The sequence below is a fragment of the Maniola jurtina genome, chromosome 17, assembly GCF_905333055.1.
Source record: "Maniola jurtina chromosome 17, ilManJurt1.1, whole genome shotgun sequence".
NCBI lineage: Eukaryota > Metazoa > Arthropoda > Insecta > Lepidoptera > Nymphalidae > Maniola > Maniola jurtina.
Window position 1 is genome coordinate 9,487,796 of NC_060045.1, and position 144,179 is coordinate 9,631,974.

General features: G+C 36.6%; 5 protein-coding genes and 1 long non-coding RNA gene across 9 annotated transcripts; 1 reads left to right on the top strand and 5 right to left on the bottom strand.

Moving 5' to 3' along the window:
- Positions 1–2,305: 2,305 nt before the first annotated feature.
- Positions 2,306–82,974, bottom strand: LOC123873888 (neuropeptide CCHamide-2 receptor-like). Of its 2 annotated transcripts, none has more exons than XM_045918985.1 (8): positions 82,613–82,974; positions 16,087–16,291; positions 15,355–15,574; positions 12,121–12,284; positions 11,288–11,481; positions 6,710–6,830; positions 4,014–4,193; positions 2,306–3,209 (listed from the first exon to the last, which is right to left on the bottom strand). In XM_045918985.1, exons 2-8 carry the CDS (start codon positions 16,281–16,283, stop codon positions 3,047–3,049), a joined length of 1,239 nt encoding a protein of 412 aa, XP_045774941.1. In that variant the 5' UTR covers positions 16,284–16,291; positions 82,613–82,974; the 3' UTR covers positions 2,306–3,046. The 2 variants fall into 2 exon arrangements, with proteins under 2 accessions (XP_045774941.1, XP_045774940.1); XM_045918984.1 differs by lacking the exon at positions 4,014–4,193 and adding an exon at positions 4,226–4,408.
- Positions 22,598–24,720, bottom strand: LOC123873890. 2 transcript variants are annotated; one of them, XM_045918987.1, is made up of 2 exons: positions 24,576–24,720; positions 22,598–23,516 (listed from the first exon to the last, which is right to left on the bottom strand). In XM_045918987.1, exon 2 carries the CDS (start codon positions 23,498–23,500, stop codon positions 22,604–22,606), a length of 897 nt encoding a protein of 298 aa, XP_045774943.1. In that variant the 5' UTR covers positions 23,501–23,516; positions 24,576–24,720; the 3' UTR covers positions 22,598–22,603. The 2 variants fall into 2 exon arrangements, with proteins under 2 accessions (XP_045774943.1, XP_045774942.1); XM_045918986.1 differs by having other exon boundaries at positions 24,561–24,720.
- Positions 76,833–88,441, bottom strand: LOC123874047 (uncharacterized protein K02A2.6-like). The gene is made up of 3 exons (XM_045919206.1): positions 84,297–88,441; positions 79,980–79,989; positions 76,833–76,843 (listed from the first exon to the last, which is right to left on the bottom strand). The coding sequence occupies exon 1, from the start codon at positions 88,439–88,441 to the stop codon at positions 84,305–84,307; it is 4,137 nt and encodes a 1,378-aa protein (XP_045775162.1). The 3' UTR covers positions 76,833–76,843; positions 79,980–79,989; positions 84,297–84,304.
- A 3,778-nt stretch (positions 88,442–92,219) lies between these two features.
- Positions 92,220–92,909, bottom strand: LOC123873904. The gene is made up of 3 exons (XR_006797795.1): positions 92,834–92,909; positions 92,779–92,781; positions 92,220–92,236 (listed from the first exon to the last, which is right to left on the bottom strand). It is a non-coding gene; the product is annotated as an uncharacterized LOC123873904 (long non-coding RNA).
- A 15,861-nt stretch (positions 92,910–108,770) lies between these two features.
- On the top strand, positions 108,771–110,810 carry LOC123873895 (integumentary mucin C.1-like). Its single transcript, XM_045918995.1, has 3 exons — positions 108,771–108,930; positions 109,584–109,660; positions 110,563–110,810. The coding sequence occupies exons 1-3, from the start codon at positions 108,843–108,845 to the stop codon at positions 110,758–110,760; spliced, it is 363 nt and encodes a 120-aa protein (XP_045774951.1). The 5' UTR covers positions 108,771–108,842; the 3' UTR covers positions 110,761–110,810.
- A 15,390-nt stretch (positions 110,811–126,200) lies between these two features.
- LOC123873893 lies at positions 126,201–130,930 on the bottom strand. Of its 2 annotated transcripts, XM_045918993.1 has the most exons (4): positions 130,818–130,930; positions 128,095–128,166; positions 126,467–126,573; positions 126,201–126,421 (listed from the first exon to the last, which is right to left on the bottom strand). In XM_045918993.1, the coding sequence occupies exons 1-4, from the start codon at positions 130,879–130,881 to the stop codon at positions 126,203–126,205; spliced, it is 462 nt and encodes a 153-aa protein (XP_045774949.1). In that variant the 5' UTR covers positions 130,882–130,930; the 3' UTR covers positions 126,201–126,202. The 2 variants fall into 2 exon arrangements, with proteins under 2 accessions (XP_045774949.1, XP_045774948.1); XM_045918992.1 differs by having other exon boundaries at positions 126,201–126,573.
- Positions 130,931–144,179: the final 13,249 nt, after the last annotated feature.

The window sequence follows — 144,179 nt, forward strand, 5'->3', positions numbered from 1 at the left end:
ATAGATGAATCTATGTCAATAAAATACCCATAGACACCTATTACGTCTATACCACTTAAGGCCCCAGTACACAATGGCCCATGCGGGCCCACTACAGGCCATCGCCATTGTGTACAGGGGGTAATGGTATATAATGGCGGACAATTGTCAATCGTGGCGCGCAATCGGGGAGTTGTCGGTTTTTTGGGCACACTTCAAAGGAATCGTGGCGTAGCGTGGCCTGTGGTGTTTACACAATCGGCCATTGTTTAGTTCGTCACCGGCCGCTGACCGGGATAGTACGCAGCCGTAATTACTTCGACGTCCATCGCAAGTGGTTTGCCAGGCAGCAATGAGCCATGCGCCATTGTGTGAACACCAAGTGATCGTGGCCTACAATTGTGCATTGCAAAGCGTGGCCCATCACAGACCATTGTGTACTGGGCGCTTAAGAACTCTGTGACTTGGGTACAATTTTAGTAAAACCAAGTAGGTACAACTTCATGACTAATACTAGCGGCACCTATATTGGTGTTAAATTAAGTACATAATATACTGACTGAACCACCGCTACTCTGTCTGTAGTTGTGTTTTAGGTCTCCATGTACTGTTTCGAGCTCATTCTAAAACACTAAGAAAGTGTTCACACTGCCAAGCGTGAAAACCGCGCTCCTGCCCTCACTATTGTCTTCTGTGTGACGTGTTTAATACAACTCCTTGGATTACAGATTGTACATTCCAATGCTGCGGTTAATGCGTTTTTCAACGGCATTTCCCGATAACCGCAAGTGTAGCCACGATCAACGCGATAAAAGCAACGACATTCACATTGCCGTTTGGCGTTAAACGACTTTAACCCCAATTCAATGCTGTCTAATGTGTGGCCAATCAGTTTAACGCGTTGATTATTATCAGCGGAATATTATCATAGCGTTGTTGGGCATTGACGTTAACCTAAATGTGGCCCGAGCATAAACGTAACTAAATGTCGTATAACGTATTCTTCATTGCTGAGGTTTCTGACTCCTTTCGGTTTTTCATTGGATAGTAATCTCGGGTTTCTATATCCTTCGGCATACGAATCGGCTATGAGTAATAGTTCAATTTAAACTTTATTATTTGTTTCTTAACGATTAATTATTATCCGATGTTAGTGATAACAATCGGAACTGACGACTTAGGGCGGGCGCACATATGGCGGAACGCACCGCAGAGCATTTTTCACAATCAAAATATTATCGACATTGGCCTCATTGAAATAATATCTAAAATCAATTGTGCATCCATGCGGATACTCGCGCATCCGTGCGCAGTCCCGCGCGTGCTCGCGCATTCTCTCGTAGAAATTCGCGTAATGTGTCACGCGATTAGAAAACTTCGCGGACATGCTCTGCACTGCGCTCCGCCATATGTGCGCCGGCCCTTAATGTAGAGCACATTAGGCCGGCGCACATATGGCCGAAGGATAGAGGAATCGAAAAGACCAAAGTCGATCATCCATCCAGAACTGTCACAACTACGCCGCCCACCCCTCAAACAATTAACTTACCCATATAAAACTTACAAAAGATACAAAAGTTAAAACAATGAACATGCGACAGAAAATCTGTGCCATGTTGAAATTTTAATGCGGAATTGAATATAAATCATTGTTATTAATAACACAGGTGTACATTTTAATTAACAGACAATGACAATAATTTCTGTGAAGTTTCATAATGACAAATTGTCCAAATAATTAATATTAATTAACAACTGATATTTAATTTTTGAACGTTATTTTGTCATTGTTGTGTTTTATATTGGAAACTAGCTTACGTCCGTGACTTCGTCCGCGTGGATTACGGTTTCAAAACCATATTTTACCCCCTTGGGGGTTGACAAAGGTCCTTTCTTAGCGGATGTTTACGTCATAATAGCTATCGGCTTGCCAATTTCAACCCGATCCGTCCAGTAGATTGAGCTGTGTGTTGTTAGATCAGTCAGTCAGTCAACCTTTCCCTTGTATATATTTAGGAGATAATGCATTTGGGTTTATTTTAATTCTTTCTTAGTGGATGCCTACTTCATTATAGCTATTTGCATTCTGCATGCCAAACAGCCGATTCTTCCACTTTGAGCTGTGTGTTAAGAAATCAGTCAGTTTCCTTTTATATATTTACATAGTGCATATGGGTTTATTTCAAATTTTTCTTATCTTTTTATTTAAATCTATATAAATAAGTTTCAATTAATTTTGTCGTTCAGATTTTTTAAACTATGTCATATTTTTGTAATTATAATATGAATTACATAAAATTGACATAGTTTTATATCTATCTATCTATATATATTAGTATCTATTTTCAATTTTCTTATCTTACATTAATTACTAGCTGTCTATCTTTGACATAATTCATGAACTCATCTGCGCATGCAAAATCCGCTATGTATTTTTAAAGAATTTTCGTTTTTGATGTCATTTTGTTCAATCTTGAAAGGCATGAAATTACCCGTGCTAGCGTATGTGCTAGTCAAAGGGGTAATCTTTTTAGCTATGTGATTTTGATTAAATAGTACAGTTTTTTCAAAAAGTTTAAGTTTAATGGAGTCGCCTGAAAACTTGTGGTTTTTCACATAGCGGAATTTTCATGCGCAATGACGTTATTCACTTTTCTAACTTTACATAACTATCTTCCCATAAGTACATAATATTTATTAAAGTTATTCACGAAATTATTGGAATTATTCGCTTTTCCTTACTTCACATCACTGTCTATCTTTATTCTGTATGACGCCATTCATGAAGTTATTGGAATTATTCACTTTTCCTTACTTTACATCACTATCTATCTTTCTCTGACGTCATTCCTGAAGTTATTGGAATTATTTTCTTTTACTTTTACACCATGTTCTTTGACATCATTCATGAAGTTATTGAAATTGTTCACTTTTCATAACTGGTTACCTTCAACACATTTTCACTAACGTAATTCATGAAATTATTGGAATTATTCACTTTCCTTTCTTTCTCTGGAGACATTCATTTATTGGAATTATTCACCTTTTCCTAACTTTACATCAACGTCTATCTTTCGATACGCTTTTCGTTGACGTCATTCATGAAGTCATTGGAATCCCTAACTGTCATTATGGTGACACCGTCAGTACTGTTCCTCAATATGATGTTATTCTTCTTCTTTGTGCTGCCGTAGTCGTAGTTCGATATAACGATGCTCTCCGTTGGGTTCCTGTTGGGAATAAAACTCCGATTAAGCACTAGTAAAGATAACATGATATTCATAATTATTATGATAGTATTTTTAACTACACTTGAAAGAAATTTTCTAAATAATTTTTAAATACATTTCAAAATCGTTATCATACATACATATTACCGATATTAAATATCGGTTCGAATCCTGCCAGTTACGATATTTTTGATATAGGCGTCTTGTGGTTCTTTCTAATTAAAAATGACTATCATAGTATATTTAAATATTTTTGTAAGAAAAAAAATATACCACAAATTATATGAATATGCAGTAAAATACCTAGAGTCAGTTTGGTAGAGATGCTACTCGTAAATGGTTTCGGAAACTAGTCCGTAGTTGAGGAAATCAATTTGACTTACTCTCAAATCGACGCCCGAATTTCACCCATCAAATGTTTAACTTTGATCAAACTTCTATTATACCTATTCATTTACTTATCTAGACTTTGCAGTCTGCATGATTTTTTTATGATTTCAGTTCTTTTCCGTCTCTTCCCATTTTTGGTTTCAGACATTTTTGAAGAATTGCCCTAGGTACTGCGGAATCTGTGAAGATCCAATCCAATAGACTTATTCATTTTTAACCGACTTCCAAAAAAGGAGGAGGTTCTCAATTCGTCGGAATCTTTTTCATAACTTGACTCTATAAACCCAGCGCAGTGAAACTATGCATTTTCGCACATCTTGTGTCTTGTGCTGGAAAGGCAATCTTCCGCTGCACTACATAGATTAGAAAACTGAACAGAGTGTTTTTAAAATATTTAAAAGTTTCGTTTCCTACCTTTTGAACGTGTGCCTCTGAGAGCCCCCGACCCCCGTTTCACAATTCATCTTCATCAACCTCAAACTGTGTGTCGGTTGCAGAACATCCTTCTTACAGCAGACATATCTGATGAAGTACTTCTTGTACACGTCACTCATGCTGCATAGGGCGATCGGGTTGACGCAGGAGTTGAGAAATCTGGTAGAGATAAAGGTTTGATAAATGCGTACCTATTGCAGCGGTGTCGTTGGGTGCTTCTAAAGGAGGTCTCGCATATAGCAGTTCTGGACAGCCTAGAGCTGCATGTGGGGTGGAGCGCACTACGTCGACAGCAGAGGTAGCGATTGAAGTGTTGTCTGAAGACTCCACTCACGCAGTATAGAGCGACTGGATTAACGCAGGAGTTCAGGAAACTGGGGTTTTTAAAGAATAGGTTATGTTATTTAGTGCCTTTGCTTATATTTAACTAATGGTTAACTGTGAGCTAATTCGCACAGAGGTTTTTGAAGCCTTAATTACAGAATTCCCCTAAGTCATAGTTGGTTACTTAGATACGTCCAGAATTTATCATTCGAGCAAACATCCCGATTTGAACCAAAGGTTACTTGACATACATTAAAACATTCAGATAGCCAAATAATAATAAAATTAAAGAACTCGTGAATTTAGTGATCTCGTGAATAATTATGATAGAATATTAGTAGGTATAGATGGATTTGGATGGTTATACAAGTACCTAACAACTACTGTTAACTTTTCCAATTTATCATTTCTGCAACAATGTAGCTAGTAGGTAGTTACCTACGGCCCGTAGGTAGCTTGTATAATCCATATCCATCTACTTATACTTAATATTATAAATACCAAAGTGTGTATGTCTGTCTATCAGCTTTTCACGGCCCACCCATTAAACTGTTACTGACAAAATTTGGTGTATTGGTGTATAGCTTGCATCCCGAGGAAGGACATAGGTTACTTTTATCCTGGAAAACTAGGGACTTCCCACGGGATTTTAAAAACTTAAACCCACGCGGACGAAATCGCGCGCATCATATATATGAATAGAGTAATTGCAATTTTATGCATAATGGTGATAGAAAGTGTAATAAAAACGTCCATTTTGTATTCGACGACAGCCGATCTGATCTTAACGATGGATGCGAGTTTGTTAGCCGCGGTGAGATGCAAATTGCTCATAAATTTTACCCGTGAGCTACTTTCGAAGTACTTAGTCTAAGTTATTTGCGGACATTATCCTAAAGCTCGGAAGAGTATCTTAAAAACCAATCTTCGTAAAAATTTATATACTAAAGTTTACCACCAAACACTTTACTATCTACTTCATTATTGTTTGCCTAAATAATTTGCCTTTATAAGGTAATAAATCCAAAAAATAAACGTTATCTAAATTTTTCCTTCCAGGCGGTCATTATAGCAGCAATGTTACTTTTATTTTTTTATTTTAGCGTCCTTTTTATTACGGCAGTAGTTAAAGCTGTTAACAAAACTTTTAAATCGATTTCCAGCCACTCTGTTTTACCAAGCTTTTAAACTATGTAAACATATTTTGAACTAGCCCTATAGTTCTACGAACTACTCGTGCTATAACCATCTACATCTATCTGATCTATTACCATTTTACAATGTTAAAGCTGCTTCCGTTCTATATTTATTGCTCTAAAAATACACCATAAATCCAAACAATTTGTCAACTTAATCGTGTTATGCCCTAAACTTGTACTAAACTAAGTTTCAGATCTAAAACGGGGCTGACCTTTTGTGCCCTTCAAAAGTAATTTGCGGCAAAATTCGTAACGGACTTTATTCCTTGAAATGTTTTTGAATAGCTTCAATCTTTATTTATTTATTCTTTATTTATTTGCATTCATGTTTTACATCATAATAGAAAATAATTATAATATTACAACATGAAGCCCAGTCAGGGCGCTGCAAAGTGATTACATATAAATAAAATTTCACGTATATAAAAATTAAAAAATTAAAATTAAAAATTAAAAATTAAAAAAATTAAAAAATCTTTGTAGTATACTAGTGAATTTATATGTAAGTATTTATGCAAATATACAGGGTCAAATTAAAAATACCAGAAAGCTCTCGGTACGTAATTATTATCATTTAAACCAACAACTTTTGTTCTACGACTTTTTTTAACTCGGTATTTTGTGAAATATTAAATATTCAAAGGTACTTTGAAATAAACAATTATTTCAAAAAAAAGTTAAAAGAGTATCTAATTAATAAATACTATGCAATTAGTGAATACTTGGGTTAATAATAATGGAATCATTTAAAATAATTGTTGCAATATTTACATTTTTATTTACTATTATAATTGACATTCTATTTTTCTTATATTAATTTTAAGCAATTTTATTGAATTGAGTTTAGATATTTTATACCTCAATACATTTTCTTTGTTAATTATAATTTTCAATTTCAGTTCATCGGAATTATAGTTCATTGTCACTGATGTAATTAATATAATATTGTAAATGCTGCCTATTGCACACCATTATAATGGTAAATACACTGTGACCTAAAAAAACTTTTCAACCATCTATTGTAAAACGTGTATTTAAAATGAATAAATTATGGTCATGATTATGATTATTATGATTATAATTATGGATGAATCATAAATAATCAATCATCTGACGATTTTAAACTACAAAATAATAATAATAAAAACTAACCTGAGACAGAATGCGATTATTCTCAGTGCATGAATAAAATCATTGTAGTCTGTCTGAGCCGTCGGCGATAGGTAGAACCACACTTCTAGAGCGTGATATGGCAGGAAACAGATGAAAAACACTGAAACAAAAGCTGCATTAAAATTTCATATAATATGTTGGTTTGATTAGTAGAAAAAAATAGACATAGGTAATGAAGAAAAACAAAATTATTTCCCATAACTCAAAATTTAAAAATCCCCGACACAAAAACCTCTATAAGAACACTAGAAAAGAGCTGATAACTTTCAAACGGCTGAACCGATTTTCTTCGATTATAGCTACTATAAACTTCGATTATAACACTCTCGATCAAGACATCTTTCTAACAAAAAAAACTAAATTAAAATCGGTTCATTCGTTTAGGAGCTACGATGCCACAGACAGATACACAGATACACACGTCAAGTAGCTTGATCAAGCAAACAAAACTACGTGCTCGACGTCAAGCCACTTGACCGTCTACGAAGTCCTTTTCATCCTCGTGCCTCGGAGAGCTCGCAAAGTCATTTGACCTGCGGCTGATCTTTCTCTGGTCTTGTCAGATTGACGTCCCTTTGGACTATAGGAAATACCTTAAAGGGAAAGGGAGCAGTTAGCTACTATCTGCTCGAATCCTTACAGCCATCTACCTAGCTAATTGAATATTGAGTATCCAAAGTCAAACTCTGCTTTCGTTACGAGTTACGACGAACTCCAGCCATCGAAGTTGAAGCCACAGGCGGACATGCTAAATGGGAAACATCATTTTCTCTGCATATAATATGAAGCTACAACCTTTTACATCAGTGTAGATTTGGTGAGTTTTAAGTTAAAAACGTTGGCTGTGTATCGGTCCTGTCAATATCCTACGGTCATTCAGTTCATTGAGCCATAATCTTAGAAGACTCTAAAACAGTTCATGACAGGAGAACTTGTGACAAAACGCCGCGGCTTCGGCGTCACTGGCAGGCGTAAAATGTTCCTACATTTGACGCTAGGTAGCCTATGAATCGCTTTATATATATTTTTCTTTGATTTTACGTCACCCATCGCCTAATATTGGACATATCATTGATTCAGGGTCAAACCGAGAGTTCTCTCACTCTAGTTCCCTTTGTCTCTACTTTTTACAGGTAATAAATATTGCAATATCAAACTTTGCCTCCATTATAATAAAATTCAGCTACTGAAGTTTAGTAGCCGAGGGTGGATATGCTAAAGAGGACATTAACGTTCTTCAATAGATATAGGTAGGTACATAGAATCCTTTGCACCAGTATCGATTTTTAGGGTTCCGTATGTCCAGATAAAAAAGGAAACCTTATATACACTTCGTTGTCTACCTGTCTGTTGTGTCTGTCAAGACCCGTCTAGAGAATCAAAAACTATAGGGTACTTCCCGTTGACCTAGACTCATGAAATTTTGCAGGTAGCAATGTCAAGCACAAATAAAAGGAAAACTCCGAAAACCGTCAATTTGTAGTTACGCCACAAAATAAAAGAAAAATGTTTTTTCTTATACATGGTACGGAACCCTTTGTATGCGAGTCCAACTCGCACTTGACCGGGATTCAGTAGGCGATCTCAAATGAAAATAAAAAAGAAATGACCCGTGTATCGTAAATTGGGGTTGGATTTTATTGTCTCGAAGTTAACAAGCTGACATTATACGTTTGGTTGAAAGGTATATATAAGTTGAAGCTAAGAATCGTCGTGTTATTTGCCTTTTATGGACTAAAAGCAGCGAAGGCCACCCCTTCGTTATTTTTTAACAGCTGAAAACTCTGCATTTTGCAAATCAAAATAATTAAGAACACGTGCTGAAGCAACGATTTTTGACTTTTGAATATCTCAGCATTCAAAAGTCAAAAATATCTCAATATTAAGGGATCAAAGGAACTAGAAAAATGCACTGAAGCAGATGAGCTTGCGTGTAATTGGCATAAAACTGAGTAGAGTCAAAAAGCTACGTTAGAGCTTATTCCCATCAACTAATGATAACGACTTCGCTTGTTATTCCCAATTTAATTATATTACCCACTGTAGTAATATAATGTATCCGAAATACAATTTAGTAGGAAAACATTCGAAGTTCCATATAATTCGGTAATGCGAACAATAGGAAACATAACAATAGTAAGTATTTATTTGAAAAGCTCCAAAAAGAACTCTTCAAATAATAATGTTACGATATCGTACCAGTAATTGGCTATCGCAACAAAAGGATCGTAATCCTGAAAGTGGTTCATTGTATTCTAGCAAACCCAAGAAATTATACAATGTGTCCCAGGGCTAAGTGACCGCCCGGCGTTTATAGAATATTTGGACAAAATTATTAACAAATAACCTTAAAGTAGAGGTCTAATCCATGTAGTTTTTTTTTTTTACTGGGTTTTTGATTTTCAATGAGCGATATACCCAGCATGGCCCGCTCCATTGCTCGCTGTACCACTTGCAGTGATGATAGGTGATATAAACTAGATGACCTACAATTTCTCAGAACAATGTTTATAGCTATATCAAACATGTACCAAAATACAATTATCTATGTTTCACCGTGTATTTCATTAAGTTCTAGGCCTACACATTCGTTCTATTCGATATTTCCAAACATTTCCACAAAGGTTTTCCAGTTAAAGCTAAATGCTGTACTCTGTAATCAGTGAAATTTTCATTTAATTTGCATACAAGGTTTTGTGAATTCACAACTAACAAAGTACCTAACTGAATATTATGTTTCATAAAGAGAATTTCCGAACACGAAGCGAACTTTTTCCATCTCCCTCAAAGGCAGCCATACAATATTATATCGTTCACGATTTTACCTGCCGAATCCATATTGTTATCTATACTACCTACGCATATACTATATATACTCGTACTATTGCAATATTATATTACTAGCTGATGCCGCGTGGATTTAAGTTCCCGCTGGAACTCTTTGATTTTCCAGGATAAAAAAAGTAGTCTTTGTCACTCTCCAGGTCTTTAACTATAGGTACTCATCCAAATCACGTCAATGGTTGCTCTACAAGCTAATAAAATTAAGCTTTTGGTTCCTTGTATATCATGGACTTCCGCAAAATAATTCTATACTACATTTAAAATCTTGCTCTGTTGCGACTTGATAACCTAAGAACAAACCAATAAACCATTAAACCAACAAACCGACACACGTTCACATTTATGTTCTGGGTATTGATTGAATTGGTAGTGATAAAAAATTGGCAAAAGACAACTAACAATACAATGCCTAGGAATTATATGTACCTAATGGTAAATGACAGATCACATTATTTTATACTTCACGAAACTAACCTAGTATTAGAACAACTAGATATTCTATAGAATGACTGAATTGTATACATTGCCAGTGACATAGCCATTAATGGAAAATCTATATCCTACCATCGTCCCTACATGCATCTAAATTGACGAGTGCGAACGCTTCCACTATCTTATCAGTGTCAATTGCTTCAGTGGTTAAATAGACCATTCGAGTGGTTTGAATTCATTTTAAAAGCTTTTTGTTTGATTTTCAATTGAATTGAAAATAGGTTTTCAAACCTGACTAGAATTTTTATCGTATGAACCAGATAGTATCAATCCAAGATATTTTAAATTGAAACTACCAAAAAGCTCTTTTTTATAAAAGTTATATTAATAAAATGGTTACAGTAACTAGAAAAGAGCTGATAACTTTCAAACGGCTGAACCGATTTTCTTGGATTATAGCTAAGAACACTCTTTCAAACAAATTAAAATCGGTTCATTAGTTTAGGAGCTCTGATGCCACAGACAGATACACAGATACATAGGTCAAACTTATAACTCCCCTCTTTTTGGGTCGGGGGTTAAAAATAAGTCGCAGCAGTGGTGGGATTATCAATAGATCTGCAATTGCCAAATGACACAGGGTCTGAAAGACCCCTACATAACCGCAAATATCAAGAAGAAGAAAACAGTGGCGGAGATGTGGCTTGTGGAAAGCTTTCTTTCGTATTAGATAAATTGAAAGGTTGAATGAAGAACTAATCGCGTGTTTGCAAAGACCTTCGCATTCGCATCCAACTTTGAAAATTTGTAATACCGAATAGAATTATTAATCACCTTCTGCACAGGTTCAAGATCGAAGCACTTTTTTCATGATGCCAGCCATAGTAATTATGCTAGTAATGCAATCGAGATACGTTAGCAGATGTCTCTTTTGTTATTAATTTAATAAATAAAAAACCGGTCACGTACGAGTCGGGCGAAGGGTTCCGTAAGGTTCCGTATCATCGTAAAAGAACACTTTCATGTCTGCGTCATTTACATGTGATTTAGTATTTTTTCGTGGACAAATTTTAATTTTTTTTATGATGTAGCTACAATTTTTGTTTTCCTTTACATGTTCTATAAGACCTACCTACACGCCGACGATTCTAGGTCAACGGGAAGTACCCTATAGGTTTTTTGACATACACGTCGGACAGACAGACTGACATCAAAGTGATCCTTTAAGGATTCCTTTTCCTTTTGAGGTACTGGGACCCTGAAAACTATAGTAAAACTCACCAATAACAAATATCAAGACCATGCAAGCGACAGACTTCCGTGCCTTTGCCTGTGCTTCGCCTTGCCCGCCGTGTAGCGCGCCCGGCATCTCCCTGGTACTTGCCAGCAATCGTTGCGCCATCAGTGAGTAGAAGAATGCGATTACGAGGAGCGGGAGCGCGTAGTAAATGATCGCTTTCGATAATGTCATCCATCTAAAGGAACGGAATATGATCAGAATGGTATTTTTCAATAAATGAGCAGTTATTAAAAAGAGGTTTTTTTTCATAAATCTGAACAGCAAAATTTTGAAAGATACGGAAATACTATATAGTGCGACGTAGATGTAGGCCCTAACCATAAAATGTGATAGCAGAATGTTGCATTAAAATCATGTACTTGTAATACAAGGAACAATAACGCACGCCACATTAGTATCGTGGGTCCACCGATTGTTCGGTAGTTTGAACGCTTACAGTTTTTTGTAATATAACTTCTAAGAGTCCTGTCTACATGCTGCCATAGCGCTTTAGCTATGTCTATCCAGGTCTTTAGAACAAGTAAGCTGCTAACAAAATCTTTACTATTAGGAACAGTACCTAGGTTAGCCATTAAAATAAAGTAAATAACCCTTTGAACGTGATCAATGGCCACACGTCAAATACCATTTTCGCACTAAAGAGAAGCAATCTTAAATTGTTGTGACTTAACGATACTTTTACTACAACAAGGCATTTTAACCAATAGCGAGAGGATGTCGACCAAGGTAAAAATTGAGCCCCTATTATTATAATCATTGTGTTTAGTGAGTAATGTCAAAAAATCACACACAATTTTTATTTAATAATACTTACTTAGCATAATTATCCCAAGTCTCAGGATAGGGCGAGCAGTATATAATCGATACGTTGTTGTCGATATCATGAGTGATAGTGCTGGAAAATAGCGCTGCAGGCGCTGCGAAGATCAGAGCAGCCGCCCAGATGATTGTGGCGCAAACTAGCGGGAGCTTGCGAAGCTAGAACAAGGTAAACATATTATATTGACGCCATAAAGAATCAAAGTTTATTACTTTTTCCGTAAATAAGACGCCACAGCCATAAACACTGATTGTTATGGTTGTAAGTGTCACGTTTATAACCTATAGGTAAGCACTTTGATGATTAAAGTGACTAAACTTCAAAGATGGTCATCCATGTAGTTTAATCATCATTTCAGCCTGCGTCCACTGCTAAACATAGTCCTTTCCCAAAGAGCGGCACCACACCCAGTCCTCAGCCTTCCTCATCAAGGACAATCACACTACTCTTATTTATTCGCGGTCTCCACTCCAGATTGTTCCAGCTCCACCAGCCATCACTCCTACCGTGCGACAACAAGCCACGAGAAAGTCCTCGCGGCTTTTTAATCGTACTAATTGTGCTTGGCCTGACGGTTTATCTCTAGGTTGTGAAGATTAGATGTCAATCCACCTGAACGGTTGATTGTATTGATAGCCTGCGATGTGAGCAATTGATTAATTAAATTAACTCTGCTTAGATAACGGCATAATTTCCGTTGTTCGAGATAATTATAATGGAGCTTCAGGAAGCCATTCAACAGGCGATAGAGGGTAGGTATATTACGCTCGGAGTATCTTAACTTGATCAAACAGAATGAGAAAGGAATAAAGAAAGATAAAAAAAAGCATACAAATGTACATTTTCATTTGTGTTACCACCCCAAATGGGTGTACAGCTTAGCATAATGTCTTGCATCACATGTCATTGTGTCGAAAAGTATAAATAAAAATGCAGGCCGCTTATTTTCAACTGTGACCCGGACCCGTAGCAGTGATCAGCAGATCCGTATGATATGGAAGAAAGCAAATATAGCAATAGACCGAATAATTGATAAACGTTGTAGTCCCAAGGTGCTCAAATGCATCACGCCACACAAAATGCAGCGTTGGGGCAGCCAGATAAAGTTTACTTTTGTAGAAATCAAACTTTGAGAGGAAGACCTAAAATAACTTTCTCAATTAAATTATTAATTGTGGCTTTATTAATAACGGCTAGTTCCAGCTGTTCGAGATAAATATACTGCGAGTACTCAGTCTCAGCGGGCAATAGAGAGAGCATGTGTATTGAGAATGTACGGTAGGTACGTGATCAAATCAGAAATGAAGAGATACAACCAATCCCCAAAGCAACCTCAGCAACCCGCACATTGGTTGCTAGTTAGAACGGTTTCAGTTACCATTTTTTTTGTGCGTAAACCTCGTAGTACACACGGACATCTAGTACAGTTCATACGTGCTGATAAACTCATAATATAGGCACAAGCCTCGAAATGAATGACGCGCGAGTGAAGCAGGTATGTTAGCGCGTATCAGCCAAAATGAGCGTAAACCCGCAGAATAACAATAGCCTGAAACCACCCTGACCATTGGTTCGAGCGAACATGCTGGAACAAGCGTTTGATTTTTGAAGCGCGAAATATACCATGCATGTATACGCGTATAAGTCAAAACGAGTGTAAAATGCACTGAAAAAACGCTAGTCTAAAACCACTTATCTCTGTATTACCATTTCGACTCTGTAATACTGGTTCGAGCGAACACGCTGAAAATAGCTGAAATAAGCGCTTGCACGCGCATTCGATTTCTCGAAATGCTAGCACGCGCATTCGTTTTATCGAAGCGCGAAATATAACGCGCGTGTAAGGACGTATCAGTCAAAATGGGCGAAATGCGCTGGAAAAACAATAGTCTGAAATCTGCCCTCTTTCGAAGACAAGTGTAAATTAAAAATTTATAACAGTAACTAGAAAAGAGCTGATAACTTTCAAACAGCTGAACCGATTTTCTTAGATTATAGCTAAGAACACTCTCGATCAAGCCACCTTTCAAAGAAAAAAAACTAAATTAAAATTGGTTCATTAGTTTAGGAGCTACGATGCCACAGACAGATACACAGATACACACGTCAAACTTATAACCCCTCCCCCTTTTTTGGGTCGGGGGGGTTTTTTTTTTCTTTAAATCTGGCTTTACTCTGATTAGCCAATGTCAAGTTTGTGATATTTTCAAGTTATTGAATTTATACAAATATGGACTCCGTCTGCGCCGGCGCCCGCCGACATACGCGCGGCGGCGCCCCTTTAGAGCGCTTCCCAGTCAGTTCCACCACCAAAAAACACCAACTAACACAAAAACCAGCCACTCTTAACAAAAAAAAAACACTCCAAACAAGCACAGCACGCGCGCCAGCAAACGCCATCACAGACGAAGTCTGGGTCGGGGGTTAAAAATATAATCTGTATACCTACTGTAAATAGAATTCTACGTTTAGGGCTAACAATATACATGAGGTATTTCTTTGTTGCATTGTCATTGTTGGCACAGGATAGTTAATTTAGTTGCTAATTGCGACATGAGAGACATCCTAAACTACACAAACGCCTTTAATTAGGAAGTTGCCTCGAACTTGTTAGTGGAACTCCGTAGTGAATTGTTGGAGACGTGTTTGCTTGGTTATGCCATATAACTTAATATCAATGTCAGTGACACAAATGCAATTTAACCTCTTATGTAAATTTATTTAATAATTACTACATGGTAGGCGCATTTATAACTGTAAGTTTTACTCACCTATGTAACTTAAGTAATTAATTGACAGCGAATTTACTAAGATAAAAGTACGTATAAGAGTGTTTACGTTAGTTAAGTCGTAAGTTAATCATGTAAGCCACAAAAGTTAAAAAAAAATTGATTTACATCCATTATCATGAAGTTTTTATGAAAAAAATACCGTTTAAGAAAAAAATTCCACCCAAGTTTTTAGCAACTACCTAGCATTTACCCATGCTAGGTAGTTTCTAAAAACTTGGGTGGATTTTTGATGGACCTTTACCAATTAGTTGTCGAATTATAGACATCTATAATTGTAGGGCAAAGGTATTTAGCAAGATCTCCACAAAGCACATGCCGTTTGTATCTGGTGGCTCCCAGCTACTCACCACCTTGGGTCGAGCACACATCACACACAAGCACTTTAGCCGATTCTTCGAACTAAGGTAAAGAAATATAACTGACTGACTGACCATACCTGTAGCTTCCTAAAAGGGTTGACGATCGCGCAGTATCTTTCAGCCGATAGAGCTGTTAGAGTGAACACGGAGACTCCAATGCTTATGTCCTTCCCCGTCTCCGATATCCTGCATATAGCCTCGCCCCAGGGCCACGACTCCAGCGTGTAGATGACCGATACGAAAGGCACGCAGATAAGGATGACGAGGAGATCCGCCAGCGCCAGGGAGAATATGTATCTATGGAAAAAATAATTTGATAGCTTTAGTAACAAAGGATGAATCCAGCGGAAAAAGTGCACAATATTTCGCCCGTGTGGGTAGATTCTCTTTAACGTTTTGTCCCCGCTAGTAAAATAATTTCCATACGACACTTTCTAGCTAGGAAGGCGCTAGGAATTCGCGGTATTTTCTACTCGTGAAATTGCCTTTGGTTTTTTATGTTAACGCTTGACTTCAAATCAAATTCTAGAAGTTTTGGTTTGAAGTTAGCGCCAACGTAGTCTAAGGATAAAACTGGTGGAACTATGCGTTGTTTCACGGAATTTGATCGCAAAATTTCAAAGAAAATTTAGCGGAAAATTATGACGGAAATTCATAGATTTGGCAAAAAAAATGGACTGGATTATTTGTGTAGAAAATCCTCATAAAGATAATACTTTCATAAATTATTATCATTAACTTGATACTATAGATTAAGTTAGACCATAAATAGACGCTTTGGGTCTCTATTGCCTCATATAGGTACTCACGTATTAGGCGCATTTCGCATGCCCCTGTGCCTGATATAAACGATGACCAGCGTGCCATTCCCCAGGACGCCTACGATGAAGATGAGAGCAAATATCACCGGCACCAGGTAAGTCTCTATTCGGTCACTGTACGGCGTGTACCCACTGTCCGATGAATTGTCGTACACCAAGGCGCTCGAATTCACATTCGTATGCATTTTTCCATCTGTAACAAGAGAGAGTTAGCTACATTATGTACATTATGCAATGTAATGTAAGTATATATAAAAATTAAATTAAAAATTTAAAAAACCCCCGACACATAAACCTCTAAAAAGTAAAAAAATAATAGGTAAGTATGTATGGGCCCTTTAAGAATAGTATAAATAGTAAAGTTTTTATCTAAGCGCTCGTTGCGCCAGGGGACCGCTACCTATCATAAACTATGAAAGTCATCTGTTGTAGAAAGAATAGTCTTTGGCGGTCCCCCGACGCAACGAACGCTTGGATAAAAACTTTACTATTTATACTATTCTTAAAGGGCCCATACATACTTACCTATTATTTTTTTACTTTTTAGAGGTTTATGTGTCGGGGGTTTTTTAAATTTTTAATTTAATTTTTATTTCACGCTTTTTAAACTTTTATTCATAAATTACCGTTTATTTGTGCCATTCTAAAACCCAATTTCTATAATAATATAAATCCAATAAGGCAGCTAATATCTCTTCAAAAGTAACATCAATGTTATGTTAATTATACGTTCCATGAAATATTTTTGACCGAACATCACTAAATCAAGAATTATCTGAATGACTCACATAGTTTAACATGACCAAAACGAAATATCTGTTTCTAACATGTCGTTGCTTTAAAAATGTACCCATTTTACGTAGTCGTATAATAGTTCGCTTTTCAAGATATACCTACGATTAAATTGAAATCGACTTTCACCCGATGAAATAAGGAATAAAGTGGCTTGTATTTCATTTTGTTTGTTATTGCATGTAAAATTTTTATTTGACATAACTTTCAAAAACCGGTCAAGTGCGAGTCTGCCTCACACATGAAGAGTTCCGTACAAGTTTTTTTTTATGTAATGACAATTCAGTTGTCGGATTTTTCTGTTTACTTGGGCCACAGGAGTAGAGTGCTTGGGCTATAAGATATTGCTACCTGCCTTTCATGATTCTACGTAAACGGGAAGTACCCAATTTATAAGTTTTGATTCTCTTGAAAGATGACACACAGACAGACAAAAAAGTGGTGAAGGAAAACACCGTCAGGAAACCTGCATGCTTAAGAGTTGGCCATAATGCTCCCTCAAAGGTGCGTGAGGTGTGCCAATACGTGCTTGGCCAGTGTGGTAGCTTCTCATTCTGAGAGGAGACTTGTGCTCAGTAGTAAGCCGGCGATGGGTTGATCCTGATGATGATGAATTTTAACGTATTTTGTCAAAATAAATAAGCTGAGTTCAAGCAGATAAAATATAAAGAAGGTGCGCCTAATGCATCATCCAAACCTGCGCGACAAAGCAACTACGATGCGGGAACCTCAGCCGCGCGGAGGGTCATCACCTCCTACGATATTTAATGGTGCCATGCACACTTACGCGACTAAAACAGTCGAGGCTACATCTTTTTTTTCTACAGATACCTACTGAACCCTAAAAATAGTTTGACTATGGTTTGGGTTTGGGTTGATTGTTCGTGGCATCGATGGTTCGTGGCCTTTGGTTGATTGTTGGATATTATAATTGAATTGATGTTTTCCGTTTAACTGTGATTATAATATTTTATAAATTAGAAACTCCGCGCCTACGATCCAAAGTATCGGAGTTTTCCAAAACATTATTTTCAAATAAATAATTATGTATCTAAGCAACGTCCATCTTGACAGCTTGACATTTGCCAATTGACATAATATTATGAACCTCTGCTACAATAGTGAAAGATCCCAGGGCCACCAGCCGTCACGTATTTTCTGACGAACAAAATGTGGACGATTGAGTAGTGTTAGTATGTACTAAGAACGCAAGCCTACAGACCTCCTAGCTTGCTTAGACGGCCAATTTTCAGGTATCAGGTAATCAAGGTACATAAAAACATTACTTACCTCACGTGAATTCTCCAATTTTTTTAATTTTTAGCTGTTTTTTTTAAATATTAATAATTAATTGACATAAGTAAACTATAAGAGAGTGAGAGAGAAGTCAATATATCCTAATACATGTCTTACTCAGTCTCATGCGCGTAGATAATGATGCCCTCGCGCTCAAACCCACAGAGGCATTAAAATTGAATTTAGGGGATGATTGGCCCTCTGGATCGGTCTGTCTTCTTGTAAAAGGTTTTGAAATAGTTGTCTGGTGGACATATATAAAAATGGAGCATCAGAATTTACGTGCAGTTAAGTAATTACTTATTTTGGGAGCTTTAAAGCGTCTGCAAAGCAATACGGCCGACGCGGGAAGTGTCTGGGAGTATTGGCGACATATTTTTAAGGATATTGCCTAAAATATACGTAAAAATCAGTTTGGAGAATTTACGTGAGGTAAGTAATGGTTTTATGTACCTTGATTATCAGATACCTGAAAATTGGCCGTCTAAGCAAGCTAGCACGTAGGCTAGGCATGCTTTCTTAGTACTTACTAACACTACTCAATCGTACATATTTCCTGTGTCAGAAAATACGTAACCTCTGGTGGTCCTGGGATAAAAGTAATAAGAAAACCAGAAAAGAGCTGATAACTTCCAAACGGCTGAACCAATTTTTTTGGATTATAGCTAAGAACACTCTCGATCAAGCCACCTTTCAAACAAAAAAAACTAAATTAAAATCGGTCCATTCGTTTAGGCGCTACGAGGCCACAGACAGATACACAGATACACAGATACACAGATACACAGATACACAGATACACAGATACACAGATACACAGATACACACGTCAAACTTATAACACCCCTCTTTTTGGGTCGGGGGTTAAAAATAGTCGTAGTTAAAATAAAAACCGGCCAAGTACGAGTCGGACGCCTACACAAAGGGTTCAGTACCATAGTACAAGAAATAAAACTTTTTAATTTTTTTCATCCATACTATATACTATTATACTGTATACTATTAAACTATACTATACTATATACTAAAATATTATAAATGCGAAAGTGTGTCTGTCTGTCTGTCTGCTACCTTTTCACGGCCCAACAGTTTAACCGATTCTGACGAAATTTGGTACAAGGTCAGCTTATATCCCGTAGTAGGTACATAGGCTACTTTTATTCCGGATAATCAAAGAATTCCCACGGGATTCCTAAACACCCGTCCGCTTAACCGATTTGTATGAAATTTGGTACCAAGGTAGATTACGTCCCTGTTGACATAAGCAACTTTTTATCCCGGAAAATCCAACAGTTCCCACAGGATCTTTAAAAACCTAAATCCACGCGGACGAAGTCGCGGGCATCCTCTAGTTTTGAAATACTTTTTTGTAGTGGCAAGTTTGTTGTTAAAGCGGCGATAGAAGTAAACGCTCTGTGAAAGTTTCAACCCTCTATCTGTTACAGTTCACGAGATACAGCCCGCTGACAGACAGACGGATGAACGGATGAATGGATAGTATTATGATCACGTTGGCACCCTTCGGGTTCGGAACCCAACAACATGACTGCCCTGCCAATGAGCTAAAAATTAAAAAAAAAAACATTTACAGAAGGTGAAAGTATCTCTGACTGCCCGCCTTTTTTATGGATTCGTATGTAGTGCAATCTGAAGATTCATCAAAGCGTTTTGTGCAGGTTATAGAAAGGATTAATTAATTCAAGTCCAGCTAACATTTGTTTTTACGCCTCCTGTTAAGATTGGACTACCAGTTTTGCGAGGCACTCAAGCGCCCAGTAAATTTCATCGCTCAGCATTATTGAATCGACTAAAGCGACGGCCACACAGGCCGCGTATGCATCGCGTAAGCGTAGACGTAGCGCGTACCATTGCGCTGTAATGTATGGAACTCTATGAGACATGGCATACTGCTTGCGTGGCGTGAACGTTCGCGTAGACGTAATGCGTGCAGTTATGTCTAGGGATTTACACGCGTCACTACGCGCGTGTCACGTGTACGTGCTTGGTGTGAATCGGCTTTAATCCCAGGCAGCACAAAACTTTACATAGCAATTTTGCAGGCGTGCGAGTTTCAGCGCATACGAATTAATTTATTTATATGCATTCCAGGAATCCACTGCACACTGCATTTAAACCAGGATTATGTGCAGTTAATAACATGCGTTTCCGAAGGCGTTTACGTTTATGTTCCCTTTTGATTTTGCTTTTAGAGTTTACAGCCTTAATCGATGTTCGCAGCTAAATTTATCTAAGTACAAATCAATATGTTTACATTATCACCCGGATAAACTGGCAACATTTTCAAGGATAAACCTATTATTTCATAGTAAAAGGCGTAATAACCTCATATTACTTCATAAGATACACTACATATACTACATAAGACTTCGTCCGCGTGGATTTACGTTTTTCAAAATCCCGCTATAGAACTCTTTGATTTTCCGGGATAAAAAGTAGCCTGTGTGTTAATCCAGGGTATAATCTATCTCCATTCCAAATCTCATACAAATCCGTTCAGCTGTTTTTGCGTGATTGAGTAACAAACATCCAAACATCCACACTTTCACATTTATAATATTATTAGGATTAGGAATTATAAGATAATAATACTAGATGATGTCCACCACCTGAGTGGACAAATCTCGTATACTTCCAATAATATCAAGTTAAATAATTACTCGTCCCTTGAATTATAATATTTAATAGTAAATAAATTTAATATAATTTAATAAAGTGGATTGGCTGTGTGTATATTAATTAAACTATTAATAGCGGTCTCACCGTCACTCGCTCCACACAAACGTGGTTTGCTTCTCATTTAAATATTAAGTTATTAACAGGGCTCTCTCCGTCACTCGTTTCATACAATCGTAGTTCCAATTTCATTTGAATATTAAGCAACCTAAGTCCATGAAATTTTGCAGACATATTCTAGAATATAATATCCGTGTCTGTGGTGTTTTAGATTATTCTAAAAATATGTAGTTTTAAAATTACAGGGGCTCCAAGATTTGTATGAAAATTTTTAAGACCGCGTAACTTTGAAACCGAATATTTTAACAGAAATCTGGAAAACCACAGACATAGATATTAGTTTCTAGAATATGTCTGCAAAATTTCATGGACTTAGGTTGCTTAATATTCAAATGAAATTGGAACTGCGATTGTATGAAACGAGTGGAATCGAGTGACGTAGAGAGCCCTCTTAACCAATCAGCCCCCGATTTAGTGAGAAAAACGTATTCACGGTTATCGTTATCGTCAAAAAATTCGGCCCTTTAATTGGCTGTGAAAAAAGGCAAACAGCGAATGAACCAATCAAAGGGCAGAATTACTTGACGATAACGATACCTAACCGTGAATACGTTTATCTCATTAAATCGGGGGACAGATTTTTTAAAGAAGACGTGATAATTTTTTCACGTCATCTATAATTATGAATCTGATTGATCGACTGAACACATCTCCTCTTAAGGCTCTCCTCTACGCTTAGGTGGATACCGGGTCTTACGCTTAGTTGGAGGGGAAAGGGGAATATCAGTCAAGATTACATGATTATTTTTTATTTTTAAACTTCTTTTCCTTGAAGCAGTAAACCCCTCGTAAACATGTGAACAACAGTTTCCTTGTTTTCACTTTTACGGTGTAAAAGATAATTGAATTTTCATAAAAGCCCCGCTCCAGTTATTAGTTTTCATCGCCTCCGCGTTGGATGTAAACAGCGTTTTAATAAAGTTAATAGATCAGCAAAGCAGGTTATTATCCTTGCAAAAAATTGAGACTAGCTATGAATTTAATAACATGTTCAACTTAATCTACTTAAAAACTAACCTTTAAATATAAGAATAAAAATAAAAACGCTTAAAAATTTATATCAGACCATATAGGATTAGAGCTAAATCATATGGCTAGCATGTAGTATTGTATACCTGCCTAGGAACTATAGACGAAGACACATTTTCTAAAATAGTCCTATATTCAGATTACGTTATAGTACATAGATTTTTATCAACAATCTTTATAGTATTATAGAGGTTATAAATTGATAGCTAAAATAGAATTCGAGTGCAGTTTTAAACGTTACAAATAGCGAGCAAACGAGCAGGTTGGTCACTTGATATTAAGTGATTACCGCCGCCCATGAACATTAGCAGCACCAGAGGATCGTGTTTTATCTTATCTTTTGGAGAGCAACACATACGGCCCTTCACCTTAATTTATGTTTATTTACTTGCCGCCATTTTTATAAAATTCAGCAAGCCACAGGTCCATCCCACACTGCGCAAACCGGTACGAGGTCTCATCATAATTTCGTTAAAATCGGTTAAACAGATGGGCAGTGAAAAACTAGCAGACCAACAGACACAATTTCAGGTTTATAATATTACATTGATTGATTTATAATATATATAACTACCTATATTACATTTGAATTTGAATACGTCAGTCTAAAAGAAAGTGGAAATTTGTAATATCCACTATGACGTTCACAATGATCGGAAAGTTTTAAAATTTTCACCGTTGGTTGATCTAATTCATCAGACTCTTTGAAACCGGATGATTCATCCATCTCTATAGGACGTACAGTGGTTATAACATCATATATTCCCAAATCGGGCACTGATGCACATTTTGTTTTCAAATTCGCGAATGATTTTCTTTCATTTTTTTGATAAACAACATCATTACGTATTTCTAATTTTTTAAAGTTTTCCAAGTTGACTTTCCTGTCCTTGTTATTAATTATGGCATCACAGAGTGCCGCCATTTTGTCAGGGGGTATAATTGCTATTTGATCTGGAATTTCATTTTTAACTCTATCGCGGTCGGCGTAATCCATTTTTTGGTCAGATTCACTTTCAGTATTAGCTTGTGGTGTTTCCAAGTTTTCTAAGCTTACTTTTCGGTCCCTATTGTTAAGTATGGCATCACATATAGCCGCCATTTTGTCAGGGGGTATAATTGCTATTTGATCTGGGATTTTATTTTTAACTCTATCAGTGTAACTCTTGTTTCGGTCAGATTCATTTTCGGAATTAGCTTGGTGTGTGCATAGATTTCTTTCTGAATCACTTTCAACGCTGCATGCACGTAACTTTTCAAATTTATTTATAAACTGTCGTTTCGGTAAGTGAAATGAGCTTGTTTTAGGGTGATGTGCATCAGGAATAGAGACTTGTAAGCTATATGAATCCTTAGTTTTGTATCTCTTACATAGAAGAAGATACAGTAAAGATACCAAATTAAGAATCAATACTATGATTATTATTCCCATGATGTAGATGGTGTATACAGGCACGCAGTAGGAATTCATCTTTTTGTATTGACACCTGAAATAAATTTTTAACATAAGTTATATCTTATAATTATTGTGCGTGTAAATAGCTAACAAGTGTAAATTAAAAAAAAAAAAATTGTCTATTGACATAATATTATGAACCTAACGGTTATCTAACCTTCTTTTCTACAAGAAAACTAGAAAAGATCTGATAACTCTTAAACGGCTGAACCAATTTTTTTAGATTATAGCTAAGAACACTCTCGATCAAGCCACCTTTCAAACAAAAAAAAAACTAAATTAAAATCGGTTTTTTCGTTTAGGCGCTACGATGCCACAGACAGATACACAGATACACAGATACACAGACACACAGATACACACGTCAAACTTATAACACCCCTCTTTTTGGGTCGGGGGTTAAAAAGAAACGTCTTATAATATGTACCCTATCACTAATCATCTATCTAATCAATAATCAGAGCACGAGACCACATTAATTAAGATTATGTACAACACCAAGATTGTACAACATAATAATTAGTCACATTTTCCCATTCCATTCCATCAGCCGGTATGCGTCCACAGCTGGACATAGGCCTTTCCAAGAGCGAGACACCAAACACAGTCCTCCGCTTTCCTTACTACTCCACGCCACCTTCTTCAGGTCATCAGGCTGGAGGTCGTCCCACACTGCGCTTATTACTATTAGAAACATTATCTAACGCGTATTTGTGTTCCATTCTTATTTAGTCATGTGTATAAAGATCTTAAACAACACATTATAAATATTAAGTTATAAAGTAGTTTTTAACTAACAAGTGTAAATTAAAAATGTATAACATCCCCGACAAGTGAAGGTTACAGCAACTAGAAAAGAGTTGATAACTTTCAAACGGCTGAACCGATTCGAGATCGATCAAGCCACCTTTCAAACAAAAAAAAAATTAAATCGGTTCATTAGTTTAGGAGCTACGTTGCCACAGACAGATACACAGATACACATTTCAAACTTATAACACCCCTCTTTTTGGGTCGGGGGTTAAAAAGCTTACGAAAATGTAAACAAATAATTACATTTGAAATTAATACTTACAGAAGAAGTATCTACCCAAACAGCCAATGAATACCGTTTCGAAGAACCAAAATCAAACTTTTCACTTTTATTATTCATACATAATAAAAATATGTTAATTTATTTGCACAATGCACGAAAAATATCCAACTAAAATTCGATTATGTTCGTCTTCTGTACAATGCCAAATGACAATACATTCCATTGGATTATATTTTACGTCACTATGTTAATAACATGTGATAAAATGTTTATTATAATAACAGTTTTCCTTCCGTAATTGTTACACTGGATTGGAGGAACTGCAATTAATTATGACAATAGTTTAAGAGGGCTCTCTCCGTCGCTCGTTTCATACAAATTTAGTTCCAATTTCATTTGAATATTAAGCAACCAAAGTCCATGAAGTCTGTGGTTTTCCAGATTTCTGTTAAAATATTCGGTTTCAAAGTTACGCGGTCTTAAAAATTTACATACAAATCTTTGAGCCCCTGTAATTTTAAAACTACATATTTTTAGAAAAAATCTAAAGCACCACAGACACAGATATTAGTTTTAGAATATGTCTGCAAAATTTCATGGACTTTGGTTGCTTAATATTCAAATGAAATTGGAACTACGATTGTATGAAACGAGTGACGGAGAGAGCCCTGTTAATGCGGAAAAATAAAGTTAGAAATTACCTATCGTTAACGTAGAATAGGAACAGTTTCGACGAATTCACGATATACTATAATCCCTATCCATACAAGGAAACTGAAACTGAAAGGAAAACTGCTGAAGATATGATATTACCTAAGTGTAGTCAGTCCTTTTACAATGTTAATGCAGATTTTCACAAATATTTTAAATATAAAAATTATAAAACAAAAATATCATCCAAATCACTGTAACGAGGCAGGGTGCCCAGAATGCTGGCTGCGTTACCTCGTTGAATGGCCAGACTAATATGCTGACCAAGGTAACTGCCAGATTTCCGGTCACCCGTGGACTCCACAAGACGAGATGACAGGTCCTTAAAAAAGGATCTGGCATCCTCGCCCCACGAAGTTGGTCCTTTTTATTTCTAATAGGCAAATGAGTCCACATTCTACTGCCCTGCCACATGTTATTACTATTACAGAGTTCCAAACCATCCTCCATCTTCCATCATCAAAGACACTCAATAATACTACAAGTGTAAAAAAAATTTATAACACCTCCGACAAGTGCAGGTTACAGTAACTAGAAAAGAGCTGAGAACTTTCAAACGGCTGAACCGATTTTCTTGGATTATAGCTAAGAGCACTCTCGATCAAGCCACCTTCAAACAAAAAAAAAACTAAATTAAAATCGGTTCATTCGTTTTGGAGCTACGATGCCACAGACAGATACACACGTCAAACTTATAACACTCCTCTTTTTGGGTCGGGGGTTACTAAGTAATCGCCTGTTGTCATCCAAAACCACACATATCTTCTAAATTTCAACTCAAACACACATTTAAATAGATTAGAAAACATATAATAATTACAACAGCGCGTATGTGTGTGTGTATGTATGTGCGTTACCTTTTCCCTTTTTATATTTAGGTATAACATTATCAGTTTTAGGTGGCTAAATAAGAGCACCAACAGCTCTGAATGTTAATATCCCCAAATGAGTTGGACTTTGAAATGGTAATTTTGTCCTAATAACCTAATGTATAAATTAGTTTTCGCTTTAAAACAGTCATATATAAACTGTACCTCATCCGTACTAATCAAAATGAGGTAATTTACCAACTTGTGTCCAGCTACAAAGTGACATACAGTAGACATACTTGGTTATATCATAACAGGAATCATAATGTTATAATCATGATATTATTACATATTATAATGTTATTACGGACACGCACCTCTTATTACCCGATTACGGCAAAGGACTATGGTTATAGCTGTCCATGTATGTATGAATGTATGAATGTATGTATGTATGTATGTATGTATGTATGTATGTATGTATGTATGTATGTATGTATGTGGGTTTGTATTTATGTGTGTTCCAGCGTAGCGCCTGACCTACTGAGCCGATTTTGATGAATCAGGTGTCGATCGATTTGTTATTATGGTCCGGGTAACACAGGCTCAGTGAGAAAACCGACCTGACGGATCCAAAAAAGTGGAGGTCTTCAAAAATTTTTTTTTTTCTATTATCAATTCGAGTGGGATATCAAATGAAAGAGAAAAAAAATCTGAGTACAATGTTAAAATACACCGAGCGACAGAAAAACTATTTTTAAACCCCGACCCAAAAAGCGAAAAAGGTATAATCGGAGAAAATCGGTTCAGCCGTTTGAAAATTATCAGCTCTTTTCTAGTTTTCTTATAGAGATTTTTGTGTTGGGGGTTTTTAATTTTGAGTTATATACTATGTGTATCGTATCGCTATCTAGGCAGTTCGCGGGTAGTAGTCGGGTTTTAGTGCTGTTTAATTTTATCTTGTGTTGCAGAGTTATGGGCGTTGCCGCTCTCTTGTGCTCCGTCGTCAACGGTGGGATGGAACTTCGTTAGACGTTAGGAGTCCGACATAACCCATTGCGCTGACGGAGGGTTTTCCTTATTAAAAATAATAATTGCTATTTCAACTCATTGGCTATGTCTTAACTGACACTGTACTACTATACAGAACCCATTTCAAAGACATTAAGCAATTATAAACTTCACTGACTTGGTAACTCGATCGCTTACTGCTGGCAGTTTGAGAAATTATTATTAATTAACAAAAAACAGCCTTGTCCGAGTTTTGAACAGATTTAGCTGAAAATTTTAAAGTTGTCTGCTATGGCGTCCAACTTTTATGAAGAATATACCTTTTTTTTTAGTACGGAATGGTGTTGGAAATTGGGCTTTTAGGGTTGAAATAAATCATTTTTTTAAAAACGTCAAAGCTTCCCTGTCTGTAGTCCGGGAAAAAGGGGTTGGACTTTGACCTCGTTTGGACTAAGCCCTTTTGGACCTTGTTTGGATCAAACCCTTTTTCTGACTGACTAGCTGTCATAGCTACAACGTGACGAACGCAATCACCTCTGATTGGCCGCCAGTACTACAGGATTGGCTGAAATGTATCTTGTTCCAGCAAAATATCATCATCCATCATCATCATCATCATCCATCAGCCTGTAAGCGTCCACTGCTGGACATAGGCCTTTCCAAGAGCGCGCCACCAAACACGGTCCTCCGCCTTCCTCATCCACCCGCTATAATTCCATCCATCCAAAATATCATAAATTCAGCAAATCTCAACTATGTATTTAGATTGTAGCAATAACTGATGCAGTTTTTACGCGTGGGGCGTGAGATCGCAGTCAACGACTAAATTGTAATAATTAAAAAAAGTAGTCTGTGTGTGTGTTTACAATAACCTTTTTGTACAATTTTATCTTTTTTAATCCTTTTTAATGTTTTCTGACACAAAAATTGCTCCAAGTTTTAATAATCATCATAAACAATTTATAGCATTTGGCTCCTATTACGGTATGGTTACGGTATATTTTAACAGGGCTCTCTCCGTCACTTACTCCATACAATCGTAGTCCCAATTTCATTTGAATATTAAGCAACCAAAGTCCATGAAATTTTGCAGACATAATATTCTAGAAACTAATATTTGTGCCTGTGGTGTTTTAGATTTTTTCTAAAAATATGTAGTTTTAAAATTACAGGGGCTCAAAGATTTGTATGTGAATTTTTAAGATCGCGTAACTTTGAAACCGAATATTTTAACGGAAAACTGGAAAGCCACAGGCATAGATATTAGTTCCCGGAACGTTTCTACAAAATTCCATTGAGTATGATTGGTTAGTATTCCAATGAGAGACGAAATACGTTTGTAAGAGCGAGTGACGGAGAGACCCCTCTTAAAACAAATGTTAATTAAAAGTGCTTATCTTGCCTTTTAAGTTATAACAATGATTATTCTGGCCTCATAAAATCTTATTCGTCTTAATGATGAAACTTAAAGGCAATCGCACATCGTCACAAGATCCGCTTGAGGCGTAAAATCCGCAAGAACACATACTATTATCCGCCTTAAAAATGTGAGTGTTGTATCATCGAGCGCGGTATACAAATCTAGCCAGTAATGGCTATTCAAAGGTGTATTTGCTAGTTAATCGACTTCGGGACACCAAAGCTTAAATACTATTTTGCTGCTAGACTGGCTGACTGGCAGGTTGGCTGAATGTTTGACTAACTGACAGGTTGATTAACTGACTTTTTTTTAATGGGATACGCCAGAAGACTCACTCTAACGTTCCTTTAATCAGCTTCACCTATTTGACCTTCGCTCTATTCAGCCTTGTAAGCTCAATTTATTCCGGACCTCCATTGCGAGCTTATGACTTCTTTACTAAAATAGTCTATGGATAGAACTGGCAAGACTGAACCACAATAAATGTTAATGAACGCCATTACCATAAATAGCTGTATTCACAAGTGTAAATTAAAAATTTATAACACCCCTGACAGGTGAAGGTGACAGTAACTAGAAAAGAGCTGAAAACTTTCAAACGGCTGAACCGATTTTCTTGGATTATAGCTAAGAACACTCTCAATCAAACCACCTTTCAAACAAAAAAACGAAATTAAAATCGGTTCATTAGTTTAGGAGCTACGATACCACAGACAGATACACAGGTACAGAGATACACAGATACATACGTCAAACTTATAACATCCCTCTTTTTGGGTCGGGGGTTAACAAAAGTACCACTAGTATACTAGATACAAGTTATTTCTTTATTCAATGTACCTAATGTAAATCAACTCTCTGTAATTGAGTCACACGCATTTTAGTATTGAAAAACTTTATTCCCTTTGCGGCTTTATTGGCCTTTGCGCTACAAGAGGTCCTTCTGGTGATATCCGAACACCTTAAATTTCCGCTTCAAACTTTTAACATCAAGGGTAGAGACGGACATTAGTTTTTCAACGGTTGCATTCGGTAGATAAACTTTAACAACCGTACATAATGTTCTTAATTTTTTTTTGTTTAGTAAAGAATATTAGCCATGTTAAATGACTAATATTCCCCTTTCCTCTCCAACTAAGCGTCAGGCTTGTGCTAGGAGTAGGTACGACAATAGTGCAACGGGCGGGGTTTGACGCGTCGACCTTTCGGTTTTCAGTCCACTCCTTTACCGGTTGAGCTATTGAGGCTCTGAAAATTACTTACTACTTTCCTGCTTTACTAAATATGATGATATTTTTACAAATCAATTTTAGTTAGTCATATTCACTCATAGACCCATAATACTCATCCACCACATTGAATTTGGGTTAATCCAATAATAAATGTAGTTATTGTTTAATTATTTCGAATTATTGTTATTTTTTTTTGAAGTTATAATATAAATTGTATTTGAATGTTGTAACTGAATTGTAAATCGCACATATACTATGACTAAATTATAAATATTACGTAGGTATAGGTATCTACCTACTAAGTAAATATCTAAATACTTTTACTTGTAATAATAAATTACTGTCAAAAATTGGAATTGTACTAACTCTGTACCAAACTTATTAAAATTGGTTAAACTCTTGGGCCGTGAAAAGCTAGCAGACAGACAGACAACTTTCGCATTTATAATATTAATAAAGTATTTTAGTATGTATGAAATAGATGAATCTAAACACATAGGTACATCGATAAGTCAAAGACCTTTTAAGGTCCATCTAATTCAGTTATTTAACTGCGCACATGAAAAATTTATGATAATCCGTAGACACTGTAAACTGTAAAGTAATATAATTTTAATTTCAGCCATCAATACTGTATTGAGACTTTTTAAGCGCGAGCGCGTATTGGAGTAATGGAGGCATTTTCCAATTTTATTATACCTATAAAATATTAATATCAAATTCGAATAAGCCGATTCAAAAGTCAAATGGAAATAAATGTGTACTTGTTATATTTAAAACTAGCGACCCGCCCCGGCTTCGCATGGTTAGTTTATTACAATTTTCCCATCTCTAATTTATTTCAAAATAAATTATAGTCATTGAGGGATAAGTAGCTTTCTACTGGTGAAAGCATTTTCAAAATTGGGTTAGCAGTTCCAGAGATTACTTCCTACAAACAAACTTACAAACTTTACCTTTTTAGGGTTCCGTTCCTCAAAAGGAAAAACGGAACCCTTATAGAATCACTTTGTTGTGATTGATTGACAGAGAGCTGTCTGTCTGTCTGTCTGTCAAGAAACCTAAAGGGTACTTCCCGTTGACCTAGAATCATGAAATTTGGTAGGTAGGTAGGTCTTATAGCAGGAATAAATCTGAAAACTGAGAATTTGTGGTTACATCATTAAAAAAAAATGTTTTTCAATTTTCAAAATAAGATAACTATACCAAGTGGGGTATCATATGAAAGGGCTTTACCTGTACATCCTAAAACAGATTTTTATTTATTTTTATGTATAATAGTTTTAGATTTACCGTGCAAAATGTAGAGCTAGCACTATACACGGCCCATCCACCTAACCAATACGGATGGAAATAGAGATAGCTTGAATACTGGAAACTGACATAGGCTACTTTTTACACAACAAAACAAAAAAGAGTGCAATAATATATTTTTAGGGTTTATGTAAGTATGTGACTTTCTTTATTCCACCATAACCTCTAATTCGCCGAACAGATTTGGATGTACGGGGTATTGTTTGAATCCTTGCATTATCCCGAATAACACTGGCTAAATTAAAAAAAAAAAAACAACATGGCTGCTGTATGGCGCCAGGTGGTGAAGGTGAAATTGCTTGCGGTGGCGTACGGTGCGGTTGTAGAAACAGGAAGGTGGAATGAGGTCAAACAACTCTTCAGAGCTCTCTCCAAAGTTATACACTCCACTTTGGTACAAGTGGACGATGTCGCGGGTTAGTTCAAGTATAAATTCATTGTCAGTCTGAAATAACAGACATTATCAGATCATAAACAAAAATAAGAGCATCTATTTACGCTACTATTTGAAGAATTACGCAATTACGCATTCCGCCAACGGCATTCCACTGTTTTTATTTTCAATTAGGGCTGTCAGAGTAATATCAAGGAATAGACGATGCTTGTGAGTTCGCCCGTATGGAATTACGTTTTTTTAACTATCCCGCGGGAATTCTTTATTTTTTCCAAATTAAAAAGTAGTCTATATCACTTCCAGGTCCAACCATATCCTTGCAAAAATGACGTCGATTAGTTGCTCCGTCGCGGCGTAATGAAATAAATATCTATATCAAACAAGTGTAAATTAAAAATTTATGACCCCCGATAAGTGAAGGTTACAGTAATACTTAGAAAAGAGCTGATAATTTCCAAACGGCTGAACCGATTTTCTTGGATTATAGCTACGAACACTCTCGATCAAGCCACCTTTCAAACAAAAAAAAACTAAATTAAAATCGGTTCATTAGTTTAGGAACTACGATGCCACAGACAGATACACACGCCAAACTTATAACACCCCTCTTTTTGGGTCGAGGGTTAAAAATGAACTGAAATATTATTTTAGAAAGTGCCATCCCTATTAGTACGTAAAATTTCATTCACACATAAAAATGTTTAAGAAATGGATATATGGCGAAGACATCTTCGCCATATGCGATAATTTGCTTTAATACACTATTATAATATTTTACTTTTATGCGATAGATGTTGCTGGTTTGGTAAAATGACTAACTGTAAATTTTAATAATAAAATATGACTGCATAATTTTTTGATGAATCCATTAGTCGGATTTCAATTATTTCATGCAAATAAAATGTTTATTTCAATTAAGAGGTAGGTACTTTATTGTTGCAGCAAAATACTGTTGTAATGAATACAGCATGATTGTTTAATGCATTAAAGCTTTTATCTTTTTAGGGTTCCCTACCTCAAAAGGAAAATCACTTTATTGTCTGTCTGTCTGTCTGTCCGTCCGTCCGTCCGTTCAGTCCGTCCGTCTGTCCGTCCATTGTGTCTCTCAAGAAAACCTATAGGATACTTCCCGTTGACCTAGAATAATGAAATTTGGCAGGAATAAATCCGAAAGCCGTGAATTTTTGGTTACATAATTTAAAAAAATTGAACTGTGTATATAATAGTTTTTGATTTATCGTGCAAAAGGTCTAAAAAAACTTCGAGTACGGAACCCTCGGTGCGCGAGTCTGACTCTCACTTGGCCGGTTTTTTTCACTACAGTTTTACCAGGTTTTTACAATGTAAAAGGTGTGTTTACAGTTTAAAATTTATATTACGCAGCGGCCATGAAATATTATAGACATAAATTACAGCATTATACAACTATTGATTATATTATACAATACAAAATACAATGCATTCTTGGCGGTGAGGGGATAAGGCGAGGCAGTGATGATCCGTTTCCGGGTTGACACCTACTGGTATATGTGCGGCTATTTTTTTTTATTCACTATAAGCAAGCGCTTGACCACAATCACACCTGATGGAAAGTGGTGATGTGACGGTGCCTAGAACCTTTACCCATGTCAAATGTACAGATATTTATTTACCTTCGAAATAGCGATGTATTGTCCCCGTTTTGCACACACTCACTTGAATCATTGAATAGATGTGAATAAATATGATGCTATGATAAAATAAAATATTCAGCTAGTGTCAATAGAATATATTTTATTTTATTCATAACTTTTCAAATAAAATCATTCTGTATTTTTATTTACACGTTTTGTAAACAGATTTTCACTTTTCAACGACTAAAATTTGAAGTAGCAACAAGTGTAAATTAAAAATTTATAACACCTCCGACACGTGAAGGTTACAGTAACTAGAAAAGAGCTGATAACTTTCAAACGACTGAACCGATTTTCTTGGATTATAGCTAAGAACACTCTCGATCAAACCACCTTTCAAACAAAAAAACGAAATTAAAATCGGTTCATTAGTTTAGAAGCTACGATGCCACAGACAGATACAGATACACAGACACAGACGTCAAACTTATAACAAGCTTCTTTTTGGGTCGGGGGTTAAAAATCTTTGGTTATGATTTCTGACCGATTCAATGCAGGTTTAGAGATCCTTTTCTACATATACGCGGCCTATACGACCTTGTTACCGCGAACTGACCATGAAGTCAAGAGTGAAAAACCTCCAGAAGGTCTAAAGCGCCTGGAAAATCGCATCACTTACGCTTTCCCCGAGAAGTTTTCTGCAATTTCTAAATAATCTTTCCGCAATTTGTATATCTTTTGGTAAACTAAGGAACCAAAGACCAAGTATCTTGTTTTAAATTATTACTTATCTGATATCCACCTTTGGTTCTAGATAGGTAAACACTTTTTTTTAGGGTTCCGTACCTCAAAGGGAAAAATGGAACCTTTATGGGATTACTTAGTTGTCTGTCTGTCTGCCTGTCCGTCTGTCCATCTGTCGTGTCTGTCAAGAAAACTTTGACACGAACTTAAAATGAAAGGCAAAAAGTCTTATAGCACAAAAGGAAAAAATGGAAAATCGTTAATTTATGGTTAGGTACATCAAAAAAAAATTAAAATGTGTTCATGAACAAGTAATTAATATTTTCAATTTTCAAAGTAAGGTAACTATACCATGTGGGGTATCATATGAAAGAACTTTACTTGTACATTCTAAAAAAAAAAATTATTTATTTTTATGCATTTAGTTTTCGATTTATCGTGCAAAATGTCGGAAAACATACCCGAGTACGGAACCCTCGGTGCGCGAATCTGACTCGCACTTGGCCATTTTTTTTTCTTCTGTCTCTCCGAGGATGTAACACGACATAACACCGCCTTCTTCCCTACTGTAAATTTGTAGATACGTAGGTACCGGTTCTCAATGGTTGGTATCACAGAAATCCAAAATCTATGGTTGGTATAATTCCGACTCCGCATCGGTAAAGTCGTTGAACCATTTTCTATGGGCAAAGTCTATTTGAATTTAGCTATTTTAGCATTTTTGTTGAACTTTGAAACGCTAATTGCGAGCAATAAAAATTTCAAAGAATCCGCCGGATTTCCATATGTCAGATTATATTTAGCAAGGTGTATTTTAGGATTAGTCATACAACAAGCTGGAATGTATGTAAAGAAATAAAATACTCCCGCAATAAAACCGGCCTTTCGCGCCTAGTAAACATTGAACACGTTAGATTTTTCCTCGATTTATCTCCGTATTTTTTCAATGATATAACTACCGATGACCGATGCCACTATTGAACGAAACCGACCGCAACAACGAATTAAAATAAAACAAAATATATTTATTTATTAAATTAAAATAAAAAACTTCCAAAATACACGTTTTTTTCTTTCTTTCCTTAAATTCTACTTTCCATTCTAAATTGAACAAGTGATCAAATAATTTTTTGTGCGTAATATATCGTAGCAGTGATAGCCTAGTGGTTAAAACTGTTGCATCCTGTTTGAGGGGTCCGAGGTTCGATCCAGGATTTCAGGATTTTATGGAGTTACTCGTATGTGCAAGCAATTACTTGCCTTAGAAGTGATGGAAAACATCGTGGGAAAACCTGCATGCCTGAAAGTTTTTAACCCCCGACCCAAAAAGAGGGGTGTTATAAGTTTGACGTGTGTATGTGAACGTGTGTGTGTGAAAAGTGCTATATACACCTTCCAGGTTAGCCCGCTTTCATTTGAGACTGTATCATCACTTACCATCAGATGAAATTGCAGTCAAGGCCTAACTTGTATCTGAATTAAAAAAAATACTAACGTTGAAATTGTAATAAGAGGTAAAATAAATAAAAATCATCATTCTCAGAATCGAGTAAAAGGCTGATCTAACAAAATATCTTGTGCTTTTTTTTTGTTATAAATTAAAAGCTTTTACACGGAGCTTTTTTCTTCTAAGTAATTTTTCGTTACACTTATTCGCCTTTATTAGATGAACTACATTGTATTTCATTATGCAAATTACTGAGATTAAAAAGCTTAAAGAATTATATGCTTCATGATTAAATTATATGCAAACATTTCTCAGCAACTTTTTCGAGAATATTTTATTGGCTGAACAACCATTTATCTTGATAGTATCGGTAATTTTATCTAATGTGCTCATAAGTAACTGTTTTAGATGTTGTGGACTTAGATAAGTCTGTCCACCCGGTTTGTCTGTCTGTATGCGCTAATCTCATAACCTGCGAGCAAGTTTATTTATAAAGACTTGGTAATCTTTTCTCTACAACCGTTATAGTTATTTGAAAACAAAATATTGTGGAATGATTCCTTAAAATTCTTACGAAAATCTGTATACTAAGCTTAATTCACAATAACTAACAATCTATTTAGGTAATGAAAGTAACCGTAAATCTGTGGATATTTTGGCTAGCGTGGGGGCATAAGCTGACGATACACATGCTTGTTACTCGCACAAAAGCATGCCAGTTACAAGCAAAATCGAGCTTTTTAAAAAAAAAAATTATATAAACTAGCACTTGGCTGCAATCAGACTCGCTAGCAAGTGATGATGCAGCCTAAGATGGAGCGCGCTTGCCTAGAACTTAAAAGTTGCCTATTCACTCTTGACTTGAAGGTACCCATATTAAGGTGGAAGGGAAAACTGATGCCAGAAGGGCGTTCCACATCCTGGCGGTTCGGATTAGAAAAGAGGAAGCAAATCGCTTCGTACGTTTTCGAGGAATTTCGAACACGTATATATACACATTTTATGCGAGATTGGTAAATCTCAATAGATGGCGCCACATACTTCAAATTACTGTACTAATTAATGTATCATAACGGGTCTTCATAGATCATAGATCCTCGCACTCACTCTATCCTATATATCCTTTCCTTTCCCACTCATGGACTTAACGCAACGCTAATGTACGAACAAAAACCGACGCCTCAGTGCAATATAATCCATCGTGTCCGCTGCAAGTGTGCATTTAATAAACCACCGCAATACCACGTGCGCGCCGCCATTGTGAAGTTATACATACCGCTCATCGAACTGTCTACGCCCAATACGACACGGAGTGCAACAGCGATTTACAAATATACCCTGGCCAGGGATGGTGAAAGTGTGGTGACGAGAAAGCTGCAGTTCGGAACAGACTTTTGAACCATTCCAGCCACGTAAGTCCAAATTTACCTAATCCCTGGACACACCCATTTTTTCTCCTTCGTCGAATGCTACGTTTTTATGGGGCAATTAACCGCTAATACAGTCCATTAAAATCAAAATAATTTTGACCGCACGTTTTCAAATATGGTGGCATAAAGCCCCCTTTAATTTTTGTTTTGGAGCTACCATATTTTATGGTCCATTCTCGAACCGGATTTCAGAATCTTTCAATCGGATTTATGGGCTTATCCATCCGATTTCATAATAAAATTGACTCGACTCTTTAATTTAATCAAATTATAGTAATATAATTTTTAGTACCGCCTACCTACGTCGAGTCAATAAGTTTGAATTATTTCAAGTAGCATTCACGATTTATGGATACCTAATGTTGCATCGTGTCGTAATATTGCAGAATTATTAGATTATAAGTACGGCCTACGATATACCTACGTAATTCTATCGTTTGATATTCTAGGTTAGAAGTAATAAAGTATTTTTTATAAAATTTCATATTTACCCGCACACCTTTATTATTTCGGTATAAGATTTAACCATAATATAATTCCGCAAACCTGGGAAATAAAACGTATAGATCTACTTATAGGTACGTAGTAGTTAACATTTTAAGTTGTCGTTACTTATAAGACGCAAATAAGGTACCTACATAAGTTCCGCTGTCGATTTTATGAATAGACTAATGTAGGTACGAGCCATTGCGCGCGGAGTAGGTATTCAACCAGCATTGTGATTATTGTATGCACTCAAATACGCGTTCCGTAAATAATATTTTTACGTTTGCAACGCAATAATTTAACCGCTCGCCTAAATATAGGAGTTGTGTGTTTTCACAGTATAACCAACGCATTTTATAGTATATACTTACCGCTAAACTATATTGGTTACATAATATCGATATTTTTAATTGACATATTTAACCAACATAGTTAAATACCATATTACCTTGTGTTCGATTTATTTAGGTACTTTGAGTTTTAAAAATGACTACAAAGGGTGATTCAGATTTACCGCGTACACATGACGAATGTCAAATGTTAATTTTAGAATCGAAACGCGATGCGATGTTTGCGCGAATGCAACGAATCTACGATGCCGCCTTGCAAGTAGAAATTGATTCTAGTAAACTACCTAATCTTTTATGCCAGTCAGGTAACCTAGACACTTTACGAAAGGAATTCGAGCAAACACTAGATTCATATAACGCTATACAGTTGAAATTGAATCCTAAAAATCCTATTAATTATCAATCATGGATGTCATTCGAGGAATTATTTTGTTATGTCAAACAAGTCTTAGCGACTAACAGCAATAAAGAATCTGAATCTAACATGGCGTCTTTGTCAAAGTTCCCTAAATTAAAATCGCATCTTCCGCCTATTGATCTTATTTCATTTAATGGTGATTTAACTAAATGGCCGTTGTTTTATCAGCAGTTTAAAAGTATGATTCATGATAACCCGAATTTAAATAATAGTGAAAGGGTATTTTACCTAGTCGGAAAATTAACTGATAGGGCTGCCGCAGTTTGTTCAGGGTTGCCAGCAACAGCTGAAAATTATAATATCATCTGGGATGCCTTAATACAGAAGTACGACGACCCCCGCTCGCTCGCTTCCGCTTATTTAAATCAAGTGTTGCAATTTAAGCCACTTGCTAATAATAATGATACCGCACTAGATAATTTCATAAACACTTTTGATTCATCGGTAGAAGCACTTAAACAGTTAAAAATTGATTTGACTGATTTTATATTTCTTCATTTGGCTACGCTTAAATTAGATGAAGATACCGTTAAAATGTTTGAGCTTATTAATCGTAAAAAACAAATTCCAACATATAAAAGTCTTATAGATTTTGTGAAGGAACAGAGCAAGGTGCTGTCTAGAGGGAGCAATGTTAATGCACAGTTGCAAAATAAAGCTCGCTCTAAACACATACCTACACCTGTCACGAGGTCTACTAAGTCTACTAAGTCTTTTGTCAATACGGAAAGCGCTCGTAGCTCTCATGAAAATCATAAGTGTGTCGTCTGTAAAAATGAAAAGCATGACCACTTATACAAGTGCGCTGAGTTTATGAAATTAACTCCTAGGCAAAGGTACGAAATTGTTAAAAATAATTCATACTGTACAAACTGCTTAAGTACCTCGCATAAATATTCCGCTTGTAGCAGCACTAAAAACTGCTCAAATTGCTTTCCGCTTAAACGTCACCATTCAAGTTTGTGTTTCGCTAAATCTAGTAAATCAAATTGTAGTGTCGTTGTCAATGCGCCAACGTCACATATCTGTCCGCACCTTTATAATTGCTCACTGTCGCAAACCGCTAATTCGGATGATATGTCTCGCACTGTGCCGAGCAATCACTCTGAAAATAATGTAATTCAACCCGCTCATGCGTCAGCTCCGACGTCCGCTCCGACGTCCGCTTTGACATCCGCTCGGACGTCTGCTTATACGTCCGCTAATCAACCCGCTCATACGTCTTGTAATTTACCCGCTCATACGTTTGCGCATACGTCCGCTCCGACGTCCGCTTCGACGTCCGCTAGTTCTCCCGCAAAAATTAATGTATCAGAATCGTCCAATGATTCATCCGCTAACATTGCCTCTTCTATATGTACTATATCTCGTGAACATCACGACCGCACCGCTACAACCGCCTTATTGGGCACCGCTAAAATTAAAGTACTAGATAAGTACAATCGCTCTCACTTTGTGCGTTGTCTCATTGACCCCGGCTCACAAAGTGATTATATTTCTATGACTTGCTGCAAGAGATTATCATTACCTGTTCACCCGCAAAGCCGCTTCTCTGAAGTTCAGGGAATCGGTGGCACTTCTCAAAAGATACTTGGGATTTCCGACTTTAAATTCAAATCTCGTTTTGATGATACTAAAGAATATTCCATACGCCCGCTTGTGGTCGAGCAGATTACGTCACAGCTGCCCGATGCGCGTGTAGACGTAGCAGCTATGAAATCTTTAATACGAAATATACCTCTCGCAGACGATGAATTCTCGGAACCAGGAACTATTGATGTGTTATTGGGAGTAAATCGCTATTGTGAAATCTTACTTTTCAATAAACTGACAGGTGGTGATAATTCGCCTTCCGCCGTTGAAACCACGCTAGGTTATATAATTCTGGGTGACGCACCAGTCGTCCCTCAGCTCCCGCATACCGCTGCTTTTTGTGCATTTGCTCGCGAACCGCTTCGTAAAAATAATAATTTAGAAAACCTTCCGATATTGACAGAACCTGAAATAGGATTCTTGAACATTGCTCCGCCAGATTGTAAAAATATTAACACCGCAACAATTAATCTTAACTCTGACGATAGTTTCGCTGTTAACATTCTTTCTAAGGACACCACTGCAAAGATAATCAATACTTGTATCGCAGGTGAAGAGAATGATTTGATGCTTGATATTAAAATTTCCAAATCTGACTTACGCGTAAGAGACAGTGAAGCTATTCAGAAGGGTTCGGAGAAGGATTCTATTTCAGAGGTTCCCCCTGAGAAAGGTACCGCGTCTGGGTTTAAATTGTCACATAACTCTGTCATATCTAATGATGTTATGTCGACCACTCTCTTCAGAACTCTTCGTTCATATTGTAACCTGCACGCTGAGATTCTTAATACTTTGTTCAATGTTAGTTTTTGTAAAATCGCTTTCTTTGAAAACGTGAGGCAAATGTACATATATTTCGAAATAAATTCCCCGCACCGCAAACATCAAATAATCTTATATAGATTTGATAGTGATGACCCGCCTTGTAAACATACATTTAACCGCGTCACTTTCGAATTGCGCTCCTCTCCCTTTTTGGCTCTTTGTACTCTGCGCGAAGTTGCTAAGAAGGAGAGAGAGAGATGGCCTCTTGCCGCTGCAATTTTCGAAAGGGACATCTGTATTGGTCACCTTGCTTCCGCTGCTTCTTCCACTGAGGAAGCAGTTGCGATAGCAAACGAGCCAATCCAGATGTTCAAGTCTGGAGGATTTGATCTAGTCAATCGGACTAGCAACCCCTCTGAACTGATACAATATACACCGCAGTCTGAAAGTATATCTTTTGCAGATGAGCATGCTTTCAAGCTTCTAGATATACATTGGTTTTCCGCTTCTGATAATTTTGTTTTTAAAGTTTCGCAACCGCCTACATCTTGTATGAAAAGAGCTATCCTCTCAGCTACCGCACGTCTGTATGATGATTTAGGCCTTGTAGGTCCAGTCATTTTATTCGCTAAATTACTCATAAAAGAGTTATGGCTTCTGAATATGAGATGGGATGATTCTCCACCGCAACACATTGTTGACCAAAATGAAATTGTTTCGCTTACTCGTCTAGTAAATTCGGTTTACGCTACAATATCCTCTCGCGTAAAAATAAAGAAAGTCCTCGCATTCTCAGATTCAGAAGTCGCCCTCTGCTGGGCACTCTCGTCACCGCACAAATTTAATATTTATGTAACTAACCGCATTTTGGAAATTCATACGAATTTGTCGCCATTTAAGGTGAATTTTTATCATATCGCAGAGGTTCAAAATCCTGCTGACTGTGTATCTGGTGATCTTATGCCCACACAGTCCTCAGGATACGCTCTTCGGTTGGAGGGTCCTTCATTGATTTCTGTAACTTCAGAAGAATGGCTTCCAACCAGGCGCTCACCTTACGATAATTCATATTTACCTGACGATGAATTTCCTTTTCAAAAGTTTTCAACCGCTTTGATTAAAGGTTTATATAGCACCTCTCAAGATGTTGAACATATTTCAGTAATTGATTTGAATAAAAGAATTTCATTTCGAATTATTTATCTAAAAACCGCTACATTTGTGCTAGTTCTACTAACGGGCTTCCTAAATGCGAGATTATATTCGCTATTATTAAATAGGTTTTTATTATTGTTCGCTATAATTCAATCCTTCTGGAAACATTTAAAATTTAAGCATTTGTACTCATTGCGAGTTCACATAAAGTTCAAAGTCACTTCGCATCCAGTTAAGGAAAGAGTTGTAGTTTTCTTTATTGTTGAAACCGCACCACCCTTCCAATGGCCAATTGGAATTATTACCAAGGTGATGCCTGGCCGAGACGGAGTGGTTCGTGTCGCACAAGTTAGAACTAAGTCTGGAACTTACGACAGGCCTATAGTTAAGCTTTGTCCGTTGCCAACTCAGTAGTTTTAATTTATATTTAAGTTGTAGTTTTACTTAGTCTTAAGTTATCTGCAATATTACGCACCCTTGCAATATAGGTTTAATTTATAAGTTTAACGCTACTTTATATCCTTTTTACTTAATAATTTGATGAAGCAGAGCCTTCATGCTGAGGGGCGTGGTAAATCTCAATAGATGGCGCCACATACTTCAAATTACTGTACTAATTAATGTATCATAACGGGTCTTCATAGATCATAGATCCTCGCACTCACTCTATCCTATATATCCTTTCCTTTCCCACTCATGGACTTAACGCAACGCTAATGTACGAACAAAAACCGACGCCTCAGTGCAATATAATCCATCGTGTCCGCTGCAAGTGTGCATTTAATAAACCACCGCAATACCACGTGCGCGCCGCCATTGTGAAGTTATACATACCGCTCATCGAACTGTCTACGCCCAATACGACACGGAGTGCAACAGCGATTTACAAATATACCCTGGTCAGGGATGGTGAAAGTGTGGTGACGAGAAAGCTGCAGTTCGGAACAGACTTTTGAACCATTCCAGCCACGTAAGTCCAAATTTACCTAATCCCTGGACACACCCATTTTTTCTCCTTCGTCGAATGCTACGTTTTTATGGGGCAATTAACCGCTAATACAGTCCATTAAAATCAAAATAATTTTGACCGCACGTTTTCAAATATGGTGGCATAAAGCCCCCTTTAATTTTTGTTTTGGAGCTACCAGAGATACTCGCATAATATGTGTAGCGAGATTCTGCCAGTAGCTCACATGCACAGAACTCCAAATACTTTATTTTATTTTATTAATAGAAGGAAAATCTACAGCGAAGTAATACTAATAAGAGTCTTAATACTAATTACATCGATAAATATGGCTAATTACAGATTTTCTCGAAAATAATAATTATAATAAATTGTCTGAGTGATACATAGTTAGATACTAAAGAAAAAAAAACAAGAATTAATTAAGTAAATATGTATATCAAAAGTGGGTTAAGAAAATAAATAAATAATTTTATACGTATAAAAAAAAACAGTATCTCAGGTAGCCTAAATAAAAAATAACATAAGTAATAATCATATTGAATATAATTATGAAGCATTTAACGAATTAATGTTTAAGGTAAGGTTTAAATCTATGCTCACGTGCCAGTACAAGGCATACCAGTAGATCGCAAGGCGTTTGATTTTTCCCTCTCGAGGGGAAGTAGGCTCGCATGCCAACTACAAGCACGCGAAACACGTTGCAAGGTGTTTGCTAGTATGTAGATCGCCCTCTCAACCTCTGCCAAAATCTTTTGAATTGTTTGTGCTGGTTTTTATTTTTAACCCCCGACCCAAAAAGCCAAATTAAAAAAAAAATTAAAATTTATAACACCCCCAACAAGTGAAGGTTACAGTAACTAGAAAAGAGCTGATAACTTTCAAACGGCTGAACCGATTTTCTTGAATTATAGCTAAGAACACTCTCAATCAAACAAAAAAGCTAAATTAAAATCGGTTCATTAGTTTCGGAGCTACGATGCCACGATACACAGATACACACGTCAAATTTATAACATCCCTCTATTTGGGTCGGGGGTTAAAAATAAAGTTGATATTACGTGTAGAACGATCCTGTCGGTCTACGGTATGGGCAGACAAGTGATTAGTTTTGTACTTGACGAGAATGGATTAAGCTGACAACTGTGTTTACCGGCTTTTACGTTCAAGTGTCGGGTTAATTGATTGCTGACTCATGCTCATGGTCGATGTAATTATATCTCATGATAAAGCTATCGAACCTTATTTTTAGGGTTCCGTACCTCAAAAGGGAAAACGGAACCCTTATAGGATCACTTCGTTGTCTATCTGTCTGTCTGTCCGTCCGTCCGTCGTGTCTGTCAAGAAACCTATAGCGTACTTCCCGTTGACCTAGAATGATTAAATTTGTCAGGTAGGTGGGGTCTTATAGCACAAGTACAGAAATAAATCTGAAAACCGCAAAATCATTCAAAAAATGTTTCAATTTTCGAAGTAAGATAACTATACCAAGTGGGGTCTCACATGAAAGGGCTTAACCTGGACTTTCTAAAACAGATTTTTATTTATTTTTGTGTACAATAGTTTTTGATTTATCGTGCAAAATGTCGGAATATTACCTGAGTACGGAACCCTCAGTGCGCGAATATGACTCGCACTTGGCCGTTTTTTTCTCTCTATAAATAGCCTTACTTTTTAATAGATGATGCCTCCAACTTTGTCGGCGAGGTTTTTAAAAATCCCGTTAAAACTTTTTCATTTTCCGGGATAAAAGTAGTCTATGTCGTCTCCAATTATCCAAACTATCTTTGTACCCATTGATTTTGGAGCGCCATTTGTACCAAACAGACGATGCTCGCAACTTCATGCATGTGGATTTAGGTTTTTTAATCCCTAGAAAATTCTTTTATTTTTCGCTGAAAAATAGCCGAAATCTAGCAGACAGATAGAACATTAGTACCTATGGATTTGTTTTGTTCTTTGGGATATGTTTTGTATGGCAATAAAGAATTTATCTATCTAAGTCGACCTGGATTTCGTCTGTGGTAGCGTTTGCTGGCGCGCGTGTTGTGCCTTTTTGGAGTGTTTTTTTGTTAGAAGTGGCCAGTTTTTGTGTTCTGATGGTGTTTGTTGGTGGTGGAACTGACTGGGAAGCGCTCTATAGGGGCGCCGCATGTATGTCGGCGGGCGCTAGCACAGACGGAGCCCATACTTATACATATAGTTTCCCTAACTTGTAATTAACTACAAACTTGACATTGGCTAATCAGTGTAAAGCCAGACGAAAGAGAGAAGTCGACCTTCTTTTTAGTTAGACCAGAGTGAACGTTAAACCTTGCGGAACTGCAATTTAGATGTACAATATTTTATTCCGCTGTAAACCCGCGGAACCGGGAAATTGCTCAATTATTGGAGATCGCAATAGAGCGAGAGGATAAAAAAGGGATTAGGTATCCTTATTTACATACTTATTGCTTGTCGTTAAATTTGTAACATTTGAATTGGATTACTACAGTAAAATATACCTGTAGGTAGAAAGCCTTCCTACAATTTTTAATTGGTTTTAAGGGTTCCGTACCTCAAAAGGAAAAATGGAACCCAGCTTATAGGATCACTTTGTTGTCTGTCTGTCCGTCCGTCCGTCCGTCCGTCCGTCGTGTCTGTCTAGAAAACCTATAGGGTACTTGAATCATGAAATTTGGCAGGTAGGTAGGTCTTATATCACAAGAAAAGGAAAAAATATGAAAATCGTGAATTTTTGGTTACATCACAGAAAAAATAATTGTGTTTTAATTTTCAAAGTAATTATACCAAGTGGGATATCATATGAAAGGGCTTTACTTGTACATTCTAAAACAGACTTTTATTTATTTTTAAGCATAATAGTTTTTGATTTATCGTGCAAAATGTCGGAAAAATACCCGAGTACGGAACCCTTGGTGCGCGAGTTTGACTCACACTTGGCCGGTTTTTTTACATGATACAATATTGTTGTTTTAATAAAGGACCACAAGTGCACCCTTGGAGATCTGACTAATATACTCAGACGTACAGACCTACTTTCACATTTATTGCATGGGTATATGGGTTAAGATCAAGTTTATGTCTAGTTTTACGACATCATTAACACCAGTCCTTGGTCTCATGCGGTTTACGCTCTTTATACGTAAGTGGTAGTTGACACGAGCAGACTTCGCACGGGTGGCTTATCTTTGTACATGACTATTGACTACCCAAAAAAAGGAGTAGGTAGGCATAATGTTTTCAGGGCTCATGTATGTATGTATTAAGTGGGTTTATTTATTCCACCATAACTTCTAAATGCCCTAATAGATCTGGATGTATGGGGCCTAGTAGCTCTATGGTACCATTTTGAAATGTGAAGTTTTTTAATTCGTTGTACTTTTTTTAATTTTTGGGTTCCATATCTCCACAGAAATAAGGAAACCTTTATAATGGGGTCAGTTCATTGTCTGTCATTCTTTCAAGACCCGTCAAGGGAATCTAAACCTATAGCGGACTTTCCGTTGACCTAATATCGTGAAATTTGCAGATGGCAATTGTCATATTATAACACAAGTAAAGAGGAAAATCGTAAGACCGTGATTTCATGGTTATCTAGTACAAGATATCAAGCCATGAAAACGAGCTTTTCTTTTGCTTTTGGCCATACAATAGCTTAATTTTTGGAAAATAGGTAGGTACTCCTTATGCGACACAAAGTAAATATTAATCAATTCTTATTAAGGTTACATAGTGGTTATTCTTCTTGCTTCCCAGTCACGTATTTTAAGAGGGGTCTCTCCGTCACTCGTTTCATACAAACGTAGTGCCAATTTCATTTGAATATTAAGCAACCAATGCCCGTGAAATTTTGCAGACATATTCTAGAAACTAATATCTATGTCTGTGGTTTTCCAGATTTCTGTTAATATATTCGGTTTCAAAGTTACGCGGTCTTAAAAATTCACATATAAATCTTTGAGCCCCTGTAATTTTAAAACTACATATTTTTAGAAAAATCTAAAACACCACAGACACAGATATTAGTTTCTATAATATGTCTGCAAAATTTCATGGACTTTGGTTGCTTAATATTCAAATGAAATTGGAACTACGATTGTATGGAGCAAGTGACGGAGAGAGCCCTGTTAATGGTGATAAATTGATAACGGAGGTGCGTCGAAGCAAATACTGAGTACGAAAATATTAGCATACTAATGTACGTCTATTTATCCATCGGATAATAATAGTTAAGAATTCATTGTCATGCTTAGAATTTATTGGTCTAGGGCGTAGACTCGTACCTAAATCAGAATGAATAAAATAGCGAGCCTTGACAGTTACCTTGTCAAACCCCGAGGACTCCTAGGTATATATATGTCTATAACATAACTCTTTTTAACCCCCGACCCAAAAAGAGGGGTGTTATAAGTTTGACGTGTATCTGTGTATCTGTCTGTGGCATCGTAGCGCCTAAACGAATGAACTGATTTGAATTTAGTTTTTTTTGTTTGAAAGGTGGCTTGATCGAGAGTGTTCTTAGCTATAACCCAAGAAAATCGGTTCAGCCGTTTGAAAGTTATCAGCTCTTTTCAGTTGCTGTAACTTTCACTTGTCAGGGGTGTTATAAATTTTTAATTTACACTTGTTACCTAAATAGGTTCAAGGTTGTTTAAGGTTAAAAACTAAACTCCTTCAAGTTTTCTTAAAAACCCACAGAAAAACAATTTTTCTTCTTATCATCACCATGATCAACGGGTCTCTTTTCAGAATCAAAAGGGTTCATGACGCGGACGTACCAAATAAATATCATCATCATCGCGTGCCTTCTTCGAAACGAAGTTTGACGATCATCATCCGAAAAGCCTCTATTTAAAGCCGCCTCTTTCAACTTCGGGTAACTAAGCCCTGTCCACCCCCTTATATCGTCCAACCATTTGCGTCTTCAGCGACCTTGAGCTCATTTGCCTGCAATTCTCCCTTCCAACACTAATCTTGGGAATGTGAATTGTCCTCCTCTCTGTAAATGCCCAAAGAAAGCGAGCTTCCGTCGCATGATTCCTTCACATGAGTTCTCTCTCTTTAATAACTATACCAACCACCTTAGACTATGTGATGCGGTAAGTCGAATTCAACAATTCAATTAATCGTAGTAAAACACTATACGACATTATTTTGCTTCTCAATGGATTAAATAATCATATACGCAGTATCTCACACATCTACCTACTAACGGGAAATAAACATTATAAGAGCCAAAAATACTCGTTACAGACTTCTGTTTGAGATAATTTGACCAAATTACTTTCAGGTTTGCGTAAGTATTGTAAATATTAGCTTTACGTTAACCTAGAAGACGTGATGTTATTTGTGATTACAAGCTCATAGCACACTGCGGGAGAGGCGAAGCCACGCGTCACACGACGCTTCTTTCTAAAATGTTGTAAATTATATAGTATGAAGTTAATACAAGTGTAAATTAAAAATTTATAACAACCCTGACAAGTAGAGGTTACAGTAACTAGAAAAGAGCTGATAACTTTCAAACGGCTGAACCGATTTTCTTGAATCATAGCTAAGAACACTCTCGATCAAACCACCTTTCAAACAAAATAAAACAAAATTAAAATCGGTTCACTTTTTTTCATTAGTTTAGGAGCTACGATGCCACAGATACACACGTCAAACTTATAACAGCCCTTTTTTTTGGGTCGGAGCCCGGGGGTTAAAAAGAATATGACAGAAAAAGCAAAAAGAACTCTGAAGGAGTTTCTGGGTCGATATATGTATTATATGTACAGTAGGTACTACACATAATATTTGTTATATAGGTAATTTATCATTCTATATTAAACTAGCTGATACCCGCGACTTCGTTCGCGTGGATGTAGGTTTTTAAAATTCCCGTGGGAACTCTTTGATTTTCCGGGATAAAAAGTAACCTATGTGCTAATCCAGGGTATAATCTATCTCCATTTTAAATTTCAGCCTAGTAAATCCAGTTTCAATCCGTCCAGTAGTTTTTGCGTGAAGGAGTAACAAACACACACACACACACACACACACACACACGCACACACACACACACACACACGCACACACACACACACACACACAAACACATACAAACTTTCTCCTTTATAATATTAGTGTGAAGTGTGATAGTAATGAAAAATACAAAAACTTAAACTACAAGAAAAGGCAAATGGTTATTGGCGGTAGTAGAATAATACGCAACTTTTTGCGTATTATTCTGGTTACACGCTGTATATTATGGAATATCTTTGCATCACGAACCACATTTACGGAAATCCAAAATCCAACGGATCGGAATTCTAACAATGTGGTTATCCCACTATAGCCACATACAATCACACCCCTATTGTTACGTTCCAGTGTTGAACGTATCGTCTATTTGTAGTAGGCATTGAGAGCGCGAGGTCATTGTTCAGCTCATCAATCATACTCTCTATACACTCATATTTCCTTTATCCTGTTATCCTCTAACAGCTACGGGCATGTCTATTTGTTAGCCTTTATTATCTTGACTCACTTTGACGTCAAATAAAATGACGGCTCGTTTGTTAAATCCGCACTCATGTTTTAATAACCCCTATTATGCAACCATTTCATTAATTACTCTGAGCATACTTTAAAGCTTCTCTGGTTTGAGTCTCAATTATTTTAAAGAGAGCCTACTTTCAAAATCTCAAGTAGGTATCCATCTTGCGGAAGTCAAGTGTCCACGAAAATATCAGCTTAGCCACGATTGGCCTACCTACTTATATTATATGTATTTTGTCATTTAAATGATTTATACTTTACCATAATCTGAATAAGGTTAATTTAACAGTGCAAATATATGTTCAAACACTTGCATATTTATTTGGTCAAAAACTAAATAAAAGTGGTAGTAAACAAAATAAACTCAAAGCAACACTTTCTGTCTGACTTTGTAAGTAGGTATGTGGCTGTGAATTTCAAGTATTCACTGCACATAGTGAAATAATACAGAGCGCTTCCATTTAGAGTAGGTATTAAAATGTAATACCTAAGTAATCCATCAAATCCATCCCCGACATGCATTTCTCTTATTAGCAAATAATAATGCAAATATCTGCATAATCTTTCTTAAGCACCTAATCTGACTCTTATCCAAATTGATATAAAGACTAAAATAGAACAAAGGTATCATGTAGTAAACTGAAACCATTGGAACTGCATTAAATTATGAAGCTCATCCATTACAATGAGTGAGCGGCAGTGAATAGACGCATCATACACAATCGGAGACCGAACAAAACATTTGCATATTCTGTTGAACTAAGCTGTGAATAGCTTTGATTCGAGACCATGATTACGTATGTACGTACCTTTGCCTAATATCCTAGTTCTTTAAAATTCAAAATTCAAATAATTTATTCACAAGTGTAAATTAAAAATTTTCAACACCCCCGACAAATCATTTTCAAATAAATAATTTATGTATATCTAGGCAACGTCCATCTTGACAGCTTGACATTTGTCAATTGACACTTGAATATTATGAACCTAAGGGTTATCTAACCTTCTTTTCTACAAGAAAACTAGAAAATTGCTGATAACTTTTAAACGGCTGAACCAATTTTTTTGGATTATAGCTAAGAACACTCTCGATCAAGCCACCTTTCAAACAAAAAAAAAGTAAATTAAAATCGGTTCATTCGTTTAGGCGCTACGATGCCACAGACAGATACACAGATACACAGATACACAGATACACAGATACACAGATACACAGATACACAGACACACAGATACACAGATACACACGTCAAACTTATAACACCCCTCTTTTTGGGTCGGGGGTTAAAAATAGGTAATATTTACACTTTTTGATAGTCACAAACAAAAAAAAAGTAAATTAAAATCGGTTCAGTCGTTTAGGCGCTACGATGCCACAGACAGATACACAGATACACAGATACACAGATACACAGATACACAGATACACAGATACACAGACACACAGATACACAGATACACACGTCAAACTTATAACACCCCTCTTTTTGGGTCGGGGGTTAAAAATAGGTAATATTTACACTTTTTGATAGTCGGTTGTTGGATTTGTAAGATGATAGTGGTGATAATTAATTACGTAAACTTAAAACTAAAGCCACGGAGCTAAAGCTACAAGGGTTGCATACGCGCCCAGGTCTGGGCCCACAATAGCCCAGAAGGTCTATTCTGGGCTTTTGTGGGCTCTTCTCAGACCTGGGCGAAGTGCCGGGCAAATCGTGTCGCTTACGACTTTATTCGGGAAGATGTCGGCGAATTGTTTACTTGGGAAAAAGGAATTACCTATAAAACGAAAACGCGGAAGAAGTGAAACATGCGGCTTGACCAACGACTCAGTCTGCCAGATCTTAGATATTCAAATACAAGTGTAAATTAAAAATTTATAATACCCCTGACAAGTAAAGTCAAGATTCTTGGATTATAGCTAAGAACACACTTGATCAAGCCACCTTTCAAACAAAAAAAAAAAAATCGGTTCATTAGTTTAGGAGCTACGAAGCCACAGACAGATACACAGATCCACAGATACACACGTGAAACTTATAACACCCCTCTTTTTGGAACGGGAGTTAAAAAGCAATCTTCGGTTTTAAATCTAAAGACTATAATACTATATGAAGGTTTTAAACCTCATCATATAAACCCATTGCCAGCCTACTACTGAGCACGGATCCCCTCTCATAATGAGGAAGGTATACGCCTCCAGCTGGCCAAGTATGGATTTGCAGACTTCACACTCAAACAACTACTTGTGGCCATCTGTACACTTCCTTAATTAATTACTATGTTGGTCGAGGACGGGGGTAACAAAATGGCCTTTTGCCAATTAATAACAGAATCTGTTCGTTTACACAGGACACTGTGGACATTAGCTTTATAAATTGTTGTCATGACAAATGCATTCGGGCACTAAGGGATTAATGTTCACCATTAACCACTACCTAATGGTTGCTCGGTTTCCCACTTTGAATAATGCACATTTATTATTCTACACAACTATTGTAGAAACACGTGAACAAAGTGTTCAATTCAAGAAAGACTAAGATGCGTCAATAAACAATTTCTTAGTATATAAGATAATTTATAAGCTTAGATTTAAATTAAACTACTTATTAGTTATAATATTAGGCTAGATCGAAATACAATTGAGTAGCTTATAGGCACTCATAAGACGAAAAAAAATTATACAATTATAAATACTTACGGTGTCGCTGAAAAATGTTTGAAATACTTATCCTAATATATTATAAAACATTTAAAATGTTTCTGCCCATATCCGTTATAGAGTTTAAAACTAGCGAAACCGACCGAGGTGCCTCAAATCGGTTCTAATAGAAAGGCAATAATGCAAAGATGGTTTTAGACCACTAAATAGAGATAAACCCTAAGGGGGTAAAATAGGGGTTTGAAATCTGTGTAGGCCACGTGGACGAAATTGCGCGAATAAAGTAGTTAAAATATACATTTAATCCATCTGAAGTTAAGCTTTAGAATTCAAGAAATTTCAATCACGATCCAGTCAAAGAATTTAATAAAACCTCGGCAGGTGGCGACGGCGTCCGGTATCAAATGATATTAGCCATTAAGTCAGAAGTTACGGCAAATCAAAGGTCATAATATTTGCAGCTATGACGTCTATAATCCAGTTTATTAATGGAATCTAAGGATCAAATGCAGTGAATAAATTCAAAAGAGCTTCCATAGTTTTAACCACGGCTTAAAATACAAAGATTTCTATCCTTTAGCTTTAGGTAATACAAGAATGAAGGTAAACTTATAGTTTGAAACTTTTCAGCCGTTTTTGTATTATTAATCGTTACATTACTATTAGGGGAATGTGGGGGGACACCGGATGGTTAAGGTAAAGACTATAAGAAAGTAATGTTATTTATTGAGATAATTAATATCATAAATCTTTAAGTATACCTTAGGCATAACTTTTGCATGAAAATATCTAAGATCAATCTTCATAACGACAAACTATAACAATTTTAATCAAAAATGATAAATCCGAATTCACCCCATACCTATGGGTCAAACCGGATAGGTATTTTTAACCCCCGACCCAAAAAGAGGGGTGTTATAAGTTTGACGTGTGTATCTGTGTATCTGTGTATCTGTGTATCTGTGTATCTGTGTGTCTGTGTATCTGTGTATCTGTGTATCTGTGTATCTGTCTGTGGCCTCGTAGCGCCTAAACGAATGAACCGATTTTAATTTAGTTTTTTTTGTTTGAAAGGTGGCTTGATCGAGAGTGTTCTTAGCTATAATCCAAAAAAATTGGTTCAGCCGTTTGGAAGTTATCAGCTCTTTTCTGGTTTTCTTATTACTTTTATCCCAGGACCACCAGAGGTTACGTATTTTCTGACACAGGAAATACTCGTATGTACGATTGAGTAGTGTTAGTAAGTACTAAGAAAGCATGCCTAGCCTACGTGCTAGCTTGCATAGACGGCCAATTTTCAGGTATCTGATAATCAAAGTATATAAAAACATTACTTACCTCACGTAAATTCTCCAAACTGATTTTTACGTATATTTTAGGCAATATCCTTAAAAATATGTCGCCAATACTCCCAGACACTTCCCGCGTCGGCCGTATTGCTTTGCAGACGCTTTAAAGCTCCCAAAATAAGTAATTACTTAACTGCACGTAAATTCTGATGCTCCATTTTTATATATGTCCACCAGACAACTATTTTAAAACCTTTTACAAGAAGACAGACCGATCCAGAGGGCCAATCATCCCCTAAATTCAATTTTAATGCCTCTGTGGGTTTGAGCGCGAGGGCATCATTATCTACGCGCATGAGACTGAGTAAGACATGTATTAGGATATATTGACTTCTCTCTCACTCTCTTATAGTTTACTTATGTCAATTAATTATTATAATATTAAAAAAAATCTGCTAAAAATTAAAAAAATTGGAGAATTTACGTGAGGTAAGTAATGTTTTTATGTACCTTGATTACCTGATACCTGAAAATTGGCCGTCTAAGCAAGCTAGCAGGTCTGTAGGCATGCGTTCTTAGTACATAGTAACACTACTCAATCGTCCACATTTCGTTCGTCAGAAAATACGTGACGGCTGGTGGCCCTGGGATCTTTCACTATTGTAACAGAGGTTCATAATATTATGTCAATTGGCAAATGTCAAGTTGTCAAGATGGACGTTGCCTAGATACATAATTATTTATTTGAAAATAATGTTTTGGAAAACTCCGATACTTTGGATCGTAGGCGCGGAGTTTCTAATTTATAAAATATTATAATCACAGTTAAACGAGAAAACATCAATTCATTTATAATATCCAACAGTCAACCAAAGGCCACGAACAATCAACCCAAACCCAAACCATAGTCAAACTATTTTTAGGGTTCAGTAGGTATCTGTAGAAAAAAAAAGATGTAGCCTCGACTGTTGTAGTCGCGTAGGTGTGCATGGCACCATTAAATATCGTAGGAGGCGATGACCCTCCGCGCGGCTGAGGTTCCCGCATCGTAGTCGCTTTGTCGCGCAGGTTTGGATGATGCATTAGGCGCACCTTCTTTTTATTTTATCTGCTTGAACTCAGCTTATTTACTTTGACAAAATACGTTTAAAATTCATCATCATCAGGATCAACCCATCGCCGGCTCACTACTGAGCACGTCTCCTCTCAGAATGAGAAGCTACCACACTGGCCAAGCACGTATTGGCACACCTCACGCACCTTTGAGGGAGCATTATGGCCAATTCTCAAGCATGCAGGTTTCCTGACGGTGTTTTCCTTCACCACTTCGTTGTCTGTCTGTATGTCATCTTTCAAGAGAATCAAAACTTATAAATTGGGTACTTCCCGTTTACGTAGAATCATGAAAGGCAGGTAGCAATATCTTATAGCCCAAGCACTCTACTCCTGTGGCCCAAGTAAATAGAAAAATCCGACAACTGAATTGTCATTACATAAAAAAAAACTTGTACGGAACTCTTCATGTGTGAGGCAGACTCGCACTTGACCGGTTTTTGAAAGTTATGTCAAATAAAAATTTGACATGCAATAACAAACAAAATGAAATACAAGCCAATTTATTCCTTATTTCATCGGGTGAAAGTCGATTTCAATTTAATCGTAGGTATATCTTGAAAATATATTTAAATGTGTACTGATGGAGGAGGCCTATACCCACGAAAGGGTAACCCAATAAAGGAAAACTAAGGATGTTAAGTTAAGCATAGTATTGTATTATCATACTTATATAAAACATAGTTAAAATTATAAAATGTTACCTATAATAAAAGTTACAGCAAAATGTTATAGTAAAATAATAAAATATTGAATATTATATAGAATATATTATATACACCTAAAGCATTCTTAGTTACTATATTTTCTTTGTAAAGGCAAACATAGATTATGATTCTGAAAAAACAAAAAGGTACATTTAGGCCTACTAATCACAAAACTACTTATTACAAAAGTGGTATTAAAATATGATCGTAACTTGACAACAATGTACCTAATAAGTTAAGAATTATAATTAAAAACAGCATAGCTGAATAAAGAATAAATTAGCTTTTTCACTATTTTTGGTTTTAACTGTATAATTTATTGTAAGAAAGTAGTAATTTATTGTTTATTTTATGTATCAATAGTTTCATATACTATGCCAAACAGCTGATGATAAAATACTATCACGATTTGAACTTGACTAACAAAACACTTAACTATGTAGATTGTAGGTATTATTTTTTGCCAGTATGTATAGTAACAGAATTCAATGAACTGAACTAATAAAGCATATCTACCTATTGTAATAAAATAAAATAATCTTATTATATTATTAATCTTAAAATTGTATTATATTATTAATGTTATTGGGAAATAAAGGCTTATTATTATTATTATTATTATTATTATATCTTGAAAAGCGAACTATTATACGACTACGTAAAATGGGTACATTTTTAAAGCAACGACATGTTAGAAACAGATATTTCGTTTTGGTCGTGTTAAACTATGTGAGTCATTCAGATAATTCTTGATTTAGTGATGTTCGGTCAAAAATATTTCATGGAACGTATAATTAACATAACATTGATGTTACTTTTGAAGAGATATTAGCTGCCTTATTGGATTTATATTATTATAGAAATTGGGTTTTAGAATGGCACAAATAAACGGTAATTTATGAATAAAGTTTAAAAAGCGTGAAATAAAAATTAAATTAAAAATTTAAAAAACCCCCGACACATAAACCTCTAAAAAGTAAAAAAATAATAGGTAAATATGTATGGGCCCTTTAAGAATAGTATAAATAGTAAAGTTTTTATCCAAGCGTTCGTTGCGTCGGGGGACCGCTAAAGACTATTCTTTCTACAACAGATGACTTTCATAGTTTATCATAGGTAGCGGTCCCCTGGCGCAACGAGCGCTTGGATAAAACTTTACTATTTATACTATTCTTAAAGGGCCCATACATATTTACCTATTATTTTTTTACTTTTTAGAGGTTTATGTGTCGGGGGTTTTTTAAATTTTTAATTTAATTTTTATATACTAAAGGGGTGAATAAAGATACTAAAAATAAAACAAATTAATCAAATTATTGGCAGTTTTTGCCATTTTTGCATCATATCCATTTCCAGTTCCATTCATCTGTGGACGTAGTTTGATTTTACATCATCTTCTATGGGTATTTAAATGATAAGATATAACTAAACTCAATAATAACACTTTATAAAAATCAAAATATTAGATAACTTGCCTTTGTTTTCAATTTTCGTTTATAGACGCACTCGTTGAAATGTTACACTTGCCACCATTTGTAATCGTACTGAGTGCGTTCGTCCGTATTTCTTCACTAGCTAGAACGACCTGGCTATACGCGGAGTAATGAAATAGCAGCTATCCTGTTTCACCCCCTATCCGATTTCCCCCCACCTTCTACCTATCATCGTCAGAATCAAAAAAAAAAGTGTACTTGTGTATGTTCTTGAACGTTGTACAAAGACGTACACAAGCACACTTTCCCTTAAATAATTAACAATCATGGGAAATGTGAGTGACGCACAGCTTTGATTTGTAAAGTTTCCACCTGAGAAACACTTGAGGGCTTCTTATATCGTGATTATTTGATAGAAATGTGCCACTGTAAATATCATAGGGAAACTAACAACAGTAACATCCATACCCATAATCCATACTAATATTTTAAATGCGAAAGTGTGTCTATTAGTCTGTCTGTTTTCATTTCACGGCCTAACAGTGTAACCGATTTTGATGAAAGGTACAGAATTCCCAGGGGAGGATATAGGCTACTTTTTATCCCGGAAATTCAAAGAGTTACCACGGGGTTTTAAAAAAATCTAAATCGACGCAGACGAAGCCGCGGGTATCATCTAGTAATGTTAATGCGAAAATGTGTCTGTCTGTCTGCTGCTTTTCTTTCAACCCATAAGTATTTTGACTTTTCAAGCTACCTCTCTATGAAACGTCAAAATCGGTTTACCAGCGGTCGTGCCTATGAGAATCATATGGGGATTTTGTATTTTCTGAGATAAAAGTAGCCTCCTTCAGCATGCAAGCGATTCCTGTACCTCGTCAAAATCGGTTAAACAGCTAAACCGTGAAAATCTAGCAGACAGACATACAGACAAATTTTGACATTTATAAAATATTAGTAAGTATGGAACAGTATACATTAACAATCTAATAGGTTTTGCGAACACCAATCATATTAAAATCCGTGATGTAGGTAACTTCTCAATCTCGATGTTGGAAAAGTTATTTGTGTCACAAGGGGTCAAAGTGATATTTTGTTCCGCGAGGGCGTTATTTTGAATTCAGAGCAAAGCGAAGGATGCTATAGTAGATTCTAAATTAGAATCCCGAAGTGTACCGAGGAATTCAATATACGCTGCCCGAGAACAAAATATTTTGGCCCCGAGTGACAAACGCTATTTTTCATCGCTACCTATGAGAATAAAACAAAACACTTTCTAAAGCACCAATCCAATCAGAAGAGAGAAATTTCAAACTACATATAAGAACAAAATAGAATTTTGTCCCCGCTAGCCCCTAATGCCAATGTTCGTTTTTCAATAGGCAGGTATGATCAAAAATGATGTGCAATAATTTCACAATCCGTTTGCTAACAGATAAGTAGTACTTACTCAATATCAGTCACTTGTAATGAATGAGCTTCATTATTGAACGCAAAAGCTCTCTCATTCATTCAACGATTAACAAAAACAATGAATTTTAAACTTTGACTCAACCGTTGTAAGAGTTATTTCTCCTTGCGCAGATAAGAAAAGCGAGTGCATATATCGTTGTTTGTATATGAGAAGTGCATACGGGATTGAGGCTTTATGTTTGCGAGATTACCGTTTGATGCCTCATTCGCGCACGGTTTCACACGCATATTTGTTTATATACAGTATCCACGGAAATAAGTTAGTATATCGCTCTCTCTGTCACGTAGTCCCATACAAATGTTAGAGACAAAAATCTCCGCCACTATTTTGAGTCAACAACCAATCACAAACGAAACTATGTTTTCGAATTAAATTTCGAATGTATTGAAAACATGCTTGTGATTGGTTGGTTAAAGCCCACTGAGATTTTTGTCTCTATCATTTGTATGGAATTACGTAACTTCCTTCCGCGGATAGAGTATAGCAGTAGCGTGCATAGAGGCATAAAAGCACTGCTTAGCATAGTTGTATAAATCAATACTTATTTATCATTATAACCTGACACTTATTAGGTTCCTACTTAAAATCTTTAAAGTTTAAAGATTTTGTTAAAGTTGAGAGTAAAGTTGCTATAAGACCTACCTGCCAAACATTATTCTATTTCAACAAGAAGTACCCTATAGATTTCTGACAGACAGGACAGACGGACAAACAAAAGTGATCCTATAAGGGTTCCCTGTGAGGTACAGAACCCAAAAAATTGCAGTCCCGCGCGATAAAAGTACTGTATTGATGCTAAGTATATTATATCGATCTACCATAGGTGGTTTACTGTGTATATTACAAGATCGCCACGTCCCTTATATCAACAATCAAGTTATACAAACTCGTAGTGGTCGTCCAATGGCCAATTACATGTGATATGTCCACATATTATCCAAATTGCCTATAATAACCACTTAAATACAACCGCTGTTTGTATATCGAACTATTTACTATTTGTTACGTAAGTAGATAATATCATAAGAATGAAATTTTCGAACAAATAAAAAAATACGTAAAAATTATTTTTATGATGCATAATATAAAGTTATAGAAAGAACTTCATTTGCACCATGAAATATTTTCTATGTATTTTTTATTTATTTATACGTAGACGCTCTAATAATATTAATCCATACTAGGTAATTATGTTAGTTGGTAGTTGGCAGATAGTTGGTGCCACGTAAAATATCCTACTGTCTAGGCGTTAGCGGTTAGAGTCTAGAACCTTAGGGCCGGCGCACATAATATGGCGGAGCGCGGCGCAGAGCATTTTTCACAGTCAAAGTATTATCGACATTGTCCTCATTGAAATAATATCTAAAATCAATTGTGCATGTCACGCGATTAGAAAACTTCGCGGGCATTCTCTGCGCTGTTCTCCGAAGCGCTCCGCCATATGTGCGCCAGCCCTTAGAAAGCAGGCTATTTTACTATTTTTAACCCCCGACCCAAAAAGAGGGGTGTTATAAGTTTGACGTGTGTATCTGTGTGTCTGTGTATCTGTGTGTCTGTGTATCTGTGTATCTGTGTATCTGTGTATCTGTCTGTGGCATCGTAGCGCCTAAACGAATGAACCGATTTTAATTTAGTTTTTTTTGTTTGAAAGGTGGCTTGATCGAGAGTGTTCTTAGCTATAATCTAAAAAAATTGGTTCAGCCGTTTAAGAGTTATCAGCTCTTTTCTAGTTTTCTTGTAGAAAAGAAGGTTAGATAACCGTTAGGTTCATAATATTATGTCAATAGACAAATGTCAAGCTGTCAAGATGGACGTTGCCTAAATACATAATTATTTATTTGAAAATGATGTTTTGGAAAACTCAAATACTTTGGATCGTCGGGGGTGTTATAAATTTTTAATTTACACTTGTACGACATTAGTCTAAAGACTTAGACAATAGTGGTGGGGATGTGTTTTCGTATAGGCACTAATAACCTGTGAAGACCGTGAAACAACATAGATATGTAGTAGGTACTAACTATATACTATAACTTACTTTATAGCAATAACAATAATAATTCAAAATCGTGTAAAGTCAAATGTTCGTTCATTTATATAACCGAAAAGCGCGATTTCTGTTAACATCTTTTGAATGGACTCGCTACAAATAAATAGGAAGGCAAAGAAATTTCAATTTTCACTACTAGGTCAAGTTGCGTTCCAATTCTAGCGTTGCGTACTTGATTTCACGACTCTTACGTACGTAGTTTTCTTCGTTTACAACTGAGAATTCTCAAGAGAAACTCCCACCCCCACTTTATGAACCGTTTGACATTTCACTATGAAACTCTAGAAATAATTTCCCGCGTCATTTAGAAAAGCGGATAATGTGTTATAGGTTCTATGATATTTCACCATATTATCTGATGCCCATGACTTAGTCCGCGTGCATTTTATTTTTTTTAAATCCTGTGTTAACTCCTCCGTGCGATTTTCCGGGATAAAAATAATCTATATCCGTATTCGGGATGCATGGTATTTCTATATCAAACAGATGATGATCAGTGATACGAATAGCCCAGAACGAAATCTGATCACCCTGATTCGACGTAGTCTTATCTGTTCTAATTTTAGAATGTTTTCTCCAAGCATGGAGTCAGTACTTAGTTCGCGAAAGAAGTTCAAAAATATCAAGTAGGCTTACAAGATCAAGTCGAGCTAAGGGGCAGATGACGATTGACGAGTGAAGAAGTAAGGCACTTTGTGCTATCGCCAACGAAAAAGCGACTAGCTAGTTATAGCTGTCGACTTTTTTCTCGCTCGAAAAACCTATAATCGATGTGCAATTTCGTGAAAATAAAAGAAATAAATATATTACTTAATAGTTGATCGCTGACTGTGCACACTGTCGGCCAGATTCTCTTTACACTAGTTTGTCGCAGTTCCAAGAGATTTCAAAGAAAAAACTCGATCAGCTACGCTTTCTTAGCAGTCAAAACACTCGAGCAGTTTGGGCAGAACTCGTCGCACTCGCATGCCCGTTCATAACTTAGCGAGTAAACTATTCCAACTAAACACTCGTTTCTCGTTGCTTGCCGAATCGTCTCTAGTTTTTAGATCAACTAGTTTTTCGCTAATCGTTGTCGTGCCTAAGAAGAGTCACCTTCACTATTCTAGATAAAAACAACTTACCATTTCATTGAAGTACCTACGGTTCGCCCTGCCCAACGTATGCCAAAAATATGTAACCTTCAATCTTCATAGTAGGTAATAAACGTACGCCCATTTTACTGCGTATAAAAATGTTCAACGTTAATTCGTAGCTATCGTACGGGTTATTTTCGTTAATTAATCGACGGGAAGCGCTAATTAATTCTTTATCACCATTTAAATTGATGCTCAATCGAAAGAGACGTAATTTTAACCCATGCTGCTAGGTCATGGTTATGGTCATGGAGCTATCAATCCGCTCAACTTATTACATACTAGCCGATGCCCGCGACTTCGCCCGCGTGGATTTAGGTTTTTCGAAATCCAGTGGTTTTTGCGTGAAGGAGTAACAAACATACACACACACACACATATAAACTTTCGCCTTTATAATATTAATGTGATTAGGTTATGGCTGATTTTTAGGGTTTCGAACCAAAATGGTAAAATTGAACCCTTATGGTGCAACTTTCTCCGTCTGTCTGTCTATCTGTCACAGTCGATTATTTCAATAACTATTAAAGTTATAGACCTATAGACATAAAATTTGAACTGGTGACACAGTTTATACTTACCTACTACAGTACTTTCATCTTGTTAGTTCAATAAACTAATCATGAACTTAAATAATACAATCAAATCTGATTTCGACCGAAATCTTTGTGTTATCCGACAATTACATTAGTACGAGAGTTTATTGTGACGTTAAACTATTAGGTATATAAAATAACTGCCAAGAAAAGTTCCAAGTCAGTTAACTCCAGTTCAAAACAAAACCTCACATTCAGAAAGTTAAAATATGGGACGATAAAAATAATAAAATTATATGTCCCAGTGCCACGAGACTCGTAAATTTTGCTCCAACGAATCTGTCTCCCAGGATCATCCTATAAAAGGTTTTGTTTCAAGTGTAGGCACAGTTAATCTTTTTCATTCAGTGTTGGCAAGCTTTCAACTGAAATCTTTTACTCTGTAAACCATTTCAAAATAAAACCTTTTAAATGACGCTTTTAAAAATGTATTTAATCACAGAGGGTCAGAAATCTCAAATACCATGTTTTATTTTGTCGTTAGCATTGTAAATTTTAAGCAAGGGTGGTGGGCCCTGCTTTGAGTGGTGACCCTAAGGCCTCGCTCACTTTGTATGCGTTGTCATACTAAATTTGACTAAATTGCTACACACGGATCGTCGGACTCGTACAGGAAGGAACAAATAATACTTTGAACTCATTTTTTTTAGGTTTTAATGGCGGTTATCTTGAAATTTTTAGGCAATAGAAAACATTCTGTGAAAATTTCAAGACTATCAATTACGGTTAATGAGATACAGCCCGCTGACAGACAGACGGAAAGACGGACGTACAGCGGACGCTTGGTAATAGGGTCTCGCCGGATTTTCCTTATGATTTTTTTAACACGTGCACGTCTCGTATATTTCAAGCAAGTTAGTTCGACGTAAGCACCTTTTGAGGCCTACAACGCGCGACGGTAGCAAAAGATAATTTACTCGGCTGGTGTTCAAGCTCGATTCTACTTCATCCGTACTTGAGGCATACTTGAGGCTTCGGTACTCAAGTCAACTTGTCTCATCATTAATTTAAAATGCTATAAAGTACCATCTTAGGTAAATGTTTTTTTTTTTTTTCAAACTGTCTTTTTAGGGTTCCGTACCCAAAGGGTAAAAACGGGGCCCTAGTAATGTCACTCTGCTGTCTGTCTGTCTGTCCGCGTGTCACAGGTCTCTGGCTCGTAGACAAAATGAGTTATAGACTTGAAATTTTGGTATTTAGACAGAAAGAGTGCCTCTTACTTTCTTACACACTTTCTTTCTCACCCAAAACGAAATATTGAATTAGAAATTCAATAAAATTATTTTTCAAGGGGGCTTCCATACATGAAAAAGGAGCCATTAAAAAAAAATTCTTAGCCTAGCATGTGGGGTATCATTGTTTAGACTAGAGCTCATTGAGTAAAGTGCGAATATATTTTTTGTGTTTTTTTTTATCTTAAAAAATTAGGAAATGGGGAGCCATCAAAGTTTAGATCATTTTTAGATACCACATACTGAATCAAAATAACAACTACTGAAAGCAATGATTTATAAAATAATTTGTAAGCTGTGACCAAAATAATTGAACATTTTAAGGGGTTTTCTTTCACGGTTTATCTAGCACGTTCTAGCTCGGAAATAAATATTTCATACACAAAATAAATGATGTTCCTTATATACGGAACCCTAATGAGCGAAGTCCGACTCGCATTTGTCCGGTTTTTTGTTTTATTTTACCGAAAGAATATCACGCTAAAACTTTAAAGGCAGGAATTGAATAAATTCTGAATAAAAATTTCATTCGCTTTAAAAAACCAAAAGAGAATTTTCAAAATAACCTATTTTATATTCGACCTTTTAAACCCACGTGTCGGTAAAAGGATAGATATTGTTATCAATTTGGAATCGAAATCACTGACCTTTACTAATACAAGTACGTTGGACTTGCGATTGCCGACCTGCCGAGATTGCTCCAAGCAATAAGGCCGCCTTTGCACACAATTGTTTTTTCTGTTTTCATCTTTCTGTGTTGTGTTCCTTTACATGTGTTTTTGTGTGCAATAAAGTGTTCTATCTAATGTTAGTGATAAGACATCCGCCAACATAGTGTCAACACAAAGACCATTTGACACAAAGCGTCAATTTTAATTCCCGCTAGGCCTCGATGGAGCGCTTCGATTTGGATAAAAACATTTACTGTCATTTGTACAGCACACGTTTTCCAGCGAACTTGTACATGTCCATTTCATTGATTGGGATGGATGGATAAAAGTTTTAAACTTGACCTGCACTGAAATAATGCCAAACCGACATTCAGTTTTTACAGTTTATTTTACTTTATTTATATACCAGCGCAATGCAATCAGACCGACATAGCAAATGATGATGCAGTCTAAGATGGAGCGTGCTGGCCTAGAAGTTGCCCATTCATTCTTGATTTGAAGGTATTATTAAAAGTGGAAGGGAAAACTGAAGCCGAAAGGGCGTCCCATATCCTAGCGGTTCGGATTAGAAACGAGGAAGCAAATTGCTTCGTTCGTGTCCGAGGCATTTCAACTACGTACGGATGCAGACCTTGATAATTACTACGTACGGATGAGTTTAGTGACAAAAAACTACAGAAATTTTAATAAAACTAGTTGGTTAATGGGATTGCAATGTGTAACTAGGTATTTGCAAGTCCAGTGTTGGAGCTTCGACACTGGTCTCTTGTCTTGTACCACTTAATATGTCCAGTAGCTTCCAGTAACTCACTTGAGATCTAGAAGGCAGTCTCCCAACGTCGTGTTTTTGGTTCCGGGTTCATATTCCAGCTCCTTGGGACCTCAAAGTTTCTCAGTTCTTCGAACTTTACGTCCAAACAAATGCCTTTTTAGCTTCATAACTCTTTGAGCTATGTGAATTACTTTGGTCTACGCCTACAGTTTCCCTTATTTCTTCTCATTTGATCAGATATTCTCAGCCGGAAGAAATCGTTTTAGTGATACTGCCTTTGCACGCTGCAGCCACTAGATTAAGCTCCTTCTTCGTATGCTTTCTCGATGTTTTTACTTTGTGTGTGTGCAATAATTGATAAATATTCCAAGCACAACCTCTCCCTCTTTTCATCTCTCGCTGAGTGTTACTTGACGGTTACTTATAACTTAGAATAAATTGTATTACAAGAATCTTCAATATTCAGAACGGGTCTTGAAGTCGAAAATTTCGGATCCTGGAATACTATTTAAATTTTCGGTCAAAAAGTTCTATTTAAATTAGAATACGTGATTGAAATAAGAACCGCAGCTTCTAATTTCCTTCTGATTGTTCTCAGCCCACTGCGACAATTGTTGTCACGTAAAAACCTTACTCTGACCTTCAATTTAGATGGCGCTTAGCCAAAAATAAATATCTAAGTCTAATCACGTTGTAGACTGAGGAGTGGCACACAGGGACGCCATAGCGATGTCACTGGCTACGTAGCTATAGCTACATCTGGCTACCCTCCCGTAGACAAATGAGGCTGTTAAATAAGTAGCACAACTACACAACCTAATACCTACTGGCGTCACCAGGTTGCCAAAGTATCTAGTCTCCAGGAAGAGACCGGTCGGTCGTGGGCTGGCTACGCTTTTAAATTGGCGGCATCGCCAGACTGGTAGCCAAGTCTAACTATAATTATACATATCTTCAATACGAGTTGTTTTGATACGTAGACAGCGAAGTTCGCAACGTGGCGACTGGCGTCCCAGTGTGTTAGCGCTCTAAATCTTTTCCATTGTAATGAAAGCCAAAAACTGTGCAAAAGCCTATTTAAGTTTTCCAATTTTGGAAGTGAGTAAACATTGAAACGTTTATCGCTTGGAAAACTGTTGATAAAAGTTTAACTAGAACTTTTATAACAACATTAAGTAAACCTCGTTAAAAACAGTTTCACTTACTTAGCGGGTGCTTCAAACATCGTGCGATATATTTTATTTAGTAGATTACTAGCTGATGCCCGCAACTTTGTTCGCGTGGATTTAGGTTTTAAAAATCCCGTGGGAACTTTTTGATTTACCGAGAAAAAATTTGTATCTGTCACTTTCTGCATTTTATTACTATATCTATTCAAAAAATCACGTCGATCCGTTGCTTCGTTTCGACGTGATTGGATAACAAACCAGCTAACCAACAAAATACGTCTTCGCATTTGTGATAGGGATAGTATTCCCACGAGTTGGTCTGCGTGGATTTATGTTTTTAACGATTCCGTAAGAATTTCTCAAAATCAATTTCTCGGTGGAAAGGCAGCCTTATAGTTTCCCACTTTATCCCTAGCAGCGTTGTTCATTATTTATTTGTACAAATGGAAAGGGCCTAGGGATTAATTGTTTGCAAAACTCATAATAGCCGCTCCACAGAATTGTAAATAAACTAATAGAAATGGCTATCTGCTATCTGGGAAGCATATCACTGACTTTTAGCAATTCGTCGTTGTTTTTGTCGATTGACGGCCGATTGACATCCATTTGTAGGGACTTCAACACGCCAAAGTCTTGCGCCGCCTGGATCTAGCAGCTTCCTGCGACTCATCTTTCCCACTGAGATCTATAAAGCGCATATAGACTTTGCTCAGACTTAAGTCACCGTTAAAACGAGACAGCGTTATACCGCTGCCATAAATCTGTCTCTTTTTAACAGAAACTGAGGTCTAAGCAAAGTCAAAGTGCGGTCTATAGCTTTCAACCTTAGTGGCGCTGTGAGAAGTCACCATTAGAGCACCTTAGGACTCCGATCTATCAGTTCTTCGAACTACGTGCGCCACTTAAGCGAGCGATAGAAAGAGCTACTTTGGAGCTTCTCTTTGTATCAAAACAGGAGTAAACAGCAAAGCCCAGCTGAAGTTTGCAACACAGAGTGTGTTTTACAAAATTACACAAAATTACTTAGTTCGAAAGGACATAATATTTATCTCAAGCATCATAAAATTAAACTGTAACGCAATGCATTCATATTTACAACTGCGCGTACTCATGTATCTTTTAATATCTACGGAGAAGCTCACGCTGTTTTACTATTTCTAACTATTTTAAATTCTGTGAGCCACTTGAAATTTTTGGGCGGAGGCGTTTCACACAATGTAGCGGTAATGTGCTTATCTGGAACAAAGCCTTATCACCACTGAGAGAATTTTCGAGGGAAGGAAATAAAATTGACCTAAAAATAAATGAATTCTTTGCAAAAGATTAGGGGAAAGATTCGTTTGCAGAATACTTAAATTAGTGATTGGAGATCCAATAATAATCACAAGCTAGAGCGCGAACCTGACAGAGAAAGTTTCTTTTTTTATAAAGAATATTTAGTCATGCTGTTCATGACTATTATTCCCCTTTCCCCTCCAATTAAGCGTAAAGCTTGCCGAAGCCTCCAGACTGTGAGCCAATTTTGAAATTATTTTTAATATCGTTCCTGCCAGGATTGGAGTATCTAAAAGGCTTTCTTGTTTTATTACTTAACCCTAAAAGTGAAAGGCTTCTCAGCACAACTTGCTATTTATAAAAGAAAGAAAAAGGATCAAAGCTCTTTTCCAGTACACTTTTCCAATGTCACAAATAAACTGCAGCGTTCAATAAGATTTTCAAGTTATTGCGCACTTGTACGAGTATTGCTTCGGAGAACTTCCGTGTTATATATGAGAAATCTAACCACCTTTGCACTATTTTGTGCCTACAGACAAGCAGCACTTTCGAACTAGTGGTCCAAATTCCCAGGACCGCCAGATGTTACTTGTTTTCTGACAAACAAGATGTGTGGGATTTTTTTTTTATTCACTATAGGCAAGCGCTTGACCACAATCACACCTGATGAAAAGTGATGATGTGGGATAGAGTAACAGTAGTAACATGTGTATATTTTCTAGCTTGTGCTGGCGGCTAATTTAAATATATCAGGTACTACATGTACGTAAAAACATTACTCACTTTTCTTAGTCTGAGTCCTGATCTTTATGTGTTTTTCCTGAGTTTCATGCTATAAAAATTTTGACTCGCATATAAATAAGATTAAATGTGTTATTTTTTGCGGGCTTTAAAGCGCCTTGCGAAAATTGCCGCCGATAGGAAGTGTCTGGCATTGGATACTAATTTTTAACAATATACTGTAAAACATCCCTAAACATCAGCACTCAGACTTTAAGAAAAGTGAGTAATTTTTTACGTTGACACACACCTTTAGCAGCTTATAACTATAAATTGGCCGTCGCGTCGGCACTAGGTAGAAGATATGTGTACGTTGAAAGTACTTAACCACTAACACTACTCTACTTCTTTCCACGGATAGGGATTTAGTTTCAGGCTTTGACTCCCTGAAACTAAAAGGGCATTGACTATTGATTGACACGTAGGGTGTCGCAAGCTAAGATTGTAATATCCAGATACAGAGGTGATTTGTATGCAAACTTGCCTGAGGTTTTTAGTATGGATGCGGGATCGATCAAGAGATAGCGGTAATAAAGATAAAGAAATACAAGAGCACGGCTCGACTTGATTGCATAGGACTTTCATTAAAATCACACTAATATTATAAAGTCGAAAGTTTGTATGTGTGTGTGTGTATGTTTGTTACTCCTTCACGCAAAAACTACCAGACGGATTTGGCTGAAATTTGGAATGGAAATAGATAATATCCTGGATTAGCACATAGGCTACTTTTTACCCCGGAAAATCAAAGAGTTTCCACGGGATTTCGAAAAGCCTAAATTCACGCGGGCGAAGCCGCGGGCATCGGCTAGTTTAATAAATAAATGATGATCATAATATTATTGCTTATGTGTAAAAGACTCTGACAGATGGACATATAGTAAATAATTATTTTAAAGTGCTTAAATCGCTTTACAAATGTGACCTAAGTGTGCCAGTTTTACTTTAAATACGCATGTAATATTTAGCTACTTCTTTTTTAACCCCTGACCCAAAAAGAGGGGTTTTATAAGTTTGACGTGTGTACCTGTGTATCTGTCTGTGGCATCGTAGCTCCTAAACTAGTCAACCGATTTTAATTTAGTTTTTTTTGTTTGAAAGGTGGCTTGATGGGGAGTGTTCTTAGCTATAATCCAAGAACATCGGTTCAGCCGTTTGAAAGTTCTCAGCTCTTTTCTAGTTACTGTAACCTACACTTGTTGGGGGTGTTATAAAGTTTTAATTTACACTTGTTACATAAAATATCAATGATATACAGCTTAACAGGGCTCTCTCCGTCACTTACTCCATACAATCGTAGTTCCCATTTCATTTGAATATTAAGCAACCAAAGTCCATGAAATTTTGCAGACATAGTCTAGAAACTAATATCTGTGTCTGTGGTGTTTTAGATTTTTCTAAAAATATGTAGTTTTAAAATTACAGGGGTTCAAAGATTTGTATTTTTCTTTAAAAAAAGGCCCAACTTTGTGCTCGTTTTTCTAGACAACGAAGCAATTTAATGAAATTTGGAAAAACCACAGACCTAGAAAATTTAATGAATATCATGCAGTAAAAAAATTATCGTTATATATTTTATATTGTTATAATTATGTTGGAACTACGAAAACCAGAAATTACACCCAGAAATCTTGAAAATTTCGTGCTGTCTCGATTTCTGCAAGAGGGGTGGTGAGGTGCGGGGCCGACCAACCCCCGACGGTGACGGGGGGCGGAAACTGACAGTCTAAACTGGTCTAAACACACGGGCCACATTTAAACTACACCCGACTCTAAACTTGTCGATAGGTCTAACAAATACACTGGTACATTTCAACTTGCGTTAGACGTATGCGTTACCTACTCAGACGTTGCCTGTAGATAAAAATATGTCTCATGTTTGCTGGCAATAGCGCCATCAAACCCTGCAAGTTGCACCTATTCCTCACGCAATACGCAATTCCTCACGCAATACGCACAGCTTTAATATTATAATTTTTGACAATGTATACTATATGTAATGCCATAGCACAGGTCACTCTCTGATTTATTGCTAACAATTTACTTCCAAATCAATTCCAAATGCAAAGAAATCTAAGTGTGTTCAATTCACACTGCCCAATACCAGGACCTTAAATGACATAAATTCATTGATTAATAATCATATGTTGAAAATAAAGGAGAACCCCGTGTTTCTTGGTATAACGTTAGATGCAAAGCTTCTATGGAACACCCACATATCAACACTTGATGGTAAACTCAACTCTGCTGCTTACACTGTTAGAAAAATTCGACAGGTACTGACTTGGAAACTGCAAAAATTGTATATTTTGCCTATATTCACTGTATTATGTCTTACAGACTCTTGCTATGAGATAAAGCGATAGATATTGAGAAAAAAATGTATTACAGAAAAGGACAGGACGTGCAATTTATAATTTAAAACCGCGCGCTGCCATACAATAAAAATATAAGGAAATTAGTACCTTATTTATTATCTTATAGTAGCTTTTAAATATATTTACAACTAGCTAATGCCCACAGCTTTGCTCGCGTGGATTTAGGTTTTTGAAAATCCCGATCCTTTCATCTCCCAGAACAAAAGTTGCCTCTCCGTAATAGCCCGTCCCCGGGATGCAACTTGTTTCTGTATCACGTAAGAACATTTAAACGGATGATCCTTTTCAAATCCCGAGGGATCACCAGGATTTAGGAATGCAATTTCTTACAGCATCAGGGTTGAGGTCAACGACAAAGTATTTACTTGGTATAGATACCTTCAATATCAATTAATAATCGACACTTTTTAAATCCCATTAGCTTTAGTAGTCAGGTCCCCTGCAACATCAGGATTGAGGAGTTGGAATCCAAATTTTTTATTGAACAATGTCGCAAACTTTCTTTATCGATTAAAAAAACTAGCCAAAATTACGCAGTTAGGTTACCTGCCAAATTTCATGGTTTTGAGTCAACGGGAAGTACCCTAGAGGTTTTCTTGACACACTCGACAGACAGAGAGATAGACAACAAAGTGATCCTATAAGAGTTCTGTTTTTCGTTTTGAGGTACGAAACCCTAGAAAACGTAGGAACGACATTCCGAACCAGTGGTAAATTTTTCTGACCATTCAAAAACACTTTGAAGTTTACCTAAAAGTTTACAGGAATAAAAATTTATCATTGTATTCCATTCCATTTCATTCTATTCCATTCTGTTCAAAGATAAATAGATTATAAAAATATTTGTCACCGAAACAATAATTTACGATACATCAACCAATATCAATTTTACTGATGACAATCTGACTATTACCAAAGTGAACGACTACTATAATATCTATTATATACGACTAACATAATATGTATTATAAATTGTGTGCCGTTTGCATTCTCACTAAGTTCTCATTAAGTTTGTTTTATTTGGTTAAACTTTCTGGCATTTATATTGTTATGACGTTTAATTGGCAAACAGTCTGTTTATTGGCTGAAACTCAAAAATTCAGCCAATCACAACAAATAAAATATTTTAATAATGATTGATGCAGCTTTCTGTAATCGAAAACAAAATATTTGACATTAACTTGAATGTGACAGTGATTTCCGAGTAGGGTTGCCAGAGGCCCCGTATTTTACTGGTTACTGGTTGGTATTTCAGGATACAGAAACCCGTAATTATGAAAATAAAATATGGGGCAAATAAAACTAAATATTTTTAGGGTTCCGTACCTCAAAAGCAAAAAGGAAATAGGATCAATTCGCTGTCTGTCTGTCTGTCTGTCCGTCTGTCTGTCTGTCCGTCTGTCTGTCTTTCCGTCTGTCCGTCTGTCTGTCTGTCCATCTGTCCGTCTGTCCGTCTCTTCGTCTGTCATGTGTTCATGAACAAATATTAGTATTTTCAATTTTCAAAGTAACTAAATATTAAATCAAGTGGGTTATTATATGAAAAGACTTTACCAGTACATTCTAAGACAGATTTTTATTTATTTTTATGCATATTTTTTTGTAATGCATAACAGTTTTGATTTCTTGTGTAAAATGTCGAAAAAAAATACCCGAATACGGAACCCTCGGTGCGTGAGTCTGACTCGCACTTGGCCGGTTTTTTACAAATTCAGCCGGGCTGGCTTGCGAAACCAAACGCTGACGTTATGTCCAGTAGAAAGAATACATATTTTCCTTGTGCGACAATGCGTAGAATAATACCTGCGTAGCCGAAACCCACTCGATTTTGATCATGGCCGTAGCCAAAGAGGCGGTGGTTGGTTTTAGGATCTAAGCCTTTTTTTATACAAGTTAGCCCTTGACTTTAATCTCTCCTAGTGGTAATAGTGCAGTCTAATTTCTTGGCCGGTAGGGCCATACTAACCATATAACTAGCCATGACCCAAGCCTCCCACCAGACCAGAAATTTAGAAATAGCCACTGCGCCTGGGAGACCGTCAAAAACCTAAACCTAAAATAATACTTACACTATTTCTTGCATTTGCTTACCAATTTTTTTTTGGAAATATATCAAATATTTCGCGCTCGCTTCACTCGCGTTTTGAATTTGTATTACTTGGTGTATGCCCCGCAATTTCGTCTGCATAAATTTAGGTTTTTAAAAATTCCGTGGGGGATTTTCCGGGATAAAAAGCTTATGTTCGTTTCTGGGGTGCAAGTTACCTCTGAATAGTAAGTATCAAAATTTTGGTAAAGAAGTATCTTGCTATGGCTAAACTCGTTTCCCTTTCACTTAATTTTTTCTGTATTGAACCAAAAACACTTACGCTCACTGCTCTGCGCTTTTTCATTGTTGTATTTTATTCTACTATCAAATTGAAAGGCGAAATTCAACTAACCAGGTAATTAGCCCATAAAGTTGAGCGAACGTGTTTTTCCTCATGACAGGATTCAGTTCCGGCCCTGATAAAACCTCTCCCGAAATCAATTCCTGGCTACGGCCATGGTATTGATACTTTGAAGGTGGAATTACAAGTTGAATGTAATTTTAAGTTAACATGCAAAGATTGTATGCATGAAGTGTATAACATTTTGTTTTACAAAATGAAGAGTTTTTAAAAGCTATTGAAATAAATAAATAATCTTTTATTTAAAACCACATTGCAAACACAGTTCACCAATCAAGACCCGGCAACATACAGAGAAAAAATACAAAACATACAAATAAACTGAAATATCTAAATAAGCTTTCAGAGAGAACCACCGCCTATTTCTTCAAATACAATAATAAACAATACAATAATACAACAATAAATAAGAAACGATGTCTCCCGTAAACAAATCTAAACCCCGTATTTTTGATGGTGGTAGCCTGTAAATCAAAAAGAGGCAGGTGGCAACCCTACTTCCTAGACAGAATGTTAAAAATTTGTTTTCATTACTCGGCAGGCCTACTGCCAAAGTTTGACAGAAAGTGTGGCGGTAGTTGTGACCTCTGATTGGCCGACTCTCTTTCACTATTTGCTAAAATTGATGATTGCAACAACAATTTTTGCTTTTTTGTAATCGAAAACAGAACACGGACGTCAAACAGGTTGACTAATTGCAATCATTTCTGACCGGCTCACATTGTTCCGCTAGTGGCTCAAACTCACTGTCGCAGCAAGAACATGGTAAATTCAGCCAATCACAGCAATTTGAATTGGTTATCACAAAAGTACCGATCTAGGAACCGAGAATGCACGAACCAGGGCAAATAGAGATAAGAACAATAATATCATACGTAGGAAATCGACGGGGGCTCGTTGACAAGTATCCTCTTAAAAAGCACTAGTATGCAAACTTAATCAAACAGTTTGAACTACTAATCAAATCAGGTATTCGTTGGGTAAGTAATTTTCATTCCATCAGTGTTAGGTAAGTAATGGTTAGGTTGGTATTTTAATACAGTTTGGGAATAGTAATCATTGATTCTATCAAAATTAATGAAATGTACTTACGTAGTGAATGCGGGACTTCGTTGGTATGAGAAATTCACTTCGAACGCTCTCCAGTTCTGCATACAAACGTAATTTGATCTCATTTGAATATTAACGAATCAAACACGATGAAAGTAGGATCTCATTTGAATAAAACGAAACAATCAGTAAAATTTTGAGACACTTTCCGTAAAAGTACCTATTTATCCATGTCGTTTCAACGTTCCACGAGTTACAAGGTTTGTATGTAATTTTTTTTAACTCAATGGAAATCAAACTACGTTTGTATCGAGCGCGTTACGAGCACATTTCTCTTAACTTATTGCTTATTCACTCTGTATAATAGAGCGGCAGGTATTGATTGAGTGAGGTTGGGAGGTCGTAAACTTAGAATGTGTTTCAGTTAAAGATATTGGAATGTTATATTAGACATAGATAGGGCAAAGCTATGGCCAGGTTTTAAAAACTAGGCCATTTGGCTACTTATTAGGTAAAAACTATCAACGGCAACAAAACAGTATATTATAAGCTCTTGTTTCAATAATTGTTTTATCGTATTGCGCGGATAGGAAAATCAACAATCAGTGGCCGTTTTTTTTTTATGGTAGAGCGCGCGTGTGTCTTTAATTTTATACTGTGAATATCTCTATACATTTCACAGTAAATAGTATCTTCTAAGAAATTTTTAACATGACGTCAACGGTGCAGCAGTGGCAAGTATTTTGTAGGCGTGCCACATCACTCATCACTAGCTAATAGACGTTGAATTATTACCTATAGAGTGTGGTACGAAGGTGTAGAACTCCAAATACGCAAAGCTCATACAATTGTATTTGAAAAAGTAAAACTTGTTAACAAGATCGGTGTGATATTAATATTTTCAATACCTACCTACTCTGTCATTTCACTCAATATCTTTGGTTTACATAAGAGGTGATATGTATGCAAAGTGAACTTGGATTTCTTGTATCAAAAGGGTTAAACACCATCCCATAAAGGGAAAGGGAACAATGGGACTTTGGACTTGCGTGTTACATGTAACCTTTAAATGGTTTAGTTAGACACTGCTTTTATACTGGGCGCTGATTCTATTTCTTCCTGGAGTATTCTTGAAATACTCGTATGACTATGGTCTGTCAATCTGACTGTGTGTCAGTCAGGCAGCCATTTTAAAAATTAAACAAGTAGGTATAAGAGCTATAAAGTTGAAATTAAAATCACAGGTATAGAAACCTGTTACGGCCACGCTGCATTCAAGCATACTTATTAAAATTTTGAAACAAAGATTTTTCAGGGTAACTCCTGCACATGAAAAGCGAGAGTAAAAAAAATTGGTAATAACCACCAAAATCTTTGGCAACTAGTATATTCCTACTGAACCCTATATTATTCGTGTTCTGAGTTCTGACGCGCACTTGACCATTTTTTTTTGTATAATATGGTACTATCTACACAAATAATAAAATCTTTTCCCCTATAATAATGTTTATCCGGGGCCAAGCGCTCGTAAACTCCGGAACGGATAATCATAAATTGTGTTTTGACCTAAGACCCAGTTACATATTGGACAGTTAAAATTATGCTACGGTTACCATTAAACTTAGGCATCCAAAAATATATAAAACTGGTAAATTTTTTTTTTTTTTTTTGGATTTTGTAATTAATTATACATAGTATAAGTTAAGTTTATTCATCTGTTAACGCTCTAAGCACTATTAACATTAGTATTACGGCTACGCGACCATGAAGTTTAACCCATACCAAAATCGTCCAACGCGCCTAATAAGTTTTCACTAATTAGAATAGAATATAATAGAATAGAATAGATTTTTATTCAAATAAACTTTTACAAGTGCTTTTGAATCGTCAAATAATTTACCATATACTTATACTAAGAGGAGAACCGTTTCCGTGTCAAATCACAGGTTTCGGTACACGGTGGGCTAGGTGTGGGAACAAAAATGTTATTTTTTGTACTATGATACAGATCGTAAAACTGTGATGTTACAGAACCTTTCGTGTATAAGTGCGACTCGCACTTGACCAGTTTTTAGCAATTTGGTGCGAAACTCTAAAAAGAACGAAGGTATTTCCTGTGAAATACTCAATAAACAGTAACTCGTAGGAAGAGTTTGTATGTCGCCTACGTATCTGAAATAACAGTCCTTCTTAGCACCGTCGTAGCAAAATACCAGTCCTTCGTAGCGCCGTCGTAGCACAATGTCCCATTAGTAATAACTGACTACATTGGTGAATATAAACTTAGTTGGCAACTATTCACAAGTAGCTTAGAGAACTAAGTTGTCCAAGAAATAGCGATTTCAAACTAACTTTGTTATACATTATTGTTCTATAATACATTATTGTAGCATCCATTGCATTTTGGTATCAATGTATGTAATGTTACAAATTAAAGTTACCGTGCTGACTTTGTGTTTGTTCGAGTTAATCTCAGGAAATCTCCCATTCGATTTTCAAGTGAAATCCAAATCATGAGGGATTATATACTTACTATATTGCACCACAAAACACAAATGACAGGTTAGAAAAAAAACGTACTAAGTCTAAAAGCTCGTTCACATAAGCTGCGTAAGCGTAGACGTAGCGCGCATTGCGTTGTAATGTATGGTCTATGGAAATGTATGAGACATGGCACATCACTTGCGTACAGCGTAGACGTATGCGTAACCCGGTGTGTAGGGGTTTACGCGCGTCACTACGCCCGTGTCATGTGTACGCAGTTGGTGTGAATTGGCCTTTAAAGGTTTTTGGATATGCTCGGTGGGGTGCGCTGAATCTGCCCAAAAATCACAGTTATTTAATATGGCATGTCTTCTAGCGTACCTTCTAGTTTATGTCCATTGTGTTAACAGGGCTCTCTCCGTCACTCGTTTCATACAATCGTAGTTCCAATTTCATTTGAATATTAAGCAACCAAAATCCATGAAATTTTGCAGACATATTCTAGAAACTAATATCTGTGTCTGTGGTGTTTTAGATTTTTCTAAAAATATGTTTTAAAATTACAGGGGCTCAAAGATTTGTATGAAAATTTCTAAGACCGCGTAACATTGAAACCGAATATTTTAACAGAAATCTGGAAAACCACAGACATAGATATTAGTTTCTAGAATATGTCTGCAAAATTTCATGGACTTTGGTTGTTTAATATTCAAATGAAATTGGAACTACGATTGTATGAAACGAGTGACGGAGAGAGCCCTCTTAACTGTTCAAAACTTTGTATCTTGCTTTATCGCATTACTTACGCAAGACTTCCCATTGAATCGCTTTGAAACTATTTACAAAGAACGTATCATTAATGAGATTTGAAGCGTGGGATGGCTGTGTGCAGTGCTGCATAGAAATGGAATATTACATTCATTTTGTGATGAACGAAATATATTCCTTTATTTCAATAGAAGTTAATATGAAATAGATTTTTATTTTATTCTGTAATAGTGGTAAAAAATATCAGTTTGAACATTTAGCTAAGAGTATCGCCTACTTACGAATCTTCGCTGCTTGTAAAATAATATTATGTATTGGAATCACCACAATCTGCTACCCACAGCTCACAGCTTTGGTCTCTGCCATTTTTTTTCGTGTTTCTACGTCAAACTCTTTCTAAGCACAATAATTTTGATGCTTAGTTGAGAGTAAAAGGGAATGATATAATAAGTTATCTTTTTAGGGTTCTGTACCCGAAGGATGCCAACGGGACCCTAAGCCTCCGCTGTTCGTCCGTCCGTCCCTCTGTAAGTCAGCGGGCTGTATCTCGTGAACCGTAATAGAGAGTTAAAATTTTGACAGAATGTATATTTCTATTTGTAAAAAATAATAAAAATTAAAACAATCAAAAAGTGTTCTTTCTTGTATGATGGTACGGAACCCTTCATGTTACAGTCTGACTCGCACATAACGATTTTTATTTAATAAACCATACTTACCAGTTATTTGTTAAATTTTCAAAGTCAAAATCAAAATCATTTATTCAAGGTAGCTACAATTGTACTCCTTTTGATGGTCGAAATTGTTAAATTTGTACGATATAGTGGTGATAATTAATTACGTAACTTAAAACTAAGGCTACGAGGGTTCCAAACGCGCCCATGTCTAGTTTTGAAAATAGTTAAACCGCCCGGTTTGCCAGCTAAATGCGAAATAAAAATGATTTAACTATACAAAGTCCTGAAAATCGTGAACTAATCCAACGGCTTTACTTGTGGCGTTATTCCTATTTTTATCTCGCGCACCGGTAATACCTCGCCGCTCGTACGACAAACGTTTCTTTTATGAATATTAATCTAACGAATAAAACTCTAAAAGCATTTGAGCCACCAAATAAAAACCTTTTTGAGCGGACTCCTCCTGTGGTTTACTTTTTGGTTTTGCATACACAACCAATAAACGCACAATAAATGCAACCGTTATTTCGAATACTTAAAATAATTACATATAAGCCCTAATTCGCACGAGCGTTGAAAAAGCGTTGCGTTAAAACCCGGCGTTGCGCTGAAAATACAAAGTGCGCGTTAAAAAACCGTTGACGTGTGAACAGATACTTGGAAATGCATTTGTTTTATTTGAACGTGCGAATGAGGCCTAATACTGGAATTATACATTTCGTGCCCAACGGATGCCAACAGTATTCTATTACTAAGTTTTCGCTGTCCGTCCGTCCTTCCGTCTGTCTATCTGTTAGCAGTCTGTATCTCATGAACCATGATAGGTAGAGAGTTGCCGTTTTTGATTTTATTGCCGCTTTTCAACAAATACTTCATAAAAATTTCGAAAAAGCTGCCATGTAGGTAAATAAATAAATAAACATATCTTATACAACCTTACGGAATCCTTCGTATGGGAGTCCTACTCTTGGTTGGAGTTTTTTATTAATTCAAATCTGCCGTTATCAGTGATTTTCAAAATTGTTGTAAGTACACAGTCCAATCACGAGGTTTCTCTGACTTCTAATATGCAAATGGTATAAATTATTTCAGTAAACTGAGCACAGAATATTAAATTCGAACTTCCGATAGCTTGTCAAATCTGGGTCGGAATATTAAGCAGGCATGATTACATTTTAGAAATTGTAAGATTGAAAAATTTTATGGTGTAGCTTCTGAAATCTGGAAACCGGATGGATTCTAGATTTCTGTAGGATGGAAGGGTTAAATATTGGCTGTGTTTATTGTTTGTGTTTATGGGTCTATCCGAACAAAGACCACACGTCCATAATCATACCTATTTATCATCATCATTCATCAACCCATCCCCAGCCTTCTACAAGGCACGGGTATTTCCTCATTCTCAATTTTGATAGTACAATTAATTTCAAAACCCAGTTGATAGATCAGTAATTAATAAGAATCCACCTATCGGATGTTACATCCAAAAAAGTGGGGGTTCACCAAATTTTTTTTGGTAATTGTATCGAAAAGGATATCAAATGAAAGAAGAAAAAATTCAGATTTTTTCCGAATTTGTTCTGATTATTTTAACATAATTATAATTACTATAATTATACATACCTATAGTACAATGTTAAAATACACCGAGCGTAAGAAAAACAATCAATCATACTTCATACTAATCATACTAATATTATAAAGGCGAAAGTTTGTGTGTATGTGTATGTGTGTATGTTTGTTACTCCTTCACGCAAAAACCACTGGACGGATTTGGCTGAAATTCGGAATGAGATAGACAATATCCTGGATTAGCACCTAGGCTACTTTTTATCCCGGAAAATCAAAGAGTTCCCACGGGATTTCGAAAACCTAAATCCACGCGGACGAAGTCGCAGGCGTCAGCTAGTTTTAGTATATCTATTGCTATCTATCGGCAGCTTGCGGGTATTAGGCGGGGTTTAGTGCTGTTTAACTTTATCTTGTTTTGGGATGTAGAGATCCGTGTCTTTCCCGCCGACTATACCTAATCGGATCGACTATTATATGAATCGCCTCCGATACCCTTTTAACCCCGACCCAAAAAGAGGGGTGTTATAAGTTTGACGTGTGTATCTGTGTATCCGTCCGTGGCATCGTAGCTCCTAAACTAATGAACCGATTTTAATTTATTTTGTTTTGTTTGAAAGGTGGCTTGATCGAGAGTGTTCTTAGCTTTATAGCTGGCTTATGCCAAGAAAATCGGTTCAGCCGTTTGAAAGTTATCAGCTCTTTTCTAGTTACTGTAACTTTCCCTTGTCGGGGGTGTTATAAATTTTTTATTTACCTACACTTGTTAATTTATAACTAGTAAGTAATCGAACCGTAATCTGAGCAAAATTCTTAAAACTCAAGCCGTTAAAATAGTTTGAATAAAAATCATCTGATAATAGGTACCCTAAAAGAGCCATTAAAATACAAATTACCCGTTGAATGGGTGTTTTTCACAATTTGAAAACTGTATTGCTCGTAGAGGTTTCTAGAGTGCCATTATTACACCCTATTTAAGGAGGTCTCTCCGTCACTCGCTTTATACAAACGTAGTTCCAATTTCATTTGAATATTAAGCAACCAAAGTCCATGAAATTTTGCAGACATCGCCTTCGTTACGCGGTCTTAAAAATTTACATACAAATCTTTGAGCCCCTGTAATTTTGAAACTACATATTTTTAGAAAAATCTAAAACACCATAGACACAGATATTAGTTTCTAGAATATGTCTGCAAAATTTCATGGACTTTGGTTGCTTCATATTCAAATGAAATTCGAACTACGATTGTATGAAGCGAGTGACGGAGGGAGCCCTGTTAAAAGGAGAGGACAGTGAACTCAGTTAAATGGGTATAGGTAGGTATTTTATAAGTGACGTTAGCGCTTAGGTATGATTAATTTGTATGGGTATGATGACCTTATAGAAACACTAGCTAATGCACACAACTTCGTCGGTGTGAATTTAGATTTTTGAAAATCCCGTGGAGTTTTTGATTTTTCGGGATAAAAGTATTCTATGTTACTCTCCAGGTCTTCAACTACACCTAGTCGTGGATAATTACGCAAGTGTTCCCGCCTGGCGAAGTGCAGAAGCGCCGTTGGGTTTTAGTGGAGTATGCTAGGAGTCCTGCACATATACCCTTCTCGTTCACGAGAAGGATGCTTAAACGCATTTCCCAACGTTAAAAAAAAGGTGTTTAACTATACAGTATGCAAAAATCACTTTGATCCGTAGCTCCGTTGCGATGTGATTGAAGGACAAACGAATCACACTAGTATTATAAAGGCGAAAGTTTGTATGTGTGTGTGTGTGTGTGTGTGTGTGTGTATGTTTGTTACTCCTTCACGCAAAACTACTGGACGGATTGGGCTGAAATTTAGAATGGAGATAGATTATACTCTGGATTAGCACATAGGCTACTTTTTATCCCAGAAAATCAAAGAGTTCCCACGGAATTTTTAACACACGCGAACGAAGTCGCGGGCATCAGCTAGTAAACTAATAAACCAACAAATAAACACACTTTCGCATAATATGGATTATTCACTTAAACTCAAAAAAAATTATAAGACATATGTTACTTATGCAACGTTTTGACTCTGAAGATCGAAAAGAAGATTCTTAAAGAAAAACCGGCAAGTAACTTAGCAGTTACGCTTTTAAAAATAAAAAGTTACAATATACACGCAATATTATCAAAGTGTCAATCTACGAGTACGAGTTACACTTTCTTGTGGGCAACTAGCACAGCCGATTGCTTCCACGCAACTCTGTCATTAAGGAATTCATCGATTGTACATAATTACTTGTATTATTAGGTATAGCCTCGACTTAATAAGTGCGTTCACAGAATATATACCTAATACCTTATACTTAGGTACTATGTTTATTTATTATTCAAATGTTTGTAATGGCGAATTATTGAAAAAAATCTTTCGGAACCATAATATTATAGAAAGAATAGAACAGATTTTTATTCAACTTAACTTTTACAAGTGCTTTTGAATCGTCAAATAATTTACCACTGGTTCAGTATGCCGTTCCTCATTATTTTTCTGAAACTTATGTGCCTATATTATATCTGTTAATTTATTTGACGTTAGAAACTGTGTTAACACCTCTTAGCACCATAATATGATTAATGCTAGTTGAAAATTCTATTAATTATTATATATGTAGTTTATTTAATAAACATCTTCATTTATCTTCATTGGAATTCATATTTCGGGAGGCATTTTAATGTTACCGTAAACTGTGGGCAAATAAAATTGTATGGAGACTCAACACGGTGTTTTCCCGTAAGTTTCCCGATCATACCTTTTATGAAATCCATAGTCATATTCATTAACATAATATGAAGTTACATTAAAGCCATCCCTAGGCAATAGTATGGGATCAATTAACGCTTATACGACAGATTATAGTATCGTGGTACCGCAGGTGTATCCTGGATAATATAATTTAACTATAGAATCCCGGTTTACACATCCCTCCGTGTATAATTAGATTTTACGTTGATTACTCCTTTGTTTGACTTAATCGGGTAATCTCACGCTGTGGGATCAGTAAAATTGCGATCCTTAATTATCTGGTAGGGATCTACTTTCATCGAGTTTCAATAAAAGTATGCTTTTTACTTTTAATCCTATACTCTCTAGGTGATCAAATCAGAACTGAGTACCAGAGTAACCAACATAGCAACATTATATATCAAACTTTGAAAAGAGCAACCGCCGAGTTTCTTGCTGGTTCTTCGTTTGGTAGGAAAGGCATTCCGAACCAGTAAAAGTCTAATTGTATAAAAATATTTTGAATTTGAATAGCGTAGCGGGTTGTGATGCTGAAATTGCAATGAGCCGGTACAAAGTTCGAACCCTGATTTCAAACACACTCTACTCAGAGCTTTCATTTTTAAAAACACTTACTGGTACAGTGACGCATACTTTTAAACTATAAGTACGTAAAACGCCACTTTTGACTTATTTATAAGCTTATAAAACTTTTTATTAATTACTTAGACCATTGGAAAAGTGAAGCCACGCCTGCTGGGAAGTGATATTGCAAACTAAAGTTGAGCGTGCTAGCCTAGAAATATCTATTTACTCTTGATTTGTAGGATTCTTATAAGCCGGAAGCTGGAGACATTCCTTAATTAATAGAAAAACAATTATGTAGAAACAAGGAAGCAAATCGCTTTGTACGTGATTAGATAATATTAAAAAACCGGTCAAGTGCGAGTCGGATTCGCACATGAAGGGTTCCGTGCCGTCGTAAAAGAAATGACACATTTTAGTTTTTTTTTGATGTTGTACGTACAGATGTAACCACAAATTCAAGGTTTTCGGGTTTCTTCCTTTATCCATGCTATATGACATTATTGCTGCCTACCAAACATGATTCCATTTCCATGAAAACTGAAAAGCCATTAATTCTAATCAATCATCATAAGAATAAACAAAAAATCAATAGTAATTAACTGGCCACTCACCTAATGTCCACAATTAAAGAGCATTAAAACTTTCCACGTCGCAGCAGTATCGTAAATCATTTAAACTTTATCTTTCACACTTTCGCCCGAAATAAATCATTTGCAATACGTCTGTATATCGTAGGTATATAATTCGGTTCATACATAAAACTCACTTTTAAAACAAACTCCACAAAACTTTTTACACGATAAATTAAACAATTTCAAAAATATGTACAGTTGAGATTAATTCATAAATTAATGCATACGAGAGTAGAAATAAATGAGTGCGTTTATGAATGAATGTGTTTGGAAAATGGGATTGTTACGTTCAAAGTTGGGACAACTCTCGCGCGATCTCAGAGGCGACCTCGCAGTCGAGTCTCACAAAATAGACTGAAGTTTAATTCCTGTGTATGGGCCAGGAACTGTGCGGCTTTCACGAAGATGGGTCGAAAATCTACGCTGAAAAACGGGTGCATTTTCTATCAAAGGACGCGCTCAGTGCACGCAACGTTAGTCATAAAATTGTTAATGGAATTTTTATATTTCGTTATTGTGATGTGTTTATAGTCTCCATGGAGTATTCTTGGCACCATTCCACGCGGGCATGATTTGTATAGTAATTAGATAAGGCTAGCTTTAAGTTTTATTGTAATATTTTTCATACATTAAAAAAAACTATGGAGCTGATATTTTCTAAATCTTTTCAGGCATTTTGTTGTTATCGAATTATACAAACTTTCAAAGTCCTGCAATACTTATTATTTATTATTTACTTATTATTACCTTTATTACTTATTATTAAAAATTAGGTGGTTCTCAGTTCGGCCTGTTTTTTTTCTAAAATATTTTAAATGATATCGATATTTTGGACACTTGTTGTAAGCAATAAGTTATCTATAATAATCCCAAGAGACAGTAACTATTTACTGACCGACGATCGTCTAAAAAATAGTCAGATTCGAGTCGGACTCCCACACGACGGGTTCCGTGCAAGTACAATCTATGTAGGTACATTTAAATGTTTTAAATATATCTTCAGATTCGCCATCTTGGTTTTTTTTACTTGTTGTTATAGCGGCAAAAAAATACACACTCTATGACAATTTCAACTCTTTACGGTTCATGAAATACAGTCCGCTGTAGACAGGGCAGGATTAGTAATAGGGTTCTATAAAGGGTACTATTGCATACGTCAATCAAACACCGCGGTAGGTAGCTAACTGCTTTATTCATACACCCGCACTTATCCTACACTACACATCTCTTTCCTATAAAAAGTCTTATTTACTAGGTTTACATAGGGAACACTTAGGTAATTCATCTTAACACTTACCCATCTACTAATTAAGTATACCATAATTATCTGCTTTTCCTTCCCCCCTAACTAAACACTTAAATCGTTAAAAAATAAACCTATTCTATTTTATCTGCTAAGAACTAATTGATTAAGTCTTTTAAGTACATTTTGTAATATAACCAAATTTATCCAAAACAAACTTTTTAACTTATCTCTCGTAACTACGAAGTTATATTAGGTAATACTTATTTAAAAAAAATGCTAAAATGTACCACTTATCTAATTAATCAACCTGCCTCAATTGAAGCTTTCTATTCCTTAATTATTATTTTTCTTTTTTTTTTTTTTTAATGCATGTATAATATTTTTATGTATATCCTTAGTTAAGTGTTTTTCTTAATCCTTACTTCTCACTCTTTTTTACGTAGCCGGCACGCTCTCTTAGGTCTTTCCATAATTTCAACTGGGGATTCTAGACATGGCGACCGTCCCCCGTCGTCGTCTAGCTCGGACGTCGGGGATAGTACCCACCCAGGTCGCGGCGGCGGCGTCGAGGTCGACGTTTGCTCCCCGCACTCCTGCGACTCCAACTGAGTTGTGGACTCCTCTACATCCTTCCCGGGTGAATACGACTCCTTGGCATTTTGGTTTCGTCTCCGCGGTCTTGTGTTTACATATTGATCCGTAATACTTATCTCCGTACTTTCTGGTTCTGATCCGGGTCCGACGTTCCATGAGAAACGACTATTCCTCAGTGGTAATATTTGATCTGTGTGTCTGCGACAAATATTTCCTTTGTTTAGCAATATTTTGTACGATACTGGCCCCGTTTTTTCTATTATATCCCCTTCGATCCATTTATTGTCCTTTGTGGAGTAATTTCGTGTTAATATTTTATCTCCGATATCGAATTTTCGTACGACTCCGCCCGAGCTTTCTATTTGCTTGCTTTGTGCATCCGCAACTATCTTCGATGTACTCGGGCGCATCGCGTCTAGTCTATTCCGCAGGCGCCTCCCTAACAGAGCTACTGCCGGTTCTACTCCTGTGGTTGCATGTGGACAGTTTCTATATTGTAATAAAAATCGACATAAGCTAGCGTGTATGTCTTCCCCTTCTAACACCGCCTTTTTAATAGTTTTCTTCACGGTTTTAACCGCATTCTCGGCTGCTCCGTTTCCTTGCGGTCTATACGGTGAAGATGTAACATGCCTGATTATATTTTTACTGCAGAACTCCTTAAACTCTGCACTTTGGAACGGCGGGCCATTGTCGGTCACCAGTTGGTCAATTAGCCCAAATCTAGAAAATAAACTACGAAAAAATTTAATGGTATCGTACGCCGCGGTACTACGTATTTGTTCCACTTCTAACCACTTACTATAAGCATCGACTACGACGATATAATATTTACCATGGAATTGAGCAAAGTCCGCATGTAGTCGTTTCCAAGGTCCCGCCGGAAATTCCCATGGATGTAAAGTGGTTTTAGGAGGAGCGTCCCGTACATTTCGACATGCTTCACACTTCTGTCCCACCGACTCGATATCTTTATCTATAGAAGGCCAATATACATAATTTCTGGCAATAGACTTCATTTTTACAATTCCTAAATGTCCTGAATGTATTTCAAATAAGACCCGTTCCTGTAAACTTTGAGGAATTATTAATCGGTATTTGTATAAAATACACCCATGATCAATATACAGCTCTGCGCGCCTCACAAAAAATGCCTGCTCATCCTCTTTACACTTCTCTGGCCATCCGAACATAATATATCCATAAATTCGACTCAATAAATTATCTTTTTTTATTTCTACTGCAATCTCTTTATAACTTACCGGTAACGTTTCATTCATATATAGTAAATAATGATTTTCGGATTTGACTGGACTGTCGTGTTTTTTTCCCTCTAATGGTAGACGAGATAACGCGTCCGCATTGCCGTTACATTTTGATTTCACGTAATTGATGTCAAAATCATACGCTGCCAATTTAGCCGCCCAACGTTGTAGTCGACTTGCTGCCGTTTGTGGAATGCCCCCTTTTGGCCCAAAAATATACACCAGAGGTTTATGGTCCGTTTTTAAAATAAATTTTCTACCAAAGAGGTATTGGTGATGTTTTTGTACCCCGTACATTATCGCCAATGCTTCTTTATCTAGTTGACTGTAGTTCTTCTCTGTATCCCCGAGCGTTCTAGACGCGCAGCTGATCGGCCGTTCCGTTCCGTCGGCAAATACGTGCGCCAGAACTGCCCCTATACCATACGAGCTACTATCTACTGATAAAACTAACGGAAGCGCTGGATCGTAATGACATAACACTCTGTCGCTTGCTAAAATATTCTTTATGTTTATAAATGCGTCTTCGCAATTTATATCCCAGTTCCATGGCTGATTTTTCTTTAAAAGAGAATATAATGGATGTAGCAATGAACTTAAGTTAGGAACAAACTTGCCATAGTAATTTATTAGGCCTAGAAAAGCTTTCAATTGAGTCACGTTTCCCGGTGTTGGAGCTTTCACAATAGCCTCCACTTTTGTCATGTCCGGATGCAAACCATGTTTATCAATAATAAATCCTAGGTATGACACACTTTTTTGTAAGAATTTACATTTATTTATTTTTACAGTTAGGCCCATAGTCGCCAATCTTTCGATTACAGCTCTCAGATTATTTTTATGTGTTTCGCGATCTTTTCCCGTTATGCAAATATCATCTAAAAAGACAACCGTGTTTGGTAAACCTCTAAGAGTCTCTTCCATAATTTTTTGGAATTTTTGAGGGACACAGTTCAACCCATAAGGTGTACGTTTGAAAGCGTAGGTACCTATGTGCGTTGAAATCGCAGTACACGCTTGCGACTCGGGGTGGAGAGGTACTTGCATGTACGCGGTCGTCAGATCAATTTTAGAATATTCCTGACCACCGCTCAAGGCTGCAAATAATTCTTCGATGCGCGGCAACGGATAATGATCCATTTTTAATTTTGGGTTAATAGTCGATTTGTAGTCCCCGCATAACCTAATATCCCCCGATGGCTTAATAACTGGAACTATTGGTGTGCCATAGTCCGAATGTTCCACCGGATAGATCGATCCTTCCTTTTCTAAACGCTTAATTTCTCTCTCCACTGCGCTTCGCAATGCTAAAGGTACCGGCCGGGCGCGAACGAAAACCGGTTTGTTATCTGTGAGCTGTAAACGAATTTGTTTCTTACATTCGCCCAACTTGTCCGTAAATACCGAAGAATATTCTGTCTTTAACTCGTTTATGAACCGATCGCGATACTCATTATCACTATCTTCTTGTAAAATGTTATTAATGCATAATTCATTTATTTTAAATTTTTGAATCCAACTCCTACCTAACAAGGGACGACTCCCATTTTTTATTATGTACAATTGTAAGTTTTGTTGATGATTGTCCTCGATACATGCATCTACTAATATAAACCCGATCGGTTCAATTCGCGAGCCCGAGTATGAGCATAATTTAATTTCATCTTTCAAAATCGTATAATTCGAAAACATACTATTGTAACATCTTTCACTAATAGCCGAGATTTTGCTACCGGTATCTAACTCACACTTTAGTATTTTATTCCCTATTTTAACATTAATAAAAAACGGCTTGTCTCCGCTTGCAACCGCCTGTATATTGTACATTTCACTTTCCGAGTCATCACTCATAAAATTATGGCGTTTTTCGGCCGTTTTGTTGGCCGCTTTACACATCACCTTCAAATGCCCTCTACGTAAACACAAATCACAATTATACTGCTTATAACGACACTTATCTGCCCGATGAGGCTTTCCGCAGCGCCAGCAAAGCGCCGAAGAGGCCGCCGGCCTGGCCCGGCCTGCTGGTCCGCCACGCAGCGCGTGCAGCGCCTCGCCGCCCGCCTCGCCGCTGCCACCTGCCGCGCTCGAGCCGGCCGCGCCGCCTGGGCCGGCCGCGCTGCCTGCGCCTGCACCTATGTTGCTGCCGAAGTCCCCAGAATATGCACCGCCCAAACTATTGCGGCCGCTCACTCTGTCCACATGCTTCTCCGCAGCTTCTAATCCTAGAGCTAGCTCCACCGCCTTCTTGTATGTTAAATTAGTCTCGACCAGCAATCTAGCTTTAATATCCGTGCTTTGTAATCCAGTAAGGAACTGTTCACATAGATTTTCTTCTAGGTTTTGCCCAAACTTACATTCCGTTGCTAAATGCTTTAACTGCTGCAAAAATTCTAGTATGTATTCCCCAGCTTTTTGTTTTCGCTGTCGAAACACTTCCCGCTCCACGTATATTGAACGTTGAGGTTCTAAATGGTTTTTTACTATTGTTACTAATTCTTCAAATGTTTTCTCTTCAGGTTTGTTTGGTGCACATAAGTCACACATTAAATTATAGGTGCGTTCACCTACCAACGTCACCAACGTGGCCACTTTATGCGTACTTTTGATTTCATTTAAAAATATAAATTGTTCTACTCTTCGAACATATAATGACCACTTTCCCCCGAAAAGATCAAACGGTTCAATTTTACCGAACGGCATTTTACCACGTTACTATTTCACACGTTTTAACTCCCGACTCGTCGCCAATATTGCATACGTCAATCAAACACCGCGGTAGGTAGCTAACTGCTTTATTCATACACCCGCACTTATCCTACACTACAGGTACGTAGATATAATTTCCAAACGGAACATGAAGTGTACATTTTTTATTCACTTCTCAAGCCCGAAGCGAGCGGATCTCAATGAAAGATGAATTGGATTCTTTTATTTTTAGAATTGTATTGCATAACTTCTAAACGTAAGTACCTACTTCTGGCCTTCTACTGTATTCTAAATAATCTTTCTACTATATATGATCTTATATATGATCAACGCATCGCTTACTACTGAGCATGGGTTGCGTGCCCGGGATCGAACCCCCGACCTCTTGAATAGAAGGTTGACTTCTTAACCACTAGACTCACTATACTCACTCATATCACAGCTTCTTTGAGCTAATTGCGGAACAATACAGGTCGAATTTAAAAGCTCTTTTTTGGGTTCCGTACCTCAAAAAGAAAAACGGAACCCTTATAGGGTCACTTTGTTGTCTATCTATCTGTCTGTCTGTCCGTCTGTCGTGTCTGTCAAGAAAACTTATAGGGTACTTCCCGTTGACCTAGAATCATCTGTAGGTCTAATAACACAATCAAAGGAAAAAACCCGAAAATCGTGGTAAGGTGGTAGGTTACATCACAAAAAAATAATTAAAATGTGTTCATGAACAAATAATTACTATTTTCAATTTTCAAATTAAGATATATAGCAAGTGAGATCTCATATATGAAATGGTTTTACCACCTGTACATTCTAAACCAGATTTTTATTTTTTTTTATGCATAACAGTTTTTGATTTATTGTGCAAAATGTCGGAACAAATACCCGAGTACGGAACCCTCGGTGCGCGAATCTGACTCGCACTTAGCCGGTTTTTTGTTGCGAGCGAGACTAAATGTATTTCCACGCTTTTCCACGTGGACGCCAACGCCACATCAGATAAAGCAAAATTAAACTCCTAAGTAGATATATTAAATTTAAATCTATAGTACCTATTATCTTATTTAGAAGTAAACTTTGCCCTCGTAGCTAAGTGACAAGGCTATTCAATCGGGATGTCTGAAACTTTATCTTAGTATAGATACCACGTGGATTTGTCTAAATATTTCATTTTTTAGCATTTTAGGTTTCCGTGCCACAGGACCCCGCTGTCCGTCCGTCCGTTCGTTTGTCTGTCAGCGGGTTGTATTGCGTGAACTGTAATAAGTAAAGAGTTGAAATTTTCACAGAAAGTGTATTTCTATTGCCGCTATCACGACAATTTTAGAATGGCTGCCATGAAAATTAAAAAAAAAAGTGTTAATTACTTCTTGTTCTACGTACAAGATAGTACAGAACCCTTCGTGTGCCAGTCCGAATCGCACTTGATCAGTTTTTTATTTTTGATAGGCGTTTGACCAAGATTTCATTTGAGAAACGGATCTCCTCTCAGAATGAGCGATAAATCGACAAGTAATGGATTTTAACCTTGGGATTTATAGATCATTAACATGCGACAGTAACGATCAATAAAATCTAGCAAATCTGTAAAAAGCTGACAGCTAAAATTTATTCGTAACGACCCTTTTAGTGCGTGCAGGTACTGCATGTAAGAATGTCGTTGGTGGCATTTCCATCACCACGCACACGCATCTGATACAGAGATTTATAAATCATACTAATATTATAAAGGCGAAAGTTTGTGTGTATGTGTGCATGTGTGTGTGTGTGTGTGTGTGTGTGTGTGTGTGTGTGTGTGTGTGTGTGTGTGTGTGTGTGTATGTTTGTTACTCCTTCATGCAAAAACTACAAGACGGATTTGGCTGAAATTTGCAATGGAGATAGATAATATCCTGGATTAGCCCACGGGCTACTTTTTATCCCGGAAAATCAAAGAGTTCCCACGGGATTTCGAAAACCCGAAATCCACGCGGGCGAAGTCACGGGCATCGGCTAGTTTCTTCTTCTTCTTCTTCTCTCTGGGCTGGTTTCCGCACTTAAACGTTTCCGTCTGTTGTGCGTGCGTTGCCCCTCCCCGCCGAAGTCTTCACTCCAGCCATCCAAGCTCGCTCCAGAAGCCAAGTAGACCGCCCAGGTTGCCGAGGACTTCATGGAGTGAGGTTGGGGAACCCAAATGGCGTTCTCGTTGTTCTGCCACGACCATGCACTCCAGGAGCACGTGCGTCGCCGTTTCATCGACCTCCATGCAGGCCCTGCACAGAGGACTGTCGGTAACACCTATAACGAAAAGGTGTTTGTTTAGTGGGCTATGCCCTGTTATGAGTCCCACCACCTTCCTAAGTTTACGTTTGTCCAGGCGGAGTAGTTTGTTAGTTTGTCGTTGATCTATATTAGGGAAAGCCTCTTTGGCTTGCCTGATCGGCTAGTTTATAATACAACCAAAAAAGAAAATAATTATGTGGAAGAAAATTTGTACGAACATACACATTTTAGAACCTTTTTACAGTGTAATATGATAATAATTGGTACAATTCCTAACGAAGTGTCTCTTAGTACTAAAAGACAAAGTTTATTAGTTTGAAAGGTCGCAGCACCTCGAAAGTCTGGGGCTTCGGACATTGATCATTAAAGTACAAGATATGCTGTCGAGTGTAAAAACAAATGCATACTCATAAAAATTGTCCGCTTCGATTTTATAGAATCCTGCCAATGAAATTTAATCAAAATTATAACTAAGCTATATTACTATATTTTTTTAACTGCTTTAAGAATTTTACATACGTGTCTGTATTTTTACAGCTACTAAACCAATAATAATTAAGAATGTTCAAAAAAGAAGTAGATACATTACATACGTATTTAAAGTGAAGACTTAATTAAAACCATAACATTAAAATGCTATGGAGACTCTCCACTACATCATCGCTTCTACTCTCGGTCATTTTGTATTTCTAACCGACTTCAAAAAAGGAGGAATCTTTTTATTTTTCACTAGAAGATGCCCGCGGCTTCGCCCGCGTGGATTTCGGTTTTTTAAAATTCCGTAGGAACTCTTTGATTTTCCGGGATAAAAAGTAGCCTATGTGCTAATCCAGGATATTATCTATCTCCATTCCAAATTTCAGCCAAAACCATTCAGTAGTTATTGCGAGAAAGAGTAACAAACACACACACACACACACACACACACACACACACACACACACACACACACACACACACACACAAACTTTCGCCTTTATAATATTAGTGTGATAGTGTGATGTATTTGTCTCACTTATCAGCGAGAACGAATTTTATATGCCATGCAATATGAAGCAACATATTATTGATTAAAACAAACTGTGCTGTTTATATTCACATTGGCTGTCCCAATAGCAAAACTATCGAAAATATGTGCCACAAACACTGGTTTTTCATAGACACGATTTAACGCATATCTAGTACATTAATGATCGAAGGTCTGGGGAAACAAATGAATGCAAAATACTAGCCATTGCTAAAATTGATCATCAATCACTTTAGGTTAATTAGTCGTAAAATTAGTCTAGTTTTGAGAATGGTCCTGTTTTGTTGAAGGTTTCCAGCTCTTTTTGTTTTATTGCCTCTAGCTTTTTGCAACGGCATTTACTACGAACAATGGGTAGCTTTTTTATTTTATTTACACCAACAACTTCCATACAATTATGACTATAATATATACAAGTGTGGTTGTCCATTACAGGTGCACATATGAAAGAAAATAACCTATCTTGCAGTAACTTAAAGTCATACAATTTTTTTAGGGTTCCGTACCTCAAAAGGAAAAACGGAACCCTTATACGATCACTTTGCTGTCTGTCAGTCTGTCTGTCGGTCCGTTTTATTTATTTTTATGCATAATAGTTTTTGATTTATCGTGCAAAATGTAGAAAAAAATACCCGAGTACGGAACCCTCCGGATTTGGCCGGTTTTTGACAAAAACTAACATTTACACTATTTAACTAAAATCAAGTAAGTACCTACGTTATACAAGAAAAATTAAAAACATCAAGTAAAAAAATAAGTTTTTTCCACGATTTTACCTACGCAGATTCAGTTTTTTTAAAGATCTCGTCGATCTTTACATAGAATTTCTCGAAGTGTTTTTACTGGACTGTTTATAGAACGATTCTCTTTCTTTTCGATCTCTTTTTTACCATAACATAATATTCTTAACTGATTTCCAAGGAAGGAGATATTCTCAATCGGAGCGTATTTTTTTATTCTAATGACCGTTCCAAGTTTCAAGTGAAAATTTTTGAGTAAGTAAACAAAACTTCTTCCTACTCGTAATTTGTGTGGGATGAAAAAATACCCGCTTGAAAAGCTGATGGTACTGCTGATGAACTAGGTAATTAGGGTCCCGTAACAATGGTGCCAACGAGATCCGATTACTAAGCCTCCGTTGACCGCCCGTCTGTCTATCAGAATGTATCTCGTGAACCGTAATAGGTAGAGTCTAGTGAGTTGAAATTTTCACAGAATGGGTGTTTCTATTGTCGTTATAACAACAAACAATAAAAAAAAATTAAATGGCCGCCATAAAAATTAAAAAAGTATGTAGTGTTATTTTTTTCTACGGAACCCTACATGTGCGAGTCCGACTCCTACTTGGCCTGTTCTAGTCGCAACTTATACTGTTAGTTTCCTAGTTATTTAAGATGAATGTGACCTTTAAAAGTTTCAAACGTTTATATATCACCTACAACTGTTCGAGGCATAACTTCAATTTTATTATTTCTTTTCTAGTCTTCCATACATTCACTAAAATTACATTCAATCGTTCATATTATGAGAAAAATAAGCATAACATGAGAGAAAGGAAAAGATAAATTCACGCCACAAAAGAAACATTGCATATTATATGCACAAAGCTCTAGCTTCGCTCCAATGGAAATTGTACATGCAACTACAAGATAGGTAAGTACAGTACAAATACCGCCACAGCATAATTAGACCTTGATGAGTAATTAGCTAGACACTCCATGTAGATACGCTTCGTAGTGGTACTTTATAATTGCGACAGCGATACATTCGCGGAAAAAAACCTTTATTTAGTATTACGACTGTGCAAAAAACCAAGTGCGAGGCAGACTCGCGCACTGAGGGTTCCGTATTCGGGTATTTTTTTCGTTTTTCCTTTTGAGGTACGAAACCCTAAAAATGTGTATTTACGAACACAACCCGTTTTCGTATCTTCGTAGAGCATCCGTCCTGCCCTGTGAATGCCATTAACTCGGTCTCTACGACGAACGATATCGCTAAGCGGATCATTAAATTTCATTACTTTCAGGAACAATAACAATTTGTTGCCTGCATGGTGTCTGAGATAGTATTTCAATTGAACTTCAATTTACGTTACATTATTGTATACGTATGTGTATTGTGAGGCATATGATGTATGCCTCAAATTATTTAAAAGAAAAATTAAGCCTCGTTTGTTCTAAGCTTTCAAATTCAAATCTATACATATAATAAAATTGTGGAAAAGTAGTGCGACTTCTACAAGTACTTTTAAATCGTCAAGAGCATCTACCACTGATTCGGAATGCCTGTTTTATTTTGTTGAAGTTGTTTTTTGTTTCGCTCTGTCTACGTAGGCTTGTGTTTTTTAAAAATCATGTGGGAACACTTTGATATTCCGGGATAAAAAGTAGCTGATAGTGAAGTGGCACAGTGATGAGGGTTAAATTTCTTACTTGGCAATTTTTTTTTTAAAGAATATTAGCCATGCTAATCATGACTAATACTCCCCTTTCCCCTCCAATTAAGCGTAAAGCTTGTGCCAGGAGTGGGTGGAAAATTGTATAAAGTACTTTTGAAACAGATGTGTAGGTACGAGCACCACCCGTTTTCGTATCTTCGTAGCGCATCCGCGCTGTCCTGAGAATGGATCAGTTAACTCGGTCTATACGACTAAGCGGATCATTAAATTTCATTACTTTCAGGAACAGTAACTATTTTTGCCTGAGATAGTATTTCAATCTACTTACGTTACATATTGCATTCCGCTTGCTACCTCAAATTATTATAAGAACTGGTCAAGTGTGAGTCGGGCTCGCACACGAAGGGGTCCGTATCATACAGGAACCGTGGAAGAAATAACACTTTTTAATTTTTATGGTGGCTATTTTAAATTTTTAACCCCCGACCCAAAAAGAGGGGTGTTATAAGTTTGACGTGTGTATCTGTGTATCTGCGTATCTGTGTATCTGTGTATCTGTCTGTGGCATCGTAGCTCCTAAACTAATGAACCGATTTTAATTTAGTTTTTTTTGTTTGTGGTTATTATTTGTGGTTATAGTGGCAATAGAAATACACATTCTGTAAAAATTTCAACTCTCTATCTATTAAGTTAGATGCAGCCCGCTCAGAGACAGGCAGCAGAGGCTTAATAGGGAATAGGGTCCCGGTGGCACTCTTCGGGTAGGTACGGAACCCTAATTTGTGAATTAGTATGGCAGTCTCAGGCTAGGCCTCAGTAGGTACTTTCAGGAATGCTGATTTCTTCACCATGCTTTCCTTCACCGTCAAATCAAGCGAAAAGTTACAGGTGGGTGCCCGGGATCAAACTTCCGACCGATTCCGAACTTCTTAACCACTAGGCTATGACGGCTATTTGCTTTTTTTATGGTTTAACACAATTAGTACCAATAGTTAATCATAATTAGTTCGTAGCAGGCATTAAGCGCTGAGTTTATACAATATCTTTAAAGCTAAGATCTAAATTCTAAAGAATAAAAAAGGTGCAAACATGGTGTCAATGCCCTTAGCACCTCAGACTAGGTAAAGGTAGATACTTACTCTTTAGATAAAAACACGTCTACATAACCAGCTTTAAGAGGGCTCTCTCCGTCACTCGTTTCATACAAACGTAGTTCCGATTTCATTTGAATATTAATCAACCAAAGTCCATGAAATTTTGCAGACATATTCTAGAAACTAATATCTATGTCTGTGGTTTTCCAGATTTCTGTTAAAATATTCGGTTTCAAAGTTACGCGGTCTTAAAATTTTTTATACAAATCTTTGAGCCCCTGTAATTTTAAAACTACATATTTTTAGAAAAATCTAAAACACCACAGACACAGATATTAGTTTCTAGAATATGTCTGCAAAATATCATGGACTTTGGTTGCTTAATATTCAAATGAAATTGGAACTACGATTGTATGAAACGAGTGACGGAGAGAGCTCTGTTAAGAAAGCAACTCATACTCCATTCACGTTTTGACATGATAGCTACTCAGCATAACAACGGAGCGCTCTTTTATTATGTCTAAAGCCTTGGTCAAACACAACCTGATAGTAGCAAGGTTATACCGGCTTTCCACGGTGCGTGATATTGCGGACGGACGCGTATCAGCCCGAACCAGAGACGTGCTACCTAAACATGATTGTGCACTTCAGCTTTAATTCCCTGCAAAAATAAATTCTGTTGCATTAGCATAAAGTCCAATTTCTAATACAATTATGCTAAGCGGAAAAACGAGCCGAGCGAGAGGTCTATAAATTGGATTGTGTCACTGTCTAATGGATTGCAAGCATGAAAAAATATTTTCTATGGTACGAATTATGATGTAGCTCACTAAGTTCTTATTCATTGTTTATTTAATTTCAAACAACAAGATTACTTTCTTTTGTTTTCGCAGTAATTTTCATACTGTTATCTTTATTTTATAATGTCATTAAAATATCATTTAGTTTAAAAAGTATTATAATTTTTTTTTTAAATTAATAGGATGACAACACTGGGTGTCAAGCAAAACAATATGGCGAACATTTTGTACTATACTATACAGAAGTAGTAAGGTAACCATAATTTGATTGTTTAATGGAAGTGTTTTTTTCTGTTTATCGATAGATTTCTCAAAAATGAAGACTTAAGGCAAAAATGGATCGCTGTCGTTCCAGGAAATATCACCAAATATTCGGCAGTTTGCGGAATGCATTTTATAGCGGAAGATTTTGCTACGGCTTCGTGTGCACTGAATTTTTTTTAAAAAGAAACGCTGTACCACCAATTTTCCCAAAAGTATGCCTTGCTTACGAACTTCCTAAAACTGTTTAGGACCTAAACATATGCACCAGATTATACAAAATAATTTTACTTACCTATATTATAGGTACCCATACTTAACATGACTGGTACTTTTTCGCAGAACAAAAAAAAATTGAATTTCTCTACTTTTATAACTACAGCGCGGCAGACTATGGCCTAAACCTTTATCATTCTGAGAAGAGACCCGTGCTCAGTAGTGAGCGGCGATGGGTTATCATGATGATTCATCCTCTCCTATTCTCATATAATCCGTCAAATGTCTTACATTATCAAATCGTGTTGTCACCCTAATAGAAAGGGACACACTCCAATTTAGCGCTATCTCAATAGGCTCGTTTTTGGTGTCTCAGTGCACAATCTTGTTTAGGTAGCATGTCTCTGGCCCGAACCGACGCACTCGTCAACGTCACAAGAGTATCATCCGTCGTAGCACAGACGCGTCGCCGTCGTCTTCTGAGACTTGTGAGGGTACGTAGCTGTACATGCCGTGCGTGATAATCTGCAGAATCATGCACCGTGGGAAGCCAATATTAGAAGCCATACAACATCGCTGCGCATGATAATTTCGCTATGTACAAAATCAGAAGTTTTCAGGAGGCTCTATTACACATATTATTTTTTATTTGCTTTTTAGATCAAAATCACGTAACTGAAAAGGTTATCTCTTGAACTAGTAAACATGCTAAAGAACGAGTTTCTGCGTGTAAACGCGCCTTTATAATAACAATATGACATCAAAAACGAATATTAAAAAAAATTACATAGCGGATATTGCATGCGCAGAGATGAATGCTGTTTAATCCGAGCAGCTTATTTGTATGCTTTGCAGTTACGCGGTTTATGTGACCAAGGCTTAAGCCGTAATATTATAACTCGTTAAAAATAGCCCTACATTGTGGTTTTTGGTCCATTTATATTTGCCTCCTTTGTCCGTAAAAAGTTACTTTTCGGGGGTACGTTTCACAGAATGTTTTCGGTTTAGGCTGCACATGTTCCTATTGTTTGCGATTTCCAAAGGCTGTTTGAAATCTCACGAGTGCACATAGGCGTAGTCTAATAATAGTGGTTAGGTTTTAATAAATAAGCTTCTATTTCTAGCAACAATTACTCATTTTATTTTACGGTCCCTTGTGCTCCGTCATCAGCGGTGGGATGGAACTTCGTGAGGTTTTAGTCGGTAGGAGTCCGACATAACAGTTTGAGAATAGATATCTACTTATATCGTTATTTTGTGACGTTAACATATCGATTTTAATGAGATGCATTAATTAGTACTGCAACGAAAAAAAAATTGGTAAGTAAACCAGTCTCTGAATGTACCTAAGTTTTCAATAACTTGTAAAACTCAGCAACTTGTGCGCTTATTCATTCAACACGCGCTCTCTTGCAAAGAAAAACATCGTAAAATATTTTCAAACAAAATACACTGCAAAATTCTCATGTAAATTTCATTAAGTATCTCAAACTTATTTAACAGTTTGTTTTTGTTCAACTCACTGGCTGCTTTTTGCACAAACGAATGAAATGTAAGCTTTCGTTCTACTTGTATTATTTGTTCTCCTTTTTGGTTGGTGTTGGTTTCCACAACGATGTCAAAGTAATTATAATACTAATTATAATTAATGAGGATAAAGGTCATAGCTCATTAGAGCCACCCGCCTGACCAACACCACCTCGTCCTTCGTTGTCGACAGGTGGTCTAAGGGTGGACGCCGCGCTGCGTTGTACCAGTGAACCTCGCGTGGTCAACGAATGAACGTCGCGTGGTCAACGAATGAACATCGCGTGGTCCATTTTTCGATTAGTCTGTCAGTGATTGGCACTAGGTCTTGAATATCCACTCCACTCCACTCCACTCCACTCGGGACCCGTGCGTGGGTAATGAGCAGTCAACGCAAGGCAAGCGTGCGAACAGACTTGACATCCGCGCGTGGACAGCTTGCGAGCGAGGCTGACACTACGTAATATAATATGTAGAGGCAACTGTCATGTCAAAAGTAGGATTTGGTACGGTTAGGTCTAGCCCGCGCAGCGATTTTTACTCTCGCGAATTTTGTTGGCATTGGATTGTGTAATGGTAGTACAATAATATCGCTAAGTTTTGCTACCGTATGGGTTACAGCCTGTATAAACCTAAAAAGTGGTGGGGTAGGTCTAAATCCACAGGACAAAGTTCATTTGCCATCGATATACTACGTAAGTAACTTATCAAATAATACGTTAAATTACACTTGTCTGGAACCGCTTTACGTGTGAGTTATAACTTTGTACCTGAATTTTTAAATATGCCTTCAGATCTAACCCTTTTCAGGCAAGGTGACTTTACTGTCAACTTGTATCACATTTGCAAAGATTGAATGAATAAACTAGAAGGGTAAGAGTAAGTAAATTATAGAGACTATAGGCATAAGTGTAGATTTGCAGCTGCATGGCAATCGGGGCGTGCTAACCTCAATTGCCATGTTGACCTGTCGTGAACTATGGTTGGTATGGTTTGCGGACCGTATAGATAGATTAGTTTTCGGGAAAATATTATGATTTGACATATTCATACTAAAATATGACTAATTTAGACTTTGAACCTATTAGTTTAATAGTTTGCAGCAGACTTTGAGCTGCAAATTGGATGCAAACCCTTTATAATTTCATTTTCTCTAATATAAAAGGCAGTAGCTTCTCGCTGAAACGCGTATTCCTTTTTATATTTCATAAAGAACATGAGTAGGCATTTTCTATAATCTATACTCTAGGAGCCTAGAGTCTAGACGTTCGCGTTCGATCTTATATTAGTAAGCATAAAGAATATACGGCTAGACCAGCAAAGTAGATATCAGCAACATTTATTGCCTTGTTTTCATCTTCCATAACAGATTCCGACAAGTGTTGCTGAGTTGCCGAGTTGTTCTCAAAGCTGCTCTCAACTCCGCCAACTAAATAACTTTATAAAGAAATAGTTGCAAGTTGCAACACAGATCCCCAGGCTTGCTTATTGCATTTAACTTAAACAAGACAGGTAAAAGTGTAACAAACTAAGTAATGTCTACAAGCCTTAGGTGTGCATTATTTTATTTACCGTTCTCTCTGCATCTATATTCTTCTTTACCAGATGATGATCGCTACTTCGTTTGCGTAGATTTAGTTTTTAAAAATCTCGTGAAAATTCTTGAATTTTCCGGAATAAAAAGTAGCCTATGGGTTATTAGAGTAAAGAAGCAGAAGGAGTCGGCGGAGCGCATGAGAGAAGATGATGTGAGTTTTCATGGCATTCGTCGCAGTAGGGTCGGGCGTAGGCGGGTCGTCCACGACCGCCGCCTGTCCCCTTGAGAAGGGCTTCCGGGCGATAGACACGGGGAGTCTGTCATCCGAAAAGAAATCAGTCCTTGAGTCAGGAAGCGCACCTTTGCGTTCTTTGTGCGCTTCTCCCCGGACGCGGTGATCCATGTGGATTTCCCGACGAATCCGTCCAGTAGTTTTTGCGTGAAAGAGTAAAAAACATACACACACATGCAAATTTTCGCCTTTAGAATATTAGTGTGAAGTGTGATCTAAACCACACAGTCTTGTCTGCACAACTCAATCGGATAGTTATTGGAATTGACCCAAAAGTCAGCTACCGATTTCGACAGAATAATGTACCATTACGAACAAGTAAAACTAATATTTAAATCTTTTAATAAATACATTGAATAGATAATAATAAAAGAAAGATGAATGTTTTTGTTTCAATGTCACAATACAACATAATTTTAGCTACATTAATCAGCCGAATCTATGTGAAAATGAGCTGTTTAAAAAGTAATTTATACTTGAGATCACTTAATTTAATTCATTGTCCATTCAGTGTAGCGCTTTGCTTAATACTCTTGAGACAGAGTACTAAGCAAATAACTGAATGACTTGAATGTCGTGTGTATTTAGACGCAAATGCAAGTGTTAACAGGGCTCTCTCCGTCACTCGTTTCATACAATCGTAGTTCCAATATCATTTGAATATTAAGCAACCAAAGTTCATGAAATTTTGCAGACATATTCTAGAAACTAATATCTGTGTCTGTGGTGTTTTAGATTTTTCTAAAAATATGTAGTTTTAAAATTACAGGGGCTCAAAGATTTGTATGTAAATTTTTAAGACCGCGTAACTTTGAAACCGAATATTTTAACAGAAATCTGGAAAACCACAGACATAGATATTAGTTTCTAGAATATGTCTGCAAAATTTTATGGACTTTGGTTGCTTAGTATTCAAATGAAATTGGAACTACGTTTGTATGAAACGAGTGACGGAGAGAGCCCTCTTAAGTAAATTAAGTTTGCCGTCTGCAATCCCACAGGAAAATCACGGCGCTTTTGGTGCGAAACAGCGAGCCTCTCATCTGCAGCTCGATTCCGTATAACCTGCATCAATCATTATTACAATCGCAATTGTTGTTATTGGCTAAAATGCTATTCTTGTTGCAACAATACATTGTAGCCAATAGTGAGAGAGCGTCAACCAATCAGAGGTGATTGCGATCGTGACATTGTAGCTGTCATTCTACCGCAATCGAGCAGCTGGTCTCTCTTATCCTTGTCATTGTCATTGTCATTGTCATGGTCACAGTCACTGTCATTGTCTCGGTCATTATCATTGTCACTGTCTCTGTCAATGTCATTGTCCTTGTCATTGCCACTGTCATTGTTATTGTCATCGGCGTTGTCCTCGTCATTGTGTGACTCTTTTCATTCCGAGAGGAAACTATGCTCAGTAGTGGGCCGGCGATGGGTTGATCATGATGATGTTGATGACGCCAGGCAACTCCTCACGTGTAAACTTGTACACTATGTAAACACTTCTCGGTCATGCTTTTGAAATAGATAATTTTGGAATTAATGGTTACAAGTCGGTGACATCTCTAAAGCAGCGCTTGCGTGCCTGAAATAAAATTTTACTTCGATATCAGCTCATTATTTGGCCTTAGAAATAGAAACTAAGTACCTATTTAGTAGGTATGCAATATATTAAGGATACTATTTCGTAATGTCCTTTAGTCGTTTTAGTAGACAATCATGCTTAAAAAAAGTTATGATGAGTTCTAGGCAGGCGCGCGCTTGCGCTTGCGCATAGATGCTTGATCACTCTTGCTTAGTGAATGAATCATTATTTTACAAATCCCTTGTCTAGATTCTAGATACAATAATCTAATCCATGCTAATTAATAGTTAATAATATAGTTCCTGTGAAATTGTGTCAGTACCCTTTAAACGTCTTGGAAGGGAGTAGTTTTAATTTTTTAATACATAATTAACTAGCCGATGCCCGCGGCTTCGCCCGCGTGGATTTAGGTTTTTCGGAATCCCGTGGAAACTCCTTGATTTTCCGGGATAAAAAGTAGCCTATGTGCTAATCCAGGATATTATCTATCTCCATTCCAAATTTCAGCCAAATCCGTCTGGTAGTTTTTGCGTGAAGGAGTAACAAACATACACACACACGCACACACACACACACACATACAAACTTTCGGCTTTATAATATTAGTGTGATTTAAAAAAATTAATACATTAATTAAAACACTTAGCTTTGGTGGTAGATAGTTGCATCCCGGAGACTTCTTTTTATCTCAAAAAATTAAAAACCACGGGATTTTTAGAAAACCTAAATAGTGTTTAGTAATTATTTAAAACTTGTAATGGTGCGGAATCCCAGGGCGTGAATCCTACTCGCACTTGACCATTTCAATTAACATTACTGGAATGATTTTAGGTACATGCACGATTTTTGATAAAAAATAAGCTTGTGGCCCGAAAAATAAAATTAATGTCGGAAGATCATATATTAAGTAAAACTTAATACACTTACTCGAAGAATACGATTCGCTTTAGCAAATTTTACTCGATTAAATAGACGCTAGGGGTCTTTACGCACTGCATCTGATCCAAATCCGATCCGAATTCGAAAATTATCGATCCGAATGACCTTTTTCTATGAGCTCTTTGCCAATGTGTATTCTAAGTACCTAAGATTCATCGTCTAAGGATTCAATTCATCGGAATGAAACGTGTTTGTTGAGTGTGTATTGGATTTATGTGGAGGATTATGGAGTGTTGCGAAGGGGTGGTGGTGCGCATTGCTTGCTTGGTGACTTGCTGTTCCGGCATGTTTAGCATTATTAGGAAGGCAGGTGGTGCCTATCGCATACTGCACATTGCACTATACATATTCATCTGTTTTAGCGATTACAGCAAATTAAGCATATAGTTCCTTGTATATCATAGACTTCGCAAGGTAAATCCTCATAATTGTCGTGATCAATCCATTGCCGGCTCACTTCTGAAAACGGATCTCCTCTCAGAATGATAAGTACGTAATGACAGAGAGCTATTCTAACTTAACTATGCGGATAGCATGTAGCAGGCATCATCTCTATTGTAGGATTCGGATCAAATGCAGTGCGTAAAGAGCCAAGCAACGCTCGTGTAACAGAGGCCGGACAAATCGAGGTCCCTTTCCTTTTAATGGCCTTATTACAAGAATGAGATCTTGTTGCTCGATGTTCCAACAAGACATTACAATAGCAATCTTAGGTAATGGGAGGCATTAACATGTTGTCCCTTTAGGGAGAACAAATGCGTTTGATTCCCATTTTACTTTATTTAGGAAAATGATTTTGTTTATAAGTATGTGGTAGCTACTTCTGCAAAAAAGTTGCAAAAAAATAGTCTGACCTACACAAAAGTTATTTACTTAGTTCATAAACTATGTTAAATATCTAGTAGTCTAGTTAGGCTATGGGACTGCCCATACGGGAATATTATAAATACGAAAGTGGGTTTGTTTGTTGATGTATTTGTTTGTTGGTATGTCCTTCAATCATGTCACAACGGAGCAACGGATGGACGTAATTTTTACATGGGTATGTTAAAAACCTCAAGAGTTCAATAAGCTACTTTTCATCCCAGAAACCCAATGAGTTCCCACGGGATTTTTCAAAAAATCTACACGGACTAATTCGCGGTCATCAGTGAGTAAAATATAAACTGTTATCGTATAAAGTCAAATACACAGAAGATTGAAAAGTCGATTGAAACGTTAGAACATATTTTATTGTGTGTTTTGCAGTTGTTTTCTTTTGAGGTTAATTTAATTTTGACATCCGTTGTGGAAGCTCTTTTGTCGGACGCGGTTAGTAGTTAACTGTGTTAGGTACTTAGAAGTTGGGAAACAATCGATCACGTTTCTATAATCCGTTTTAAAAAGACAAAATCGGAAATGGCGCTCGGTCTATAGAATTTCAGGAAGCAGCCAATTTCTTAAATTCAATTTTAAAACCTATCACTTGCTCAGTACTGAGCACTAGTCTTTTCTCAGAATAAGAAGAATTTGGTCATAATCAATGACGCTTGTTAAATGCTGACTGACTTACCTTTGAAAACATAACGGAGATTAGACATGCAGTTTCCTCGAGATATTTTCCTTCACCGCTAAATCAAATGAGATTTTGGCTTAAAAGCTTAAAACACACACACACACACACACACACTCATTAGATATATACACATTTATGTACGTACTAAGTGCCTCAGTGCGTACCGGCACATATTTAAATTGAGGTTTTTATTTTTAATTGTTTAGTTATACTAACATAGTTTATTAAAGTAAACATTGTTCTAACACCATATAGGCCATATTTTGTTTTATTTTAATTTATAAATCCGAAAAATTTGAGTCGGCATCGAGTCTATTTAATGTGCGAAGACCTTAAACATGCACTATGAGAACTTCTTCTGTGGCTTTGTGGTCTTGTCTTCTCACGTATCTCGTCTGATCGATGCTTAGGAAAGATCTAAATACATACCTAGGTACGAGTACAAAACACTCGTAAGCATGTACTTACGAAAGTTTTATTATGTCAGGTAAATAGATGGTCGTGAGTAAAAAACCTTAACGAGTTCTCCGAAGGACACGAGGGATCCCTTTATGTCACCCGGCCGTGCGAAGTGTGTGATCACGTAATGACCATGTTGGCCTTTTTCTTTCCTTTTACTGTGAACATTTAATATTCTTTAATAATAGCATATTACTACCTTGCTTTTTAAAAGCACAATTTTTTTTAAATGAATATTAGCCATGCTAATCATGACTAATATTCCCCTTTCCCCTCCAATTAAACGTAAAGCTTGTGCCAGGAGTGGGTACGACAATAGTGCAACGGGTTTGAACCGCCGACCTTTCGGAATTCAGTCCGCTCCTCCACCGTTGAGCTATCGAGGCTCTGAATAATAATATAAATCTGAGTATATAAAGGTAAGGTGACTGACTGACTGATCTATCAACGAACAGTTCAAACTACTGGTCGGATCGGGCTAAAATTTGGCAAGCAGATAGATATTATGACGTAAACATTCGCTTAGATTTCAACCCCTAGGGAAAGATTCGTGCTCAGTATTGGACCGGCGATGGTTGATCATTATGATGGCGATGGTGGTGATGAGTCGATTTGGTATATCTACAGCTTGTATGAGTGCAAATAGCGACATTACATGCAAAATAAACGTGGGAAATTTTCTTTTTTCCAATTAGGGGTTAAGGACAATCTGAAGATATAAGGCTTCAATTCAATCATGTCTTCAAGTTACCAGTTAATTTGCTACAGTTGTAGCTATTTCTGTTTATTTTCAACTCAATAGTAGATTATTCAACATGGTGATAATGTAATGTCTTATGTCATGGGCGCCGCGATAAATCCCAAGCGTAACGAGGGATTTTATAGTAACTCCCGAGCGTAGCGAGGGTGTTGCATTTAGAATTCTGAGTGGCACGCGAGGTTTAGGGGCACCCAAGACAAAGACAGCATTTCCTCCAATGCCTATCAGAATGACCTTTTCTCTAAAAGACAATTTACGTTGATTGACATGAAAAAAAATTGCCTAGTAAGCCAAAAGACAATTCAGATAGACGACATAAAAGCAGATTACCCAGTCAGCAGAGAGTCAACTTAGCTGTACGACCTAAGTAAATAGGAAGATGAAGAAAGAGTCGCATTAAGTTCACAAAATAAAGTAATAAAATGTAGTTAATCATCAAGAAAAATATTGCGTGCAGAATATTATGCTTATTAGAAAAGCTTATTAGTTATTCCACGATTTCATTTCGAAGGCTAACATAATACTATTATATCATGAAAAAACATAGTACATAAATACTATGTATAATAAAATGCCGTAGCACACGCTAGATGATAAATGATTGAGATTAGTTTTAAGTAATACCTGCCTACTTAGTTATTATAGTAAAATATCAAACCTAAAGAAAAAATCGGCCAAGTGCGAGTCAGACTCGCGCACTGAGGGTTCCGTACTCGGGTATTTTTTCCAACATTTTACACGATAAATCAAAAACTATCTACTAACTAACTATACATAAAAATAAATAAAAATCTGTTTTAGAATGTATACGTAAAGCCCTTTGATATTATGATACCCCACTTGGTTTATGTATCTTACTTTGAAAATTGAAACACATTTTAATTTTTTTTTAATGATGTAACCACATAGTACATGTGCTATAAGAACTACCTACCTGCCTTTCATGATTGTAGGTCAACGGGAAGTACCCTATAGGTTTCTTGACAGACAGACAACAAAGTGATCCTATAAAGGTGCCCACGCACTCGAACTGAACTGCAGCTGAACTGCGCGTCGCGGCAGCGCGCTGCACGCGGCTGGAGAGAATATCGTGCAGCGCGCTGCCGCGACGCACAGTTCAGCTGCAGTTCAGTTCGAGTGCGTAGGCACCTTAAGGGTTCCGTTTTTCCTTTTGAGGTACGGAACCCTAAAAATTCAGACGGAGACTCAAATGATTTAAGTTTGATGTTATAATTAAGACCTAAATCAACAAAGAATTGGACTGTTGAATGGTCATTAAGAAGATGTACCTACTTAATTAGCAAAAGTAAGTTAAATAATCTGAATGTTTTTTTATTCAGTAAATACCTGTGATAACCTGGTGGTTGACGTTTGCCTCCTATTCGGAAGGCCCGGGGTTCGATCCCGGGCACGCACCTCTAACTTTCGGTTTTATGTGCGTTTTAGCGCCGATTTTACCAACGTCGAGTGAAGTGTAATCGATGAATAAATTGGGCGTAGTGACAGTATTTTTTGTCATAGTTGCAACAAAAATAACACAAGAATGCCCGCGCCTTCATTCGCGTGGATTTAGGTTTTCAAAAATCCCATATGAACTTTCTGATTTTCCGGAGTAAAATGTAACCAACGTATTCATTAAAGGTATCTCCATTGCAAAAATCCAAATCGGTTCTGTCAGGGTGGCCCGAAGGAGTTACAAACATCCAAACTTTCACATTAAAGTATGTATGTAAATACAAGTAAATTATGAAAACAAACAGAGCAACCGTTTTATTTTCTATACATTAAATTTATTACATTTCCGTTACAAAGGCGACCCAGTTTTAAAAAGGTAAGTTTCAACATAAAATGTTAACAGCACAGCGAATAACTTGACGTATAGTACGCGACACCTCAAAATTTATTCCTAGATTTTATATTCCTACTAAAGTTAACAAGAGAAAGGAGACGTCAAAAGTAGCACCTCTTCAAAAGAGTCCTTCAAAGTTTTAACTAGTTACTTTTGAGGTAAGAATTAAGATAAAACAAACTTAACTGAAGCTAACATAAAAGATTCTTCATTCGGCTAGGTCTAAACAACTTTTTTTAAATCTTCTATTCTGTCATTGAAACTGTGTCAAACCACGGTGCGTGATTTCGCACCGTAAGCGTCTTGTCTAATAATCTCTCTTATAACAAATTTCAAACCCCTATTTTACACCCTTAGGGGTTGAATTTTTGAAAATCGTAGTTTGAGCAGTGCGTTGATAGATCAGTCAGTCAGTCAGTCTGTCTTTTCCTTTTATATATTTAGATTCTGTGCTTCGGAAAAAATATTCTAGAGAGAAGCTGGCATAAATAAGAAAAGAATAGCTACTAAACCTATTATTATTATACTTTATTTACACTGTACCTTAAAATCTCACTCAGTCCAAACCAACAAAAAACTGCTTAAATGTTTTAACAATAAATACCGGTAGCTATTAGGGCACTAAGTCTGACAGCTTAAATATTTAATGTCAACAATGGCAGACAAATGGCACGTACAATCGCACAAGGGATTTTTCGTTCCAATTCAAGTAGCTTAAGCATGTTACATAGTTAGTTTTATTATTTGTTAACGTTAGTGTAGACAAGTCTTTAACTTTATTTAAAAAATATTCTTTTTATTCTGTGGCAATGTGCGTCATAACCATATCCCACGGTATATTAATTTTATAAATTGTTTCAAAAACCTTTAACTCCAAAATGTATTTAAAAACTCATAGACAGCACTATATTTTCGAGCTATAAACTTCGCGCTGTGAATTATTTTTAGCACTCAATTATGTTTCTGATAAAATGAATTTTCGAACGTCATGTCCATATGCAGCTCGTGCAGATGCTTATTCCTTTAAAATGAAACATTTTGTATCTAAGTAGGCGCTAGGAATATACCCAAGCGAACCTACTTAGAAAGTGATCGCATACAATGAGACGATGTGTAAAGCTACAGTGTCCTAGAAAGGTTGTGTCGCCACATAGCGGCGTAGTATAACAACGTGTAACCAGAACGCTAGCATAAACGAAGACAAGTGATTGTACTGATGATTATTGATAAAGTATTACAAAAAAAAACCGGCCAAGTGCGAGTCGGAGTTCCGTACTCGGGTATTTTTTTTGACATTTTGGACGTTAAATCAAAAACTATTATGCATAAAAATGAATAAAAATCAATCTTAGAACGTACTGGTACAGCCCTTTCATATGATATCCCACTTGGTGCAGTTATCTTACGTTGAAAATTGAAACATTTTAATTTTTTTCAATATAACCACTAATTCACGGTTTTCGGATTTATTTCGTTACTTTAGCTATAAGACCTATCTACCTGCCAAATTTTATGATTCTAGGTCAACGGGAAGTACATATAGGTTTTCTTGACAGACACGACGGACGGACGGATAGACAGACAGACCGACAGACAGACAACAAAGTGATCCTATAAGGGTTCCGTTTTGACAATTTTGTAGTCAAACTTCATGTTGTAACTTGCTGCTCTAGCAGTCCTTACACCTTCTACCAGTCTTGCGGTAGTGTGCGGCCGCCTTTACAGCACACGCATTTCATATTTAGGTTAACTAGGTACCTAATACGTGCATACTGAAGCGTATAAGTGTTAAAAGCTTCCGTTATTATTTTCACTGCCCAGTCCGCACGCATTCTCAGTCACTATGACATACTCGTATTTGTTTAGATTTTCATTCCTCTTTTGCTCAACAATTTGCTTGACGGTTTCTTCCTCGTCGCTGCTGAGACAAGGTTAGTTTTGCGAAATAAGTTATATTATTTTCATTTTTAACCCCCGACCCAAAAAGAGGGGTATTATAAGTTTGACGTGTGTATCTGTGTATCTGTCTGTGGCATCGTAGCGCCTAAACGACTGAACCGATTTTAATTTAGTTTTTTTGTTTGAAAGGTGGCTTGATCGAGAGTGTTCTTAGCTATAATCCAAGAAAATCGGTTCAGCCGTTTGAAAGTTATAAGCTCTTTTCTAGTTACTAACCTTCACTTGTCCGGGGGTGTTATAAATTTTTAATTTACACTTGTATATCTTAAATGACGGGTACATACCACGATTAATTTGTTATGTTTAAATGCCGATGAATATGCACCTGAGTCGAAATAGTCGAGAAGAACCAGCAAGAAACTAGGCGGTTGCTCTTTTCAAAAATTTAATGAGAAACCTTAGTATATCTAAGTTTCTACAACGCGTCTATAAATTACATCGAGTTTAATTTGTTAATATTTAAATGAAAACCAAAGTACTTTTGTATGGAGCCAGTTATGGAGAACCCGACGTTATTAGGATCTCAATTTAACGTTTCCACTTGTAGTATGTGCCACAAGGTCGTATATTTTGGTTCCTGCGTAAAACAGCCCTTATAACCCAATTGTAATTATTTTACTTTCAGATGTGAAAATCGGCAGTTTCGGCGGCATAGCCAGCTTATGCAAGGACGACAACCTCGTTTTCGCTAGAAGCAGAAAGGTAAATAGAAAGCAAGCATTTCCGCTTTATCATATCTATCTATTAACAAATAATAGAAGAAACGAGGAGGCAAATCGCTTCGTACGTATCCCTGGAATATAGGTACATCAATCTGTAAAAAGAGCTTTGTTACTATTACGGTTCATGAAATACAGCCCGCTGACAGACAGACGGGCGGAAAGCGAAGGCTTTGTATACGGAACCATTAAAACGGGTCTAACATAATAATTACGATTCAACCAATGGGTTTTTAAGTTACTGCTTACGCTATGTCACAGTTTCTCGAATTCGCACGCGATTTGTACATTCTTTAGAGCATTAAAGTAAACCCTCACAACGTCCTTACGCCCTTCAAACGGGTTCTTTAATGTTTTTACGCTTTATTTACTTAGGACATACTTACTTGTATAAAAACCCGAAGGCTGAAAGGTTTCTGAAGAAATGTTAATGTCTTGAAAGGTTTCGAACGATTTGAAGCTGTAAAACATCATTTAGATATTTCACGAAGACAGTTTACAACAGTCACTTTTTCATTTTATTAACCCCCAACCCAAAAATAGGGGTGTTATAAGTTTGACGTGTGTATCTGTGTATCTGTGGCGTTGTAGCTCCTAAACTAATGAACCGATTTTAATTTAGTTTTTTTTTGTTTGAAAGGTGGCTTGATCGAGAGTGTTCTTAGCTATAGGTAATCTAAGAAAATCGGTTCAGCCGTTTGAAATTTATCAGCTCTTTTCTAGTTACTGTAACCTTCACTTGTCGGGGGTGTTATAAACATGAGATGTCGTTACGCGCCCTTGAGTTTTTTAGCCATCCAAAACCGCCCACCGCGCCATTACAAGTTTTTACTTCAAAAAATCATTCCTTCAATAAATTTACTTGTGTATTTTTTTTGTTTACAGCTCTTTTGTATAATCTGCAAGGGTTTTGACGCATCATGCTTCAGTACTACATCGACTACTACAACAAGCACGCCATCTACTTCAACGACTACAAGTTCAACTACTCCCGCTTCAACTACGACTAGTAGTACCACGACTCCTGCTTCTACGACTAGTTCAACTACCACAACTACTACCGAAGCACCACCAACCGAATGATCTAGATTCTAGGAATTCAAAACATGAAGATCTATGCCTGACTACTATAATTTCTGGACTCTTATTTCAATTTCCTAGTAGATACTAATCCATATACTAATATACTAATACTAATATGTATTTTTAGTATTATAAATGCGGAAGTGTGTCTGTATGTCCGCTAGATTTTTAAGGTCCAACAGTTTAACCGATTTTGATGAAATTTAGTACAGAGTAAGCTTTATTACAGGAACGGACATGGACTACTTTTTATCCGGGAAAATTAAAACAATTTCAAGGGATTCTCCAAGACACATCCGTTTAACCGATCTATATGGAATAAAGGTAGTTTGCGTCTCTGAAAGCTTGACTTAGCTACTTCTTATCCCGGAAAATCAAAGAGTTCCCACGGTATTTTAACTTTTAAACATTATTAAGCTTAAAAATATCTTAGGGGATACAAATTTATTTGTCTTGGGATGCACCCAGATTATGTTGTTTAAGGATTTTTACATTTACAATTTTTTATCTCATTTGATTATTGATTGTTAAAATAAATGTAATAAATCTTTATTTGTTTGCTTCTTTTGCATTCCTATACCATTCATCCAGTAATGGGACTTTAGACAGTTGTTGTTGGCTTATACCCGCAACTTTGTCTACGTGGACCACATATTCAAACCCTTATTTTACTCCCTTAGCTTGATTTTTCAAAAATCCTTTCTTAGCGGATGTAAACGTCATAATAGCTATATCTGCATGCCTTTAAGCCCGATCCGTCCAGTAGTTTGAGCTGTGCGTTGATAGATCAGTCAGTCAGTCAGTCAATCAGTGAGTCAGTCGTCTCGTATATTTGACTAGCTGACGCCCGCGACTTCGTCCGCGTGGATTTAGGTTTTTCGAAATCCCGTGGAAACTTTTTGATTTTCCGGTATAAAAAGTAACCTATGTGCTAATCCAGGATATTATCTATCTCCATTCCAAATTTCAGCCAAATCCGGTTTGTAGTTTTTGCGTGAAGGAGTAACAAACATACATACACACACACACACACATACAAACTTTCGCCTTTATAATATTATATATAGTGTGATTTAGATTAATTGTTTTAAGTTACATCAGATTTGTATGTAAATCTTTAGGCCCATGTAACTTTAAAACTACTTAAGTATATAGTTTTACAGAAATCTAAAAAACCATAGACACAGATTTTTGTTTCAAGAACGAATTGACAAAATTTCATTGATTTTTTTATTAAAGTAGTTAGGGGCTTGATTAATTAATAGAGTAGTTGTACAACAATATGGTGGAGAATGCCTGTATCATGATTAGTGAAGTAGCAAATTATGCATGGGTACACTCTAGAGAAGTGATAGGCTATTCCCCGACACGATTGGATTGCCACCCACGACTAATCGCCGCCGATGCATGAAACACTCAGCCTATTGTTTTCAGTTATCTATACTTAGGTTAGACTTAGAATTTTATAGCATACTAGCCGATGCCCGCGACTTCGCCCGCGTGGATTTAGGTTTTTCGAAATCCCGTGGGAACTCTTTGATTTTCCGGGATAAAAAGTAGCCTATGTGCTAATCCAGGATATTATCTATCTTCATTCCAAATTTACACACACACACACACACACACACACACACACACACACACACACACACACACACACACACACACACACACACACACACACACACACACACACACACCACACACACACACATACTTGAAACTTTCGCCTTTATAATATTAGTGTGATCATACTTATAATATTATTAAGGCGAAAGTTTATTTATATGTGTGTGTATATGTTTGTTACTCCTTCACGCAAAAATTACTCGACAGATTTGGCTGAAATTTGAAATGGAGATAGACAATAACCCTAGACTAGCACAAGAGTTCCTACGGGATTTTGAAAAACCTAAATCCACGCGGACGAAGTCGCGGGCATCAGCTAGTAGCATATAAAGAGCCAAAACGATTGTCAGGTACAAATTTTTTTTTATAACTTTAGATAGTAAAATTAATTTCAAAAAAACTGGATGAATATGAAGCTTTATTGTCGATATGATATAGCGCCCAATACTATTCTTTGTCTATATGATCTCGCATCTTTCTGAGATGTGGAATTCTAACCAAAGGGATAGGCGTTTGGTAAAAACTGCCATACCCCTTCCTGGTTAACCCGCTTCCATCTTAGACTGCATTACCACTTACCACCAGGTGAGATTGCAGTCACATGCTAACATGCTAACTTGTATCTGAATTTAAAAAAAATTAAAAGGATAACTGAAGGGATTTTAACGTAGTTTGGTACATAGGACAATAGTAATTATGTTATAGTAAATACTTAGAATAACCACAATTATGATATCTTTTGTCCCCAAAAACGCAGGGTTCCTTCGGCATATAGGATGAAAATTTTTGTCGATGTTACTTCATAATTCGGCAGCTTAGTGGATCTAGCCATCTGATATTATGACACCAGATGATTTGAATACCTACTATGGAATAGCATAAGTACTTGTGTATTAATATGTCTGTTCAATTAGTCAAGCAAGGTATTGGGTGGAACGTCAACCCACATGAAACCCAATTCTAGCTAACACTACTGGATGGATGTAACATCTATCATGCACAAGAACTAATTAACTATCGTAATATCAGTTTCCAGATTTCCTTCAATTTTAATATACGTAAGAAAATGCCGCTGAAGCAGACGTGTTCTGGGGTGGAGACCGCGTATCAGCAAGCGCAGTGTGGGGACGACCTCCGACCCACTGGACTGACGACCTTAAGAAGATAGCGGGAAGTGGGTGGATGAGGAAGGCGGAGGATCGTATGTGGTGGCGCGCTCTTGGGAAGGCCTATGTCCAGCAGTGGACACAAACAGGCTGATTGATTGAGGAAAATGAAAGACCAAATCTGCTGAGGCACTGTTTACTCAAAGAAATTCTTACATTAGTAACGGGTAGTACGAATTAAAATTTATCCGTGCCTGCGTCCCTTGCCGTGACTTTTCTCGTTATTGTGGCTCTAAAACAACGATTTCAATATTAGTAACGTCAAACTAAGATAAAATTGTATAAGAATCAAGTAAACGCAAAAATAACGAACTGTTTCCAATATCCAGATAAACTTTATCTATAACGAATGACGTTTTGACAGTTTTGTATTAGAAACCTGTCAAAATGTCAAAATCCGTAAGGCAAATTGTGAAAAGGGCCCTTAACCTTTCACAGTTCAGAAGCAATGTTAAGTTTAAATACTGATCTAAAGTGGAAAGAATTTCAGATTGTAGTCTCTCTGTAAAAAAAATTTGAAATTCAACCTTTATATACAATGACTTTCTAAAAAGTCATTGTTTATGTTTATATAAAATAAAGGGGTATATAAATGAAAAATCTCCTAATTGTCTGTCTGTTATATTTTCATGTCTCTACTGCAGAACCGATTTCAATGACATTAACACACAAGTTAGCTGGTTAGTGGTGAAGCTGTAGATAAAAACGACTTTCTATAAAAATATTTTATACCGGATCATTTTCGTCATCTGCATCATGCGGGCCTCCGTGTGTGAATTCTTCTGGCACCTCAAAGTTGTGGACCTCTTCAGGACTTGGCCAATTGTCGACATTATCACCCTCCTCCTCCCTCACACTAGCCCTGTGTTTTCTGCTGCGGCCTGCGATAAGAGAAGAAGTGTTGTGAAATTATGTCATAGGTATATACACAGGTAAACACATAGGGACAAACACATAAGTGTGCACAGAAAATATTGAAACCAAAAGCCATTACCGAAGATGAAATATCTTTAAGTACAGATAATATTATGTTTTTTTTTGCGATGTATTTATTAGAATCTCTTCATTATACTAATGTGTTTATATAAGTAGATTACCTACTTCATAACTGGCTAGTCGATAACCGTGACCTCGTCCGCGTGAAAAAATCCCATGGAGACTTTTTGATTTTCCATCCATTTTGTTCCATTTTTTGTAGCGTAATTGAAGGACAACAGAAGTTGTAATTTCCACAGCAGCGGTGAGATTTATTCGCGAGAATAACTGGAGTGGTTTTCCTAGTGCTCATAGTAATATTATAACATAAATACGGAGGCATTTAGTTATTAGTGTCAAAGCGGTCTTGCTCTTTGATAAATTGCGGTGCCGCTCTCAATTCTAAATTATACACTTAGTTAAGACCAACGCTTAATATATTTCACGCTATAATAATGTAAATTAGGTTATTTATCCTCAAGGTCCTAGCAAAATACCTGCTTTTTCAAACTCCAGAGCTCATTCCGAAAGTACGGACCATACCATTCAAAAAGACTCCGTATGTAAACGTCATTCTATGCAAGGTAATTTGTCTATCAAATTAATTTCTAAGCATGAACCATATTATACTATGTTGGTAGGAATATATAGCGTATAAAATTTGTGCTTCCTGATGAATAAGACAGAACATACAAAACGCACGAGAGTAAAAGAGATAACTATCTACGATTGTGACCCAAAGGCGGTACCTAATATGAATCTTCACTTATTTTCAGGTAGGTCTAAAATACAGAAGGATACTATTCATTTTCAAAGTTTCAATATGTAGGTATTAAATCAAAGCTTGAGATGGTTTATAGTTAAATAAATTCAATGAGGATTAACTAATTGTAATTAACTTATTTCGTATTTACACAAGGACATCATTATAAACAGAAAAGTGAAAGATCCCTGCATCCAACAAGTATAAAGTTTGACGTCCGAAGTTCTTACCACGTCCGAACGAAAAGCCTGGATCGAGAGACCCAGATAAATTGAAAGCTCCTTTTGGTTTATCTGGAAGTTTTTGGATAACATTATAAGGAAAAAACCTGCCGTGTGGTCTAAATTGGCTAAATGCACTTCACGGCTGTGATAGCCAGGTGCAGGTCCATCCCTCCCGGTTTCGCAAAAAAAAACGGAATTTCCTTCAAGTGAAGTAAAACAGGTAAATAAAATTACATCAATCAGATCGCCAAGCTAACTTTGTAGAGCTAAACTCTACTTGATTTAACTTTAAGATTAAAAAGGACTAATTTGGAAGGATTTTGGCAGTTTCACACACGCACACGTTCACACACGCTGCGTAAGCGTTGCGTAAGCGTAGACGTAGCGCGTACCATTGCGTTGTAATGTATGGAACTGTATGAAACATGGCATACCGCTTGCGTGACGTGAACGTTCACGTAGACGTAATGCGTGCAGTTACGACAATCGGTTCACGCGCGTCACTACGCACGTGTCACGTGTACGTGCTGCATTCGTAATTGGTGTGAATCGGCCATAAACCCATAATCTGATTGGTTTCTATGCGGCATCGTTCCGGAACGTTAAATCGCTTGACAGCTTTGTGGATAGGATAATAACTAGCCACGGCCGTAGCCTGCTACCAGAATAGCTTATAGCAGCACAAATAAATCCGTTGACTGATGAACGCGACTGAAATGAGCGTATAATTTTATAAAATCCTTACCAGCATCCACAGCGACGGCCAGAGCTATAGCAAGCAAAAGTAAAGCTGTAAAGTTCTTCATCGTGAGGCAGGATCCTTCGTAACACTGACATTGTCGATAAAATCCAACCTTTTTATACTGTTTCCAAAGAGTGTGACGGCGAATGAAGATAACAGAACCTATAATTTAAAGATGATTGTTTGAAAGTAGTGCACATTATATGCGTAAATATACCTACTTCAATACATAATACTCTGTAAGCAATTATTTCCATAATTACCTGCTTTTATAGAATGGGTGCAGTGATAAGACTATACTTCAAAAGTGCCTAATAGCACTACGACTTTATGTGAACGTTGGAATGAGCGTTCACATTAAGTTCATTGTTAAGGTGCATGACACGTGTCCTGTGTGTCAATCCCGTGAAGATGATACTGCCATTGTCGGAATAAGAATGCCATAAGCCTACTTTGTCGTATTAATTTACAAATTGCGAAAAACGAAATTAAATTTGAATTTCATTTAACAAAAGGTAGTGTTTACAAGCTTAACTGTGAGGCCCTGCCTACTGATGAAGTCAAATCTGCGTTTCAGGAAGCAGTGTCTTCCCATAATATATTGTAACAACACACAACCACTGATTATAAATTAATTTGAACCAGGTACATAATACTGAGATCCGATTGCCATCTGAACCTGTCGCGGACTATACCTACTTATTTCGCAAATCATAGGTATATGCAACGTACTTGACGCATGCTCGGTGCAGCGCGTTCGAATCTGCGCAAAAAATAACTGTCATATTTTATTACTAGCTGACGCCCGCGACTTCGTCCGCGTGGATTTAGGTTTTTCGAAATCCCATGGGAACTCTTTGATTTTCCGGGATAAAAAGTAGTCTATGTGGTAATCAAAGATATTATCTATCTCCATTCTGAATTTCAGCCAAATCCGTCTAGTGACTTTTGCGTGAAGGAGTAACAACACACGCACACACACACACACACACACACACATACACACAAACTTTCACCTTTATAATATTAAAGTGTGATAGTGTGATGTGATTAGTGTGATGACACTTTTCTATGTACCTACCTACTTGTATATTATGTACATTTCAGTGATTTGGCAACCCTAACCTTAAAGCTTCAATTCAAAGCTTTCTAGAAAAATGAAAGTAAATAAAACTCAGCTTTTCATTTGTCAATATTTATTTTTAGAAATACGAGTGCCTACTTACATGCCTTAAGGAGTCAGGAGGGCTGTTCGGGCGTTAAGGTTCATTTACACTAACATTTTACCTTGTTTGGAGAGGATTCCACTCAACCTAGATTTTCGGAAAAGTACTTACCTTTTTAAACTAATTGGATGTATCTGACTGAAGAATAAATCGAATAAAGTATCAATAGACTTTATATTACAGGGAGGACTTCAAACGATTAATTCTATATAAGGATTTACCTCTTAAAGTACCAACCTGACGCTTTAGTACGATACTTAGAAATGTACCTAGAGGGTTTTTAGGATTCCGTACCTCAAAAGGAAAAACGGAAGCCTTATAGGATCACTTTGTTGTCTGTCTGTCTGCCTGTCCGTTCATCCGTCGTGTCTGTCAAGAAACTCTATAGGGTACTTCCCGTAGACCTAGAATCATGAAATTTGGCAAGTAGGTAAGTCTTATAGCACAAGTATTAAATCCGAAAACCGTGAATTTGTGGTTACATTTAAAAAAAAAAATTAAAATGTGTTTCATTTTTCAAAGTAAGATAACTAACTATACCTAGTGGGGTATCATATTATGAAAGGGCTTTACCTGTATAATCTAAAACAGTTTTTTATTTATTTCTATGCCTAATAGTTTTTGATTTATAGTGCAATATGTTGGAAAAAATACTCGAGTACGGAACCCTCGGTGCGCGAGTCTGACTCGCACTTGGCCGGTTTTCTTTACTTTCCGTATACTTAAGTTCTTTTTGATAAAATGAATCTTTTAATCCTACAAGAGCCTGAGATGAAGACCTAGACTTTCTGATCTGACTTTCTTTATGTTTATGAGTGTATATTAGTTACCTTTTAGTACATTGTTTATTACAAAATTACTATATAATTTGAGAACTGTAGTCTGTTATCATTATCATCTTAACCATTACCGGTCGCCCCACTACTGAGCAAGGTTCTTCTATGAGAATGAGAAGGGCTTAGGCCATAGTAGGTACCTTCACCTCGCCAATCAATGCATATTGGCAGACTTCACACATCTTTGAGAATATTATGGTAAACTCTCAGGCATGCAGGTTTCCTCACGATGTTTTCCTTAACCATTAAAGTAAAATAAAAGTAAATTACATAGAAATGTAATTACAACAAAATAGATTTTTCTATAATAGGCGGCCTTGTTGCTAAAATAGCGATCTCTTCCAGAAAACCTTATGGTAGAGGATATAATAAAGCAACTGATATATGTATTAGTTAATTGCTCCAAACGCACATAACTCCGATAAATTAGGGGTGCATGCCCAGGGTGGGGTCATCATATTATATCTAAATATCTTCAATCTTCATTATATATGCCCAGAGCTTCATCATATATCTTCAGTGCTATAAGATCAAAGGGAAATTCATTCTGACTCAATAATAAGATGCCCATTAGTCTCTAGCCTGCAAACTTGACAGAAGCACACCAAATAGACGTTCACAAACACGCCGCTGTTTGCTCGTAATCTTCAATGGCACTCAGCGTCACGCTGAACGCCTTTGGCTAACGATTTGCTTACACTTGGGTATCGGTACATCACACGTCATGCTTGTAGTAGTAATTGACAGATTGACGAGTATCAAGAGTCATACGAAGAAAGCCTCAATTTCAACGGTTTACGCGTATCACAGACGACCTTCAGTATTACAGAAGACAAATGAAAAGAGATTTTTTTTAATCTTTTAATTTTGACAAGACGTGTTGCACTGCTTTCCCTTGACATGATGTCAGAGACGTTTTTAAATCATTTTTAGCGTTCCGTACCTCAAAAGGAAAAACGGAACCCTTATAGGATCACTTTGTTGTCTGTCTGTCTGTCCGTCCGTCCGTCCGTCGTGTCTGTCATGAAAACCTATAGGGTAAGTACTTCCCGTTGAATAACAATCATGGTCAGGTAGGTAGGTATTATATTGGTAGGTAGTGAAGTAGTTAAAATTGTATTGTCAAATTTTGCAAGTTGAAAGGAACTTTTCTTTTAATGAAATGGGTTGGGTTACGAACCTCAACAATGGGGTAAATCAAGAGCAACTGCTGAGTTTCTTGCCGGCTAATCTAACTAAGTTGGGCTAAATGTAATATTTTCATTCATTCTTTGTGTTCCTAACTTCAGTACTACCACCACCAATAACATAATTGTTGGACTACTTTCTGCAAAATGTTTCAACCCAAAATTATTGAGATGCTATGGAAAACACTGATTACAGCTGGGCGCTTTCGGCAAAATGATATGTCGCAAGGGAAAATATTCTTTTCTTTTCATCGAAAAGAAATATGCTGATGGATATTTCTTTGCGATGCGACATAATATCGTTTTACCGTAATCATAGGTACCAGCTGTATTCGGTTTTTAGGGTTCCGTACCTCAAAAGGTCAAAAGAAGAAAAGGAACTCTTATAGGATCACTTCGTTGTATGTTTGTCTGTCTGTATGCCTATCTGTCTGTCTATCTGTCGTGTCTATCAAGGCCCATCAAGGGAATCAAAACCTATAGGGTACTTCCCGTTGACCTAGAATCATGAAATTTGGCAGATAGCAACGTCTTATAGCTTATAGCACATGTAAAAGAAAAATTCGAAAACGGTGAATTTGTGGTTACATCACAAAAAAAAGTGTTAAGAATTTTTGTACGCGATGGATGGTACGGAATCCTTCGTGTGAGTTGGAATGTTTTTTTTTAGAAAATACGTCAAATTACAGCTATAACTATTACCATTACAGTTTATGAGAAAGTTAAACCTTAGGCTTGGGAATTCAGAGAACGATTATATCAGGATCCGAATTTTACTACCAGTAACCATGACAAGGTCGGATAGTTAAAGACACAGAGTCACAAGCACTAAGATTCGTGGAATAAAATACTTCCTACTTTAATTTTAACACTTTAAGGTTCAAAATTGAATTTTATGGATATCTAAATGTAATATTACAATTGTTTTTCCAAAAAGAATCAACTGAAAGCGATAAAAATAAATGTAATTTCACCCTGACAAAACGAAGTTACGGTGCTGAAAATTACTTGCGAAAACATGGAGGTAAGCGCTAAGCAACCGTGTAAAGAACAAAAGAGCGCATTGCTAGGGTGAGTTACAAATCCACGCTTTTTAGGGTTCCGTAGCCAATGGCAAAAAACGGAACTAAAACGCAAAATATTTTTTTTCATCAAACCCATACGTGTGGGGTATCTATGGATAGGTCTTCAAAAATGATATTGATGTTTCTAACATTATTTTTTTCTAAACTAAATAGTTTGCGCGAGAGACCAAAGTGGTAAAATGTGTGCCCCCCCCCCCCCCTTGTAACTTTTAAAATAAGAGAATGATAAAACTAAAAAAAATATATGATGTACATAACTATTCGAACTACCAACGAAAATTGGTTTGAACGAGATCTAGTAAGTAGTTTTTTTTTTAATATGTCATAAAAAATTAAAATGTGTTTAAATTTTCAAAGTAAGATAACTATACCAAGTGGGGTATCATATGAAAGGGCTTTGACTGTATATTCTAAAACAGATTTTTATTTATTTTTATGCATGACAGTTTTTGATTTATCGTGCAAAATGTCGGAAAATTACCTGAGTACGGAACCCTCAGTGCACTAGTCTGACTCGCACTTGGCCGGTTTTTTATTATTTACATAATCTTTGGTTGATGTAATATGCTTTTTTAGGGGCATACTTTTAAAAGTTTTAATAGAAACGTAGCAGAAAATGGCTCTTTGGGTCCTCGTTTACTATCGAAACCAAAATGTGTGTATTTCATCATACCTATTTGAAAAACGAACATCGGTATCAAGGGGTAGCGGGAACATCTACCTATTTTGTTCTTATAATATGGGAGTTTGAACTTTCGCTCTTCTGATTGGACCGCGTCCGTGTTTTAGTGCTACGTTTTGTTTTTTCTCGAGTTTTTCTCATAGGTAGTTATGAAAAAGTGTGTGTCACTCGGGGCCACATTATTTTGTCAGGTAATTTTGTTCTTGGGTGGTGTATATTGAATTCCTCGCTACGCTCAGGGTTTTACTTCCTCCTAGAATCCTTCGCTTCGCTCTGAATTCAAAATAGCGCCCCTAGGGAATAAAATATCACTTTGATCCCTCGTGACACAAAAACTATTGCGTACATATTATCTTGCAGCTCTGGCGGGTCGTGTCGGTAGGTATGTGATTACCATAAGATCCTAAATTACTTTCGATAAAATGGAGATAAACGTTAAGCGATCGTCTGTGTAAAGAACAATTGTTATTGTTATATGTATCATTAAAATGTAGTTATTTTCTATAATTACAGCTTTATCGCTACTAGTCATATCAATCACTAGCTTTTTCCCGATATTTCTGTTGCAAGATATATTTTATAGCATATTAAATCACCCAGGGATAATATCTTATCTCAGTGAAGGATTTTTTAGAATTAGATCATTAGAGATTACCACTACATTAAAACTTACAAACCTCTTTGTAATATTAGTGTAGACTCTATCTTCTATTCTAACGCATTGGAGTGGCCCGTGGCCGTTTGGCTTTCCAAACAAACCTTTTTTCATGCGAGTTGCAGCCTTTGCTTATAACTTGATAACCATTGGAGAAATGCACCTTTAAAGGATCATTGAAAACCAGTCAAGTGCGAGTCGGATTCGCGCACGAAAGTCCCGTACCATATAAAAATTTCAACTCTCTACCTAGCACGGTTCATGAGATACAGCCCGCGACAGACAGACGGAAGGATGGACAGACGAACAGCAGAAGCTTAGTACATAATAGCGTCCCGTCGCGCCCTTCGGGTACGGAACCCTAAACACTAAGTTAGTCATTCAAATTGATAGTAAAAGCAACTATAGAAAAGTAGTTTTGTTTATTTAAAAAGCTCCGTTAAGTAGACTTAAAGTGCTACCTAAATCTAACTCACATCGAGTTAAGTCCCCTGCAAAATATAAGAGAGCGTGTTAGCGAAAATTAACTTTGCTGAGGAAATAATAAAGTACTGTAAATACTAAATACACGATAGCTCTCTAATGTAGACAAACTGCGATTAAAGCTGCTTAAAAGGTTAAGTATTAAAGTTCGTATTTATAGTGCATTAGTAATGTTCTCCCAACGCTGCAGGCTGCGTTCTCCACAGAGATATTAGCCAGATGGCGCGGAAGATATTACAATGCGGAAACAGGAGCATTCTCTATTTCTTCAGTTATAGCCCAATGGAACAGAATTCCGACACGACAGGAGAGAAATTAGGCGAAGGCTTTACGTGCTCTTCAAGGCATGTGGATGAAACGCTGCCAATTTCCTAACGCCGGCCGGGTTACAGAAAATCTCTATACTTACCTACCTATTTTTGGTCCAATCGGATCCCGTTTAATTATAAATGATATACTTATCTAGAGGAGAACTAGGTATATATAGATTTCATATGCCTACCGCTGGAATTCGTAACTACTTTCGCTTGCATGTATTTATTGTTACTTAAATAACAATGGAAACGTAAAAGTTTACGGAACAAAGCGTACATAAATTCGTCACACGTGTAATAAAAAAGGAAAGTGGGAAAACAAATAGATGGTTTCCATTGTCAAAGCGTCATAAATCACGCGGTATTTTCCCGCGAAATTCACTTTGGCTTCACCGCTTCCTTCGTGCTAATTCAAGTTGTGTAGAAGCAATAAAAGTGTATAAAAACTACTTTGATTTTAATTTAGATTGTAACGATGGGACTAGCAAATTGGTCACCTTTAAAAGCCCCTTAAAAATTTCAGGATTAAAAAAAATTAACCATAAGTCTGGAAAGTGAGCCCTTATACAATTTTTTTTTATAATTATATAGGCATGCACTTGACTTCATTCTGCAGTAACTCATGATGCAGCCTAAGGTGGAACGCGTCTGCATAGAGGGTGCCTATTCACTTTTCACACTTCTTTTAAAAGTGCCAATATTGTTGCTGGAGGTAAAACCAGAAACCGGAATCCTAGCAGTGCATATTAGAAACATGGAAGTGAATCGATTCGTACGAGTCTGTGGAATTTCGACTATGTAGGGGTGCAGACTTTGCGATGTCGCGCAGTGCGATAGTAGGCGACTAGTTCAAATGGTTCTTTCTCAGAATATCCTATAGAATCCGATAGACAGGCAAGGCAACCTTGGCTTGGGTTTATTTTCTTGTATAAGATAAAATGAACCACCTCGTTTCAATCTATGGATCCACTGCTGGGCATAAGTCTCTCGTAGGAATTTCCAAACTCCACGGCTTAGTGCCGTTTTTAGGGTTCCGGTACCTTAAAAGGAAAAACGGAACCCTTACAGAATCACTTTGTTGTCTGTCTGTCTGTCTGTCTGTCGTGTTTGTTAAGAAAACATATACCTTACATAAGTATATAAGTATGCATTTTCTATTATGACTTATTTACTGTTTTAGTTGAGTCATTTTAAAGGGATGTAAAGTAATGCTATTTTGTTAGTGTGATACAACATAGTAGAGACAAGAGTAAGATATTATGTGCTTATCTGTTTTCCGTACAGTCTGTGTAGACTTTCATAATATCGAAAGAATTAGATATATTATGTGTATGGTAGGTAATTCAAGATTGCAAATAGACTACGCGGGATAGAAAAAAGGTTGCCAAGGTAAACTGAGCCTTCACCTTACGCAGGATCTTTTCAAATGTCGCAACTCTCACTTTCTAAAAACTTACTGGTGTTACTAGTTCAATTACCGTATTAAAAGCCAGTTCCTTGTTTACATTAAGTAGGTACATCCCGTATGTAAATGTATGTTATGCAATGTTTGTTTATTAAAAGTCCTGCAACACTTTAGTGCAGGACTTGAGTAATGAATATAAATGATCCCGGCTATACCTACTCACATGCTTAGTCGACGTAAGCCTGACTAGTTTAGTCTCTACCGCCTTACGTCGCGAGCTGAGTCCCTGTGAAAAAAACCGGCCAAGTGCGAGTTGGACTCGCGCACCGAGGGTTCTGTAGGATTATTTTCGACATTTTGCAGGACCCCAGATGGTATCGAAACTAGTCGGACTTATATCGACTAACCACGTGAGGAGATCATCTATGTTCATAATAGAGGTCACTCACTATATTTTAAACGCTAAATAAAATAGAACTTAAATTATTCAAATAGGCTAAGTAGAAGTGAAAATTAAATATTTATAACACCCTCGACAAGTGAAGGTTACAGTAACTAGAAAAGAGCTGATAACTTTCAAACGTCTGAACCGATTTTCTTGGATTATAGCTAAGAACACTCTCGATCAAGCCACTTTTCAAACAAAAAAAACTACATTAACATCGGTTCATTAGTTTAGGAGCTACGATGCCACAGACAGATACACAGATACACACGTCAAACTTATAACACCCCTCTTTTTGGGTCGGGGGTTAAAAATGTACAGGAAACAGAAAATCTTAAACCAGGTAAGTTCAGTTGCATTGACAGTTTGATTTATTGAGTGTAACTTTATCGGTCGGGCCTCAACTGAAAATCAGCTCTCTGTAATAGGTATTTTGCGAGTATGATACAGGGTGTGATGAGTATCTATTAAGATAGACCTGACCATGTAACCCAATCTGGTGTTACGTACCTATACATGTATGCTTACAGACAAACAGTAGGTTTTGAGTTAATTATTTATTAGTATTGTGATTTAATCACACTAATATTATTAAGGCGAACGTTTGTATGTGTGATTGTATGTTTGTTACTCCTTCACGCAATAATCACTGAACGGATTTGGCTGAAATTCAGAATGGAGATAGATAATATCCTGGATTAGCACATAGGCTACTTTTTATCCCGGAAAATCAAAGAGTTCCTACGGGATTTCGAAAAACCTAAATCCACGCGGATGAAGTCGCGGGTGTCAGCTAGTGTTTAATAACTCTTTGAAACATTTTAATAAGCGTTTGTTTTGAGACTACTAAGAAAATAAAATGGTTTTCTCTTTTGCTATCTTTTTTACGTAACTAGGTAGACATAGTTGCAAGAAACACCTAGCGTTTAAACAACTTAATAATGTCCCACTTCCCGGCCATTTATGAGATGGATCGGTGCTTATGCCCACCCTATTTCATTGCGAGCTTAGATTAATATTATCTCAGAATTTTCGCTATGAAAGTCCGCAATTTTCACGAAGTTTTCCTTCCTAAATAGGTATGTGAAAATGAATATATTTTATAGCTAAAAGTTCAGAACATGTGAATGTACTTGTCCATTCAAAACCGCATTCCGTTTTCTGCTTTTATGATAAAAGGGCTTTTTGATAAAAGCGCCGACTCATATTTTACGCGAAAGGCTAAGAATTTTACATAAAGACGGCTCCGAGAACTTCTTGACCTGATTGCAAAATACCTAAGGCTTCTTAAATCCATACTGATAATATTATAAAGGCGAAAGGGTAGACCTATATACAGACTTTCCTGTTTATTTCACAGACAGACAGTCTGTATGTTACGTTTTCACGGATCTCGATTTAGCAAAATTTGGCACAGAAAAAAAAGGAAAACTTTGTAAATTCAAGGAATTCCCGCAGGATTGTCAAAAACTTACATCCACGCGGATGAAGTCACGAGCATTAACTAGTTTAATATATAAATAAAGCTACTAATAAGCTTTATGGTAATTTGTAAGATTATATTTCAAAAACTTAAAAAAAATATTTTAATTAAAAATAGTTTTAACTAGTGATCTAAACCCAGTTTAGCTTTTCTTCGCTTTTGGATACTTAGTGCATTTCCTCATGCATATCATGCATATTCCTGTGGGCCCTTCAGTAGTAGTGGTTTTCATTGTTGTTGGGGCTGGTGTGGTAGTGGTAAATTTATGAGGCTTGCAGAAGTAGTACGGGTCAAAGTGGTATGGTACGACTTCGTAGTCGGCAAGGTACTCGTGGCCTTCGTGGTATTCATGGCCGTCGTGGTATTCGTGTCCATCGTAGTGTACGTGGTCTTCATAGCCTTCGCGATATTCGTGTCCTTCGTGGTGTCCGTGGTCTTCATAGCCCTCGTTGTACGGAATGTACGGTGAATGCTCTATAAATCGTCGTCGTCGGTGAATGAGGGATGATGAGTCTGAAACAAAAAACGTATAAGTAGATAATATTATTATAGTTCTAAAGGATATCACCTTGAATATCATGATCGACCCATCGCCAGCTCACTACTGAGAACGAGTTTCATTTCAGAAAGAGAAAAGTTTGGCCATAGTATACTACGCTGGCCAATTGCAGATTGGCAGACTTCACTTACTTTTGAAAACATTGCTTGCAGGTTTGCTCGCAATGTTTTACTTGTAAGTGAAGTTTTTGTTGTTATAAAGGAAGTTTGTTTTTGGAACAGTATTTAATACTATGCCTCCTATATACTATGCCTTTGAATTGCAAAATGTAACAATAATAATAATTGGTCTAGATAATAACTGATCTAAAGCGGCTACAAAATAATCATCCACAGCATCCACAAAACAACTCTATAGTGATGATAACGTCTGATAGCTAATGTCTTAGTCCGCGTGGATTTATGTTTTGAACTGTTTCATTTTCCGGGATAGAAAATAGCCTATATCCAGACCCAAGCAAAAGAATCACGTCATTTCTCTGTCACGACGTGATTGAAAGAAAAACCAATAAACCAACAAACTAACATAGTTTCGCATTTTAATATGGGTAGTGAAGATCACACTAATATTATAAAGGCGAAAGTTTGTATGTGTGTGTGTGTGTGTGTGTATGTTTGTTACTCCTTCACGCAAAAACTACTGGACGGATTTGGCTGAAATTTGGAATGAAGATAGATAATATCCTGGATTAGCACATAGGCTACTTTTTATCCCGGAAAATCAAAGAGTTCCCACGGGATTTCGAAAAACCTAAATCCACGCGGGCGAAGTCGCGGGTGTCAGCTAGTGTTTAATAACTCTTTGAAACATTTTAGCATCAGCTAGTAAGTAATAATTTTCAGTATTTGACCACCAAAATCTGAACAACTGGAGAACTCAATAAAACTTTTATAATAGGAGGACAGTGAGCGTGAAAAATTACACACATTAGATACCTACCCTTTATATTGTACGAAACGGATATGAGTTTCTTTGTTTATGAACCGCAGAATATCATGGTGCTTTATTTTTACGGCATTTTTATTGTAGGCACTTATATGGGTATTCACTAGAGATGCTCTATTTATGAAGAATCACTATACCTACAATGTCTATAACCTACTAGGTACCGACTTACCTACTAAAAAGATTTTTTCTTGTATAGATATTATGGTATCCTATATGGTAGTTTTAAAAAAAATATGCGATATGTTCGTTTAAGTATCGAAAAACGCGAAAGATACATTACAATTGGATAACAGCTGGGTGAAGGTCAACCTATCTTATATCTTGAACTATAAAGCATCGAGCAAAGAAGCGGGAACGTCAGCCACGCAGCAGTTCATCATCATCATCATCATCAGCCTGTGGACATCCACTGTTGGACATAGGCCTTCCCTAAAGAGCGCAAACCTACACACATACATACATACATAGACTGCTAAAATCATAACCCTTCCTTTTGGCTTTGCCGCAGTCGGGTAAAAATGACTTACCAACATCACGTCGTCTCCTCGGCGAACAATACAAAGGGCAGATTTTTATGCAGAATAATAATGGCTCGTCGTCTGAAAAGAGAAAATATAATAAAAACATTGTACAAGTCCCCAATAATTTAGAAAGAAAAGAAGGAAAGAAAAAAGTTTAATTTAAATTTATACAAGTGTAAATTAAAAATTTATAACACCCCCGACAAATGAAGGTTACAGTAACTAGAAAAGAGCTGATAACTTTCAAACGGCCGAACCGATTTTTTTGGATTATAGCTAAGAACACTCTCAATCAAGCCACCTTTCAAACAAAAAAAACTAAATTAAAATCGGTTCATTAGTTTAGGCGCTACGGTGCCACAGACAGATACACAGATACACAGACACACAGATACACAGATACACACGTCAAACTTATAACACCCCTCTTTTTGGGTCGGGGGTTAAAAATAAATATACCTAAGAGTTGGCTATCCCGGCGCTTCCTCCGCCTGTGCCTCAAGAGGCGCCGAAATGAACTACTTCCTAGTTCCTACTACCAAATATGAAATTTCTACTATAGCCTAGTGGTTAGAACGTCCGCCTCCTAATCGGAGGTCGGGGGTTCGATCCCGAGCACGCACCACTAACTTTTCAGTTACGTGCGTTTTAAGCAATTATATCACTTGCTTTAACGGTGAAGGAAAACATCGTGAGGAAACCTGCATGCCTGAGAGTTCTCCATGTTCTCAAAGGTGTGTGAAGTCTGCCAATCCGCATTGGGCCAGCGTGGCAGACTATGGCCTAAACCCTTCTCATTCTAAGAGGAGACCCGTACTCAGTAGTGGGGCGAAAATGGGTTGATCAGGTAAGCTTTAGATTAGACTAGACTATTGTTCGGCAAAGTGTGCAAATAACTATAATTTCGTTTACTTCAGAGCACCATGAATCATCATGGGCTTACTTAGTTAAACATAGCAATGAATAGTATATAATAATAAATAATTAGTAATCTGATCTAGTTTATGAGGCTCCAGAGAGTTTCAGGATGTCAAGTGGAATCATGTAACACTCGTCTTTGGTTCAAATAAAGAATTAAAAAAAAAGCATTTTTAATCTGTATACTCACTTTTCACCCACGTGCGAACCGACGCGAAAGAAACAGTCCATGACTGGCCCGAAACGAAACAAAATATGTAAGTAGATGGTTGTTACGCGCCATTCGACATAAGTTGTTCACGAGCTTTCGCGCCGCGATTCGCACGCGAATAGAAATCAGGCAACAGATTTAGTAAGTGTTTAAACTTTAGATACGATAGCGAAGATCTTTTAAGTGCCAATAAAGAGAAAGAAATATGTTAATGAAAGTCTGCAAAGACCATCTGGGGTCCTGCATTTTAACGACGGCGGATGAAAACTGAAATAAAACTCTAAGTATTTGAGCAAATAATAACCTTGAGAAGTTAATAAAGACGACTAGTAAAGATAAGCATAAGAAATCTTTTGGATCGTCAATTCTATAATCGCATTGATTTACTACCAGTTTGGAATGCTAATTCTATACTGGAAACCATGAAAGTGCAAAAACATGTTAAACGTTGTAAAAGTGGCAAATGCACGTCTCGGTTAGGCCTCGATCCTACTGCCAGAGGTCAAAAATTTAAAGAGTTCTTTTGTTGGTTAGAGGCTGGTATCAGGTACAGTATGCGACAAGTCGAGATGGCAAACGGGATGGGGACCCCCATACCCCGATTGCTATCTCAATCTGTCCATGTTCCATAAGGTTAATTCGCTATAATCCGTTAAAACAGACAAATATGTATGCAACTTGCAATATGCGATATGCACGATTCACCCCCTACTACTAAACATGCCGGAAAAGCTAGCCACTAAGAAAACAATAGGAGCATCTCCTGAGGATGCTCTTTCTGCAAAAATTATGACTTTTTCAACCTTTTCCTGTCCGTATGACGGATCTACGCGCAGCTAAGGTTACTTTACGGAACTCAGAACTTCATCAGTGGAACGGACACTTTATCCTTTTGAAATTTTTTGTACTCAGGTCACGTTAAAGAAATTCAGATGGGGATGTGACTGTTATATTGCTCTAGAAGATGAACTAGGATATGTCTTATACCCACACGTCGCGTCGTCAGCTTGAGAAATGATGTCAATTGAAATGATCTTGTTATGCCAATAAAACGGCCTGAAAAACGTGTTTATTCTTTCTTAACACTTCAGTGACACATTATTTTTTAAGTCTCGTTTTTTAGGTTTCTGTACCCTAGCACCTTTTTAGGGGTTTTAGGGTACCAACGGGATCTTATAATTAACCCTCCGCTGTCTGTCCTTCGTAATATAAGTAGGTACCTTAAGCATGTTTACCGTTTTAAAACAAAGTCAAAGTAAATATTAATTTATTCGATATGGACCATGACCGTTTTTGAACGAAAACAGTATTGTTCTAGAATTTAGAGATTGTTCTTTGAATAATTGAATATATTGAATAATTTAATCATTATTGTTATTCCTATAAAATTGTAACATTAAAATTTATTTTAGTGAAATTTTTATCATGAAGTTTACAACGATAGGATTAATACTTTGAATAAAAGATTTGACTTTGACTAACTATATTCTTCAACTCACAACTAAAGCTACGTGGGTGCCAAACGCACCCTGGTCTAAGAAGAAGCTCACAAGAAACTGAACATGACTCTTGAGAGTTAAGAGAAAAATATAAAGTTTACCTCCAAATAAGAAAAAAGCTTGAGTAAGCACAACACAGCTTAAAAATAAACTAGCACTTAACATTTTTTTTAAATAAATAAGTGAAGTTCTTTGCCTCACACTCCTTTCACTGGAAAATTGCAACAAGTTTTCTTGAATACTTCACTCGCACTTTATACACAGATACCTACTTCTCGACTTTTGGCTCTATCACGTATTTTGATTGCAATTGATATTATTACTCAATGATTTTCATTACAAACAATTTATTAGCTAGCATGAACGCTTTTGTGCAGTCGAATACTGAAAATCAGACAAAAAATCTTCAAAAAATAAAATAAATTAGTTATATTCATATTTTATTTTATCCTCGTTGAAGTTATAGACTCGCAAAAATATTACTGTAGAAAAAAGAAGAGTTCCTGTAACTTTATGGTTGTTATTAAATATCTATAGGCATTCTTCTGGCCTATATCATAATAACCAGATGATGCTCGCGACTTCGTCCATGTGGATTTAGGTTTTTCAAAAATCCCATCGAAACTCTTTGTTTTTCCGGGATAAAAAGTAGCCTATGTCAGTCTCCAGAAAGCATGCCAATTCTGTATTGCTTGTTTATCTGTCAAAATCGGTTAAACGGATGGTAAAATGCTAGCAGACAGACAGGCATGCCTTCGCATTTTTAATATTAAGTATACCTAATAATTGTATTATGTTACTTAAGAAACTATATAACAAAAGAGTGTGATTTAATATTTGTAAGAAATAGAAATGTTAAAAATACGGGTTGGATTGAGAAACTCCTCCTTTTTGGAGTTGGTTAAAAGTCTCAACAAAGTATTATATTATACCATTGCGACCGCATACGCAATAGCACCTGATGTTATTAAAATGCATAATTTATTCACTGACCACGAGTTTTACTGTTTAGTACAAAATTAAAGCAAAATATCTAGTCTTTACATAATCTTACTTAAACAAGATAAACCGCAATATTGCGTAAACTACTTGAGAAAAAATACGAAAACTAAACTTAATACAATATGGTAATTTATGAACAATTTACACAGGTTTGAGGTCGACCCTAATACAATTTTTGGGATGTGAAACCAGCTGCTGCCATCTGCGTTTTACCCTCAAAACAAAATTAGTGATATTTCGAGGAGCTTACTATATTACTTACTATGGACTAAGAGCCAGCGCGTGCCAGACCTTCGTTATTTTACAAAAGCTGTAAGTTTCTCTGCGTAAGTATTGCCCCCAACATAGGGAGGAACGATCAGTGACTATGAAGTTTGGATCAGGGTGGCTGGAGATAACAGGTAATAAAGGTGTAAGAAAATCTTACGTCAAAGTATAAAATCTAATTTTTTTATACTCTCTTCGGAATAGTATCAGAAAGTACGTCATGCATTGCCAGACTAGGCTCGCATATCCTACGCTCCGCCTCAGGAAAGTGGGAAGTCATTTGTGGGAATGAGTGTAATATTTTATAACAAAATTCCACTGTCAATTTTAGACTTGCCTTTACACAAGTTTAAAAAATCTATTAAAAGTATGCTCCTGAAAAAAGCTTATTATACTATCGAAGATTATGTAAAGGACAAAAAAGCTTGGATTTGACTCGCTCCAGCAATACACGGCGCTGCAATTGCTTGTGTAAAGTATGGCATATTATTGTAAATTGAATACTTGAAAAGAGCAACCGCCGAATTTCTTGCTGGTTCTTCTCGGTAGGAACGGTATTCCGAACCAGAGGTAGATTATTTTAATGATTCAAAAGCACTTGTAAAAGTTTAATTGAATAAAAATATTTTGAATTTTTGAATTTTTTCAATTTTAAACTCGTAGTGTACTGCCAACCAGCCAGACGGTTTTGTAATATATATTAAGTCTAGAGGTGTCTCCAGGCAAGACCTTACATATTTTATCCTACACAATATATGATCGTAGTAGGATGAAAACGTGTAGACGTACTCGTAGTATGTATGTAGGTATTATTCGAAGGCAATTTTCTACATTTTTCGAGGAATTCCCATCTCGATCGTATGCTACTCGTCCCGTCCGTCCTCGCGAGAAAAGCTCCATCTCCCAGACATTAAGCATTATTTTGATAAGGTCTTACAAGCACTTCAATCCTGGAACTATCTTCAACAGACTTAATTCAAGTTGAGCTCTTTCAGCGAATTAATGATTTCGTTTGAATGGTCGTTAAATATTGACTACTTCAGCTGGCTTCGATACGATTCAATTAGATAACTAGCTCATGCCCACGACTTCGTTCGCGTGGACTATACAAATTTTCAACCCCTATTTTAGGTAAAATAGGGGTTGGAAATTTGTATAGTCCATATAGGTCCTAAGGGGTTGAATCCAAAAAATCCTTCTTAGCGGATGGGTTGTATGACATAATAACAACTGCATGCCAAACAGTCAGAGTCCTCCAGTAGTTTGAGCTGTGCATTTATAGATCAGTCAGTCAGTTAGCCAGTCAATCAGTCAGTTAGTTACCTTATACGTTTAGATATTTAGATTGAAATATACCTAACTAGCCAGTACTAACTAGATTTAAAAAAAATTGGGAGAACATACTTAAATAACGCGTTTTTTTTTTTGTATTTTATGATAAGAGCTGCGAGCAATAACACTGAATTTAAATACTCATAAATCCCTTCAGTCTCGTGATTTTAACTCATTTAAAGTTTCTCGCTCAGGACAACAATTATACTAATTTTGTGACTTGAAATACATATCTATGCTTGAAAGCTACCATGAAAATAATTTTATTCCTAACTTGCTTTTGTTGTGATTATAAAGGACTTATTATACTAAAAGATCAAATAGAAACAAGGCATTTACCTGTTATGCATATAAATGAAAGATGCCCTAATTTTATTAAACCTTATTCAAAAAAAATTTATAACTTGCCCGCGACTTCGTCCGCGTTGGATGTCAGGCTCGGTTTCCACCTAAGCGGAGCGGAGAGGAGATTAAAATAATGGAGATGTTCAGTCGACCAATATGATTTTTAGGGTTCCGTACCTCAAAAGGAAAAACGGAACCCTTATAGGATCACTTTTTTGTCTGTCTGTCTGTCCGTCCGTCCGTCCGTCCATCCGTCCGTCCAAAAATGTTGAAAAAAATACCCGAGTACGGAACCCTCAGTGCGCGAGTCTGACTCGCTCTTGGCTGGTTTTTAAAAAAAGACGTAATAATTTTTTCGACTTCTGAACTTCCAAAGAATGTTTCTAAAACTAACCGCACTGCATCGCACCGCACCGGATCGCATCGCATCGCAGATCTGATCTGATCCGATCCGATCCGATCCCATCCCATTCCATTCTATTCACGCTTAGATTCCTAGTTTTGAGCGAATTTAAATAATTTCAAATACATATTTATTTTCTTTCCAATCTTCGGAACACGTGTAACAACGTTAAAGGAACAAAGAATACCAATTTATGAATTTCCTGTAAGACCAAAAAGAAAACATTAATTTACTTGCAAAATGTCAGACATGGTACAGGATTTATTTCGTTATTGAATTTTATCGTTATGATAATAGGTATATACTTAATTTATTACGAGTGAGTAAAGACATCTAAAATTTACATAGGCGCCTATTGGGTACACAAACTTTGGCTAATTGTTCCCAACTTTCATCCCTCGCTTTTAAGGAAAATTATTCTCAAACAAACAAGCGCGGTCCCATAAAGCAAAAAACGTGCCACGAGTTCACGGAGCGAATTTAGGTATTACACTTGGATTTCCTTTCTTTCCAATCTTCCAAACACGTGTTACAACGTTAAAGGAACGAAGAATACCTATTTATGAATTTCCTTTGAGACCATATTCCATTAATACAAAAAGATAACATTAATTTACTAGCAAAGTGTCAGATGTGGTACAGGATTTATTTCTAAGAAGAGTCTACGGAACGAGAATAAAACTTTTTTTTATTTGGTATGATAGTACGAGTATATACTTACCTAATTATTACGAGCAAAGACATCTATTTACACAGGCGCCTATTGGCTACACAAACTTTGGCTAATTGTTCCCAACTTTTATCCCTTGCTTTTAAGGAAAATTATTCTCAAACAAAAATGCGGTTCCATAAAGCAAAAAACGTGCCACGAGTTCAGCGAATTTAGATATTTCACTTGGATTTCCTTTCATTCCAATCTTCTGAACACGTGTAACAATGTTAAAGGAACCAGAAATACATACGTATTTATGAATTTCCTTTGAGACCATATTCCATTAATACAAATAGATACTTTACATTAATTTTACTAGCAAAGTCGTAAAACCACATGTCAGATGTGGTACAAAAATTTATTTCTAAGATTTATTTCTAAGAGTCTATGCTTCGAGAATGTGGCGTGTATGTATTCTGATGTTACATTTGTATGAAAAAGATGCGAATTCTTTTAAATTTAGTTTCTAACAGATTCAATCTTAGATTAAGATTGATATCCGCTACACCGCCGCCGCGTCGCCCATGAACATTTTTTTGTTGGTCCGCTCCTTGAATAACGCCATATTGTATTTTACAGCTTTTTTTTTAATTTTAATCAGAAACCTCCCTGATACTTGTATTTCAGAGTCCTTGAGTATAAGTTGTAATCTAGTGGAAAGTTGGTCCCACAGTTTGCAAAAATAATCTGGCATAAAGTGCGAACGCTCCGGCAGAGATCAATAAAATTGTTAATCTTAGAAGATCAATATGTACTTTACAAAATCATTCAAGAATCATTCACTATGCGTTATTAGTGATGACTGTGCGCGCGCAGACCCAAAGCAGATATTATAATTTTCAAAATTTAAAATTTTGCTTCGTTAATGTATAAAAGCTACCTACTTTAAGTAAGATAGGAAGTTTTAACAGGGCTCTCTCCGTCACTCGTTTCTGCTCGTTTCATACAATCGTAGTTCCAATTTCATTTGAATATTAAGCAACCAAAGTCCATGAAATTTTGCAGACATATTCTAGAAACTAATATCTGTGTCTGTGGTGTTTTAGATTTTTCTAAAAATATGTAGATTTAAAATTACAGGGGCTTAAAGATTTGTATGAAAATTTTTAAGACCGCGTAACTTTGAAACCGAACATTCTAACAGAAATCTGGAAAACCACAGACATAGATATTAGTTTCTAGAATATGTCTGCAAAATTTCATGGACTTTGGTTGCTTAATATTCAAATGAAATTGGAACTACGATTGTATGAAACGACTGACGGAGAGAGCCCTCTTAAAAGGCTTTTCATGTGATTTTTCACGTGCTGTGTGTGCAAATTGTTCCATTTCTAGTGTTTATGCAATGTCATATCTGAGAACGAAGCATAATACACTCCACTTACTCCACCCCACAAATTATGATTATTCCACTTCCTATATAGATGGGAAAGCGCGCTACCACCATTAGCTTCAATAAAATAAATATTATTATGATGTGAGCGCTAATAAATATTCATTTTCGTTTGAGTGTTTCTATACCCATATAACTCACTAGCGACTCGCCACGGTTTCGCACGGGATACTTACTGCAATTTTCCCAGTGATCTCCAATTTTTAAAAAAAATTGGTTGTCTGTAAAGTCGGTTTACTGACGATAGTTGAACGTGGCAACAAAGGCCGATTGTGCTTCTTTGTCGCTCGTTCCGCGCTCTCGCTTGCACTTCAAGCCTTACATGGAACGACTCATGCGGCGTTACCTCAGAGCGAGGTAACGCCGCATGAGTCATGTTTTTTCGTGCGTGCAGCCGGCTCTATCGAATTATAAGACGTTGTCACGTCAATAAAATATATTCACTCAGGAATAATGTAGCTTTTTATTGGTGAAAATCGGTTCAGTAGTTCTAGGGATTGTTTCCTACGAACATACTTACAAACTTTTTCTATTTATAATATTAGTAAATAAGTATAGATTAGTATTGGATACACCTTGATACTAGGGATGGTATGGAGATCATTACTGCATCCGAAATCACACAATATCTCAAACTGCTGGACATCCGAAATAAAAGGATATAATACCTAAATTTTAAACTACAGTGGAGCCCCGGTAATCCGACACCCCCTGTAATCCGACATGTCTATTATTATTGAATTTAGTAAATTTGACATGCATATAGTGAAGTATGATTTGTACTTCAGAGTATGTATAACATATAGAATCTTATCATTGAATGTGTAATTTGTCGGATTACAAGGTACTCTTTTGTAAAAAATTCCGGATTGAAGGGTCTTAGGCAGTACTTTATAATCCGACAAATTCGATAGTTCGACAATGTCCTGCAAAACGTTTGCCGGATTCACGACCAAATCTATTTAACCGATTTTGACCAAAAGGTACAAAGATAGCTTGCATCCCAAGGGCGGACAATGGATATAGGCTACTTTTTGTCCTGGAAAATCAAAAATTTCACACGGGACTTAAAAAAAAATTATCCCTAACAACACTACTCGATCTTTTGTTTTTGTACCTACAGACCAGATGCTCCGGATATTGAAACTACGAACAATATTTAAATAAGTTATGCACTAGAAAGCTTAAGAGTGTAGCATATAAAACTTGATATAGACCGAACGAAGGACGATATTAAGTAATTAAAGTCGCTCGCCCTCGCTGGAATTCTTTTGTGAAAAACGAAATGAAAATAATTCTCATTCCTCAACTGAGTAGATACCTACGTGTTTTAGTCTTAAGCACAAAAGAGATAATGAAAATCTAGTTCCTCAAATTAAAACGAAGAATGGGTCAAACATCCTGCTGGTCCTGTTCCTCAGATCAATTGTTAGTTGATTACAATTTGTGTACTATCCAAAGTCTTAGAGAATATACCTACGCATTTTAGAACTTTTTAACCGACTTCCAAAAAAGGTTCTCAATTCGTCGGAATCTTTTTTTTTAATTTTTTTTTTTGTATGTTCTCCGATTACTCAAAGACCCCTGGACCGATTTGGAATAAATTTTTTTTGTTTGAAAGGGTATACTGTGCAGGTGGTCCCATATAAATTTGGTGAAGATCTGATGAATATCTTCAGAGATGGAGAACAGAACTCCTCAATGGACAAGAGCAAATTGCTCGCGATCAGTGTAATAGCTTAGTAAACAGTAGGGTTTTAACTGGGCATAGCATATTATAGTACAGTGGGGCCACTAAAAATTGTGAAATAAAAAATTTTGAAAAGAAAAATAAAACCGACTTCAAAAACCACAAACACTAAAAAGTAAAAAATAATTTCTGTTTAGCTACACGTGTAATGTATCTAGGTATGAAGTCGGGCGAGCTTCACTCTTGCATTTCTAATTTTGTTTTAATATGCTCGCTCGACTTCATACTTTTTAGTGTTTGTGGTTTTTGAAGTCGGTTTTATTTTTCTTTTGAAAAGTTTTTAGGGTTTCAGTTTAAAACAAGAAACCCTGAGTAGGTAATTTTTATTCTAAGCCAGGGGATACTATGCCCGCGACCTTTTCCGCGTGGATTTAGGTTTAAAAATCCCGTGCAATCTCTTTATTTCCCTGGATAAAAGTAGGTATAGAGCCCGGCAAACCACTTGGTCCTGTAGAGGTGTAGTGGGAGAAAGTTGGCAAATCCGGGAAGCGAAGATTGGCGTACCAACCAATCGCGTGCACCCACGCCGACAGATCAACCAATCGCGTGCACGCGCTATTCGCCAGCCAATCGCATCAATGCTCTTAAGTTGTTTGCCGGCCACTATAGTCTGTGTTACTCTTCAGTTCTTTGACTATATCAATGTAAAAAGTGACGTCAATCCGATGCTTCATCGCGGAGCGACCAACCAAAAAACAAACTTTTGCATTTAAAATATATGTAGGTACACGTATTGTTTGGGTTTAGTGAACTTCGCTCTTTGTAAACTGTAACACTTCTCAAAACATAGTATTCTGTAGAGACTAGTAGTGTGGTGAAACGATTGGATCTAAATATTTTACCAAATAAACTATTCAAAAAGCAGTCGTAAATCAGTTTCACGCGCTCTGCTGAGGAAAGCTCCAATGATCCTTGCTCAAATACGAGCATGTAATTTCTGTACAAGTACTAACTACATCGCATAATTAATCCGGTGTTTGACAACATGCGAGCTTCTATGAAATACTGTCATGTGACGTCACAATAATTTGACGTGCTTGTTTAGTTTTAAAAGGGTTATCACACTTAAAAGTTGACTTAAAACTAACAAAGGATTATACCTATTTTGGAAGACCCTCTATTTAATAATTCCTAAGAAATAATTTATTTTTGACATATAAGCAAATAGCATATTGTTCTTCTTTGTCGTTATGCTCTTGACTAATGCTATGCTTGCTTAACAATGCGTCCCCATACCTCTCTGATGGCTGCCTTCCATGCAGTTGTGTAGTTTAACTAAATAGTTTATCTTGTAAATAACGCTTGTAAAAGAACTCGTGCATTTCAATGCTGCCGCACGTGTAAGTGTATAGCTGTCGAATCAGTTTCACGCACTGCTGAGCGCACCGCTGAGGGATGCTCCAATTATCCGTAATACTAGCTTGTATTTATCCATATAAATAGGTAACTAGTAAATAAAAATAATGGAAATAAGAGAACTTGTAAACGTAAATAAAATACAAGGCCTTAAAAAGAAATTATTTGAATATTTAACTAAGAATACCTTTTATAGTGTTGATGAATATCTAAGATGACATTTTTGTTTTATTTTGTTATTTTTTTTTTTATGTAATCTTGTAATATTTTTAAGACTAATAATATTTTTTTTTAATATTAAGTATCAGAATTGTAAATTCCTTTTATTGTATAACTTCATTTATTTCAAACAAACGAAAATTTTACTTTTAATTTAATTTGTCTATTCACTATTTTGAATTAATGTATTTGCATGCCAGCTTGGCGTGATACAGCTGGACTATTTCTATAATTACACCTGTAATACCTGTATCAGCAAATAAATAAATTGATTGATTGATTGATTGATAAATTGTGTTATAGTGCAGTAAATAGAGCAGTTCTAACTATTCATAAATATATAAAAGAAAAAGGTGACTGATTGACTGACTGACTATACATACTGATAGACAACATATAGCTCAAACTACTAGACGGATCGGACTGATTTGACATGCAGATTTTTGCTAAAAAGAGATTTTTTGAAAATTAAGAGGGCTCTCTCCGTCACTCGTTTCATACAATCGTAGTTCCAATTTCATTTGAATATTAAGCAACCAAAGTCCATGAAATTTTGCAGATATATTCTAGAAACTAATACCTATGTCTGTGGTTTTCCAGATTTCTGTTAAAATATTCTGTTTCAAAGTTACGCGGTCTTAAAAAATTTCATACAAATCTTTGAGCCCCTGTAATTTCAAAACTACATATTTTTAGAAAAATCTAAAACACCACAGACACAAATATTAGTTTCTAGAATATATCTGCAAAATTTCATGGACTTTGGTTGCTTAATATTCAAATGAAATTGGAACTACGATTGTATGAAACGAGGGAAACGAGGACGGAGAGAGCCCTGTTAAACCCCTTAGTATCGTTCAAATAACCATATGAGCTTAATATGAGGTAGTTATTTCGAAATTACAGACAGACACTCCAATTTTATTTATGAGTATAGATTTTTAATTTTTAGTGGAGATCCACAGTTTTTAAAACTAAACAATAGGTAACACAAACATAATATGATCCTTACTTAGATCCTACCATATTTTATTATAATCATTTGTATTATCAATTGTGTAGTGTTGTTAATATGTAGTTTATCTCTGAATAAAGCTTGTAAAAATACTCGTGAATCTTAATCCTTACGGAATATGTATACCGACTGTCGAATCAGTTTTAGGCGCTGCTGAGCGCACCGCTGAGGAAAACTCCAATGATCCTTGCTTAGATATTACCTTTCATAAACATTTGTATGGTCAATTGTGTAGTGTTGCTAAAATAGTTTATCCATCGATACTTCTATACTAATATTATAAATGCGAAAGTGTGTCTGTCTGTCTGTCTGCTAACTTTTCACGGTCTAACAGTTTAACCGATTCTGACGAAATTTGGTACAGGGTTAGCTTATATCCCGGGGACGGACAAAGGCTACTTTTTATCCCGGAAAATCAAAGAGTTCCCACGGTATCTTTAAAACCTAAATCAACGCGGACGAAGTCGCGGGCATCCACTAGTCAGTGAATAAAGCCTCTAAAATAACTCGTGTATCTCAATGCTGACGCACATGTAAGTACCTGTAATATAACTGTCGAATCAGTTTCAGGCGCAGTTGAGCACATCGCTGAAGGAAGCTCCAACGATCTACGCTTTGATACGAGTATGTAATTATTGTACAAGTAGGTTACTATTAAATAATAATGTCGTAGTCTTGTAAAATATAATGATGAAAGCCTTGTCTGCTTTTTTTCAGGGGCCATGACCCTCTAAATAGGAAGCGGATTTATTAACCTATATCACGGTTAGTTCATCATGATCAACCATTGCCGGCCCACTACTGAGTACGGATCTCCTCTCAGAATGAGAAGGGTTTAGGGCATAGTACGCCCCGCTGACCCAGTGCGTATTGGCAGACTTCACACACTTGAAAACTCCCAGACAGGAAGGTTTCCTTGTGACGTTATCCTTCCCGATTAAAGTAAGTGATATTTTTAACCTCCGACCCAAAAAGAGAGGTGTTATAAGTTTGACGTGTGTATCTGTCTGTGGCATCGTAGCTCCTAAATTAATGAACCAATTTTAATTTAATTTAATTTAATTAATTTAATAATATTCCTCTACACAAATGCAATTAAGATTGAAACCTTTTTAAGCCCACCATTAGAACCAATAGGACCCGCGTTCCGAAAGTTGTTCCATAAATTATTCATCAAAATACACAAAGGAAATAAAGCCTCGTTTATGAGAGCAATATTATGGAGTGATAAATTTAATTCAGTTCATTCTACCCTCAATATTTAAATTATAAAACATTTTCTACCGACAACGTTCAAAGAAAACTAATTATTAATTAATAATTTATTTTGGTACACGGTATACATAGGTAATTTAATTAGGTTAATTATAAATTCATTCATAATAATGAATGAATTTATTAGTCTATTTTATGTCTATTTTAACTTTCATCACTTATTTATACGTTGTGTAAATCTTTTCCGCCAATATGTACTTAATATCATTTTTGTTTTTAATTAAAATATTAAATACCTAGTAGAGCCTATCCACAAATATCATCATCGTCATCATTCCAACCCATGCATCGCCCGCTCTCTCAGAATGAGAAGTTTATTAGGCCATAGGCCATCACGCTGGGTAAGTGCGGATTGGCATACACTTAGAGAACTTTATGGAAAATTCTCGTGCATACAGGTAACGAATTTTTCCTTCACCTTCAAAACTAGTGAATTCATTTGCTTAAAATGCACATAAAACCTAAAAATCGCAGGCGCATGTCCACCTTTAGACCTCGAATAGAGTCCTAACTAGGTACTAGTCTATCACCATCCTGTACGTCCATACCTATTATTTATTAAAAAAATATTTTTACAAATAATACACAAACAATGAATAATGATTATTATTTATTATCATGCTAATGAGATGTCAGGTACTCCAAAGTACCATTCAAAGACCTTTAGCGAATTATCAGGGGAAATTATATTGAACATCGACTAAAAATTACCTTTTTAATAATTATCCCACAAGCCCTATCAAGTTTAATAAAAAAAAGTCCCAACGGCTATCTCGGCTGGCGTTTTTAAATAACCTTATTTATTATTAATTAATTAATTAACTCATTGCATAAAAAAAAACAAGAAAAAAACAAAGAAACTGTAAACTAACATACATAATATTTACAAATATATTGTCACTTTAAATGGGTTACTAAAATAAATAATTACAGCCAATGTTGTAATTATTTTATAATTTTTTACAATTTGTTTTTTTTTTTTCGGATGAATTGAATTTCATTATGCTGAAATAAAGTTGTAATACTCTAGAGATAAAATATTCCCTTTTATTTACAGAACATCGCCATCTATGCGAATTCGCTTGAACCATCTGAAAAACGGGGAGAGAGTACAGGCGGCATTTGTGATATAAACAAACCATCAGCCATCAGCCATAGAACCTTCGAAGGTTCTAAAGTTACACAGGTTGCAATCATTTTATTTTGTTGAAATTCGCGCGCTATTGTGGCTAATCTATAGATTTTGTATGCTGATACTCGCCACACGGTTGCGTGGATTTAGGTTTTTAAAAATGCCATGGAAAGTGGAAACTTTTTGATTTCCCGGGACAAAAAGTAACCTATGCAAATATTCAAAATTTGTGCATCTAACACTGGTACGGAATGCCTTTCCTACCGAGAACAACCAGCAAGAAACTCGGCGATTGCTCCTTTCAAAGATTTGATATACAATATTATGCCAGGTAATTGAAGTCCCGCGCGTAGCTGGAGCGAGCTGCAAGTCAAATCCGCGCTCTTTTATCATTTACATAATTTTTAACCGACTTCCAAAAAAGGAGGAGGTTCTCAATTCGTCGGGATCTTTTTTTTTTTTTTATGTATGTTCCCCGATTACTCAAAGACCCCTGGACCGATTTGGAATTTTTTTTTTTTGTTTGAAAGGGTATACTGTGCAGGTGGTCCCATATAAATTTGGTGAAGATCTGATGAATATCTTCGGAGAGGGAGAACAGAACTCCTCAATGGATAGGAGCAAATTGCTCGCGATCAGTGTAATAGCTTAGTAAACAGTAGGGTTTTAACTGGGCACAGCATATTAGGGCACAGCAGTACAGTAGGGCCACTAAAAATTGTGAAATAAAAAATTTTCAAAAGAAAAATAAAACCGACTTCAAAAACGACAAACAATCAATGGTATAATAATAATAACACTTCGATCCATTGCTCTATTGCGGCCTGATTGAAGGACAAACAAACACAGTTTCGCATGTAGTGCATGGGTAGTGACTATTGATGTATGTAACAAGTATTTATGATGTAAATAAATAATAATATAGCTAAAGTTACCAAAGTAATAAATACTGCACAATAGGTAATGATCATCCGTGAATATTCCTTTCCTTGAGGATGTACAAATAATAAATGCGAAAGTATGTCTGTCTGTCTGCTACCTTTTTACGGCCCAACAGGTTAACCGATTCTGACGGAATTTGGTACAGGGTTAGCTCATATCTCGGGGACGGACATCGGCTACTTTTATCCCGGAAAATCAAACAGTTCCCACGGGATTCGCAAAAACCCACCCGCTTAACCGATTTGTAGGAAATGTGGTACCGATGTAGCTTGCGTCCCTGTAATTGACATAGGCAACTTGGTCCTAGTCTCACTCTACAT

What these genes read in the sequence shown, in the direction of transcription:
- LOC123874047 (XM_045919206.1), bottom strand. Translation starts at nt 88,441, where the DNA reads ATGCCGTTCGGTAAAATTGAACCGTTTGATCTTTTCGGGGGAAAGTGG.
- LOC123873890 (XM_045918987.1), bottom strand. Translation starts at nt 23,500, where the DNA reads ATGAATTCCTACTGCGTGCCTGTATACACCATCTACATCATGGGAATA.
- LOC123873893 (XM_045918992.1), bottom strand. Translation starts at nt 130,881, where the DNA reads ATGTTAAGTGCTAGTTTATTTTTAAGCTGTGTTGTGCTTACTCAAGCT. An exon ending in AGCTTTTTTCTTATTTGGAG is followed by an intron (nt 128,167 to 130,817) that starts GTAAACTTTATA and finishes TTCTCTTTTCAG; the next exon opens with ACGACGAGCCATTATTATTC. An exon ending in GAGGAGACGACGTGATGTTG is followed by an intron (nt 126,574 to 128,094) that starts GTAAGTCATTTT and finishes TTTTTGTTTCAG; the next exon opens with ACTCATCATCCCTCATTCAC.
- LOC123873895 (XM_045918995.1), top strand. Translation starts at nt 108,843, where the DNA reads ATGACATACTCGTATTTGTTTAGATTTTCATTCCTCTTTTGCTCAACA. An exon ending in CTCGTCGCTGCTGAGACAAG is followed by an intron (nt 108,931 to 109,583) that starts GTTAGTTTTGCG and finishes TTTTACTTTCAG; the next exon opens with ATGTGAAAATCGGCAGTTTC. An exon ending in TTTTCGCTAGAAGCAGAAAG is followed by an intron (nt 109,661 to 110,562) that starts GTAAATAGAAAG and finishes TTTTGTTTACAG; the next exon opens with CTCTTTTGTATAATCTGCAA.
- LOC123873888 (XM_045918984.1), bottom strand. Translation starts at nt 16,283, where the DNA reads ATGCATACGAATGTGAATTCGAGCGCCTTGGTGTACGACAATTCATCG. An exon ending in ACTTGGGATAATTATGCTAA is followed by an intron (nt 11,482 to 12,120) that starts GTAAGTATTATT and finishes CCGTTCCTTTAG; the next exon opens with ATGGATGACATTATCGAAAG. An exon ending in GGTCTTGATATTTGTTATTG is followed by an intron (nt 6,831 to 11,287) that starts GTGAGTTTTACT and finishes CTTTTGTTTCAG; the next exon opens with TGTTTTTCATCTGTTTCCTG.